Raw genomic sequence first — 144,179 nt, 5'->3', positions numbered from 1 at the left:
CTAGTGTATGTTGACTGGAACTCTTTCTGGTTTAAGATTATCTTAAAATTCCAAATGTAAGGTTAATGGGGTATTTTCTGTGTAATATCAGAGAAAGAGAGAGAGGAAAACTCAGCAAGATGACTTCAGAAGAGAATCGTTGTAACTCAGCATAGCTTCCAGTATATTCCCACTCATGCTAGGATTGTTGCTGGAGCTAATGAGGCTTGAGAACAGTTAGCACTGTCAAATCACAATGGAGTTCAGAAAAGCTTTTCTCTAACAAAGCTGTGAAAGCTGAAGACTTGATATGCTGAGAGAAACAATGATTCACATTGCAGACCGCACAATGTAATGCTGAATATTCATTCAGAATTAAGACCATCTACTTAATATTGTAGAATGAATTGGAATATTTTGAACGTTGCTCAGAAAGACAGAAATATCATAGAATCATAGAATCATAGAATCAGTTTGTGTTGGAAGGGACCTTTAAAGGTCATCTAGTCCAACTCCACTGCAGTGAGCAGAGACATCTTCAACTAGATCAGGTTGCTCAGAGCCCCGTCCAGCCTGACCTTGAGTATCTTTTAGTACTCATAGAAAAAGATAATACCTATAGAATAAGCTGTCTCCTATGACAAGTCGATGGGAAACAGAACTGTCAATTCATTGTGTGCTTCCTCCAAGAAATGCTACAGTGATAACCAGAGGATATTTCAGTAAAATAGCTGAATTATGCGCCCCCCTTTTTCAGTGGAGTAAAGACTAGCATTTAAGGCATGTTAGTCAGCATGCTACTGTATTGACTCTACTGAGTAAAGATTCTGTTCGGACACATACCATGAGATTTCTGCAGCAATGAGAGAAGATTTACTGGTAGACGATTTTCTCAGAATCAAGGTGATGATTTAAAAAAAGCTTGATGATGTTGAATTCCATCTAGTTCTAGTTTGGCTTTTAGTTCAGATGGAGTCAGTGAGGGAGTTAGCTGTGGAACTGGGAAAGCTTAACATGACGAACCGATGTTTGTGGAGACACACAAGTGAGTAATTTTTTTGTCTTTTTAGTGCGGTCTTTGTACTTGAAAGTTACATATAGCTCAGTAAGAAATTTGGGTGCAGGCAGCTACCAGGATCAAACTCACCGCTATATGATAGCTGTTTAAAACATGTGGTATGATTCAGTACGGAATCTTTAAACAAAACAGTTCTAGCTTGCGGCTGTTGCTACACAGACTGTATGCAGATAAGTCACAAATAGCTGAGCATATGTGCAGTGCAAGGTTAAAACAATAACAAGCAGGTCGAATCATTCAAACACTGGAAATCACTTTGACTCCAGGCCAAAAGCTTAGCTTGAGATGATATCAGTATGGGATAAAAAGAGGATAAACTAACAGGCTTAGCAGCCAGCTTGTTCGAGTCAGCATATAGTATCTATACTTCCAGCAGGAGAGCAGATGGTCATATATTTAAGGAAGCACCAGACAGGGAGTCAGGAGATCTGAGTTCTATTCCTGGCTCTGCAGTAGTGTTCCTATGTCACCTTGAGGAGTCGCTTTTTTCCCCTTTTCTCTTAATCTTTTAAGTAGAGGAAATAATATTTGCTTGTCTCACAGGGCAGTTGAGAGGCTAAACTGATGCTGAAAAAACGCTCTGAAGCTCTAAGAAGGATATATGGAAGAACTGCAAAGTAAACTTATTTGGAAGGAAGGACACTGCATGGTTTTGTATGGCATGTTTGTGCCATATGTTTACGACCTTTCCTCTCCCCAGAATGTCCCATGCCTTTTTGCACACAGTTTTCAAGGAGGGAATAAATGGATTAAGCTGCCTTCCCCATTTGCTAGAAAGATAAGCAGCTGCCAGTAAGAACCTGACCAAAGTACAGACTTTATTACTGAGAGAGCCATTATTTATGCCCAAGAGGGCAATAGGCTTGTTGAAGCTCTGTTAGTCCCAAGATATTTTTGCACTGGTGGCAGAATAATGTCTCTAATGGCTTTTATTCTGAATTCAGCAGTGCAGCTTGCAAGCTGAACGTTAAGTACATACTTAAGTATTGTCTTTTACGAACAAATCTTCTGCTGAAGCCCCCAAACAAGTCAATTTTCTAAATCAGTGAGAAACGTCCATGATTATTTGCACAGGACTTTAATCTAAAGCCCATTAAAATCAACTAGACTTCAAAGGAATTTGAATCAAAGACCTAGCAAGCAACTGTAATTTCTTCTGAATCGTACGCCCATTAAGCAAAATGACCTTATCTATCTTCATAACTATTTGGCATCATAGGAGTAATGTTTTCATCACAGAATAAATAGTTTCTGCTTTCAGCATGGAGGTGTAAGCTTTGGGCTGGAGTTGAACTTTAGCGCCTATCATGATTTGCTCCATTTGTGCATATCTTTTTTGTAAGAGGAAAAAAAAAGAAAGGGATGAAGCCTTTTGGTCTTTTCCTCTACGCCTCCATTTTTCTTGTTTCTAGATTCCGAGTCTCTGTCAAGGGATCAAACCCCAGTTCAAAGCCAGCTCTGGTAAATGCACAGACAACACTGCAGAAGACTTTCAAAACATTAGTCCATCTCACAGCAGTGGTGGAGACAAAGGGAGCAAAAGCAAAGGTTATCTGAGCAGATGTCCTCCAACTTGTTTTTCTGATTCCTCACAAATGGAGCTACCTCTAATCCTGTAAACTGCCTTCCTTCAGCTCTTCTGGAAGTCACTGTGTGTTGAAAATCTACATGGAGGGAAATGTTCGTTGTTCTCAGGTTCAGGCTGTTGAGCAGATTATAATGTGTGGCAATAAAATGGGAAGAATCTGGTGTGATTGATGAAGATGAAGATACTCTTCTCTTACATGCAGCCTGGTTTTGTAAGAACACACTTCTGAGCTAAGCTGTTCCTCTTTTATGCTGGGACAGTTCTGCTGCCTGTTTCCTTGATGACAGCCTTGATAGTCATGTAAGAGAACTTCATACTTTGCTAAGAAAGATTTACAAATATATTGTAATTACTGTTAATGTCTATTGCATTTGTACACAAACAAACTGACTTAATGGACTCTCTTCACCCAAAATCCATGCAGTTTTCTGCATTAAATCAGTATGGTACAGCTTTAATCCAAGAGAGAAACTGAGTGAAACAATTTATTTCTGAAGAACTGTACTATATGTCTAACTGTAGTCTATTAAGGAAGGAATCCAACTGTTTACTCTTGATATATGTATTGACCTGGTCCAACTCAAAGCAGTTTAGATGATGCTCTGATGTCCCTGTCTTTCCATTTTACAGGAATGTTAGCTGTTTCTTTCATGTCCTCTTTTTGGCTTGGAAAGTGACAGAATTGCCATTAAGAGGCCAAAGAAGTGCTCCACAAAGACACAAACACAGGAAGGAAGAGAGCAAGGTCGGAGCTTGTTTTAACAGTGTTCTCTTGTTCTTCCCATCTCTATCATTTTTATAAACTAATCTTCACCAGTTGCCATGGACCTTGCAGGTAACACATTCTCCAATGAATATCAACTTTGTTACAAAAAGTTTTCAAATATTTGAAGGTGTCATATAGAAAAATCTTCTTACTTCTAAGAAGTGCTCCAATAAGAATGTTGCTATTATATGAGTTTGTGGTTTAGGGTGTGCAACAAAAAGCTTGGAGAATTAAGAAAAAGTACAACTATTTAAAAGTGAAGTTAATGATTCAAAAAGGGCAGGTTCCCTTCCGGGATCAGTCTGGTTATATATTATAATTGTACAAATAAAGTGTTCAGTCGAGATCTAACCTCCCCCTCTTGCATTGTCGGGCTGGGTTCCTTGCACAAAGATGTGGCTTTTTCTTGGGATCATCTTTTCTCTGGGGTTGCTAATTCCTGGAAAACTCAGCTTGAAATTGCAATATGACGGGTGAGTGTGAACGGGGTTATCATGAAGAATTGTGCATGCAGTGAAATTCCCAGGAACTGTGTAGGAATAATAATAACAACAATTATGAACTGAAAACCTGGAGAAAGGGTTACTAAGCTGTAAGCTTTGTAAGATTTGGAAAGAAATCATAAAGACGGGAAATGAAGAAAGAGTGAACAAAATCCAAGCCAACAAAGACATGGCTGCAGCCGTAGGAGACACAGAATGCCTCTCAAATGGACCTCAGGATGCTCTGCTTCCATTAGCTGAAATTCATTTGGCTTAGTCTCTTTCATAATGAACTTTGAAATCAGATGCTGTAGGAATAAAATGCCTTTTCTGAGTATATGGTGGGAGGAATGACTAAGCAAAATTATATCCATTAATAAAAGATGGCTGAGGTTATGTGAAAAAGATGGTGTCTCAAAAGCAGTTCAGTATCTGAACCCCTGTTGGAAACCTGTAACAATAACAACAACAACAACAAAGCTAATGGAGTTGGTCCAGACACTTCAAGGTGTTCAAAGAATGAGATGATCACATTTTTTATTACTGATTAATGTTTTTGAAAAGTATGAAATGTCTAGTTTTGCTGTATTCTCCATTCTCAGTTCTGCTTCGTAAGAAAATGAGTGATGTAAAATTGTGCTGTTTCCCTATCTAAACTATGTTGTTTAATTCACCCTCAATTTTACAAGGAAGGATAGGTCACTCTGCCTTTACAGCAGCTGGGATTTGCAGGAGGGAAACAAATATAGTGTGGAGGCCAAGTTATCCACATATAACTTCATGCATGGGATTTTCTAAAGTAAATAGAGGAAGTAGCCCAGTGCTGAACGCCTCTAGACTAATTATATCCCCTGAATATAGTTTTAAAAAGGAGACAAAACCAAGCAATATCTACTGCAAGTAAGTTCCAAGTAATATACTTGTTCAAACTCCTGGCAAAGCTCCTGGCAGAGCATACAGAGTCACTGCTTTTCTCTTTAAAATGTGTTATTTAGCTTGGACAATATTTAATCTTTAGAGCTGTATCAGGGATACAGTCAGAGCCTGTCCATTTCACTGGATAGAATTCAAGAGGCTCTTGGTAATGTAGTGTTCATTTTTGTTTCTAATTGCTGTCCAGGACTGAACCTGTCAAGCATGTGCATGGGATTTAACAACACACTTAGTAGAATGGTCAGTGTGACTTTGGGTGCGCAGCAAAGGCGAAATGACTAGTAAAGCCCATTTTCATTGTCATTTGCTCTGTTCAACAACTTAAATGAAATATCCAATCTATGAGCATGCAAGGAAATGCAGCTTGTGCTGAGAAAAGTCCTTTGAATTGGTAAGAAAGCTTAACTGTAGTATTAAAAAAACTGTTGTTCTCACATGGTCACATGGGCTGACTTCGCACTTCTCCACTGAGAATCCTAGTCAGTAATCATAAATGAGTGTGTGCTTTCTAATCTTAGTTTACTATTAAAAATGATTTGTCTCCACACTGGCTATTGTAAAAGGTTTATCAGTAAATAAGAGCTGGCCATCTGGCAGCAATCTGACTGTCTGGCATTTCTTTCATTTGGTGTAATTAAGACATAATGTCAATGAGGATAGAAAGATATTACAGGATATTGTTTCCCTTCCTGATAGACAAAGAGCAAAGCAAGCCCAGGCATTTAGAGAGAATAAACTCTGAACTGCAGCTGAGATGTTTATTCTCCTAGCAAAGATGTTTATCCTATGTACAAGGTTCTATTACAAAGATATCATGGCTGTTGTACCAAATTGTTAGCAATGCAAATGTAATCATTTTGCCCCATAGATAAGGGTGCTATATGCTAACAGCATCTCCTGAACCAGTAGTAAACAGCCCATTTTAACTATCGAGTTCTACGTTTCCCTGTCATCAAAGGCGATATTTTCAAGAGAGATGTAAAAAACCCCAAATTCCCCTATTTTTCAGTGGATAATGTGAATGAATAGTGAATTCTATTTGCGTGTATTTTAAGCTAATAATTGTTCATTTGTATATGGAAGCACAAATGATGACAGTTGCGGTTCAGATGATGAGAGCATATCGTATTGACGACCATGATTCACCATGCCAGGCTTTTGCAACAAGAATTTCTGTTACAAAAGCTTTAAAATGTAAAGTGGTCTTTTTTGTACTTGTCCTTTAAAGGCTTCAAGGCCCATTGAAGTCACTGAAGGAGACTGGGAAGCAGTGGTTATTGGTTACTAACAAATACGAATAACTCTTGGGTTCCCCATTCTATCACATCAGTAGTGGATAACTGCTATCTCACCTTCCAGTAATGTGATGTAGTCATCGAGATCCACTGTTCATTACAAAACTGTTTCATTAGAGATGTCACACTTGCTATCAGTCATGGAAAGTTGATCTGAATGAACACTGAAAAATAATTAGAAAAGTAATTACAAAGGGTTTTTTTAACAGAACATACAAATTCACTTTTTCTGCATTTCCAACAATTTTAATTTGTTCTTTGTAAACTTTCAATATTTTTTTCAGATTAAGTTTGAAGTAGATGAGAGTTTCATGAGGCCTCATGAAAATATATACTCCGACACTGGACCTCTGTGTCTTTTCTAGAAACATAAAATGATAGATCTTGTACTAGAAATTTTTGTTTCCCGTGAGTTAAGAATATGCAATTCTGGACACCACACTATTCACTATTTGTGGAATAAATTAGCTGTTCTCACGGCAACCAAGTTATTTTGTGAACATCTAAAGCTCTTAGCAATGTTCATTTATCCTGGCTATCTAATGTTTTTGCATGCTGAGGTAGATCAGCAAAGCACCAAGTCTATCTGGAATAACTGAATAATTGTCAAACAGGAGGAAAAAAAAGTGACAGCAAATAAACAGTGTATTATACATTACCAATGATCTTGTTTTGGCCCCAGCCCTGCAAAGGCAGAAACACGCACCAGGGCTCATGTGAGTAGTTGGCTTCAGTGAAGCTAGTATGCTGAATAAAGAATTGCCACTGGCAAGGCAGCAGAGTTAACCTAATGCTCTAGCAACAGAAAACCCACATCACTCAGTTCTATTTGTAGCTAAAACATTCCAGAAACTCATCACTCATATGCTTTTGTTGGAACAGCACTCAGCTACATGCTCTGTTTTCCTTCTACATAAAATATATCCTTTTCACATATGAAATCATGGATACTTCAACAGACATTAAAACTAATCTTGTTTCTCTGCTGAATTTCCAGGGATCAGGTTTTGCATATTGTGCCAGAAACATTTCAGCAAGTCCAGCATCTTCAGCATCTTTGCAGCACTTCACTGGTGAGTAAGAATAACCACGTGTGCCCAAAGAGCAAAGCAAGGTCTTGGGCTGTAAAACAGATTTGCATGTAACTTTGGACAGGAACGAAGGTTAAAGTAAACTTGAAAATGCTTTAACTGTTTTTTTCTTAGTGCAGGGTGGAATTGCCCTTCCACTATCTGAAGAAATTTATGGGAAAAAGTTAGTTTCCTTGCACGGTTCTGTGAAAGTGCTGCTCCTTATCAGCGGTGCCCGAGTCAATGGAAACACTAAGCCTGTGTTGCATGCTCTATGAACAGATGGCTGGAGAATAGTTAAGGGGAGAACTGGAAGGGAAACTTCTTCCATGTATTGATATGCAGCTACTCTATCTTAATTATATTTTCTTTTTCTGAAAACAAAGCTTGAGTTTTGCATTTCTTTCTTCTCCTCTGCACAGCTGGATTTGTGGAAGCCCCAGCTGCCTGAAGACATCTCGGCTGGAGAAGACCTGCACATAAGGGTCCCAGCCCCTCTGGTGCAGGAGGTGAAAGACAGCTTAGATCAGCATATGATCTCTTACAAGTACGACCTCTAATTTCCTGATGGGAAAGACTGGCTCTAACAATCTTCCTTGCTGTCACAAAAGGACCTAGCCCTTTCCAATGAACAGTCAGCAAGTACTGATAATAGGACCCAATAGGTTCCAAGTGCCTCCAACTTACCTTGACCTGGCCAATGCACAGATGCTACATATACCTTTGAGTTTTAAAAGCACATTCCCCTATGCCCTGTTTATTCATCTTCCAACTAGCCTGGACTGTGACTTTGGAGCTGAGATGTGAAACAGTCCAATCATCTGGCTTGTTTCCTGCTGTTGCCTTCTCAGTGGCAGAGGCTGGCACTCGATATATGACTCAGTTTTTTAGTGTAAAGTCAGGAAGCCAAGCTTGGTACAACCACCACTTATAGGAACATGCTTTGCTCTTAGAAATTAGGGATACTTGAACACAGGGTCCTCTCTTTTTTGGAAAGCCCAAAGGTTTAATCAGTGTCACCGCAGAGAAGCAGTCTCTGTACCTCTCCTTTCCCCGTTCCCGTCTTTTGTTGCTCCTCTGGTTTGGAGGAAGAGCCCTTTCAAATCAAATATTCAGCTGGTTTCTTCAAAGCTGCAGTTTCCTATCCCTATCCCCTCCCTGTCAGGCTAGTAAGAATTTCCTAGTGTCATCCAGTCAAACAGAGACGTCTCAGCCTGGGACAAAGGTCCTGGTGGCAGGTCACTGTACACACTATTAGGAGCCACAAGCTGCAGATGGCACATGATGCTTTATCACACCTACCCAGCCACACATCTTCACTAGCTGCCATGCTTCTACTTCCAACCAGAAGATCTAATCCCGATACAAAGAGTGTTTATAAAGACAAATGGGATTAAATAAAACCTATTACTCACACAGTCTCATTCCCATTTGGCACTGACTTTTCCAGGTAAACAGCAGCTAGCTATATTTCATATAAACAATCCTGTAGTCATTCAGGGCTGCTGACAAACGGCCTATGGACATACACTGACAGTTACCAATCAAAGATAAGTCAAAGGAGGATTGGTGCCACTTCAAAGCTGGTTAGAGTTAAAGCTGATCTTGACATCCTGCATCTTACCTGACAAATTCTTTTTAGTAAGTATGATGGCCTGACAACAAGAGATGGAAAGAGATGAGGTAGGAGCTGGTACGAATGATCTAGCATCAAGTTGAGGTATTCACATTCCAGAAGATATTTAACCTCTTATTTATATCAAGGCTCTTCATTTTCTAACGGTTTCACCTGATTGCAGCAGAAATTTAAATACTAAACTGAAGCTAGCAGCTTAATCTTTTTTTTTTTTTCTCCCTTGGACTGGGGCCAGAACAGTATTCACCTGTGTAGGGTCCTGAAGAAAGAGGTGGGTAACTCAGTAGTCAAGCTGAAATTTTGGCTTTGTATTTCAAAGGGGTTGAGATGAGTACAGCAATGTTAGAGTTAAATTTCCTATAACAGATTCAAAGCAGGAACCACCTTTTAGAAGGCAGTTGACATGCAAGGAAGGTAACATGACAGTTAGGTGTATATAATGATAGAGACATAAATGACAAATTATAATCAGGACATCAATATTCTGACTGTGTCAGACTCTGAGATTTCAATTCTCCAGAGCTCTGATAAGGCATTTTGCGTGTGTGGTTTCAGTTCATGGGAATTTGCACTGCCTAAATTTTAGTTTGAAGTTCAGATGTGAATAAACATCAAAGCTCAGAGTGAAAGTCAGCTGTAGCTACTTTTAAAAGTTTCTTATGTGCAATTCCCAGAAATGCCATCTGTGCTACTGTCAGCAGAATAGCCCATTGGCACTGACAGTGGCTGAAACCAACGATGTTTAAGCTACCTTTGCAGTTGTCTAATTGCAAACATTTACAATGCTCGCAGCTTTGTAACAGTGTTACAAGGGGCTGATGCAGAGAGAAAGCACAGTGTGTGATTCAAAGTCCTCTGAAGCCAAGGAAAAGGTTTTATTGACTCCCTTGATCATGGAATCACGCCTGTGCTATACTCATTTCTGAACTGATTTGTAGCTAAAAAGCAAGAAGAGCTTGTTGAAGGAAAGGGGGGTTTTGTTTTGATTTTTGCACATTGCAATGAATACTTCTGTGAAGTCTTTGCAGAATGAAAACGTCTCCATAAAATACAATGAAACACTAATCTGAAATTTTTCATTTTTCCCTCCTTTTCTCAAAAGATGGTATTTTAGAGTTTTGCCCAGAAGTAGAAGTGGTGAAGAAAAGAAAGATATTGAACATTTTTTTTTGAGAAAATTGTCAAACTTTAAAAAAAAGTTAGTAAAATTATTACTTTGTTGTTAAAACCCAGTGAAAATCTCAGTACTTTGAACCTTCTCTTACATGAAAGCAACCATTATGCTGATGGTGATGAATGTGCCAGGCAGTCCCCCACAGAAGGGGCTAAATCCTTTCATTTATTGATGTAAGCAATGTACCCACCATGATAGATTTGCAGTAATTCTTGAGGATTATTTTCTTGTCTATCTCCCTCTTTCCCCTCCCTTCAGAGTCCTAATACCTGACATGCAGGAACTTGTGGACATGAGCATGCCGAGGGAGAGAAGCAGCCAGAGACAGGTCTCAGAGGGTTATGACTACACACAGTATCATTCAATGGAAGAGGTAAAGAGGAACCCAAGTCTGCTTGCTTTCTTTGTTGCTGTTATCTCATTAAAAAATTTTTAAAAAGCAACTTCGTGCTTGCAGAAAGCTCTCAGCTGAAGTTAGTACAGCTCTTTCTGGCTTTTTTCTTTGCAGAATCAGTCCTTACACTTTGACTAGACTCTCTGCCTGGTTGAATTAAACATGAATTTGCCATTGATTTTGATTAAATCCTCAACTCCTCCCCGACCAAAAGCTAAATGCTGTGTGTGAAGCAGCCATATTGTTTTGCAAATAATATTCTGGGGTTCAGTTGATTGGTTTGCTACCTTTCTACCCCGTTATGATTTATCATTATCTCTAGTATTTATTCATTTAAGCCCCAGTATGTTTGATGTTAAGCCAAATGTGAAGTGCAATGATTAGTGCAGTCTCTGGAACCTCAGTGAGGAAGAAGAGGTGAACAGTGGGAGACCTGTAGGAAGAAGTAATTTAAGGACAGGTTTTTGACACTTCGGGAAAGAATAATGTCATGAGGACGGGTAGTGTAGGCTTCTTGGTGCTATATTTCACAGATCAATGGGTAAGCCTGGACAAAGGCAGAGCACAGTGATATTCTTCCTCCTGGTCACATAGTAAGAGTGAGAGAGCAGAGTCAATCCTCATGTACACGTTATCTGAACTACCCATTGGGCATCACTGCCGCTGAACTCAGCTGTGGAAAATCGGCACTGATAGGGAAGAGACTATAATACTGTTCTGAAGATTTGATGGTGTGGCTCCACGTCTAATGAAGTCCACAGAAAGATGCTCAAAAGGATGGGCATGTTGAGTAAGATCCAGACTGGAGTATCAGTGTTGTATTGCAGTGATATTATCTTTCAATACCCAGTGAGATATGACCATGCCTTCGCTCAGAGGTGAGTGAAAGGCCTTCCATGAGTGTTAAGTGATATCCCAGACTGAAATAAACTCTGAGGAAAATGTTGCTTGTCTAAGCAAGACAAAATCCTTTAATCTGGAAATGGAGGTGGGAAAGAGAAGGAAACTCCCACTTTGGACCAAGAATTCTCTGTGACTATTTCAGATTTATCAATGGATGACTCAGATCCAGGAGAACAACAGTGAGCTGGTGACTCAGCACTATCTGGGGAAAACAGTTGAGAATCAAAAAATGTATTATCTGCAGGTAAGGGAGGAACTTGCTTAAAAATGATAAAAGGTATCTTCACAAAAAGAACACCAGAGAAGACAGGGTTCAGATCTTCCGTAAGGGAGTGCTCATTTTCTGTGACAATCCCAATTCACTGAAATAACACGAGATGGTTTTACTCCTCTATAGTACAGTAAGATTTGCCAGCTTTCATATACACTATCACCATAACCTTGCTATTGCTATTACGCAGTGAAAACAACAAATTTAACTGAAGTCTTGTTTAGAAATACAAATCAAGCTGAAACTAGCTTGGCAACAGCTGTATGTGAGGATAAAGAGTTTTGCTTTGTTGTTTTTATTACTTCTTACAGCATAGAACCTTTCTGCCAGGAGTATACCATGGCACTTTTTATTGGACACTCTAGTAATAATCATAGTCTTAGTAACTGGGTTAGTTGTTGTCTAATCTATTCCTGAGTAAAAAGTAAAATTAGATTCCCTGCCTTTTTGTGCTTCCTCTTCTAAAAAAAAAAAAAAAAAGAATTTCAAAGAACAATCAGTCCTGTAAGTGACTAGTATAAATGAAAAAGAAACTGTTTTATTGACATTCCTCCTCAACAGACACTTTAAGACTCTTGCCCTGAGATACTACAGAGACGGGGTTATTAGGAAAGAGAGCTTGTCATAGTGATGTCTGTAATAATAATCTCAGATAGCTCAACGGCATATCAAAGCACATCCTTTTCTTTCTGTATTACACTAGGCTGTTTTATTGTAATGTAACAGTTTTCCAAATGATCATTTTTACACTCTCTCAGATCAGCCAACCATCAGATAAAACCAAAAAGATCATTTGGATGGACTGTGGGATTCATGCCAGAGAATGGATTTCTCCAGCCTTCTGTCAGTGGTTTGTGAAAGAAGTGAGTCCTCACTTTTCCGCGTTGATAATTAAAAAAAACCCATATCACTTTGGATACTTCAGTTCTCTATCATGCTGCCAAACATTATGCTCTTTCTGTTAAAATATGATTTTCAAAATTAGTACATAGTACAGATATCTGTGGAGACTGAAGTCCAAATCACAGTTTGAGATGAGATATGGGACAATATTTGTTAGCATATTGTTTCCTCCACCTGGACTGATTCCAAAGCCACTGAACTCGATAGCAATCTCTCCATTTCCCACAGTGGCTTTTGGATCAAGCCTCTCTGCTTCACAAAGCCACAGTCGTTCTGGAATACGCAACCCTAAGATATGATACAGCAATGTTACATGTATACTGAAAGTACCTGGCCCACAGGTACACCATCATGCAGTTTTCACACGTCTGAGACTTTATTCATATGAAATACACCGTAACTGGACACACTGACACTTTGTTAATGGCAAAAGATAGAGACCTCCACATATCTGAGGATCAAGCAGATCTTAAATACCACAGTGATATCCAGGAGTGAGTAATTGCCCACTAGATTCTCTGCTCAGTCCTCTATTTTTTCTTTTCAGATTCTTCAAAATTACAAATCTGACCCAAACATAAGCAGATTTCTGCAGAATTTGGACCTCTATGTTTTGCCAGTCCTCAATATTGATGGTTACATCTATTCCTGGGAAAACGTAAGTAGTGAAAATCCAGGAAATGGATTGAAAGTTGGATGCCCACAGCATATTTTGTTAATTTTAGATACAATCATAGCAATTAAACAGAGAACAGTGACAGAATCATTACTCACACAAATCTTCTCATAACAGAGAGGGTTTTTTTCTTCTGTTAAATCAGCAGTCACTTGAGATTACAGAGCTAAAAATTCGTAGCAAATATCATGAGCCTTGGGAAGAGAGAAGGACAAAACCACACCATCAATTTTTTTGGTGTTTCTGGGGATGGACTTTCTTCCTTGCTCACAGCTCAAGGCTTGGTTGATGGAATTAAGCGTGTCTGAGGATTCGGTCATTCTTTGCAAGAGATCTCAACTAGCAGATGGGTCTAAGCACCTTTCCTGCATGAGGCAGGAGGAGAATTGGTCAAATATTGGACTATTTGGTTTTGAAATCGATGTGCCCTCCCAAATAATCTTTCTTTTCTGACACGGAGGATAATGCAAAATGTTGGTCTTCAGCAACTCTCATCATGCTTCCAGGCTCCTGAGCCCAGTAGAAACACCTTTTAATGCCGGACCTCAGCATGGCCCAACAGGCTCAGCCTACCGCCATGTGCATCCTCCTGCCTCCCAGCTTGGTCACCAGCAGGTTTGGGGCATATTACACATTGCACTTGGATGTACAGGTAATTCAGCTGGGAAGCTCATACAGACAGTGCAGTGAGGTCTCCTGAGAACCAAGTATAGCAGTGAGTATAGCACGGAACCAAAGAGCAGCAGCAAGATTAGCTGACAAAAAAGCATTCATCTTCTTCAATCTGAAATAAACATAAGTTGAGCTATCATCTCTTGGTCACAGAGATACCCCTGACAAAGCCAAGCCTTTCTTAGGAGTGCAACACTATGTGGAAGAAGTTGAGTACTACATAAACAGCATATTTTTTTTTTATAAAGCTCAGGAGGTTCATTTCAAGGTGCACATAGGCTTGTGGAAGATGACAGCCTGGCTGTAGCAGATAAAATGTTCTATCACTAAGCTTTATCACCCTTGCACACAGAGTTGCACCCTAACAATGCAAGAGTTACTCAGAACGCAGAGGTCCAAACTAAAGGAATCTTTCACCATATTATCACTAGGGCTTATGGATCATTGACTTGTTATTATGTAACTGAAGTTACTTTTGTTTAGGATCGTTTGTGGAGGAAAAACCGTTCTCCATATATGAATGGCACCTGCTACGGGACAGATCTGAACCGAAACTTTAACTCCTCCTGGGGCAGTAAGTTCCAAGCATTTCAGATCAGCAACGCAAATGTAAAGCAAGAGTAATAACTAGTCTCTGAAATAAGATGAAGTCCTATAAGAAACAGATACTCACCTTGTTGTCATCAAGACATTTGTAAAAATAAAAGCCTGGTTTGTAAAAATATTAAGTCATTGACTTGCAACTGGCATTTATTTTTGTGAGCAGAAAACTGCTGCTTATATAACTATACCTCTAATTCACCGCAGGAGGAAGCATCAGCTCTAAGCAGCAATGTTAGGAGTCAGTCACTTAACAGCCAGCAGTTGTGTTTCCCATTAATTTCAGGGAGCCTCCATAGCTTCCCTGGCAGGTGGTACACTGTGGTGGTGTCAGAGTGTTTTTGTTGCAGCCAGCCTGTAAATGTGCATTAAATATTTCAGTCTTGTAGCAAATTTTAGTTACTACCAACAGAGTTAAATGTTAAAGTCCCACTGGGCTGTCTAGTCTCCCTGCCCACATAAACCTATGCCTTAACGCTCCAAGGTAAATTTCCCTATTTCCTCTGAACTGGCATTCATATGCCTCTCCTTTGATTCACTTTTTGTATTCCTCTCCAGGTATTGGTGTTTCTTATAACTGCAGCAGTGAAATCTTCTGTGGATCTGGGCCAGAATCAGAGCCTGAGACAAGAGCTGTGGCTCAGTTTATCGAAAGGAAGAAGAGTGACATTTTGTGCTATTTAACAATTCACTCCTATGGACAGTACATCCTCACTCCATACGGTTCCACAACTGAACCTCCAAGTAACAATGAAGAACTGGTAGGGCAAAACATTCATCTTCTACACTTGTAGAGAACAAGCACAGGCAGAAACATGCGGCTCAACTCTATTTGCCCTTCTGCCTTTCTTTCAGAGCAGCTGGGCTTATTTAGGGGCCTGGCTCCTAGAGTTACTGCTGCTCCTCACATTGCCCACATAGAAAGGACAGGTTATGGGCTGACATTGGCTCCCCTTTCCTGCTCAGCCATGAAAACAGGAACCATCCTGCGCAGAGTTTAATATCTGCATTAGCTCTGTGTATTTAAATTATCTTCTCTGGGCTTACAACTCCTCTCATGTCTACGTAATAATATATCGGAGCTCTTAGATTCTATTTAACACTGCTTTCCTGTCCTCTAAAACAGAACCTCTTGTGACAATGATTTAGCGTTTCTATGGAGGGAAGGTGAAGTAACAAAGGAAAGAAGTAGCAACTTTTCTTTAAAGAAAGCTTCCTTTGAGGCAGGTCTCCAGGGCTTTAGAACCATAGAATCCTAGAATCATAGAATGGTTAGGGTTGGAAGGGACCTCAAAGATCATCTAGTTCCAACCCCCCTGACATGGGCAGGGAAACCCTCCACTACACCAGGTTGCCCAAAGCCTCATCCAACCTGGCCTTGAACACTTCCAGGGAAGTGTTAGCTGCTCATTTTCCTAATGTAGGCCTGTGGTCTCTTCATCTGCCTTGGTTGCCTGTTGTATGTGCAGTATCAGCAAGGCTTGTTTGCCTGAGAATTAATCCTAATCCTTCATCTTAAATGAGGAAAACTGAATTATTACAGATAAATATTACAGGGTTACTGCAATGCAAGGTAAGTGGAGAAGAGCACCGAGTTCTTGCTGCCTACAAGAATTTAGGATGCCAGCACATTATACACACATGGTTCTCACAATTGTGTCCAGAAAGGGTATTCCAAATGTGTTCACTAGGAGAATGGGAGTAAAGTAGGCACCTACTTCTTGGTTACTTCTCCCCAAATTTCTGAGTGTTCGAATTTCAGTTCATTAACATGTATATTTATGAACATTCCAGTAGTTGGAGCATGTCAAGAGCATGAGGGACTTGGGTTCAGACTTCATATGAGTCATTGGAGAAGTAATTTAGTCTGTCTATGGCTCAGTTTCCGAAGATGGTGAGATACCGAGTCTATGGCAATAGAACAAGTGAAAGAGATCAGTCACCACTGTGGTGAGCAGCAGTATGCTATACAGCATAGGCTCTAATCTTCCAAATACAGCCCTCTAGCTTTACAACAAAGCAGATACCTTCTCTACCTAACAGCAGAGCCATTTTGAAAATTTCAACATAATTTACATTAAAATATCAAGAACAATTTGCCCAAATGTTTGTAATGGGTTTCTCCAAAGTCCTGAACTAATAATATTAAAGCTGATCATATGTAAATGTAAAGCTGAAAGAGACAAAAATTTTGGTCCACTCCAAATAATTGCCAAATGTACTGGTACTGACGACAGATGCTGTTCCTATTTTGAACTTACAGATGTATGTTGCAGAGAAAGCAGCTGCTGCGCTGATGGGAAAGTATGGGACCAGTTATGAAGTAGGATCAACCTCTTCAATTTTATGTAAGTTTCTTTATGTTTCCCTTTGATTGCTCTGTTTTTCAAAGAAGAGTGTCATTCTTGTGTCACAGGCATCAGTAAGGACTGTTTTGCTGAGTTTCCTCTTCGAGTAATATTTAATGAGTTGGTTCAATGCAACATCTAAGCAGCAGTCATTTGAATACAAGGTAACACTGTACGTTATAAAGCTGACTGCAGGAAGGAAGGAAGCATTGATCAGAAGCTAGTTCCTACATGAATTCCTCACAGATACATCACAGGGGACAGAGGAGATGGGTGATAGATCATCCTGATGCTGCTGAAGTCAGCAGCAAAACTCCTATTTGTCTTCACTGGAGTCAAGAAAAAATTAAAATCCCAATCAAGTCTATCGTTACTCCATCAGATGTTATCACATGGCAGCTGTTTGCAGTTCTGTGTGAAATATGTTGGTTTCAGCAGCATTCCTAATAGACCGGATAGCTACATCACGAACACACCATCACGGCTGATATTAGATGACAGCCCTTACATAGAGGACCAGAGAACTCTAGAGACTGCCTGGTAAACCCAATCTTATCCCAATAAGCAATAAGTCATGCTACTCACTCAGAACAGTAAGCAGTTGGCTCCAGTACCCATGTAGTTTTGCATATTCACAGTGTCTGTATGTGCCAGTCTCCGAGTCACACCAGTCACCTACTGCACGAGCAATGCAGTGTAAGTCTAAGGTAAATTGTCCATGCCTAGGACTGCATTTTGCCAGGATTTGTACCTATACTGAATAGGTAAGAAAAAAGATCCACGAGGCAGATGAACAGCGATACAGGTAGTAGGCGGGAATTTTTGAGTCTTGATCAAACTTATGCTTAAAAACCAACACACAAAGGAATTTTAGGCAGTGTCAATGTGGGAAATGAAGTATCAGAACAGGCAAACGGTCAACCCATCTTGTACCCCACATTAGTCACAGTAAAATGCTAAAAACACAGAATCGCTGGAACTCACCTCTTGTTACTGTACAATACCATCTTATGAAGAATTGTTTCACTTACAAAACTCCATGGAAGACTTTTAGTATAATTAAGAATCACAGCACCTAGAAACTCTGCTCTCCATGTGACAGTGATATACAGCTACTGCTTAGTTCAGGGATTCTGGTATAGTCTTGCATTAACTATAGCAAAAAGATTTTTCAAAGAACCATGCTTAATACATATCTCTCTCCTCTATTTTCAAATTCACAGACAGTAACTCAGGCTCCTCACGGGACTGGGCTCACATGATTGGCATTCCTTTCTCCTACACATTTGAACTGCGAGACAAGGGTACTTACGGATTTGTTCTACCCTCTGAACAGATCCAACCCACGTGTGAGGAGACTATGTTGGCTGTGACAACTATCATAGACTATGTTGATGAGAAGTACTTCCCAAGTGGGGCTGTGAGGCTGACCACCACCAGCCTGGGCCTGAGCTTTTGCATGAGTGTTGTATTTACATGGACTGTTTCTTAAAAAACGCTTAGAGAACCCAGCAAGACTCCTGTGCAAAGTATAATGCCCTTTTGAAAAGACAAAATTACATGAGCAGAGGAACTAAATGTCAAGTATTTCAATAAAGGCTCAACCCACAAAATACAAGCATACACTTGTGGTTTTGATAGCTGTGTTTCAGGTAAGGAGGAAAGGATGGAGAGCTGTGGTAATTTCCCAAGCTTCACTTGCTTGCTCTGCAAGAAGCCAGCTTGAGTACACACGGGGACAGAGCTCCATTACTCCCTGATTCTTGGGCATGTTTTCAGGGGCTCATCTGGGCCCATGCAGCCTTTCTGTCAGCCACAGTCCTGCTCCATCACAATTCTCCCCACCACCTGACCCTGCTGACTCCTGGGTCTTGCTGGCACTAGCAGGACATCTGTGAAAATTAAATGTCCCCAATTCCTGCTACAGAAAATTAAGACAGCTTCTTTGACAACCACCTTCCTTCCTTAAACTGGCACATTGGGATTTACCAGAAAATACAGAACCTCAAAAGCTGGTGAACGGTCATAATGAGGCGACCATCAGCAGCAGTCTGAAACAAGCTGACAAGCTGAGCAAGTGCAAGTGTGTAGGGACAGATAAGAGGGGTGGCCTTGTCACCGAGATGTAGTCATATTAGTGAAGATGGAAACTGCCTAAATGCTTTAAAAATATGACAAGGAAGGGGAAAGGAAGATGGAGGATGGGGTTCTATTCCTACAGAGCAGACCAAAGAGTGATTTCTTTGTGTCCTCAGCTTCCAGAACTGTGTGGTGGCTACAAATACTCCCCTAAAGTCAGATTCCTAAGGGATTTAATTACATGTAGTGGGAAAAGAAAGCCTGTTCACAGAGAAGTGCCTTTCTAACAAACCACGTTAATCCTGTTGGGTGGCTCTCCATCCCTTGGGAGAGCCTGCAGCCTGCAGGAATCTGCCTGGGATCCTCGTGCAAAGCCGGAAGGTCAGTGGAGTGCCAGAGGAAACAAAACGTTTCAGCCCATTGAGCAAGGACCCTCTGCCTGAGCCGCTAGAAAAGAAACGCCAAAGAAAGAGCTCCCGTGTTGTTACAGCCAACACCAGAGGGTGCAGGACATTCACTGAAATAGAGAGAACCTGTTTTAACCTGTACTCTGCTTTTGAATCTAGGAGTCCCGCATCTCAGAAATATGTCCACCAGGCTTGACTATTTCAGATAATAGGAGAGATTAATTTTTTTTTTTTCCTGATAGAAAATGAAGAGTTTGAGGGGAAAAGGTTTTGTATGAAATGTCTGATTTTCTTAGCAAATTTCAAGATTCTGCTTGAAAATTGGAAGTGTTCTAACCAGAGATTTTCTACAAAATACTTCCAACTTTGGGGAAGAGAATGCTTTTTTTGCCCCCCAACTGCATGAAGGCTAGTGATGGCAAATACATATAGAGAGCTTCTGCCAGAAAACTCACAGATACAGGACATTGAGAGGACTGTCCTCAAGTTATAAAGTACAGCGAGACTCAGTGACTTGATTAAGATCTCATAGAGGGTCTGTGGCAGAACTTAGAAAATCCTTTTGTTCAATTCTCTTCCAATGCTGCCAAGGACGCATATCACTTAACAATGGTACTGTTAGAAAAAAAAAAAAAAAAAAAAAGACAAAACCTTGCAGTCATTTTTCCAAAGCATATCTTACTGTCATTTTGTCTGTACTGTCAGTTGACAAATCTTAGCTCTTGTATTCATTGTCCAAAGATTATTACCAATTGGTGTAGCTAAATCCGTCTAACTCCTGCAGGTTCCCCAGAGCATAGTCCTTCCAGACCAACCACTCATTTACAGTAAGACCCGTCTGTTGCTGGGCTCTGTAGCAGAAGGTGTCACTAATTAGCACTTCTCCCCACAGGAGCATCACTCCCCAAACTTATGCTTAGTTCAGGATGTGACCTGTAAGTCTCTGTATTCGTATATTGTGTCTTTGGAACTGTAAGAAACAAGACAAGTCCATCTGGCCCATGACTGTGAGCTGTCTTTAAGCAAGTTGGGTTTGACCATGAGTGTTTCATAGCCATTTGCTGGCAAATGGCAGTGAATCTCCCTGGTGCCACCAGCAGCAGATGGCAGTGCTCTCTGGGGACCATGTCCACACACTCACCTTGCCAAAGCCAACCCAAGCTTGAGCTGCCACCAAGCACTTTCCAAAACTAACCCATGACTGCACTGGTACAAAAATGCTGCTGGCCAGGGCTTCTTTACTGGATTCAGAGCCATTGCACAGCCTGGACAACTAAAGCCAGAGAAGAAGGGAGCTGTTTTTGCTGATCTTGGGTATTTTTTGATAAAATTGTTTACCACTACAAGATACAACCAGGTGTGTCCCAAAGTTAATTAGCAGGTTTCTGTGGACTGGCTCAGTCTCTCATTAGCTCCTCTTGTAATAACCGCCATCAGGCAGGAGAAAATGCTCCTGTACCTGCACCTAAAGGGGGGATGAGGGGAGATTTTTACCTCCAGCATTCCCAGCATTCGTGAATCACAGAAGCAGAGAGGAAGACTTCGCCAGAAAAAAAATTAGGTATTTGGCAATAATCATTATCTAGAAGAACGTCTGCTACTATCCGCACACTGATCACGCCTGGACTTACAGCTCCTTGGATGTGTCAGCAATGACTCACCCACTTTGCATAATGAAACCACAATGAAGGTTGTGTGGAAGCGGCACCTTGCCCCCATATTGCCGTTGCGGAACAGATGTCCTGCAATGAGTGCTTACAGCCCCTTTTAGGAACGATCATCGCACAAGCAAGCCACAACCACTAAAAGGCCCAGGCTGCAGTGAATCGATCTTTACTAACACTACCCGGTCTATATTTCACACATCCTCCCAGTTTCCTGAATTCTCTGTGTACCTTTTGTGATTGTAGAAGAGTGGTATGTATGGCTGACAAAAATCACTGCGGAGAGGGTGTATTTTATCAACCATGTTATGCAAAGGAAAATTTTAAAGAAAAACACAGTATGGATGTCTCTGTTGAAACTCCTGCATTCCTTTGTTGCTTCCTCTGACCCTTGCCAGGTTTTGCTTTATGATAAAGTGTGCAAAAAGCCACATTCTGATTTCTTGTGTGTTAGCAGAAGCACAGCATTATCCTACTGAGACAACAGTGTGACTTTAGATTTACTTATGTGTAAACATACGGAAAGCTAAAAGTTATCATGCAAAACTATAAGATTATTTTATTCATTGTTGTTCCTCCTCAATAATTTTACCAAGATCCATGCCCTTTCCCTTTCTTTCTCACAGTTAAACACTCAAATCATGTTTGCTTTATTATGTAATTAGTATTGTGAGGGATTAATTACTTTTGGTCATTCAGGTTATTGAATAAAAACAAGGGCATTCCAGTTCTGAGTAGCAGCCTTCTATATTATCCTTGTTAACTTTTTGTCTGTAATACAAAAATAAAGATTGAAGAAAGGGCCATCAGTAATCTCATTCCATTTCATGCAAGGAGCTCCTCTCTCTGTTAATTTCTCCTCCATGCTACGTTAATTTGATACAGTCCTCAGGCTCCTGACAAGTTAGCAACACTGTCCTCATTAAGGAAAGTGAAGATATCACAAGGGAACTTTAATATTAAATGAACGTGTGTAGCCTCATTTTTTAGAGCATCACATGATGGAAGAGCAAAAATCTACAGTTTTGAGGAGAGTGTGGGAAACACCTCTGTCAAATGACCTTTCTAGGGAAGCACTTGCAATGCAAGTTGTTACTTCCTGATAAACTTATGCTCCAGAAATCCACTCAAAAATTATTCTTAGATTGTGTATGAAAACCGGAAACAGTCTTAGCTGGAACAAATCTGCCCAGAAACACAGAAAAATGTTTTCAGTGTGTTCCAGACATTGTTGTAGATGGAAATGTATTGATTTATGACAGCTGAAAACCTAGCCATTTGTGTCCCAAATCTCTATAGCCAAAATTCCCCTTTTTTCAAGGTAGCCTGGGACCTACTTCAGATAGAAAGGCCAGGCTATGAATGGAAATCAAAGTATCCTGAGCGGGTCTTGGGTTCCCTCAGCCTACAACCCGAAGGTATTCATTGTCCTGGTAAGCTCTGTCTCACTCTCTGTGTCTTCTTTTCGCTTCATTTAGAGCTGGGTTTTCTTGACTGGATGGGATGTCCAGTTATACCATACGCAAAAAAACACAGCAGAGCCCATTGCTTTGATGAGACACGCTGTGCTCACAATTTCCTTCCACATATATGGCTGGCCAAGGCTGCTTTGTTTTCATTACTGCCAAGCTGAGAAGGGACCAGTAATAAGAAAAAATAAACAGAGGTTATGACTGGGCATTAGAATTAGCAAACTTGAGTACTCTTAATGAAAATCTTGTCTAAAATGCATTTTGTATTTCCTGCATCCTCCTTTCAATGGATCTGAATGATCCTTGTTGGTATAAAATATAAAGGAATAATTTGATGACAACCTGTCATCACTTGCTCCTGTCTGCCAAATCTCACTGTGTCTGTTTATGTGCATGGTAGGCATTCATAAAACCAGCTTATTTTCTACAAGTTGGCAAACAATATGAGTGTGCTATTCACAAGGCAGCCAGTGGCAAGCAGAAAGAGCAAATGCAGTGTCATGCTCACGCTTTTTAATTCACCTTGGTATATTGACCCAAGGTACATCCCATCACAGCTGTGCTCTGCTGTGTGGGAATGCCTCAAACGAAAGCAATGTAATTCAGCAAGAGGTGGTCAGGACAGCATAGTACCAACTGCAAAGGAAAATCCGCAGAGGAGGGAGAGCGTTTGCAAAAATGTTGAAAATTTATTGTGCTGACAAAGATCCAAATAATACTGGCATTAGTGGTGGAAAACAGGAAATGAGTAGGTCACAGACAGACTAATAATGCCATTTTTCCTAGCTTTAGCTTCTTCTGTATAAGTGTCTAAATGAGACAACCCTTGTTTGAAAATACAAACTCTTTCTATTCTCAAACACCCATACAGCTTTACCTGGGAGAGGGCTACAGAGGGAAAGGATTACTGACAAATGTTACTTAGCTCTGATTAGTGAGGCACAGGGCAGAAGAAGGACTAAAACTAATGAGAGAGATACTGAATACAAGCATAACTGTTCAGCCTAGAGAAGAGAAGGCTCCAGGGTGATCTTATCGCAGCCTTCCAGTACTTAAAGGGGGCCTACAGGAAAGCTGAAAAGGGACTTTTTACAAGGGCATGTAGTGATAGGATGAGGGGCAATGGCTTTAAACTGAAAGAGGGGAGATTTAGATTGGATATAAGGAAGAAATTTTTCACTCTGAGGGTGGTGAGGCACTGGAACAGGTTGCCCAGAGAAGTGGTAGATGTCCCATTCCTGGATGTCTTCAAGACTAGGTTGGATGAGGCTTTGGGCAACCTGGTGTAGTGGAGGGTTTCCCTGCCCATGGCAGGGGGGTTGGAATTAGATGATCTTTGAGGTCCCTTCCAACCCAAACCATTCTATGATTCTATGATTCTCTAACCAGGCAGCAAGGAACATACAAGTAGGCAGCACGCTCTGTGATAATTAGGTGTAAAATTCTATTTGCCAGAGTCACATAACAGAAGTTGCCGTCCTGAGACTGCAGTACAGGCTTTTATGTCATTTACTGCTAGTGCCAGGGCAGGTCAATCAACTGATTGTAACAACGATCTCCTATCCAGTATCATCATCCAACACACGAAAAGTAAGTCTGTATTTAGTGTCTATGTTCCCAGTTTCTAAACACAAAACAGAAACACATCAATCTATGAGAAAGGCCACTTTACTTCAGATTCTCTCTTCTCACTTCAGTCATTGTTTCTGCATGTTCTTTAGATTTGCATGTTAAGACTCTTTTTCCCCAAGCTACCTAATTAGAAACAAATGAAAAGGTTTTTTTCTTTTGTTTTGAGGGGCTTATGCTTTAGCATCTACTTGAAAAATGAATCTTCCTTGGGACAAGCAATGTCCCCTGTGGCAGAACACTTGTGATATTGGAACTGTCTCTGAATTCGCTGTTGTTTGCTTCACCAGTTACCTGTCACATTGACCTGAACCAATTATGGTGTGATTTTGAAAACACTTAAAAGGATCATTACCTAGAGGCAGAAAACTGGGAAAGCCAGCTCTGTGTCAAACAGTTGACTAGGAAATACTATAAAAGGGTGACAAACCATCCCCCACTATTCTATCAAGAAAATGATTGCACAAGAGTTTCACAGTCAAAATGCATTACTTGGCATTGCTCCCATCTCAGAGGCGGGTATCAAGCTACTTGTGCATGGAGAAATCTATCCCACTGTCTTTTGTCTGCTACCTACAGAATCACATTAATTTCATAAACTTGTTAGCGCCTTAAATCCCCAAAACGTCATCCAAGGATATTCTTAGCATCCCAGCAACCAGGAATCAACAACAGTCTTGGGAAGGGGCAAGAAGGCAAATAGCGGTTAATAGCAATTATTCATGGAAAGCAATCTAAACAATTTGGAGTGCCAAATTTAAAGGATTCTTGAATGCTAAGGCCATTTTCACCATGCTGATCCTGTGTCTTACAGAGTGGGACCAGAGTATTAGTCATTAGTCATTTTTTGTGACCCTGAGTTATCAAGGACATGCTGGGCAAACAGCCAAGGTAATGCAAGCTCAATAATAATAATCTATACTTAAAGTTAACATGATGGTTATTACATGACAGCTGTGTCGACTGGAGGAAGGTTAGCTCTTCCAGCTCTGGGAACTGCTTGACTTAGCACTTTTTTTAGTGCACAAGAAACGTTGTTAAAAAAAAGCATATATCTTACAAGTGGGAGAAGAGACATGCAGTGTAAGCACCAAAGAAATGGGAAGAGGTAGTAGAATGATAGGGGTGGAGAAGTAGTGGATCCAAAAGCAGTTTGGACATGTTTTTTTAGGAAAAAAAAAGGCAGTAAAACTCCCCTAGCTCCATCTGCACATTGTGTGTGCCAGAACAGATCAAGAGATTGATAGAAGTCCTGTCCTATTTAAAGGACATGGAAATGGACGGAATCAGAGAAGCTAGAAATGACAAAAAAGGCCAAAGAAAGACTATCTATCTCCTAGGATTGCTCTCTGGGGTACGTTTCTGGGAGTGGCTGTCTAGTCGAGTCATTAAAATCTCAAGCTCTCCTCTTCCATGTCCCACTTCAAACTGTGGAGTTGTACTTTTACCTTTATTTTTCAACCTTTTCCAACATGTATGACTCTATTCAGCACAGGAAATATATATTCCAAATATATATGCATTTTATATAGATAGATAGATATAAGGAAGAAATTTTTCACTCAGAGGGTGGTGAGGCACTGGAACAGGTTGCCCAGAGAAGTTGTAGATGCTCCATCCCTGGAAGTGTTCAAGGCCAGGTTGGATGAGGCTTTGGGCAACCTGGTGTAGTGGAGGGTTTCCCTGCCCATGGCAGGGGGGTTGGAACTAGATGATCTTTGAGGTCCCTTCCAACCCTAACCATTCTATGATTCTAGGATTCTATGATATATATATATTTGTTTTGTTTAGCAGGTCTTGTTGTGGTGGGTTAGGCCCCAGCTAAAACCAGGACACTTGTCCTTGTTACTTCTGTTGAAAGTCTATGGGATCTAAGATCCAGAGACAGCCAATGGCTTCACCCATTAATTATCTATCTTGTGACCCAGTGTCCCACGGACTGAAAAAGAGCAAGTTCCAGAAATTGTCACTTCATTTAGACTGCATGGATAAGATGGTTGTGAAGCTTTTTTTCAGCTGTAACATGTGGGTTTTGTTCAGGTTACCAGGAATCTGATGTTGTATCTATTGTATGCTTTCTTTATAATCTCAGCAGAAGATTGAGCTCTTTGACTATCTTCCAAGGAAAATCAGGAACTCCAGCTAAGTTGTCTACCCTAAGATAGCTGTTGAGACAAAGCTTGTTCTAACCCTCCATCTACTCCATGCTCAGGATCACTCAAATTAAGCAGGCTGGTCAGTCCCACTGATCTAGTTATGTTATTCTTCAGTCCTTTGCCAGCTGAAAGTCCTGTCAGAGTGGCTATGTTGATGCAAAAGTGGCTAGGAAAGAATAAGCTATTTGTTTTCTGAATAGGCTAAAATGGCACTTTCCCACACTGTAGACTTTCAGGGATAGACACTAGTTATTTCACCTCTTTGTACAATCATATGCAATGACACCAACTGCAGAACTATTTTGGAGTTCTACGTTTCTTAATAGCAAAAATATTACCTTTTATGTGACTATAGTACCTCCTGTGAGGCCAACACAGTGAGGCCCACATGGCTAGTGAAAGTTTTACTCTTAGTAGCAAGAGAAACTACTCAACAAAGCATATTTGAACTGAGGGGAAAGAAAACCAGCTTGTATAAGACTACCTAGCAAGATGGACTGCAGGACACAGAATGGGGCTGGATCTTAGAGTAGTCTTCCAGTACCTAAAGGGGCCTATAGGAAAGCTGGGGAGGGGCTTTTTACAAGGGCATGTAGCAATAGAACAAGGGGCAATGGCTTTAAACTGAAAGAGGGGAGATTTAGATTGCACATAAGGAAGAAATTTTTTACAATGAGGATGGTGAAACACTAGAACAGGTTGCCCAGAGGAGTTGTGGATGCCCCATTCCTAGAGGTATAAAAGGCCAGGTTGGATGAGGCTTTGAGCAACCTGATCTAGGGGAAGATATCCCTGCCCATGGCAGGGGGATTGGAACTAGATGATTTTTAAGGTCTCTTCCAACCCAAACCGTTCTATGATTCTATGATCTTTGGAGTTTCAGTCGGTGACCAACTCATCAACCGGTAGCATTCAAAGTGAGCCACAGAGCTTTAAAATGAAAAATGGCTTAAAATGTAAAGAATTTGTTTCTAAGCACAGATCTACTTTAAAAACACAAAGCATCCTAGAGCTAATCAATATTTTTTGCCTATCACATTTCTCTTACATAGAATCATAGAATCATAGAATCGTTAGGGCTGGAAGGGACCTTCAAAGGTCATCTAGTCCAACCCCCCTGCAAGGAACAGGGATATAAAAACATGGTGTTTTTAGCAATGTAGTGCAAATTTCTCATTTTGCTTTTCTACACAAAAAGCGTGAAAAGCATTTGATAGACTGTTTAACAGGTATTCTAGTGAAATACACCCTGTTTAAAGGTCACTTTTTTGAGAGAGAGACCTTAAATTTCTATATGAAGTGCAGCACGTTTTACTTAGAGGACTAAAACCAAATGTTGACATGGTGCTATAGTATTCTGTGAAATTACTGACTCCACCTTCTCCTCAGCTTCAAAACACACAGACACTTTAGAGAAAACCATGAGGAACATTAATACGATGATGTGTCAGGAGCAGACTGCAGCGAGCGCGTGAGGAGTTCTGACCTCACAGAAAGCCCAAGTCTCAGAGGGCTCTTCACTAAAGAACAGCAGTGTTTTCCAAACACGAGAGTGGAAACAGAAGCTGCTTAAAGGGAAATCATCCTCTTTGTTGAGCAGTCATTTTTTTTAGATGAAAAGGAAGAGAATTTGCGAAACCACAATGTACCGCCAAGATATAAACATATATATTATTTAATACATTTTAGGAGAAAAAATAGTTGACTATAATTTAAATGGCAATGTTAAACTTGCTGTATAGACTATTCAAAATTTAAGCTTGAAATGAGTCCAGCACACCAGCAACGTCTCAGAAATTTCTAAGGTTTCTGTCACCATGGTAGCTAAGTGGCAATGGGCTTAATCCTGCACTCACTGAGCCCACAGTCAAACTTCTGGCCTTAGCAATGCTGGATCTGACTCTGTAAATCCTAACGTGCTTGAGACCAGAGCTTGATTTCTAAAACCTTTTCACCCAGTTTCCCACAGCAACTTGGGCTGGGAATTCTCTGGAGACCATTCACTTGAAAGGTGTCTGGGAGACATTTCTTTCATGCAGCAACAAATCCCTGACTAATTTAAAGAACCATGTTGCCAGCCTGACAGGAAGCCATGCCATCCACTCCTTGGGCAGCAGGCACTTTCGGCAACATGTGCCAATTTAGAAGACAGGGAACAGTAAGGAAGAGGAATCAGGAGTCAAACAAGGTCCCTGGAAACTTCCAAGCTGTTTAAAAAAGAAGGGAATTGTCGCCTTGGTTAAATGCAGTTCCCAGTCTCTCACAGCCAACTAGACAAATTAACCATTATACTAAAACATTACTATTGTCCTCAGTGGATGATGGTAAAATGTAATGATTAGATAATATGCAGGAGTATATACAATAATTCCTCAAAAAAATCATCAGCTCTGTGGGATAAAGACGCCGTTAAAAACCCAGGTCCATAGCCATAAAGACTTGGGCTCTGATCACCTTGTGGTTTTATCCTCTTTTCCTGAAGAAATAAGACCTGAGAGATCATAATGTGTATCTCAGCCTCTCCTTAATAACTTGTGAACCAGCTGGCTGCCTTCGGCCCAACTGGCAATGAGAAAGAGGTCACAAAAGTAAGAAACTCCTACAAGCTCTGTAAAAAAAGGTGGCTGCATGAAGTACAGACTCCATGTTAGTGCCTTTAAGAGGGAAAGGGGCGTGCGATGAGGTCAAGTAATTAGGTCTTGTTCGAAAAGAGCAGGGGGGGGCCTCTCCAAGAGGAGAGCGGAGGAAATGGAGGGTGTTTTTTGGCACACTTATGATGGAAATTGAGGAGAAGTGGGTTACAGACTGTGTGTGGGCGGGGACACAATTTCAGAGGAAACTAGACTTAGTTAAATCTGCTGCTTGGTTGTATTATTGTTTTCTGTGAAAATGATGAGGATTATTAGACATAGCTGACTCAATTGCATTACCGACACGAAAAGGCCTGAACCAAACCACAAGAGGATGATGGGAAAAGAAGCTCAAATGCTGAGAAGCTGTGTAATACATAGTCATACACAGTAAGAGCCAATATCAACATATAACTGACGCTGCATGTTAATTAAAGTAACGTATGTGCTGAAAGTCCTCGAAAATAGTAAAGAACTTGCATGGCATTTATAGCAAGGGTGGCACCTACATAAATTGGTGTGTATTTTTGGACATACCTGAGCTCAGCCAAAGGTTGTTCTGAAAGTTCTTTGATCCTTTGGGAAGTCGGACAAACCAAAACACTTTATTATTGCACTGCAGCTTCCTGTGAAAGTGTTAACTCATTGCACTCTCTAGAAACACACTTGAACAACTTTCTGTTTTGTAGGAATATGCTTAGAGCATCAGCATAAATGCTTAGAGATAAAGCAAGTGCCAGCCCTAAAAATCCACATCCTTCAGACAGAAAAGACCTCAGATGAGGCCTGTGTAGAAAAATGAGGAAGCTATAAGCTATGCAGGAGGTGTCTTCCTGGAAACAACTAAAGAGTTTGATTCTGCTCACATTCGTGGCTTGAAAAGCAAGAACAAGCCTGTAGAAATGCCAGGCTTTTTTCCCATTTAAAGCCAATCTGCAGAGAAAATCTGGTTTCTTTGTCAATTTAGCTCCTCATGAAAAGAGGACTGTCTCACTCTTCAATTGTTAAAACACTGCTTTATTAAAAGCACGCAGAAGGCTAGGAGGTACTATTAGGAAGATCTGTTGAGCACGTACCCCACATCTTCATCAGGTGACAGGATGATAATCTTGAACAACTTTTTCTGTTGAATAAGTGTCACAAGGCTCAAGGGGACTGCTAATTCCCTTTCCTACAATGACTCAGGCTGGGATTTCCCGTAGTTTTGTTATTAGCCTAGTTGCTATTTTCCCTCCTACCTATTTTGTTGCTTAGGAGACTGCTAGTCATAGAAAAAAAACAAAACAAAAAACAAAAACCAAACACAAACAAAACAAAATAAAAAAAAAACAAGGCCCAGTCCTGCCACTGTGATCCCAAGTTAGGAAATGCTGAATGCTCTCCCCTCATGGGATCTGCCTCCACAGAAGGAACACGCTTCGTTAGTATAAGGAGTTGCCAGGGAAGTAATTTCAGGCACAGATGCTGTTTGCTCTCCAAAAGCCAGGTAGTTTAGATTTATTTTTCATGTTTTCGAGGCAGTAACAGAAGCTTCTCTAGCAGAACAACGTAACTGGGCAATGATTTATGTGGCAGAGGGTTGGTTGTATGACAGAGTTATAGAACAGAGCAGCAATTTCTCTTGTCATTTACATCATGACTGTGCAGTCCTATAATAATTATACTTACATCTCTGTGTAATACAGGAACAAATTCAGGGACTCCTCTTCCTGGGGAGATTCTGCCAAGCCTATTTGCATGCATTCTAGTCCAGGATGAATAAGGCGCCCCATAATAACTGCTGGCTCTTCTGCCCTGTTTTCATCAGGAAATCTTAATCTGCTTCATAAATCTGGTCACCTTACTTTCCTCTTTTCCCCTTACGTTTTTATCCTCCCTCTCCACTTTTCATTTGATGGAAAGTGAAATTGCAGCCAAGAGAACAACAGGTCAACAATTAAGAGGTGCTGAAAATTCCTGGATCCTGGTCTGGTCCTCTAATGGACGGATATCACTGTAAAGCGAAACTAATGTAAAATGCTGTAAAACACTTCAAGCAGGCTAGAAAATGAGTCCTGCATTACAAGCCTGGCTTGTATTGTTATTTTCTGGCTTTTCAAGAGGACTAAATACATAATTTCTTAATGTGGAGTTGAAGCTCTTTAATCTTCATTCTTCTTGAAAATTCTGGTGCTTAATTTTAGGATCTCAGCCACAAGTTTAAGAACTTAATGTCAAGCTCCTGTGCTTGACATGCTGAATGTGTGGGTTTCTGGCACATGTTTTTAAAAAGAAATGTGTTATAAATTGGCTTCCTAGGGCCTGAGGACTTTGGGAAAAGACTTATTAAAAGATATGCAGCATTAGAAAGCAGAACACCTTCAAAAACTGCTGCTGTACAAGATGACTCATCAGGTGATACCACTAATTTTGCTAGTAACACCACAGGAAAATTATGTCTTAGATCAAAAACACTCAGATGTTGCAGACTTGTTCCTGGGGAAGACATATGACATGTTTTACCAGGCTTGTTTCCTCAGCTGAATGAAGTGACTAAGTACATAATACCAGCATATTCAATGCAAGTGGAGGCAATGAGGGGATAAATTCTCATGTCTTGATCTTGCTCTTATTTGTAGACACTGACACATCTCCCTTGGACTTCAGGAAAGTAGGACTGACATCAATACAGCTGTTCTTAATTTCCTGCTGTCTTCTCCAATATGTTGTTCCTATCTCTTGCTCCCTATGACTGGTCCTTTTAGATTCCCTCTCCAGAAAGCTTGTTCATGTCTTCTTATCTGTTTGCCTAAGCCAGCAGAGCAGTCTATGTAGCTCTTCACCTTTACATAACGTTTGCTTACTACTCAATGGTATCTTTAGAAGAGCTTGCACATTCATTGATCTATCTGAAGCATGTACGAAATGATAGACTGTTAATACCCTTTCAAAATTACTGCCCTCCCACTGACAGAGGCGAGGACATAAGATGAGTTGTATGTGAACAAAAATATATGATCAAGAAAGAAAAAAAGAGACAGAAGCACTTTCCCACAAGGAGAAAGCTGGTGAGGTTACATTCAAAAGATGGTAACATGTGCTCCATCATGGAGTGACAACCTAAGGTTGAAGATGCCTAGGGAGGGTGGGAATATGCATCATAGGGTCATGACCAGCCTACCCTTCCTTTATTGTTAAGGTGAGAGGATTTATGTATTAATTTCTATTTCTGTAGCTCTTAAGACCACTACCAAGAGGTCAGGGCCAAGCTGGACAAGGTTTGACAGCGACATTTAAAACAAAGACAGCGCCTCTTCCACAGTGCACATACCTTGCTATCTAGACAGTACGCAGCACAAGGAGAGAGCGACACGTACAGGGAGACAAATGGGGGACATGGCAAGAGCCAAGATAGGGGCAACAGAGCAGGTTTGCTGCTCAGTCACAGGCAGAAGCAAACATCCTGATTGATGTCTGCTGCAAGCTAACTGGGTCACGTCAGCTGAGAGTGTGAAGAGGATCTCATTTTCACTGTCATCCTGCTTCTGCTGGACAGCAGTAATAGCACAATTCAGCCTATGCGAGTTGAGGAGCCCACAGGTAACTGCCTGGAGCACCCAGTACCTTGATGGTGCATCCATGAAGTATGGGCACTCTAATCCCCCTTTATTTCAACACGAGCGAGAACAGCTGAGATTTCAAAGTCAGGTCTTCTGGCTCAGGCTACTGGACATTGAGCTCTCTTCTGTCACCTCCCTCAGCTGGGAACACTTCACATTCATTTTCTCCACTGATTTCCTTTGTAAACCTGTTGTGCCTCATCTCTTTAGACAATAAGCTCTTCAGTATCCTCATTATAGTCTGTACATACAGTGCAAAGCATGACATGGCACCAGATCCCTGCTTGGAGTGTCCATACTTTAATAAAATCTAAGCAGAGCCACAGGAAGGGCAGAACAAAAAGAAACAACTTTCTCACAGAGAGCATAAAAAGGGTCAAATTTACCAGTGTCCTATTAGCTTCTGCCATGAGGAAAGGGGCAACAGCATCTGTGGCAGCACCTACCAGGAATGTCCCCAGTAAGAGACAGGAGCTGGTAATTGTGGTTGGTGGTAAACTACAGAGACCAGTATATCTCACAACAACATTCCTTTTCTATTCGCTTTAGCTTCTCTTTTGACAGCTTCTAGCTTTTTTTATTTTAATCAAATAGAAGCAGTTGGAACTTGGGCCTCTTCTGAGTGCCCAAAGCTTTGTATTCGAAAACTACGGAAACACAGTGTCACCTCCATCTTGTCTGAAAGGGATGAAAGACATCACACACCTTACCCAGTCTCCTGCATCTTTGTGGATTGTTATTGCAGGTTTAAGCCCTGTATTTTAAAAATGGAGGAAAACTGGTATTGAAAGTGCCTGGGGGCTTTTGGACTGGTTTATAAAAATAGCTGCCTGAAGAAGAAAAAGAAGAGAAAAAGAAATCTGAAAAACAAATTCAACACCAAATAGTTTCTAGTGTGTTCATCTATTTCAACTAGTGTGATATTAATAGAACACACAACAGCAGGGAGCGGGAAAATAAACGTATTTTCACTCACATAAAGGGACTGCCTAAATGACTCACAAATGCAAAAATAAATAAATGGCTCCCCATGATAATCTGAAACTATATTATATCCAGTGAAACAACTCAGCTTTTTAACTGTAACCTAACGTGTTAAATTCACTCAGTTTTATTTGAGGCCATGAACAGATTGAGTGATCAATCTCTATTACCCTGAGCTTTTTTTTTATCCCATCCTTACAGTGCCATTTTTCTTCTCACTAGACATTTCAGTTCATTTCCCTGAGCCTTTTTCAGCTTAATAGCTGAATTTCAGACTTACAGAAAAAAAAAATCGTTCTCAAACTTCCAGAGGAAAGCGAGCAAGTAAGTGCATGTTGTGCATGGGAGGGGGAGATATAGCAAAAAATACGAAAAAAAGAAAGGGCAATCGTTAGCATTGCACATGCAGCACTTAGTGCATAAAAGTTATGTATTCTAGTTTCATAATGGAGATGTTCAGGGTCAAACAGGTGCTGGCTTCAGATGCTGTAAAATAATGAGGCAGTGGGGGTTTTTGTCTTGTAGAATTGGCAAACAGGTATCCCCCCTAGAGAAATGGAATGAGGACATAGCAATTAACTCTCCCGTTCCTGCAACCCAAGTGCTAATCACATCCTTAGCAACCGCATGGTCACTATGGTACCGATTCCATCTTTTGCTCAAATCCTTTCTTACTCATTCTCCTGGTAACTTTGGTGATGGTCCGAACAGAGGTTAGGTGCACTTGCTGACACTGCGCTCAACGGTTCCATCAATCTCAATTCTGCAATATTGGACTCTGTTGCAAATGAAAATCAGCTGAGAGGCTAGAAAGGAAGCCAGTAACTGTCCCAACAATCTATGCTGTTTGCTTTTCAGAAACAGCGCAAATGACAAACACAATGCTTCACTACAGCCTCTCTGCTCTAATAGTCTTAAATGTGAGGCTAATGAACTTTAGCTTTCAACTCCATTGAACATCATTATACTGTAAATACCCTTTGTGTAGCATCATCTTGTGACTCAGCTGCCAAAACCAATAATGAACATACCAGAAAAGAAGAAAAAGAAAAAGCTACCGTCTCAAAAACCAAACCAATCAGATTCATCTTTCCACAGCAAATATTTGTCCTGGGAGAAGCAGTGACAAATTACAGAGACTGTAAGGGAAAAATGCTAGATGTTGAGACATTTGTGAATGCTAACAGAATCAGAAAACAGGGGAAACAGACTAATGATCTGTCCCTGATGGAGTCGCTTAGTGTGGTCATTGAATCTCTCCTGTGAGAAGTTCTGTCCCATGCATTGCAGACACAAACAACTGGAACCAGCTTTCACCCACTGAATGTTTAGGGTTGAGTCACTAACCTCCTCTAACTGCTCCAAGTGCACCAGTGACACAGAAGACCTGGCGCTCCAGTCCTCACTATGTGAAGAGGTACTGCTGACTTCCTGGCCTCTCTGGTGGTAGAGTGGTGAAGAACTTACTCAAGACAACAGCCCTTTATTTTCAAATCTTAATATTTTGGTACACAGGAAGGCTAACCTTAGCATCAGTCAAGCAGAGAGAAAGAACCAAGTGTTTGAAGTCTATGTCAGGGCACCATGTAGTTAAAAGGAAAAGGAGGAAACATTCCCTGGGGGCATATTTTCAGTATCTCTTCAGCTGCAGGATTACATCCTCTGATAAAGCTGGTACTGATCATTTCTGGAGGCAAAACAGGTGGATGCAGTATGGATCTAGGGTGACAAACATCTATTTTCACATGTGGGAGATAACGTTAAAGGTACGGATACTGGGAGGTGATCAACTGGAGCTGGAGTTTCCAAGCGGTACTGAGAAGCAGATAAACGCATAGCTTCAGAAAGATTCGCATAGTGGATATTTTCAATAGTGTCAGCATTTATTATATACTTCTAATTGGAGGACCTCAGTTCTCCATTTTGCTAATTGATTCCTGTAACAAAGACACCCTGAGTGCTGTATACTACTCACTGATTGCTGGGCAAACATTACTGGAGTGTCAATATTTGCTTTTCCTAGAGCTATCATTGCTTGAGAGGGTATAAGTCATTCAGGATAATGTTCTACTAGTGCTGTATTAAACACACATGAAAAGCATCTGGTGTGCTCACTCCGTGTTGTTTTCACTTTTTGTTTTACTTTGCAGTGAAAACAACTGCTAGTCAGTTGATAAAGCCAGAAGACAAGGTATGTCAAAGGAACACGATTTTACCTATCCTATCGGAATCCCATTACTGAGCCCTTAGGTTCAGAAAGGGTGAGAATTCAAAATCTCTACCCATTTTACATTCTCAAAGCCGGTCTCTATAACCATGTGTTCCCCTAACTCCTCATCTCCTTCTACCCTGGGTGCTGATACTTCGCCTTAAACTAGAAGTCAAAATCTTTATCACAGATATTTTCCTTTAGAAGTTTGTGCAGCACCTAGCGTAATGGGCACCCTGCCCCTAATTAGTTCTTCTTGGTGCTACCATGACACAAACTTATGTTTTCATGTTAAAGTGAAGGTTCTATTTCTTGAATTAGTAAAATAAAGCCTGACTCTGTATTTGGACAGAATGAGGAGAAAAGTAGATGGTGGTTTCTTGTTAAACAAGAAGAAGGAATTATCTTCTGCTCTAGCCAATATTTAATGAGGCCTTCCAGTTCTTCCAGGGGTTCATCTTTTCAAATACCACATAGATTTTCTCCATAGCCCAAGAACTTGAGCAATAATCAGTGTAGTGGAGCTGGAGATAACCCTATAATTGCAAGTTTGGCCAGCTTACCCAAAACCTTCACCACAAAATGTATGAAAAATACTGCTCACTATTTACATGAAAGTTGGAGTACACAGAGTATCGTTCTTTTGACAGGGTGACTGAGCTGCATAGCTGTGGAGTAATATTTCAGATGATCCTATTGGTCCTTCAATATATAAGTAACTGCATTTCATATAACACTGTCCCAAGGAAGACAGAAGATCACTATGATTTCTGGTAATGAAATGCCTGGGGAGTCTCCTGATGCACTTGGAAAGAAGACAGAAGAAAAGTGGATTGCAAAACCCAAATGTTATGGTCTTGGCTCCCTCACATGGGTCAAGAGGAGGTTGGCTGGAGGTTGACTGCATATTTCAGATCTAGAAATCCACACCACAGGACCAGAAGTTTTGAAAGGACAGCTTTGTTACCCGTGGTTGTTTTGCCAACTTCCATGTTTTTTCCTTCATCCTGCTCTATAATCAGGACAGAATTTGACCTTGCATATAAAAATATGTGCCTACCAGTGCGTGTTTAAATTAGGTGATTATTCTTGTGCAAGTCAATTGTGAAGGTGTCTAAATGCACTACACATATCTTTTTATGTGTGCAGGAATTTGATTTCATGAATAGGAACTCCAAGCATCTGGAGTAGATAAAAATCTGCAGTAAGGATCTAAGAAGAACCTTTTGCCTGTTCTGCACTAGAACTTACATTTATATGAAACATTAACAAGATCCTGCTGAATAGGAATGGCTTATCATTAAACTGACTGTTTGGTAACTGCTGGTCAGTGTAAGTCATGTTTCTACTTTCTGCATGGTCTGAAGTGAGGAAGAGCCTCTCACAGCTTCACTTACAGAGGATAAGTTCAAATATAAAAGCTCATGTTTCCAGCTCTCTGTACATTCTTGGGACATTCCCCAATGGATCAGCTATTTCAATGGCCATCACAACGACACAAAGCTCCTTGCTTCCTCTTTTTTCACTTCTGATGAAACTTCCTCTATCACAGAGCAAGCTAATGGTCCAGATTTAATCAACAAAAGCATTTACATTTCAAAATAATGAGACCCACTCAGCTGGTAACTTGTTAATTAGTTCTCAAGCATTCTTCCTTTATCCTCTTGTGCTGCAGCTCCTAATAGGCTGCAGCCGACAATCCTTCCAATAATAAGGAAGGTAACTCGAGCAAATCTTATCTTGGAGTCTTATCTTGCTCCAGGCTGAATTTACACCAATCTGTTGATGTCAGGACACTACTCCTGATTTACCTTGGGGTAAATGTCTTAATGGGTCACACTGTCTTACTTTTCCTAACAAGTTTTTGCCTTTTATTTTTGCATGATGAATGTCTGCAAAGCAATTATATGGCTGAACTTAAGCCTCTCTGCCCCTTTATTTTTTAACAATGCTATATTTTTCACTCTGGAACTCCTAATACTCAAAGTCAGATTCACATTTACAGAAAAGCTATTTATAATCCAGTGCATTTTTTTTCTTGATTCTAACATGAAAGCCCTTCTACGCAGCTATACAAAGGTACCAGAATATAAATAAGAATCTGTCCATTAATTTGTTTTCTAGCACCAAGATACTTGCAAGTGAGGATGAATGTAAAGAATGAGGATCTATTCCCAGTTTCTCTCCCTGTACTAATAAAATCAGAAATACATATGCTGGGTTTCACAGTCTTCCCCAGCAGATTCCTTGACAACTGGAGAACTCCATCAATTAGTTCGCAGTGCAGAATATGCTTCAGCTGCCCTGCTGGCAATCAGTTGCTCCAGAGCCTAGATCGATTTTGTCCTGTGAATATCAATTCTCCAGTCAGACAGAACAGATAAGATCTTAAAGACAAGAAGACATTTCAGGAAATAAAAGCAGGATGTTCTACTCAGCACACAATTTCCTCCTATATTCCAATTTTGCAAGGCACGTAAGTGTGTGCTTAACTTCAACCACATAATTAATCACCTCTTTGGGAACAGGAAGTCTTTCCTGAACTGGAGGCTACTATGTCTTCTCTTCTGCAGCTCTATAGATGGATTCCTTCTTTTTCTTTTTTTTTTTTTTACTTTTCCCCTTTTCTTTTTTTCCCCGATCATATATAATGCATCTGTGCAAAGTTCTTCTCTTTCCTAAATATGGTGGGTGGGTGAGGGATTGTAGGAGGTAATTCTTTAAATAGTAAGGTGGGCAAAGAAGCTTATAAAAATAGCAGCACATCCCCAATTTTTTAACATGAATTTGTGCTTCTGAATAATTTCAAGTTCTCGGGAAGCCTGAGGACTAAATATGCATAACACTGAACCTGGCTTTTTTATTGATGTTTGCCTTCTATAAACGAACTACTGAACTACATTTTTGAAAACCATAAATTAGCACCAAGGAGCCTTGCAAACAGCAAGTAAAACACAACAGAGCAAAAGAGGAAGAAATAAAACTGCCATGCAAAACTTTATCCTTCCTAAGTCTCTAGGACATATTTTGAATACCCATATCATTTTATGTGTTTGTGACCATGGCAAAAAATGTTCCCACCTGTTGCAAATGTGGAAAAATGTTGTAAATACTTTTAAAATATTTTCATAAAGAGGTCTCATGTTTTAATAGATATTTAGAGCCTGCATATGTTGCCTTTAAAGCCAATGTAATGATTGTGATTTTCACAGAAATGTGATCCAGCCCTAGGGCTGGCAGAAGTTGTGGGTTTTGATCTGAGCTCCAGGGAACAAAATTCTAGAAGTGTGATTCATGAATTGGAGGATCTCTGATTTGGTGTATTTCATTTGAAATACTTAAAAGGAGTATCACTTCCTTAAAGATAATCTCATGTGTTTATAAGAGTTACTCATGAAGGTTCATTCTATCGCAAGGTTTCTAGCTTGATAATCCATGAGAGGCATAAATCCTGAAGAGTATCACCTGACAGCCAAACTTGTGACAGGTAGTGTACTGACTGCCCGTATCTGCAAAAACTGCTCATCTGATTAAAACTCCCTGATTAAACAGGTGATTCCCTAGAACAAAGAAAAGAAGTAAGAACTGGGGAAGGGGGGGGTTAATTACATATTTTTTGATGCTGCTACCATTTCTTTTCTTCCTGACTCCTTTTTCCATACTTTTAAAAAATATTTATCCTCTTAGAATCAATAGCACAAGCACATACAACAGATTAGCCCGAGGGGACTCTGATCCACTTTACCTGTGAAGACGAAACCATTGATACCAATGAGTTTGACCCTGGAATATGCATTTGTAATTGACTTGTCAGAGCTCAGCTTTGCTGCCCACTTGGCGTGATGCACACCATGCACCTATTTACTTAGGACCCAGAATGAGAAGTGAGAGTTACAGAAAATCTGTTATGAACTATTTTAGTTTAATTTGGATATTTGTGGGATTCAGTAGAAAGCCAGCAAGACTAATCTAGTTATGAAATAAGAGTATTAGCCATTGCAAGTCAGGCTCTGGCCAGATTATTTTTCAAATACAAACAATTTCTGTTGTAACTATGAATAAACGTGGTTTTTTTCACTTTTGGAGGCTCTGTCCCTACAAAGACTTGTGCATAAGTCTGAACTAAACCTCTGTGGAGTAGTATCCCCCCTGCCCAGCCCGAACTTTGATTAGCTTCCTGATTTCAGCATGGGCAACGTGTAAGGTTAAGCAGCTTAAGGATGCTTTGAGGCATTCTGGTCTATCATCTGTACAATGGTGTAGGAGTCTTCTGCATATAACCATAGCAGCAAAAAAACAGCTGGGCTATTACTGTAACAGTTTTGTGGGAGGGAGACATGAAGGGGAATCACAGAAGAAAGAATATCTGGGAAAATTTTCTGTATATGTTCTGGTGTGAAGTGGGAAGGTAGAGAAGCAGGCATTAGATAATCCAGTCTTTAAATATGTGGTTTGTGATCACTGAGCTACTCAGAAAAAAAAACTCCTTCCTCAGCCGAAAGCTCTGAACATCCTTACTCACAGTTCTATGGCTTGTTCACTAGCTTCTCAGTTTGATTTTGTATTTTTTATAAGAAAATTCCCCCTTTCCAGATTTTAATCCTGGAAAGCTACTTTTTGTTATGCTTCTTACTCAGAGGAGGTTGCTCACAGTTATGTGGTCCCTTTTATTTACTCCTAATATATACTTGCTTCTCGTCAACCATTAATAGATAAATATTTTACTATCTGGTTTTCTTCACCTACTAAAATCTTAACTATATAGATCCAACGCTGTCTTGCAGCTGCAGAGCCTCCTTCCTCCCCCTTGCTCTACGACCTAACCTGTCCTTGCTCTAAAGATGATAGTGAGTATTACAATATCCCATTGATTTTGGACACTCCCTCATTCTTCAGAAATACCCATTACGTCAAGTTCTCCTTCCACTGTCATACACTCTGCTCTCGCTTGTTATTATTTTTAAGCTTGTGGTATGAAGACATTGATAGCATTTATTTTTGGCTATCTACCTATTTTTAAACAACTCATCTGCCTAGCTCCCTACTTCAGAATATACCACTGTGATTTCAGGTTAGTTATCCTCAAGGTCATCCATCATCCCTGTTCCTATCTTTTAGAACTAGATACAGAGCCAACGTGCTGTTGGGGGGGGGAAATAAGGTATGTGGAAATGCAGGCACTTTTTTTACCCAAAGACCTGACTATCGGCATCCTACCCAGTGCAGACAATGCACTGTCGGATCCTGCATGGTGCAATGAGGTCAGAGCCATGTGGCTGCAAACCCCTTTCCATAATTAGATCAGGGCTGCATTTTCCCTTGGAAATGCTTCCTCTTTATCATCAAGGCATTTCACTTCTATTTTTTTCTTTTCTCTTCTTTTTTTTTTTTTTTCTAAACCAGTGGGACTGTTGATTTTTCCTAACGTTTTTTTCCCTGTCATGAAAATGATAATGAAAAACAATTTCTACTTGGAATTTTTTTCAGCTATTCCATTACTGATCTTTCCATTGGCTCATTGGAAACTGCGAGAAAGGGTTTGATTCTTTTCTGTGGAAAGAACATGGGAAAACCTTGTTAGGCTTTTTGTAGAAAAATAATGATTTTCCTTTTATCCGGCATTTTGCTTGCGATTTTGTATAACATTTCTTTGAAAATACATGTCCCAGTTTCCTTTTAAATTTCTTTATTCTGTTCTGCTACTGAAAAGGCTGCAGATGGAAGGGGGGAACTAGGAACTCCCGGTGTCAATCAGCTCTATTCATTCAATGGCTGTATTTATTAGTTTCATTAAAAACATATTGAGCAGCCCCACTTCCTCATTTCTGCACGCCTACACAATCCCGACTGCCTTGCCATCCCCCTGTCAGTTGGTGCTCTATCCTGAGGCCTCTCTCAGCTTGAGATTTCACATGAAACATGAATCCAAAAGGATATAACATGTTTTTAGGTCTTGCTGGAAAGATTTCACACAGCTTGATGGGTGGGGAGGGGGCAGGGGGTGGTTAGATGAGAAAAGAGAAGTGCTCGAGGTGGACTGGTAATTAACTTTTTTTTAAAAAAAAAAAAGAGAAATGGGAAGAAAAAGTCTGTGTAAAGCCTGGAAAATATCTCCATTATTACTGCCATTTGGTAATCTGTGACATGAATGTACATGTAACATCTGACCAGCGTATTAGTCATAAACTATCGTTTTGTAGGAAATATGGCACACTGGGCTGTCATCATACAAAGGAGCAGTTTGTAGAGAAGACTGTTAATTTGCTACATTATTAACGCTGAGGTATGGACTAGATCCCTGCAGAAAATGTTATGCTCTCTATATGCCTCCTCCTGTTCTTATTAAAATCAAGACTATGTGTAAGAGCAGAACCATGGCAGGAGTCTGCTTCTTTTGGGGCCAAAGGAACGGTTGCTGACAGAAATCTTATCATTAGATCGGCTGTCTTTTAGCACTTTTGTTGTTTTTTTTTTTAAATCTATTTTATCGTATGACAAAATAAAAAAAGTTCGGCATGAATCAAAAAATCTCCATACGCAGGACTGATAATTAAGGTTGCAGTCTAAACGCTATTTAAATTGAAAACCTGCCTAGTAGCTTTAATGGTCTTTAGACAGACATCAGGCTACAGTTAACTTTTTCAGAAAACAGAATTTTTTTTTCTGTATTCAGCCCTGAAGACTGATCCATTAAAATCTATCTCCTCAGACACATTGGAACTTAACATCTTCCTCTTTGGAGATGATCTCTCTTTCCAAAAATATCATATTGAGTAACTGCTACCTAAATACCCTAATTTCCTTTTTCCTCCCCTGTATATCTATGGACAATGATCTTTAACATCTGCACCCTACAATGCTCCAAGAAAGGAAGAGATTGGAGTATGCACTAACGCTCTCAAGCCTTCGAAGTATATAGAGCATACAATCTTTTCCCTTATCTTCTTTCTTTTTCCTAAGTGAGTCACAACATACTAGCACTGGTCTCAAGAGTTTCTTAACAGAACCATGGTACGTTTTTGTCTCTTATAGCAATACAGATTCAGGGATACAGAAAAAAAAAATTTGCTTACTACCAAACAAATAATATTCTTGGCAGTTACTTCCCCCACTCAAAACATTTGATCCTCACAGTCACCCTTGACAAGGAATTCTTAGTATTGCTTCCATTTTCCAGATGAGAGAGTAAAGGTGCACTGGCATCACAAAACACGCACCAGCATCATCACATCAGTATGGCCACAGCCAAGGCTCAAATACATACGCTCCCTTGAATTTACACGTCTTTGTGCAAAAAGAAATAAGTCCTACCAACACGGAGGACTCATCCAGTTCACAAGCACATGCTTGGGCCTTCCCAGAATACACACAGCCACTGTCTGATGCATCACACAAACCCAGTAAAGAATACAACAGAGAACAAAAGGCAGAGAAAGAGGAGAACCATGGTCACATGGGACTTTCACCTACTGTATTTGAATATGATGATGTTGCTACTGAAGCTATCACTTCATGATTTGGCAGTGAACTAAGGAGAAGCTGATGTTTAACAAGCTGTAACTTGATTGCAGGTGATATTAACCAGGAATGACATGGTGTTATAAACAGATTAGCAGACAGGTGAGACCAGGGAAGTCAGTCTGGGGCCTCCGTCTCTTTGGAATCTGATAATCTCGTTAATGCAAGTACCCCTATCTGGTAGAGGAATGTTATCGTTCCTGGCCAAAGCCTCCCAATAACAGTAAAGATATTTAGGCATTGAATTCCACCTGTGAATTTGGACCAAAGTGACAGGTTTATAGTGTCACAGGAGTATCTGGTTTGGCAGACAAGGCCTCTTAATACCATACTTAAGTACAGGGGTGAGGGCAGGAGAATGTTCTTAAAGATTGTGTTATAGTACAACCAGGAAGGTCAGGAGGGAACTTAAGAACTTGAATATCCCTAATAGATGTGTGTATAAACACATATAAATACATATGCCTGTGGGGGGGACAACACATAAAGCAGTAATCATGCTGATGGTGATCACCTGTTCACTCTGACAGCTGCCTGCACACAAAATAGATGTTAGTCTGGTTCTTAATAGATGTGTATCCACCTCCACAGCTGGTGATACTCGTCACAGCTAAAGGCAGTTAGAATCAGTAAGCCTTCAATTTAAGTGGTGCAGAGACTGTTCCAGTCCTCTATTTCAAATAGTTTTTCTGGGTCAAGTGTGAGGCATATGAAGGAAGAATCATAAACACTCCTTGATTTATCTAGTATTTTCACCAGCCATAATTTTTCCCCAAACAAAGCAAAACCAAAAACATCACGAGTAGAAAGTGATTTTGGCATCAGATTCTTCTTGTTTTCAGTTCCATCACACTGTAAGATAATTGGCTCTGTAATCAGACGAATGAAAACTATGGAGCTGTCTGAGGGTTGTACCCTTCTCTTGGAATCATAGATTTTTCTGAAACTATTTACAAATTATTTTCAGAAAAATTAACATACAGAGTAATGAAGTCACTTCGTGTCTTAGAGAAGACTGGTTGCTATACTTATAACAAAGGGTACTGTAACCAACAGCTACAGTTACATGGATTTGGTTTTGGTCAAGGAGAGATGCACTTCCCAACCTGGTGTCAAAATCAACTTCAGTCCTCTGCAGACTAGGCTGTAAATTCCTAGAATCTGGATTTAGCACAGAATTCAGTAATAACAAATGATAGTTCAAATGGTCCTGCTTGGGCTTGGCTATTGTCAGTAAAAGCCCTCTCATCTCCCCACTGCTTATTGCTAATGTTTGAACTTCTATTAAGTGGACCATCTCTACTCTCCTCATGGTAAGAGGAAACCAGCATTAGCCTTTCACAGCAGAATCACCAAGTAAAATGTCTTATGCAGATATTAACGCATTGTTCCGTGTCTGCTAGAGCCACGGAGCAAGCGAATTCCATGGGCATACTATACTTGTGCTGCACAGGAGTATACAGAGGAAAAACGAGTGCACATCACTGAAACTGAGCCAATATAAGATGATGATATTTAGTTAAATATACCTAAAATATCTGCGGTGGTATAGGTACAACCTGGTACTTCCAAATCCTGGTTCAGTTCCTCACCATACAGCTCCACTAATATCTTGTTCTATTTAAACCCGAACTTGAGTCGAGGTCTTCTTTGCATACTTTGTCTTCAGTGTCCTCTTCATCCTTTTCTCTTCTGTAAAATAAATAAATCAAGAAGGCATTTAAATCTGAGTGTATATTTCTCTATTAAATTGACACAAACATACAGGCAATTTTCTCAGAGTTGTTGACTATTTTTCATCCGTTCAAGCCATTTCCAAGCAAGTCCTTCCCTGTGTGGAAATGGGGCCCTTCTGAAGAGTGAGGGACAAGCAGCCAAAACCCTTTTGACACAGTGACTCACTGCCAATGATTTCTGATTAATTAGGGGTGTATTCCCCTTGGTATGCGTACAACGTAATTCCCACTAACATCAAAGGGAAAGCTGCCCTCCTCAAGTTTGTCGGGCAGCAACTACCCTGAGGCTGGTCTTCTGCTCAAGGGCTGAACAAAACTGCTCAGCCTGTGGATGTTTTTTTCACCTGCTCACTGTGGTGGGCCAGCTTCTTTCCGGAGCGTGCCCTTACCTCCTGCTGCCCAGTATCATCAAGCACATGCAGTGGTAGGGGAAGGAGGAGGCCTGCCCGGCCTGGTGGCCATCTTGGCTACCGCTAGAGCAGCCACCATCTTGAAGCTTCTGTGCTGTGGCAGACACCTGGGGCACCAAGCTGAAGCGGCTTGGCTGCCAGGGATTATGTAAAGAGCACAGCTACCTTCTCACCCCACAGATGAATTAATTTTGGGCAACACCTGATCACAGTGACGCAGCTCCCAGGAGTCCATTGCGCTCTCCTCACAGACAGCTGTAGTCAGTGGAAGAGCCCAATAGCAGCTGCTGGAGGGAATGGTGCTGTGAAGAAATGCTGATGGCATTCATATGGACAAGTAAACATATCTGGAGCCTTCTATGGCCCTGAGGCTGACTGGTTCACCATGGCTTATGTCTCACACCACCAAAATCTCTTACCTTTCCCCACAAGGTCTCCCAAAACAGTGCTTATGTCTGAGCTGCCTTTAGGCACCTGCTAGCCCTGAGCCACAGCCAAGTAGTGTTGCGGAGGGTGCCTGATGGGGCCATACCAGCAATTTAACAGTATGGACAACTGGGCTACAGTCCTGTCGAGTTCACTAACGAAAACGCGAGCCATGGGTGCCTAGGTGACTGGTTTTAACCTGCACCATGGCTCAGGAGGGCTGGCACCCATCATCAGACATGCTGAGAGAAAAGCAGATGGGGCATTACTAGCAAACCCCACCACGAATTACATGGCGGCATTTTACAGTTGTTTGGTTACCAGCTCTGTGAAAAGAAAGTCCTCATGGCTCGGCAGAAAGCCCGGCCAGCGTTGCAAGAGGGACCGCGAAACAGTGAAGTATGGGAGGGAGAGAGAAGTGTGACAGGATCACTGTACGGGAAGAGGATGGCATGGCTTCCACACGCCAGGAAAGGACCCACCTGATGAGAGAACACTTCCTCCCACGCTTGCCTTCAGCCTTAAAGCTCCTGCTGTCGCTGCCGCCATTTCCAGTTGCTCAGGGACATGCCTCCTCCTCCATGGCTGGACAGGGTGCAGTGAGCAGAGCTGGCACTTGCAGTCGATGCCGAAGGGTGCCCGAGGGAACAGGCTGGCTGCTGCCGGGACGCCTGAGGGGAGAGAGGAGCCGCTCGGAAGGGCCCGGCGCTCCTCAGGGCCCCAGCAGTGGCCGCGCCTCAGCCGCTGCCCCTGCGAAGGGCGGGACTGCCCTCCGGGCTGCGCTGTGCTGGCGCCCGGGCGCAGCGCCTGGCTTTTCAGGAATGGGGTCTCTGGGAAAGGGGGGGGACTCTGCTTGACAAGTACGTCCGTTCCCGGGGTGCCTGACCATCAGCTCGCCGTTTTGTAGCTGTGTTCTCTGAGGCGCACGGTGACCCAGCCACAACTTTATTTCTGGGGTCTCTGAACAGTGACCACTTTAGCTCCTTGTAACTCGTCCTTTACAATTAAGACAATGTAATTTATCACTTAATAATAATTTAGTTATTAAATATCAGTGAACCAGTTAAACGTAAAGAAGTCATGATGGTCTTGGGCTAAGAAGGGAAACTGTCATCCAGCAGCTAAAAAACCTGAAAAAGGAGAGAAATGAGGAGGTTCACAGTGGGCTGAGAGGATTAAGGGGAATGTTTGCAAGATAAGCTTCAGCAAAGAAAAGCAGAAGAGGAAGAGTTAAGGTTTATTAATAACAGTTACTTGGGATTTCATGGTGTTTGTGGCGATGCCTTGGAGCTACTCACGTGATTTCACATGGAGATAAAGAACTGTAGCTGAGACCTTCCATTCTGTGCCACGGCTCATGAGCTGCGTGGAGGTTATACTCTGGCAGCTTTTGCCGCTTCCCAGAGCATTAGGCGTTGTTCCGATTATGAGGGCTGTGCCCTCCTCCTTCTTCCAAATTACCTTCCTTGTAGCAGCTCTTTCTGCACCATCACCTAGCTACAGTATTTCAGGGTCATAGGAAAGAGGTGGAAAGAAACATGGATTTTAGGGACCAAAATATTCACCTCAGAAGGACAAGGTTCTCATCATTGAATTTTAGGAACTTATGTTTATTTTGCAGCTTTCTGTCAAAAGGGTAAGAGGCTTTTGTTGAAGGCCAGGAAAGTTCCTATTTCTCAAAGATCCTTCCTGAATATCCTAAAATACTTCTAAAATGCTGTCACTCGACCACACTTCTCTTTACTTATGGGATTAGTACTGGTCCTAGGTTTACTAATACCAACTAGACTGGATCTTGAGGGGAAAAGTGCCTTCTCATTACCTTAGTAAATTAGAAATATTAGATAGGTGCTGCAGACCAGAAGGCGTTTGCCTGGATTGGGACTCTGGTTTCTAGTCCACACTCCATATAATTTGAGGAACTCAAGTTGAATTATCCTGTTCCACCTGTTTGAGATGCTTTTCTTAATTTTGCACCCCAAAAACTCCAGGGGAAATCCAGCAGATAGAGGTAAATTTGACTGAGTTTGGAAAAGCCTCCAAAGCCCTGAATAATTTTAAACTCAAGACCAAGTAGGTACAGCACAGCTTCACCTTCCTCAGTTTTACTGTCTCTCCATCATTGAACATTAACCAGCCAGAACATAAGAAGACGGTGGATGTGAAATCATGCACAGGGGCACATGAGGAAGGGTTTCTGAAAAGAGGATGTGTCCCTTACAGTTTCAGACAAAAGATCTCCAGGAAACTGAAGTCAATGGACAAGCCATGGACACAGAAGGCCCCTAGAAACAATAGTTCCAATAATCTTTGTCAGCTCACAGCACCACAGAGCTACACAAAGAGGCACACAAGCTCTCAGTCAGCAGACATGGCTTGCAACGCCCTCTGGAAAGACTTCCAGCCAGGCAGTCAGAAACTGTTTATTTCATATCAAAACTGACTAACGTCTTTGAAAAATAATTAAACCCAGAATATTACAAATATTTGTAAAAAAAGCACTAAAATTGCATCATTCTGGTGGCAAACCTTGGCTTTCATTCACTTTTAATTCTGCTCTCATTATTTACTCTCACCAGGAAAAGGTGAGATAAAGCAAAAAATCAATTAAAAAAAGAGAAAAGTCTACATTTGTATGTTCCCTAGGAAGCATTTATTTTATTTTTTTTAGCTCAATGAACTCGGAAAAGAAGATACTTGAGGAAACTAATGCATTTGGCAACTTCCTCTGTTAAAGTAAGCTGCTCATCACGTAGACAGACACACATTGCAGAGTCATGCCTAGACAGTGCTGAGCTCGCTCAGCCTCCTTCAGTCTGAGAAAGGAGTAAGGACTCTTCAGCTCCTCTCTGCTTCAGCTGAGATGCATTTGAAGGAGAGGAACGATGTTGGAAAAGTCATGCAAAGTTTGCACATGCCGAGTTTGCATTAGATGAGCTCAACAGGATGTTCATTTTGCAGTCTAATCCTAGAAGTGAAGAAATTATTTTCTTTCCTTAGACAATTCCGCACCCCAACAGTGGGAGCTGCCCAAGCTGCGTGACTGTGCCATCTGAACAATTTCAGAGGGAAAGGGTTAATTCACAGTATGTCCTTTCCCTGGCCTCCAGCCCAGAGAAGCATCTGCGCACTAAAAACCTACCTGCTTCTAAGAGGAAGTGTATGATAGTGAAGCACTGGATTTTCCGAAAGTTCCTGGAAAACAAACTAGTTGTATCTTTACCTGTAATCAATAATCCTCCCTCCAACTCAGGCCAGTTAAACACAGGCCAAAGAACCATCCACGCTGCCCCAGTTTCCTTCAAAATGGTTGTTTCAGAGCTCTCTGAAGTCCCTCTCCTAGGTGGAGAGCAGAAGACTAATTTACACTAGAAGTATCTTTGTCTAGACATACAGATATAGAAATGTCAGAACGCTCAAGGCAGGTGAGATGCTAAAAGCTTCCAGAGGTTTTCAAGGAAGAGAGAAAGTGCAGGAACCTGGACCTTGACTTTACAAGAAAAAAAGTTATAGTGTCAAAATTCTATTTGCAGAAAGAATTCGGTATTGTACATAACTCAGCTCTGTTCATACCTACATCATGCAAATACCTCAATCTACAACAAAGAGACCATTTTTTTCAGCCTTATAATTTCATGGCAGGATGCCAAAAACTCTATGACAACTGACTGCCTCACTCACTCATGCTCTGTGACACCAAGATATCACTGCCACGCTGAAGCAGCCAGAGCACTGTGCAGTTTTGACCATTTGGAACACAAGCCCAAAATTCTGACCTGTGCTGAGCCCTTTTCCAGTGCTCAAGAGCTGTTCATGAACATACACCCAAACACTACAAATCACGTCCATCATCAAACATCTGGTATAACCTGAACGCCCAGAGCAGCTGTGGGCATCACTGGACCTTTTGTCTTCCAACTTACCATGTGGCTTTCCAGAAAAGCTTGACATCACCTCATCTCCTTTTGCATTCAACTCATCCCCTGGAGTGAGTCACCTCTGGATATGCCTCTCTTCATTAGCTACAGAGGGAGTATAAATGAGTACGTTAGAATGGTCACCTGGCTTCTAGATGCAGATGTCTGGAGGGGAATCCTACTCTCTGTCTGTCTGACATAAGCAGTCCTAGCAGGTTTCCCAACAGGGCAGGTGAGGTGTGTTGTCCCAGAAATAAAAGCTAGCCAGTTTGCACGAGATGAGGCCTGCAGGATGTTCATATGCAGTGCCCATTGAGGTTGCTGCAGCGTGGTCAGCACAAGACAGCAAAAACCTAAAGGGATACCAGCCTGACTTGAAAAAGTAATTTCATTTTATGCCATGACACTGCAAAGCAATTGTGCTCAGAATGACTGTTTTTACTGCCTAAATACATTTTTAGTACTTGAGCACCCACGTGGATTCAATTGTGCTTGCAATTTTGCAGACATTAAAAAGGGAGATGAAATGACTGAGGCGGGGGAAAGAGAACAACGCCGCACTCCTGCGAGACAGCCTGATGCACAGACCAGAGCACAGCACTGGTGCTTAGGAGCCTCGAAGTCTAGTCCTGTTTTGACCACTGACTGACAAACGTTTTAAAGCTAGGCATGGAAAACGCGGTGCAAGTATTCTCTGGGTCTTTTACAGAAATAATACTGGCTGAAATCTTCACCAGTGTAAACTGTCAAATAACAGAAGTCACTGACTCCAGCAGAAGCAGTATTACAAGCCAGACGGAAACCTGGTCAGCTTTCAAGAATAAGAACTTCCTTCTTGAGCATCTTTTCCAAAAGCAACATGTGATATGGCATGAATATAAGCAACACTTAAGCTGTTATAAAATACATTTTAAAAAAAAGAAATCTTTTAATCCAAAAATGTGATTCTGGTAAGCCAAAGCATACCGAGAAGTTACCCATTTTATGTCAATAACTGTTTACAGAATCATAGCCTCAACTGATACTCAAAAGGCATTTCACTGCTCACAGAATTTTTCGAAAAGAAATAATATACAAGGCACACTAAACACTGTCAGGCGAAACACATTCTACTGTTTATTACACATATTACATTCTTAAATAAAAATGCGTCACATAACATTTTTGCATAGATATCTTACAATATACCAATTTAAAAAAGAATTATGAAACAGACCAGTAACAAAAATAAATTTTTTCTTCATTAATAATTTTGTAACATTAACATACCACCATCATATAATACAAATAATATTTTTAAATCTTAAGACTTTTTGTACAGCAAAAAAACTGACAAAGTAATATATTTATATATATATATATATAAAAAGCTTAAAAAAATAAAATGTCAAAAAAAGGCAGAACTGAGGGCTACAAGATTGGGTACTTCTGTGATATATTAGAAATACCAGAGTAGGCCTGAGAGAACGTGACCGAGGGCATCTCCAAAATGCACTTGTCAGACACATCTGGTAAAGAAAAATTATAGTGCAAAATGAAAGTCCTTCAAGCAATGTTGTTTGTTGTTTTTTTGTGTGTTTTTTTTTTTTTTAAATAGGGAGCATTCATACTTTTTGTTGTTGTCGTTAAAAAAAAATCACCCCAAACAAAATTCTAATGTGTAGTAGAGAGCAAGAAAGGTTTCAAAGGACAAGAAAGAAAACAGGCCACTTTGCAAAGCAAGAAAAAAAATCTCAGCCTGCATTATTATTATTTTTTCAACTAGATGAGTAGACATGCTAAACTAAGGCCTTGTTTCTAAGAGAAAAGCTGTCATGGTTTATATGCAGTGGTTTCAAAACCAGGTACTTAAATCGGTGCAAGAACCTTCCTGTAGAGGTATCTTCATTGGCTGAAGCATTTCTTACACTTGAGCTTAACTGCATAGGATGCCAACGCAAACTCAAGCCAGGCAATCGAGAAATAGGTGCAGCTAAAAAGTGATTTTAAGTAGCCTGGCATTTTAAGGTAGGGCAACTTCCCTGGTAGAGACATGGCCTTGGTGACAAAGTAGTGTTTAAACCAGTGTTTTGGTCTACTTCCAGAATCTGACAGGCCTGGAGTTTAAAACACAGAGCAACAAGTAAAATGCGTGTTACAAAATATAAGGTAAAGATCAGCCCTTCAGCCATCAGGCCTTCCAGGGACTGCGTGTTAGCATTTCACTTCCCCAAGAACCCAACAATAAAGGCTAAAATCGTCACCTTTCTGTCCACTCTAGTTCACTTTTAGTGTGTACATGCTAAGCCCTCGCCCCCCTCCCTTCCCACCTCCCCTCCCCATCACGAAATTTGCAGCCTACTCATTCACAGTACACAGCAACATGTATTTCCCAGCATTGTTGAAAACTTTCCTACAGAAGCTGACATGATTCCTAAAATGCAGTGGCAACAGCAAGTGCCCTCCCTAAATCAAAGCAATAGGCACGGTTGGCTACTACAAACTGTAAGTCAGTAGCTCAGTTTCCTCTTCTGTGTAGGTACATACGGTAAACTGTTGTACATCCACACCCACACAGAGACAGGGTAGAGAACCTGTTTTCTGGCAGTATATAGAAGTTCAGACCAAAGCACTTAAAAAAAATCATCGAAGCTTTCATTCTGAAAATCGGTAAGAGTTCCAACTTTAATTATTACACCAAAAATGCCATTAACAAGCATTAAGGAAAACTATAAAACCCTGTTTGAAAAATGACACCTGCATTTGAAAGTTTTCAGGTAGGGAAACCCATTCTTGAGGTGATAAAGGCAGCCTACCCCCCCCCCCCCATCTCCACATTTTAATGTATATAATTTATATATACAACTATATCATTATATATATAACTTATATAGTACAAGTATGTCTTGGACTTCTTCCTCTAAGGAAGGAGGAAAGTCTCAGCTTTACAAGACAGATCTTAGTACCTGGTAAGGCCAGATCCTACAGTTCTTACAAGGCTAAATCTTGCCACTGAAGCCAGTGTAGAGCTGTGGAGGAGAAAGACTGCAGTAGCCATCCCTAAACGATCAATAAAAGAGACACAAAAGTGACTAATGGAAGAATATCCAAGCTTGATCTGGAAATGATCGTTCAAGAAGGAGTAGATTTAATGCTAATGAAAGACAGGCAGGGCTTGTCAATGAGTAGCTGTAATATCTGGGGAGGAAGTAATTTTCATTTTTCAAGATGGAGTTATTGTCAGGCATTGTTTTTGTTGTTGGTATATGGCCATCTTTGCAACTGCAATTCTATCTGAAATCAGCAAAAGGTACTTTAAAAGGTACTTTAAAAGGTACTTTACTACTAAAAAAGGTACTTTAGAGGATATGAAAGTTTAAAAACAGTTTTACTGGAAGGAATGACAGGATGTGCCAAGTCCTGAATGAAATCAAGAACAAAAGCCCTTGATTTACTGGGTGCTGGCCTAGTAACATTAAATTATTTACAAAATTTTCCTCTTTTTTATTTTTTAAATTTTAAGATTTTGACACACATTAAGGGAACAGACAAAGAAAAGGAAACACTTAAGCAAGTTGGATTTTCATCAGTTTTGTCAAAAGCACCAATTATGACCTCTTTTGTACATAGATAAATAAACTACTTTAACTAGGAGGAGCAACCTTTGTGTTACAGGCAGCTAAAAAGCCCAAATTGTCTAAGACCAGGTAAAAATGAGGGAGAAAGCCTGATTCTGTAGATATCAGAAAGGTCACAGATAAGATACACTCAGTCACTGAAACTGTCACATTGATCAACTCTGCTTTAGCCATACACCCTAGCGATTAGTCATCTTTTTACTCTTTAAGTTAAAACAGTTCCAAAAGCAAGGACCTAGGGACTCCTCTTCCATTCTGGTTCTTCTTCCCCATCTGTGTTTGGTCAGTGCTTTCCACGTATTAAGTGAAAATGTGCTAGCCTAAAACACCAATAAACCCAATTCCAAAAAGTCTGAGGAAAATAAGAACGAATAATAAATAAATAAATGTAATGTTCACCTTTGCGAACATCATTAAGAAATATATGTTGGCTTAGATTGCAGGTCCTGGAAACCATTTTTGAGACATCACATGGGTCTTCCAGGCTTGCAAATTTGTTTCCATGGTATCTGGTTGGACCCTACAGCTGTGACACATCTCATGATGTAAAATTGCTTCTAACTGGTTTGCTAAGGGGTTTTTTTTGGTTGTTTTTTTTTTTTTTTTCAGATTTCTTCATCTCTAAGTCTCTCTTTTATGAAGAAGCCTTATAAAGTTTAAAAGAGATGAAACTATCAGAGCTTGAGAGATACCCCACAGACCTGTCCTACCGTCTGTTCTGCCAGCACAAGAACTGGGAAGAGTTAGAAGCAGTACACATTTAATCGGTGAGAGCTCTGAAATGTGTCGCAGAAACAGAAAAAATAATGCTGGAAGGTAGCTCTGGAGGTCACCTAATTCAACCCTCTGTTTAAAAAACAGTGCAGTTAGACCAGACTGCTCAGGGCCTTGTCTGAGACATTGAAAGAATCTAGGATTTCAATCCTTTCTTTTCTTCATTTGCCAATTCAGCCAGGTAGCATCATTTTCTAGATTGAGTACTGGCTATTGAAAGAGAACAACTCTGGAATAAAGAACAATACTCTGGACACTGGAATCCCCTTTTCTGTTAGACCGATCTGTATAAAATGTATCTGATATTTTAGGTTGCTCTTTATCTCTTAAGGGGAAAAACAAACAGAACGAAGATGCACTGAAGTGTTGTTTTGGTCTAAAAAGTGACTAAAATACAGTTTCATGTTTCTTCATATTTGATATAGTATAAGTGAAACAATATATTTTTTTAGTTTAAGGTAAAACAGCAATGACTATGTTGGAAAAAGAGAATTTGGCTTGCCAGGCCTCAAGCTGGCAGTATAGAAAGCATATTTCTGTAAGCATATTTTTATACATAGATTCAGCAAATCTGTTTAGAAAAATCTTTATACTGGTGCTTCCTAAATGATTTTTTAAAGTCAGTTTTCAAAATAGAGTCTCATCATAGACTATATCTTGTCTTAATGAGATAATGGAAAAATCCAGAATAAATAAATTACATCAAGACTATATGAAGTATGTCTTGATCTGGAATATTCTGTCTGGTTTTGGTCTCCCCATTACGAGAAAATTACTGACATATTGGAGGAAGTCTAGCAGAGAGCCACCATGGGTGGATCAGGTTCTGGAACACATGAGGGTTGAAGAGAGGCTGAGAGACATGGTTCAATCTTAGGAAGTGAAGGGTAGGGGTAAATCTTATTGCTGTATACAAATACCTAACAGAGGATGTAGAAAAGAAGCCAGACTCTTCTTGAGGTGCACAGTGGAAGAGGCAATGAAAACAAGTTGGAACATGGAAAATTCACACTTGACACGTGGATGTTTCTCATTTTTTTTACCATAAAGGTGGTCAAATATTGGACCAGCTTGCACAGAGAGGTTGTAGAATTTCCATCCTTGGGGATATTTAAAACACAGCTGCATATGGCCCTGAGCAACCAGCTCTAGTTGGAGTTTGGCCAAAACAGCCTCTGGAGGCCCCTTCCCACCTGCATGATTCTATGATTGACTGCTCTGCTGCAAAATATTGTTTAGCTATTCACAAAAACTCATATTTGTTTTAATTGCTTCCTCTGTGTACACTATTTTGTAATACTTTAGTCTCAGTTTGTTGTCATCCTAAAGTTCCATGGCCTTGGAAACCAATCTGACTTTCTTAGAATGGGTCTTTTGGAAATAGGCATAAATCTAGCTTGAAGGAAGCAAGTTTAAGCTTCTCCTTTCTACAGCTGGATAACTCGGTCCTCAACTGTTACCAAATCATCTGAGTTTGCTTCCAAGAAGCCTTACAGAGAGGATTAGCCTTTCTTCATTAGCCTGTTTCTAGTCACAGTTTACAAATAGAGGACAACTGTACAACTTTAGCAAGGAGACACAGGCCTAAAAAGGATCTGTCTATAACAGATTACACAAGTTTGAAGTGCACAGCTTAAAATATCTGCGAAGAAACAAGACGTGTAATTGTAAAAAATGAATCCCGGAATGTGTCACTAATTACGTCTTTCCAAAATGGAGACTCCTTCTACAAAATACCAGCTATGGTTCAAAATTTTAGTAATGACTAAGACACTTGCATATGAGCACCCAAAAGGTGAAGTCCAGAGATTGACTGAGTACACCATACATACAGGTGAAAAATACCTCCCTTTACAAACAGAAGAGATGGTCCCAAAGCCCAAAATTTGGCTTCAGAGTTCAAGACCTGCTACAGAGAGCACCTGAGAAATCTGAAATCTGGTTAAGTCTCTTATCCCCCTTTTCTCTCTGTTTTCAGGCTATTTGGATCATGTAGGCTACCTCTAGAACAAAATAATCTGACGTTTCAGCATGTTTTTTTTTCCATGGGTCCCTTGTTCTGCCGTATTTAGAGTCTGGTGCATAAACTGTCACTGGATAATTAAGGTTCATAGGCTACTGATAGCATGTCTAAAGGCAGGTGTGTTCAGAGGTCAAAGGAGGATATTTATGCAGGTTCACAGCCAATGAATATCATGGTGGTGGGTTTGAGAGCACACACTTTAGGATACTACAGTAATGAAATTCTAGGATTCTCTTATCCTTTTTTGAATCTAATGCACTGACTGGATGCTCTACAGTGTCACACAGCTGAGGTTTCAGTTCCCATTAGACATCTGGCAGGATGCTCTATATATTCCAACACAAATTGGATTCTAGGGCCCTCAGTCCCAGTGGAACAGCTGGGTGGAAGGACCATAAAAAGTATGCAAATACAGAAGTAGAGAAATACGAGATTGTCAGCAAGCAGTGCTCCGCAATTTTTAAATGTATACATATATATAAAAGCATATATATATACACATATAGAGTACGGTTAGTTTTAAATCTTTGGAATAAACTCAATTTCCGTTCTTTCTCTCTCTCTCTGTCTTTCTTTTCTTTCTTTCACTCTCTCTCTTGCTCTCTCATGCTCTTACAACGAATGTTACATTATTGTCCCTAAAAGATGGTTAGATTTTGGTCCATATTTCATGCCATATGGACCAGACATCGTATTTCCCCCCTGTCCCTAAAGTGTTCAGTTGACAGTCACAGTGTTTTGTGAAAACTGTGAGGAAAACAGCATCTTTCAATTAAATTCAATCTCTCACTGGAACCAAAGGTTGCAAAATGCTGAGAATTCAAGTGCCAAGGATCCCGGTGACGGCTCTTAAACATCTATTGAGTTTCTTGTTTGTTCTTTTTTTTCCCCTAAGAGTACAGTTTTACCTCCCAAAACATAAATTAAGGGAAATATTTAACAGTCAATGAGTCAAAACAGTCAAAGAAGGGCAGTTGGCTAATACAGTATAAAAGAGCAGCAACCGTTTGTGGACCACGCGCCATTTTGTTTCATTTCTAGACACATCTTACAGGGATGGTCCCAGAATATACAAAATATACAACCTAATGACCACCTGCCTGCTTGCACAGGCCATTTCTATGGTCCTAAATGCAGTCTTTGGAGTAAGGGCCAGTGCCAAATAGTTACAAATGCAAGTTATGGTAAGATACATTTTTTTTTTGTTTTTCTTCCATAATGAAGACTTTAATCCACTTTGAGCCAACAAAATCAAATTATCAATAGGACTGAAGGGTGAGCATGAGACCTCGACTTGTCCTTGATGGTTCACACAGTAGGCCAAAATGGACCTCTAGGCTATAATAGTTTAAACCATTCATTTGGAAAAACCTCACTGCTGCATGTAAAATCCAGCCCTTCCTTCACCATTCACACTGTTACGTTTTTTCATATGGGAGTGGGCTACAGCATCAACTTGATGAAAGGAGGACTTTGATAATTTCTTTAAAAGGCTAATGCTGAACGAAGCCATTGTACTTGGAAGAGGTTCTTGATTTCCTACTCAGAGACTGGAGTAGGATTTTTGGCCTTTTTTTTTTGTTGTGTAAGCCGCTCAACAAACATTAGCTTTAAATTAAAACGTCTGCAGGTGCTCTTTACACAAACAAAAGTCTAACGTTTAAATTGGTTAGTAGAAGAACAGCAAGAAAAAGCAACATAATTCATCACTAAGTCGCTGTGGGTTGTGGCTAACATGCTCACATGATGTGGAAGGAATCCCGTAGTCATGCCTTTGTGGCCAGTCCCAGACCGATATCCAGGTGAAGACAAGGAGTTCTGAAGATCACTTGTTCGTGGAGAAAAGAGAAAAAAATGTTTAAGCTTCCAAATAAGCTTTTAAAGTTTTTTGTTCAACAAATAAACAAGAAGTCCTAGCTATGGCAATAAGGTGAGGCCTACAGAGAGATATTAGGTGCTGTTTCTCAAAGGTTTATCCCTTGGCCACTTAGCCATCATGGCAGCAGCTTCCAGAGTCCCTAGTGCATATGTTGTGCAACAGCCAAAACAAAAATTAAAATAAAAACAACCAACAAAAATATAGTCCTCCGTGAAATCTACATAAACTCAGGTCAAAAAGAGGATATTTGTGTCACAAGTGTTACTCCACAGTCTACTGCCATTAAGGCCACTGGTATTGACTTAAAAGGATCTCAATAGCTCAGTGTTAGGAAGAGGAACCAAAATCAAGACAGGTCAAAGTGTCTGTGAGAAGTCTGATGCACTGAACGTTAGGAATTCTCAGACAAAGAACAAATGAACCAAGAGGTTAATTTTGGCTACCAAACTGGGATTTGGTTTTCTAGGTCATTGTTTTCCCCCCATCTATTTAAAAAGAAAGTTAGTGCTACAAATATGCAACTTCAAGACGACAATATTCTCCTACTGAGTTGCACTGAGAAGCGAGTTAAATGAGCCCCTCCTACTGCCGTCCACCTGCAGGGAAGCCTCCTCTGTTTTCTTTGATTTCCACTGGCAAAAACAGGAAACAAATCCAAGAGGGATGAAGTGCTGTAAGCAATTGTTCTTTCTCATTGACTTCACCTCCATACCATTTCCTCGCCTGCATCTTCTCCCATCCAGCTGGGGCAAGGCATAAAGAACTGATGTACGTATTGAAGTATAATTGGGTGCATGACAGTGTGAGCGTGTGGTCTCTGTACAGAGGGTTACACGTGATCAAGTTCTCTTCTCCTGCACGGCAGCGCACTGTAACTTGAGTTCCACTTTCATTTCACAGCACTTAGCTCAGATGACATCCATGCCAAGCTGACTGATATTTAGATATGTCTCTTCATGTGCAGGGCGAGGTGATCAGACCTGGAAAAACACCTGCAAAATAAAGCAAGTGGGAAATGAAATAAATACAGGATTTGGGAAAATGAGGGTCCTGCTCCTTGCTCCTTATGTACAGGAAGAGATATATGTCCAGGTTTAGAGACATTACTTAGATTATTCATAGATCGCCACCAAACCCCATGTGATTGACCTCCCTGACCACAGATGGCCAACTATCCTGGCTCTTCAGCAGCTAAACAGACTGCTCTTCTCCTTTCTCTATTCCGCTCCCTCCCCTTTCTTTCACCAAGTCAGACATCAGGGAAGAGTGCTCATCTATGCACCTGTAGTATAAAATCAAATGTTTAGTATAAGAGTGTGTGTGCATATAAAAAAATGAAATAAAACAAGTCAGTTTTGCTCAAGAACTCAGCAACATCAGTTCAAAAAACCATCAGCTTTCTCAAGTGCCCAGTACCTGCAACAAGCACTGAAGTACCATGCCAGTGTTGAAAGCTGAATTCTCATTTCTAACTTCAACATGGAAGGCAAGCTGGTTCAGAGTTTAGAGGCTGACAATCCGTCAGGCTACATAACTCTCCCTTTCTCTCTGCTGGGAATCTGGCTGGTAATATGTGGATGTTGATGAACACTATCTCCCTGAAGGATGTTGAGAGAAGATAAGGTATTATTCCTATTTAGTAAGAGTGAAAATTGAGAGATACAGAAGGCAAGGAAATTGTAAAACACACGAGAAGTGTGGTAAAAGCAGAGAAAAAATGCCAGGACTTCAGCTTTCAACTTCTGTTATTTATCCACAAAGCCATTTTTGTCTGTCTCTTAAGAAAACGTAACATTTTAACATTCTGAACATGTAGATGGATGCTGATGAGATGGACTTAGAGTAGCATCCCTAGAGAACTAGTTGAGTTTTAGGGCTGGTCTAAACACGCAGTTAATTGAGAATAAGGTAGGGCATGAATTTGAAATGAAGCATCTATTCTTCATTAACTCCCTCTCTAAAGGCTTATGACTGCCTTCTCCTGAAATGACTTAATCCACTTGAGAAGTGGGTTAAGATAGAATAAAATACACTCACTCCAGCAGAACAGCAACCCCACAAAGAGTTAATCAGGAATTACTATTCTAGAACTGCTGCCTCGTAGTAGACATGCTGCAGGGCACTCACAGCAGCCCAAATTCAGGCACTTCACACTACCAAGATACTGTCACATGATCAGGGGAATGAGTTCCCAGGAGGACAAGTGCTTTTCTTCCCTGTCATTCAATATATACCTCATTTTATCAAGACTGCCAGTAAACAAGATTTTTTTTTTTACTTCATACCCATTAGAACTGGGATCGAAAGCACCAACTCATTTCACACCCACCATCACAGTGTCATTAAAGATACGTATGGCACCAGAGAGCAAACCACAGGACAAGTGGGCAGTGGTTCAGGCTGCCTACCCCAATGCCCTAAAATGGAGTCTGATTGTCAGAGCGGCAGGACTCAGATGCTCTCAGAAATTAACCTTCTACTAGATACTTCAAGTTAAGCACTAAAACCAGAGAGGTTTCCAAGTTCCCTGCAAATCTTGGCTTGCCTTCTTTCCACCCTAAGCCATAAGACACTGGCCTATTTATTTTTACTAATAGCAAAAAACAACTATTATAAATATCACACAAAAGCCCATATATCTGTGGGTTTTGAGTAAACTGTTTTTGTAGGCTTTGAGGACAACATAAAAAGCTATTCCAGAAGTCACTTGTCTGGAATGTCTTTTCACTGCCCTACAGATTTAAAGTATAAAAGACCCACCACTACCAGTCTGAAGAATATCCAAATGGCTTATTGTGAGAATCTGGATAGCTCATACATGGGCACTGAATGTATTTCCAAAGAGCAGTAGTTGAGTATTTCGTATTTTTCAGAAAGAAGGTAAAAGAACAAATTGAACTACTAAGTAAAAAAAAGCCAAAAACCAAAGATAAAGAAACCCCCACTCAATCTAAAGGCAAACACCTAGAGTATAAACACCCTAAGCAGAGAAAGGCTGTGAAAGAGAAGAACTACAAAAACGAAGAGATTTTAAATAGTTAGGGGATTTTTTCTGTCTCACTGGCAGTATTCCCCTGCAGAAGCAAACTATCTACATCTACATGCAGATATGAGTGATTGAGAGGTGCATTTTTAAGACAAAGAAACTTCATTAGAAGGCGACTTTTGCAGGAAAAGATAGATACTCATCTTCATTGGATGAGCATAGCTCTGCTGAAGTCAGCTGTTCTCTATGGATTTGTAGCAGCTTACAAGGGGGTTAATACCTTCAGAGTGGCAAAAATTAAAAAGAAAGACTTCAAAATAGGATGGAGGCTGCATTCCTCCAAGCTCCTACATGAAGCACAGCGAGACAGATGCAAATCTGACAATGGACACTTGGCCCTCAACATAGCAGGCTCAGCACAGCTAGAATTTTCTAGCTCTGGGGTGCCAAAATACACCCTTGGGCCAACATCTCTCTCGTCAGTCTAAACTGAGAAAGCAGCACGCTCTGGCTACAAGGGCTGCCAAAACAAAACAACAGCTTGAGTGGCTGCCAAAAAGACATGCACCAGCTGGCACTTCAGTTTAGGACTAGTCGTAAGACCACCACCCAAGCACGGCTTTTCTTCTCCGATTGCCTCTACTATAGATGCGACCCAGGAAAAAGTATGCTGAGTCACAGCCCAGCAAGACCTGATAAAATTATGGATTCAATACACTACTTCACATCAATAACCACAGTATTAGCATCTAGTATATTTTTCAGCCCTAGAGTATTTTTATAGCTAATAAAATGGTACCATATTTGCTAATTTATAGCTAATAAAATGGTACAACACTAATTCTTCCCATTCTCCTGCTGACTAATTTGGTTAGTTCTATCTCTTGGTAAGGCTGGTAGACATTGACTTTCTACATTAAAACAGTCCCTAAAATTTTTGCAGCTAAATCACACTGTCAAAAAAGCTATTGATCAGTGGACACATTTTTTTTTCCTTCTGGATCTAGAGGCAGCAGTGGAAGTGGTTCCACAGGATAAGCTGTCAAGAGAACCTCCTTCTTCACAAATTAAGAAACAGTAGTTTTCTGGTCTCTAGTCCTCCCCTGTGAGGCAAGACCTTGCTCCACACCTCTGGCTCTACACCTCTTCCAGTTCCAGACCAGCTCTGCACATTGTGTGTGGGCCCATCACAGTCTTCCCCATCATCCCTGTCCTAGTCCAGCTCTTCCGAGAAAGGACAGCTTATGCTAAAGTGAGATACCCTAATTCTGAAAATCATGCAGTGATGTGTGATGCATAAATTCCCTGCTCCCAAACATGATTCTTTCCTTTCTCTTTTTGCTCTATCTCCTTAGCAACACAATACTGCTCGGCTCTGAAGCCTCTGCAGGAGAAAGAGGGAAGGTAACTACGATGAGAAAAGAATATATTGCTCAGCCATCTTTCTTACCAGCTGTGGATTCTCTACTGTGGGACATGTTCATTCCAGCTAAGCGTGCTCTTAGCTTGCTGTGAAAAGGAAACCATGTGTGCACGCGCATACACACAGATGAATATATACCACAATAGTTTGGCACTAAGTTGCTATCTCCTAAACACCTATTTATGCAGAACAAGCAAGTGCCCCTACCCTGTCATCCTCTTCCCCTTGGAGCGTGGAGGGCTTACACCATGTGAGGAACATAACCCTAGCCTGTATTTCTGAAAAGTGTAATTCCTGGGAATGAGAATAACCAGCATATCCCTGGTGTATGGAAGGCACTGCTTTCCACACCGCTTTAGCTGATTCTCCTTTCTCCCTTGCTGCCACCAAACCACACACCATTTGCAGTACATATGGTGTTACTCAAACCAGTGGTAGTTTGCCAGCTATAACTAACAATGTGATCTGCGGGCTGCATGGTGTTAGAGTAGGGCTGGGACAGCAGGAGAAGAGAATCACATCTTCTTTTTTGTTTTAAAATTTATCTGTACACAGAGGACATTAATACCCCTTTGATGTCGGAGACACAAACACATCTGAAAACAGCCTGGGAAGGGAATTGCAGCCAGATTGTGTGTGCAACATTCCCCTTCTTTGCTATTTGAATCACCACTTTGATGCTGTGATTGCCAAGGTACAGCCTTCACCTCTGAACAACAACTGGCATATGCTTAGTGCTACAGCAGTGTTGTTAAAAGTAGCTCCAAAAGGCTCCTTATAGTTTAGCAAGCTGGGATGTCTAAGGGAGTGACCACAACTCCTGTCAATAATGGTGGGTGCACTAAAAGGTAGCAGTTCAAATACAGAGAAACTCTTCTCCAGCTGGGAACCTGGGCTCAGGAAAGAGCGTCTTTAACATTAAAAGTCTGTCTAAATAACTATGGACAGATTTAGGCACATGTTTCAGTGCTTGCTTGAGGTGACGTCTGCAATAGGTGGTAGTAGGGAGATCTGTCAATGAGAAAAGAAGGAAAAATAGTGGTAGGCCAAAAGAAGAACAGGCGCCCTCACTCTACGAGCTTTCAACAACTGACTGGGAGAGTAAAGACAAATCTGTCTCCTGCCACCACACACAGATGGTATGTGCATCGATTTTAACAGTGCACAATCCTCAGCACTCTTAACTTATTAATAAATATTTTTCCTTTATCTACAGATTCAGCTGAAGAGCAGAAAATGCATTAGATGATTGCAGGAATATCTCTCTTGACTGCAGTGACTGAGTTGGCTGCCAAAGAAAAAACCTAGGTAGGAAGGGATATGAATACTTAACAAAGGGCTGAAAGAGACTGAGGAGTTGAAAATACTGATTGTACTTCTTTAGATCTCTGCTAAAATATTGCTTGTCCTGACACAGAAACCCTGGGGCTTTGTGTGTATGTGTGTGTGAGTGTATTTGTGAGGCCAGGATGGTTAGATTGCTCTTCAGAGGAAAGAAAAGAGAAAGGCGATGGCTTACATTTAAAACAGAGAACGTAACTGTTCTCCTTCACAGAGGTGCTTATAAAAAGCAGAACTCCAGAGGTCCCTACTTGGCTTATCCTGCCCCTCATTCTAAGCAAATCAAAAAATAATCCAGGGATCAAACAAAAAACAATCCAAGAGGAAGCTCTCCATGGGGGAAGGGGGACGGGAAGAGAGACAAGAGGCGAAGAGTACTTAAGGAGATGAAGCTCTTGGAAAGGCAGGATGTGAAAATGATCAAATTTCCTTCCCATAAAAGGATGGGGTCCCTTGTTTATGTCCCACACATCCTCCCTCCACGCATGTTCTCTGCTGGTCTGGTGTACCCAGAGGCTTCCTAGAGCCTTTATTGTATTACAAAATGTTTCCTTATCAGAGCACAGAACCTTAGTGCTGCATTAAAAAGATGGGTAATTTTCTTAGGCCTTTTTAAAAAATATATATAAATAGGATTAGCTGGATAACACGTTCAGATGCAAGCACATTATTTGATTACTCAATAGTGGATCCAGGTTTCACCCAGGGCACTGCCAGTCTCCAGCTGGGGGCTGCGAGGGGGAGAAGTGCTCATTGTTCGATCCTGTCAGTGCTGTCAAGAGTCATTACAGGGGTAATTGCTCTGCTCCACCCTAATTTCTTATCAGTTGGGACTGGGGATGGGGAGGAACGTTTTCTTTTGGTTTTGTTTCTAAATTCAAAGAACACAGCTTTCAAAAACGTTCAGCACCAAGCAAGGATGACCAGATTTTTCAGATGAGCTCATCATTCATTCAAGTAGCTAAAGCGGTGAGGACAGCAAAAGGAATTGGCAGCGAGCGGCAGCAGCCATGGCTCTTGCTGGGGGCTGCGGGGTGCTCAGCTCACCAGGAAAAACTGGCTCCTCATTTCTGAGTGCCCAGAGGAGGACTGTCGCATGACAGGCTCTTCAGGAACCCTGGCTCTGGGCACCTGTCAGGCTTTTAGATCTGGGCCTACACAGAATGAAGGTGCAGAGTATTTCCCACACCAAATACATGTCAAGGGTGACAACTGTAGGGAAAGATTCACTAATTAGCAGGAATGTGCAGAGATCACTGATCCAACACAAAACAATCCCATGAACTTGAATTGTAAGATGTGCCTAAATCACTCTTGTGCTTTTAAAAACAATGCCCTTTGCTGTCCTTTATTGACTCTCCCCTGTTACATCTGGGGAAGCATGGAGCCCCAGACTCAGCCGTAAGAGAAAACAGTGATCATACAGAGATTAAGTGCTTTTTTCCTACAGGTTTCCTATAGATGGAGGGCATTTGTGGCACAACAGCCAATTACGCTCCACATCCTCCCTGTCATACACCCATGTATTTGTGAGGCACATCAGTTTTGTGAGGCAGTGGTGCTTGGGGTAGTCCTTGAAGCTGAGCAAATAGAGGGAACTCTGCCTTTGTGAGAGCACCAGGCTCACAGGACCAGGAGACGGAAAGTGGTGGATATGCTTTGTCTAGAGGCCCATCACTGAAGAGGTCTAGGGCCCTCTGGATGTCTTCTCCTTTTTAAGGGTATTAACAAGAGCTGCCCTATAGACTGAATCCTGTGCCCACAACAGACACTGGCAGGTTTCAGTCAGACCTACACCTGTTCCCACATCTCTTTGTTCTGCAGGATGGGAACAGCTTAGGCTGCTTAGAAGTATTCCCCCTCTGCCAGCCCACCTGGCCACTGTGGCAGAGAGGACAAGGGCAGAGCGGAGGGTTCCTCCTTGGCCCGGCATCGAGGCAGTGGGACAGGAGGCCAGAAGGGGCCCGTGTGCTGGGAGCCAGGTCTCTTGCCCCGGGGAGCTGGTGGCTCCATGCCACTCACAAAGTCCACATGACACTCAAAAACCACACTAGGAGGCTGCATTACCTGTCACAATGGTTGCATTTAAAGGGCTTTGCACCCGTGTGCTTTCTGTAATGCCTCGTGAGCTCGTCACTCCGTGCAAAACGCCACTCGCACCCTTCCCACGAGCACTTGTAAGGCTTCTCACCTGCAGAGGGGAGGAGAGAACAGTCAGCGTGGCAGCAGGATTACTGAGCACTCAACTTGCAAACCCCGTGTCCTCCCACCTCGCCTCTGTCCCACTCGGGCATCTTAGGCTGTCACACAATTCATAGCCAAGTGTGGGATGGAAACAACTTGGGGCTTATGATGCATTGTACTGAGGATGGATCCAGCCCAAATTTTTACCGCTGCTAGAATTCTTGCATACTGTTATTTCCCATTTCTGACAAAACCAGCCAATTACTCTTCAAAGAAGCCCTCAGAATGTCTCCAAATGCCTGTCCTGCTGTGTGGCTTACACCTGATTTTCAGTCAGCTTTTCAGCTCACTCTGCCCTTGCCAGATTAATTATGGTGGTACCTGTGAGTGGCTGTATTAACACCTGAACACACTGCAGGTGTGCACCACTCCAGAGTGACCACCACCACTGCATTGCATGCTTTACCCCAGCTGCCATTTACCCCTCGCATGACCAGACTCACATCTGTTGCCCTCAAGCTTTCGTGCCCGCTGTCCCCTAGGACTGCACCTTCTATATTTGCTTCTGACAACAGAAACTGTTCCTTGGTAAAAGAAATTATGCATCAGGACAGTGAGTGTGAGAGGAGAAATGTTTTCTTCTTTAAATCAGCTGGTCCTTCAGGCTTTCTGCACTACACCTTGATCAGCTGTTATTCTGCTCCAAAATATTAACCATGCCACTGAAGGCAGTGAAATGGTGCAGTGATAAGGCAGGAGAGATTTCTGGTCTGCTATCTTCACGTTTATCTATCTTACAATGCAAACTAGTCTCTGTGGATCAAAGTCTGCCATGGTGTAACATCCATGGAGTCATTAACACCTTCTGATGAAGAATTTCAAGGTCTCACACCTCCACTTTTCTTATTCAGTGCATATGTATTCATGTGCATGGAAATTTATCCTCTCTCCCCAGAACAAATGCTCCAGTGCACCTCTTCCTATATAAACTCCATATTACTATTCCCCACGCAGTCAGCACCGTATGGATGCATTAGAAGGAGAGGGAGTTGAGATAAAATACACACAAGAAATCATTTTCACTACCATGCTTCTAAGACGGGAATTATTACCATAAAAGGGATTATTACCTATTTATTTGTTCTTAAAATTGCTGAGACGGTGATCTTAAAAAACCCGGCACTGACCAAACTGAAGTTGCAGTCTATGGCCTCTCTACGCCAGTCACGTGAAACAATCACTTGGCCACAGTAGACAAATTTCTTGGTGCAGAGATGCAGATTTCTATATTTAGCATGTCTATTGAGCAAGTGAAGGAGGGACGTCTGGTTACGGGAGACCTATGTATTTCAAGGTGACAAACTGGAGAGGCCAAAAGAGCAAGAAAAGTGAAGAGGGCAAGAGAATGACATCAAAATACACGGGGGAAAAGCTGTTCTCTGGTGAGTGAGTTTCTGTGGACTTCTTATTGCACAGGCAGCTTTGTTGCAGAGTGGTCATCCACCCCAGCGAGAACAGCAGAGTGGGCTGAGACGTTAACTGGAGTTGAGCCATTTTACTGGCCTCTGAGAAGTTTCTTTGGCTCAATAGTCAATTAAAGGATTCATCGGGGTGAAGCAATGAAGAGGGGGAAGGAGCTGGCAAGACTTTGCCAAAATATCCATTTGTCCTTTAGTCCCTGAATGCAGAAAGGCCAGCCTGGATGTCTCTGTTGTGTGCCGCAGTCCACCATGGGAAAATGCCCAACAGGACAATGGGCTGAGCCAACAATAACACCACCCCACTCAGATTGTGCCTGCCTGGTCGTCTCTGCAGACTTGCCTTTTGTTCTTTTTTTCTTTTAACAGGATTTCTTCAGGGAAAAAAAAAAAAAGGCAAGAAACTTCTTGTTAGTGAGCCAAGTGCTGGTGTCTTGTTTTTGGGCTGGTTACCCAATGTAATTCAAACACTGTCACCAGTGCTGGCCCCAGACACTAGAGCTGCAGTTGCAGTGCCCTCCCCTTTCCAGCCCTTGACATCCTACCTGGCATACTGCCTCTGCTCTCCCACTCCCAAAGAAGCCCTGGTCATGTCTATGACGGCACACCAGTTTTCTCTGAACAGTTCACGCATTATTGTTAAAAGCTGTCAGTAAACAAGCCTCGACGATAATTCAGCTTCCTCGGTTCTCTGACGCTCTCTAGTGCCTACCTTAGAGCAGAGACAGCAAGGCAGATCAACTGTTTGCTACACACGCCACAAAGCAAACGCAGGAGACGACTGCTCAGCCAAATCTGGCAGGTACAGCCAGTCTGACAGATACAGTCGCCTACAGAGCAGAAGGGTGAAGGAAAAACATCCTGGGCTTTCTGTGAAACAAGGGCTATTAGGACTGAAGCCGAGTTTGGCTTGTTAACATTTGTCAAAAGCTTTGAAAAGGTACAGTGCTATACATAGGTTACGAGAGACAGAAATGCCAAGCATGATTATTGGTAAAACCATGGGATGCCACGTATCTCTCTTACTTGCTGCAGGGGCTCCTCTCTCAAGTGTTCCTGGTCTGGCCTTGCACAGCCGTGAGCTGAGTTTTGTTTTCAGATGTTTTTCCTCTGTAACCCAAGCCCCGCTCCACAAAATGTCAGACAGTACCTCTTTGTGCTCCAGACAGCACGCTGGCATACAGTGCTCCGCGTGGCACAAGATAAATGCAAAGGAGCATGGTGACCTTTAAAGCCATGTCAGATGGCTCCTTGACCCAGAGACCTCAAAGAGGTTGGATTTCCTGCCCTCCTGCAGCTACTCAAAACCATGAGAGGGCAGGAGGCGAGAGATCTCCGAACCTCTGCATGTGAAGACTAAGAACAAACTGCTTCTTTAATGGCTGCTGTCACCTTACCCGAAGATGAAACGAAAGCACATCTTGCCAAGGTGCACATATGCAGAAAGCATGGGAATGGAGAAGGGGGGGGAGGGTCCTCCTACCTCACTACTGGCAATGGCAGGGAGAAGAAATGGGAAAGATCCTTTCCACGTGTCAGACTGCTCTTCTGTTGTTGCAGAGGATTAGCGAGAATAAAAAGATAGATGGTGAAATCTTCCTCTGCTGAAAGCAATGGCAAAACTCCCATTCACTTCTACAGGGCCAGGATCTCCCCCCTTTTAACAAATTAATTACGAGCTTCAAAATCCAATTAAAAATAGGAACATCACAGACTGAGTCACACTGACTTTTTTCAGGCTCTAATTCCTCAAAATTAATAACTGCACTCAAAACTCGTGCCTGCGAGCCACTCCCAGAAAGGAGGCTTTACTCCTTAACTCACCTTTACCCAACACAAGGATCTGTGCAGCGCTTAAACAAATCCGTAAATCCACATTTATACAAATGCACCCAACGGAGGAGCCAATGCACATCCGAAAAGAAGCCGATACCCTGATATGCAGCTGTTAAGTACTCAGCTGGCCAGTTCAGCTTTCACGTGTCCACGAACGCACCTGGGAAGGGCAGGCAGCCAGCAATGCAGACACACTTTCAGGCAGTGAATTCTGCAATTTTCTGAGAAAAGCACTAGTGTTAAAGCAATGTACCATATGCTTATGAAAAATCTCCTAGAACTGACCCAGAAGAGTGGCTTTCAGCTTTTTCTTCTTTTTGACCTGGGAGATGGAGACTGCTACCTAGTGATTTCGAGCTTACTGACCACACTCCAGGTTCCTTGGGCAGTATGTGCATCAGAGAGAAGTGCAGCGCAGCAAAGGCCTGTTGAATGAAACAGTGGGTATGCAGGAATGCAGGACCCAGCATCCACACCACCTGCATTTGAAGGATGTTATTCCTGGCTAGTCACAGCCTGGTCCTGTGGCCTGAACCCATCTGTAGGTGAAGCGTGCCAGCTGTGCACTTGCAGAGCACCTCCCAGACAGGCCATCCAAAATCACGTGTGCGCTCCGGCCAGAAGCAAAGCACAGTGAATGTGGGCAACCAGAAGACTCACTTCAAAACGGGACTCTTGATCACCAGAAAACACCCACATAGACACATCCTTAGCTGCCTGCTGAGGATCCCCAAGGAGCAGCCTGTGCATGCCTGCAAGTGCACAGAGTGCTGTGCTGAAAGCTACTGATCTAGAAGGACCTTATCATCACAAAACCTAGTGGTACAGAAATGCTATTAGCATTTCAGATACTCTTTTTAGGGTTTCAGTCCATTGTGACTCCATACTTCTGTGAAGCAGCCTCTCTTCACTGTAGCTCTGTCCTGCGGAAGAGGACAGAATATTTTCATCTTCCTGGAGCATATTATCATACTCTGAGACTGGGATACTTGGGGAATAGGATCTCTGTTCCCCTCCTGTCTATGGCACCTCACACAACCTAGTTGTTCTTCTAAAGGTACCTCCAAAGCACACCAGTAGAGTCTGGTCCTCCATCCTCTTTATTTCATTCAGCCTGGTCTAATCTGGACCTCCGGTAAACAGAGGACAAAGACCTTTGTGAATTTATGGGAAACACGCAGTAGTCAAGCTAGAATTTATGAGTCATAACAAAAATCCATCAGACTTTGGCAGCGCTGAAATTGGGTCACTATTCCTTTCCTGACGAAGACAAATGCAAGACTCTAAATATTAGGCATCTAGTTACAAAAATAAACAAATGATTGGTATAGCTTTCTCATGAAAGCCAAAATTCATCATTTGAAAATATGAAAGAGCCAAGCACACAATCTCAGCAACACTACCATCGTAAAGACACACCAGGTTCCCAGCAAAACATGATTGATATAGCTGGACTGGGTCTATGATGGAGACACCACACTGGTCTTTGGGACTTCCCTCTCCATTTTCTAGCCTCAGGCAGTCTTGGCAAGTTTCATCTCATGCGACTTTACATACTGAAAGCCATCATCTGAAATAGCCACCTATGGATCTTTTTCAAGTTAATGGAGAGGCAAAGGCATGTGCGGAGTGTGACGCATCAGACTTCATTCAGACTGGAACTGGAGGTGAATTTCTCTCCTTTGATGGTATAGGGGCCCTAGCTCAACTGCAGGCTGTGTATTTGAGAGCTGTGTATTTGCTCTCCAGGCACAAAACAGAGAACATTGGGTTTTCTCTCCAACGCATACTTAGATCTTAAACCCTCTACAAGCCTTCATAGTAAATATTCCTCATAAAAAACAGCGGTGGGGATGTTGCCTCTTCTCAAAATCCAAAGACCCCCTTGCCATCCACATCCCACAGGCACTCTCTAGGTCCCAGGGATATCTATTTTGTACGAGGAGTGGCTGTGGCTGTTCCAACAGAGCGTGATCACTAGAAACATTAGGTTATGGGATGCAGAGGTACAAAACCGAGATCAGCTGAGGACGCTGTCATGACCACAAAACTACAGCACACAATGGACGCTGAGCATATTCTATTTTAAGATGTATAATCTTAACATATATTTGCAGTACTTATTGCCAACCCCAAGGGTTAAATGTCATGAGCCCAGTCTCCCATAGAAATAATGAGATTTTAAAGAAGAAAACAGTAATATTTAGAGATCATTTGCCTTCTGCTTTGCAGATAACCTAGGGCCATGATTTTAAACTTCTCTTTGCAGCCCAGCAGTCTAGAAACCTTATTTTGAAATATAGAGAAAGGGGTTTGCTCTCTGTTCCCTGGATTTCAAGAGCGGGGACTTTAAGAAGAAACCTTCCAGATTTCGGGATGTGCACGATAAGGTCACATGAGCTGGCAATGCTGCGGGCTGAAATCCTGGCTCCATCAAAGTAATTGGAAAAATGCCCATTAAGGCTTCAGTTTCACTCTGTATCTTCACAAAATTAAAAGTAAACAAAGATATTATGATTACCCATCCATATCTATTTCCTTATCCCTCCCCCATCCCCCACCTTAAACACCACAGCACAAACATATGTTGATTACAGTGCACTTATAAAACAATCAAGTAGTTTAAGCCCCCCCTACCCCCCCAATCCCCGGCAATGAACTTCAGTAAGACAGACCAACCCTAGGAAGTACAGTGGAGAATCACAGTTAAAATCCTTGCTGGTATCTCTCAGTGCTAAAGTGTGGTACAGTAACAGGACTCCTTTTGTCAGTATGACTGATTTAGCCAAAAATGCTTAAAGAAACTGAGGGAAAAAACTCAAATCCTGTCTGTATGCACATTTTGAAGGCTATTCAAATAAGACATTTGTTGTACTATGTTTCAAGAGCTCCTTAATATCATGTTACGCAACTACACAGAACTAGCATGCAAAAGTGTCCTTAAGAAGAAAACAGAAACACCCTCTGAAAAACCGCCATGTGTTCTAATCAATCGTGAATTATTTACATACAGTTTCAGGGTCAAAAAAAAAGTTTTATGAAAGAAACACAAAACATTTCCTTCCCTTTTAAAATCTGTGATTTAAAAACTCTTCAAAATGAAACTAGTTCTAAAAGCCCCAATGTCTAAAAATGTGTATTGAAAGACAGATTTAGCTACACTTGCTCTAAGACTGGTGCTCCTGGAGAACCAGATGAACTGCAATTACAACTGAAAAAGGAACTAAATCCAAGATTTCTCGCCTGGATTTCTCCCATAAAGAAGCTCTGGGGGTCTGAGCTGTGCAAAGAAATGTGTGAATAATCAAATAGTCCCACTGGCTTTTTAAAGAGTGGTTTAATAACTTTCCTCGCCACCCCTTCTCAAAAATCCTTTTGGATCTGCTGTTCCCAGGCTGCTGACTGGGACCGTGCCGTTGCAGCGAGCAGCCGTGTCACTTTGAGACGACCCAAGGCATCATTCAGAGGCTGGTGCCCACAGGGATATCGTCAGTGCAGACACAAGTTGCTCAGAAATGCCAGATGCCAGTGGGGTTTTCAGTGAGAGGCAGCCCCCCAGATCGCCTTGCAGAGAAACGCCAGGCAGGCATTTGTATTTGCTTTGCATTTTATTACGGAAGCCTGCCACAGCACAATGGGATGCCTAATGTGGAACATCACATTAACAATATTTTATATTTATGTAGCACTCTTCATCTCCAAGGGTCCCTGAGAGCTTTACAAGCTACATACATGGCATACCAATGAAGCCAAGCCATAATTCTTCTAATTAGCTGAACATCAGCATGCAGCACATGGCACAACAGAAAATGTTACTGGTCACTCCTCCTATGGCAAGAGCTACGTGATATTTACTAGAAGGATGTTGCAGGAAGGACATTCAATTTTAAGGACTCGTGAAAGAATGCAATCTCCTAACCAGGCAAGTCTCCTTAACACCAGTGCTTGTCCTTCCTCATTACATACGTGCACTTTGTCAAATATGAGACACAGAAGAGGAGCAGCCCAAGACCTGCTGCTTGTTAAATATCCTCACTTTCACACTAGATTCAGCAAGTTACCATCACATAGCTCAGGCAGCTGCTCTGCTGGTGAGGTTACAGAAAAGCCAGTGAGCAGCTGCAGTTCAGTGCACAACATCATCACCCTCTTTTTAAGATTAATAAGTTTATTTCTTTAGCAAAAAGGAAAGAGCAGGCAATTTAGTACACACATCCTCTGGAGATCAATGCTAACATCTAAGCGTATGTGCGTGCAACCATCAACCAGTAAAACTAATTACGAAAATCAATTTCAGATACTTTTCTGAGCCTTTCATTTCTCAATATACTCCTAATTGATTTTTGTTGGAGAATAGAAAGCCTAATTATTATTTTTATTATTACAAAGGAATGCGGGGGTGGGGGGGGGGGGGCAGTGGTCAGTGCTTAAGTGGCTCACCAATGCTTTCTACCCAAAAAAAGAGAAAAAGGGAAAAAAAAGGCATTTTATTCACAGTTTTGCCACCTGCTGGAAAGATGGAAAAGCCTTTGAAAGGGTGACAAAGCACAAGAGAAAAGCTGGCAGGAGACAGCACAGGGCAGAAGAGGAATGTGACAGGATTGTGAAATACACAATGTGAGAAGGTTGTACCTATTTTAGATGGGCAGGGATGATCAAGTGTAAAAGCAGTACATTTCCATGAACGATATACAGCTCCTTTCACCCAAAAAGGTCAGCAGTGCCCTCATAGAGAGATGGCTTGATCATGTCTACATTAGAGACGGGGGAAAAGAGGTTAAGAACAGACCCAATGTCCTAATCGGTCTTTCTGCAAACTTCAAAGCTCCAGATAGTCCCTACGGGCCTTGCCAAAGCTTGTCTACCGAGCCAGCAGCAGTCTTCAGCACGTAGCCATTCAGGACGCGAAAAGAAATGAATTTTTTCAGCATTAGGTCTTACACACACACAAGCACCTACCACACATCCACAAAGCCCGCTTGCCTAGCTGAAAAGCAGAGAAAGCAGAGCGTGTAGTAATGTTCAAAGAAATGGAAATTTTCCATTTTCTACTCTACTTCAGAGGACGCGTTTCATGAATGCCTGTTGCCATACACACTGAGCACAAGAAGGCGGGGAGGAACGCCGCGCTTTCCTGGGTCTACGCAAGACTCCCATGGAGAGCGATTAAAGCCTTCAAACACCGCTCCCCTTTCAGACCCCTTCTCTGCAGCTCCCCTCCGAAGGAAGCTCCCGGCTGGCGGTGAGCAGGGCTGGGGGACGGGTGTCGGCACAGCCCGGGCACACAACCCGAGCTTCTGCCCCATTAATTGCTGGCACATCCTCCCGCAGCCCGGGCCCTGGGGACAGCAGCAGAGCAGCAGGCCCGGGCGGGCACCCGGCAGCAACACCAGCAGCAAAACTACCCAATTAAGCCTCCAGAATAAGTGAGTGGGGGGGGAGGAAAATTTAAAAAAAAAAAAAAGAAAAGAAAAAACTAAGGATGGAGTTGCTTGGCAACGGGAGGGCAGAAGCAGCTGTGCAGCAGGTCGGGCTGGTACCCAGGCGGCGGGCTGGCCCATTAGCACCCTCATCTGCACGCATTTCATGCCGGGGTCTCCTAGTAACAGCCTGTGCACGCCGGGCTGTTGCACGCTTCCCTCCTCTCCTCCTGTTTCTCCCCATCATGCAAGGCATCGCTGTTTGCCCTAATTACAATTCTCCGCTGCTTCAAGCTGACATTACTTTGGTCCGAGAAGTGGCAAGACTTTAAAAAAAATCTCCTCTAATAAAGGCCTTTTAGTTCAGATTCAGTGGAGCTCTGTGAGCTCAAAGATGCAAGGCCAAGGTGTAGCAGCGGCAGAAGGAACAGAGAAAAAGGAGAAAAATTCAGCGGTTCACTAGGTCAGATTTTTCCAGGACCCTGAAATGTATTTTTTCCCTAGTTTTTTTGTAGTTATCCTGGACAGTGAACAATGAAGACAGCCTTTATGAGACAGGTGCATATTTACATAATCCGGAGCAGCGGTATCAAAGAAGTGCTCTTTGGACATCTGCATTTTAGCCAAGAGTTTCTGAGAAATCTAGGCAAATTGAGAAACATCTATCAAGGACTAGAACTGATGAGAAAAACCTAAGAGGAATAGGACAGCCCCTTTTCCAAGTGCTAACGTTTCAATGGTTTTGCTCCATATTTTTGATAATTGAATGTGGTTTTTGCTTATTACAGTGCTTTTTACTATACAGTGCTGATATTTTCACCATTACATGTCACCTCAGTTTCTCCCTTTTGCCGCTGAAAAATCAAAGAAAGATGACGAAAAAGATGCATACTGGCCAGAGACAGCACAGGAATAAAACACAAGGGGAAAATAAAAACAACATTCTTTTCTGTGTCTCAGTTTTATAACAACAGAAAGAAACACGGAAGAAGATTCAGGGCGCTTTATTCATTCAGATACTGGCTTTAATTTGGGAGTGGAGGTGGAAGGGAAGCTCTGTGCTCGGGCTTAAAAAATACACAGGCAAGTTCTCCCCAGTGCAGGCTGCCCTGGTGTCAGGGCAGGGCACCTACATGGTGGCAGGAGCGTGACGTTTCTGAGGGAGATCCCGTCCGCCCTGGTGCTTTCTCCCTCTCTCGGGGCTGGAGGTGTGCAGGCTGTGCCCGGAGGTGCGGGAGCTCAGCACTGCTTCACACTGAGCGGGGCTTGGTAGAAAGGTCTTGGGACCACTGCTGGGCAAACCCTGGAGAACCAAGCAGCCTGGTCTCAAGAGCACAACGCAGTGAGTAAGATAATTAATTATACTGTCTAAGAAGTCTCCTCATCTGGATTTTGGAAGAGGCACAGATGATCACTGTCCTTAGCTCTAAGGGAGGTACAAGCACCCAGCTGGAAACCACCCAGGTCGTTCATGCTGCCAGAGAGTGTAACTAAAGGAGGACACAAATGTACTACGAAATTACATTGCTAGGTGACGCTGCATCTTCAGGGGAAAAAAAATTTAAAAAGTAAAGAGGTTTTCTGTATGAAACACATTTCCTAACGTTCAAAGCCAAACAAAGCCCAGGAAAGAATCACCTTCGAGATTCTTGGTTTTGCAAAGAAGTAGTGATAAAATTGTATCACACGTACCACACTCATATTAAAGTCAGTTTACAACAGATCATAGCTTAGTCCAGTCAAGTTAATTTCTACCAGATGTTCACAGACAAAAGTCTTCTACTCAAAGACTATTTCCATGATATAAGCCAAGTTTTCAGCTACACTTGTTACACTGAGGACAGCTCGTTTTCTCCTGCTCCTCCCAACACACTCTTTTTCTCCTAAAAAACAAGTATTTTTCCTCCAACTTCTAAAATAACAAACAGTAACCACACTGGAGAAAGATCGAATGTGGAAAATTTCACTCGGAAGAAGGAAAAGCTTTGCAACGCTACAGGTGACCAACACAAAAACGTCCAAATGGAAGTTTATGCACAATTAACCATAATACAGTTCTATTGCAGTTGCATATTGAACAAAAGTACATGCAGATATGCATGCCTGTATTTTTATAACATTCATTTCCAAGAACTAATACAAGCTTCCAGTGCACTAATGATCACTTATGGTCATCATAAAAGCTAGAATGACATTGCAAAATTGTCCAACTAATCTATTAAGTTCTCTCTGATGGTGGTAAGAGTCCAGACGTATAGGAGGAAGGAATAAATCCCTGCTAAGCTTCTGAATGTGCACCGCCCATACAGTGAGGACGCTTTTCTTTCAGAACTCAGCTGGGGATCCGCTTTTATCTTGGAACACATGCTTGTCATCGTTGGCTTAGCTAGCACGCCTGCAAGTGTTTTTTCAGCATTCAGTTTTTGCAGCCCCAGCTCTCAGTCCCAGGCTTTGAAGGCAGACACCTTCAGGAGCAAATCTGCCCAACGCAACGTGTGGGTGCCTATCTACAAATGGGACTGCTGGATTGTGAACTGGCCCACACATCTTTTCAAGCTTTTAATTCTTAGCAAGCCTTCTTATTACGTATGAAGCTGACCTATGGACAAGATTTTGGTTCTGCAGTGACACAAAGGTTTTGGACACTCTCAGAGAACTGTGAATAAAGCACGTCCCACGCAGTACTTTGCTCTCCCTTTTCCAAAATGACTGCACTAGTCTTTAAACTGCCCTCACTTGATGTCCTTGTCTCTCATTCATTTCACTCTACTGCCGCACGTTACCTTTCCCTGCTTGACATGTGGTAACCAACTGGCTTTTGAGAGTGGTGTAGACAGCTGTTTTCTGAAGACACAAATAAATGTTCTCCTAAAGTCCAGCAAAACAGAAAGAGGCAATTTTATTCATGAAATCCACCCTGCATTCTCTGCATCATAAGCTTGCCCTTCAACTAACTTTAAGTACATTTCTTCAGCCATTATTCCGTGGGCTATGCAGGCCTGGCTGGTCTCCCTACCCAGTTGGTCTGTGCCGTATGGTGGGGACCCACCTATGCCATGGTGCTGTGGTTTTATTTGGCACTCCATCACTTCAGGCCTTCTCAGCCAGCAAACCCGCCTTAGCCTAACACAGCATCTCTGAGCACATATCTCTGATTCAGGCCTGGTGTGACCTCAAATACTTCCGAAGTGCCAGTGCTTTGGACAACATGAACAAGAAAATCATAGAATCATAGAATGGTTTGGGTTGGAAGGGACCTCAAGATCATCTAATTCCAACCCCCATGGCTTCTCATTGTTAACCTCTCATTTGCATCCACTGTGGGACAGCAGCAACACAAAGGGAAATCGGCAGAAGACAAGTTGACAGTTTTTCCTTCGAGTCATTCTCTGTAATTCCTATCATTTGTCCCCCTTGCTGGATGCCTCACAGGGGCTCAGAGGTGGGACCGGTTGTAAAGAAAACTCTAGATGACAAACTAGAGATGGCTCCTCTGTGCCTTACCAAGGCAGCTCTGCCGTAACACTTGGAGGTGCCTGCACTGTGCCTCCTGCAGCTGCTGAACAGACAGCAAACGTCACGTCACTTTCTAGGTCTCTCTGTGCCAAAAATCATCTCACATGGCAAACACAACTATCATGGTTTGAAGTGGGGGGGAGGTCCAGGTGGCAGAAGCTGCCCATTCAGACTGGACTCCCATCCCCCCTCGGGGCCTGAGCCAATCGGTGCCTCTGCGAATTGCCCTATTTACGTCGGGACAAAGGAACTGGAAAGGTGTGTGCCTTTGCCCAGGAGCAAGGAGAAGGGAGGGGGGCACGGCCCCTGTTCCCCGGTGCCCGGCCGGGCCGGTGGCCGGGGCCAGGCCAGCGCCCGCCCCATCGAGGATGGCCCCGACGGAGCCACTTGGGGAACTCGGGGAGAGCCCCGCTGCCGGGTTGCCACCGGGCCGCGTTCACCCAGCAAGACTGAGATCTGAGAAACGGTCACCCAGAGGACAGGTCAGTGAAGATGGAATGGGACACGGTGTGCCACAGCTGAGTCCCCTTGCAAGCGGCCCCTTTGCAACCAGTCCTCAGTGGAGCAAGCAGAGACCCACTCGCAGCCCGTGGAGGACCCACATGAGAAGAGATTGCCAGAGCCTGAGCCGGTACGCATCTAGAGTCCGTGGGATGACCCCCGCTGAGGGGAGGTGTTTTGTTAAAGGAGATGCCTGAGCCTGAGACTATTGTGAATCATGGGCACAGGTCGAGGCGACTTTACGCATCTAAGTCTGTACGGAGGCCATTTAAGGTCGATATGACAACCCACGCCAGAGCGCATTTAAAGTCTGTTATGATGACCCACGCCAGAGCGCGTGGCTACAACTCCTTGCACGTCCAGGACTGGTATAAGCCCACACTTGGGCAATATCTGATGGAGTAAGGATTGCCTCCCAGCTGGTAGAACTCACGCTTTCCATGAGTAGGGGATCCACTGGAGAAGGGACAATGGGTAAGGACTCCTTCTCCCTTTAAGAGAAGCAGCAGTAACAACAGGAATAAACTGACCTGCACTCCCCCCTTCCCTGCCCCCTGCACGTGGGGGGAGGAGGTAGAGCTGGGAAGAAAAGCAAAGGGGGGGAATTGGTGTGGTTTTAAGTTCTGGCCTTGTTTTCTTGTTATCCCTCAAGTAATCGTTTTTGTTTGCTTTTCTCTTTGTAGGTAGCTGTTAATAAACTGTTTTGCTTTAAGAAAACAGCCTCTTTTGCCCGGGACCGTGGTTGGTGGGTGCTCCTCTGTTCCTGTCTCGACCCTCAGCTCTTTTATTATATTTTTCTCCTATCCATTTTACTGGAGTGGGAGAGCTGCATGGGGTTTAGTTGCCTGATCGGCCTAACCCACGACACAAACAAACAAACAAACACCTATTTACATTTTCAAACCCAAACAGTAAGACTGTCCTGTGCTATTGATTTGGCAAATGATGGAGCAGAAACACGGGACTGGGAATTCAGGTATTGGCAACTAAGCAATGAATGAACATCGCCGGTGTTTTAAATGGCAAGGGCTGCTTTTGGCAGGGCTCATCCTCCTGCTGCCTGGGAGGTTCACAAAGCTCGTTTCCTCAGCCTGAGCTCTCACCGTAATAATGAACTGAGGCTCTGGCCCTCCACAGTGAAATCACAACACTCCCCTCCAAACTTGCCAAATGGCTAAAAGGCTTCAAAACCAGAAAGTTTTTAAGAGCTCATGATCAGGTTGGGCTTATTTTAATCAACTTTGGTAAACTCTTGTTCCGTTTTTAGCCAAAAGACGTCAAACCAACCCAACCCGACAACAAAAAACATCTTTCCAATTTGGCAATGCAACTGTACCCCAAAACAAATCCAGCCCTGAATGAAGGTCTTCCCACACACTCCTCCTCCCTCAATTCCCTTGCTCTCTTTTCCAGTGGCAAATTCACCTGTTGTTTCAGCTACTGCCACTGGAGCTTCAGCATGTCCCCTTGCCAGGCTGCAGCCCTGCACACAGAGCTGGGGACTCTCTATGAATCATAGAATCATAGAATGGTTAGGGCTGGAAGGGACCTTCAAAGGTCATCTAGTCCAACCCCCCTGCAAGGAACAGGGATATCTCCAACTAGATCAGGTTGCTCAGGGCCTCGTCCAACCTGGCCTTGAACGTCTCCAGGGATGGAGCATCCACCACCTCTCTGGGCAACCTGTTCCAGTAAGGAAGCTGCGGAACTCTGTACAACAAAAAATCTTGGGCTTTGGCTTTCATTTCTCCTATGCTACTTACACTGTTCTCCTAAATGCTTTTCCCTAAGTCATTATTCCAAATCTTGCATCCTGCAGAATTGGTGCTGTGCTTGGCTATTTGCTTTTTCTTTCTCTTCATTGGCTTTCTGCTCATGGGTGCTGCCACACTAACAAAATATGGCAATGCAGCTTCCCATTCATGTGGTATCACGGATACAGATAGTCTTATTTTCTCTATTATCCCTTTACTTTGTATTAATTTTCTTTATGTATCATCCAGCTTACCCTCCTCAATTTTGTATTTTCTGATCATTTCCAAATTCTGGACGTTTCCTCTTCTATCTCCAACCCTTTGGGAAAGCTCTTGTTCTCTGCTGTTTTAAATCCCATCTCAAACCTTCCTGTTCATTAATGCTCCTTCTAATACCCTTGTGTCTTTCGTCTTTTTCTTGCAAACGTAGTAATCTGTTTTCCTGCAGGGTGGATTTGTTTGTTTTAGTTACTCTCACCCAGCACTTTAGGTCAAATAACTATATAATTTAAAATAAGATGTCCTGACAATGTGAAACAAACTCCACTCGAATAAGTGTTATCTTAAGATCGCATGTAGCCTTGTAACATCTATTTACATGGGTATTTCCCACTTGTTTTAGGCTTTAGAAACCTAATTATAGATGTAAGGTGCCCAACTGCTGTTTCTCAGACTTGAGCTTAACTTGTATCAGATCCTGGTTTTAGATGCATAAAGGGAAAACCCCGAAACCTTCTGAAACTCATAAAACACAAACCCCAGCAGAAACTCCCCAGGGGTCATTTTTTATCACTATCCTAATCTTAAGGATTTCCTGGCCAGTTTATATATCTCTGGCCAGAATGCGCCCACGCCATCTCATACCTTCCCCTATACATTATGGCACAGAAGGCTGAGATGAATGGTTTTGTCAGGAGATAGAAATCTCCTCCAGGGGTGTTTGATCCGGGAGACACAGCAACATCCCATGACTAATCTTTCCATAGGTCACAGGCCCACTCACCCTTAGACTTCTTCACATCCAGACACTCACCAGCAATATCCTGTTTTCTAATTTAGGAAGTACTGATGACTATACATGGTTTTTGGCTCATTCTAATTCCTTCCCTCACCACTCTCCATTACATTGGCAATTCATCTCCATGCATGTGTGAAGCCTGGATGAAAATTTCTGTCTCTCAAAAGGGACAAATGTCACCGTTTGCACTGACGTTTGCTCCATGAATAAGTGAGAGAGAATGTGCGAGGGGTGGATTACTGTGCCAGTCCTGGTGGTTCCTTTAGATGCTTTTATCTCATCCTCACATTGGCAGCATGGTCTTTCCAAACCTACAGCTCATCTTTTCCTCCTCTTTATAGGCCCAGCCACTATTTCTCCCGAGTGGCTTCTTTGCTGCCCTCTGACCGTCACTCCACCACTGCTTTTAGCTCCTTCACACACCCTTTGCTTTAGATGCCCCAGCTTACTTTGAATTCAGCTAAATATTTTCATTTCCCTTCCATCCGGATAATGTTTTTTCCTTTCCCTTCCAGATTAAATTCTCTCCCACACAGATGATTGTTTTTCCCTCTTCAAAGGTCATCCAGAAGGTGGTTTCCTAACCAGTTCAACCATGGATGGGCCTTACAGCGCTGTCCTGATTCTCTTATGGATGAGATGCGGGAGAGTAACAAGACAAGCTTGTACAGCATCAGTGCAACGTAGGTCTGATTCTTTCTGGGCTCCCTGGCAAAGTAAAGCCCTAAGAGAAGATTGGCTCCAATCTAGCAAGCTGCTATCAGTCTGTGTTGCCTCCAGCCAGCCTGCCTCATCAGGCAGCAGCAAGGAACACCAGCCAGTGTCTGTTTGGTCAGTCTTACATACGAATGAAAGGAATGCAACCTCCTCCCGCCGCCTTCCACCCCCTGGCTCCCCAGCCCAGGGTTTTCTTGTTTTCAGGCACTGCAGTAACTCCCTTTGATCCAGCAAGTGGACTTTGCACGTGCAAGTTGGGTGACCAGCCCACATCTGCCTCCCTGCCTGTGAACCCCCACACTGAGAGCTCTTTGTCTGCCAGGGCACTCACACCCCTTTACGCAGAGCCCACACTGGCAGACTGTTCCTGCATGACATACTAACAAGCCACCAGCCAAAGGAAAATATCTTGCAATCATTTCAGACCCTCTGGCTCAGCCACTGACTGCGCCAAGTGGCTACTAGCCATTGGCACTGCTGGGTGCATTCGCAACCCACAGCACACTCAGTTCACAGTGTGAAAAAAACAAAGCACTGATGGAGAAAAGGGCTCCTTGTCCTTAGCCCTGAAGGCGTCCATGGGAAAGGAGGTAGCCCTGCCATTTATAATTCAGTCCCAAATTTCCATAGCTATTCCTCTCTGTCCCTCTCCTTTACTGGAGGCAGGAGCTCCCTGCGGGGAAACTCCACTGCAGAGGTCAGCATGAACAGATTTAATGTCTCGATTGTACCAGCTCTGATTTAAGGCATCCAACAATCAGTGATATTTAAGGGAACAGAGCACTTAAGCAGAATGAAGGGGTGTGAATGACTTTGTGCTTTGGACTCGAAAAAGCTAGTTAGATAAGCCTCCCCTTGGTTCACTCAGGTTGCTCCCAAGATTTAAATGTTCAAAGGCGTTTTAGACAATCTGCTTTCCATGGAGAAAAATGGGAGCCAGGTGCCTAGCTGCTCCCAGGTTCTGCATCAAAGACGTATTTTAACAACAAGGGTGCCTCCAGTCCTCATCGCAAAATGAAACCATGTTTTCTACACAGCCATGCACAGCTAGGACGTGGTTGGGTGCAGGTGGTTATACAGCTGCAAAGACAGGAGAGCTCCTCATCCAGGTTTGTATTCTTCTTGTCTTTTGCCTTTCTGCTTTCCTAACAACCTATGGTATCTGCTTAGGACTTGGTGGATGGAAACAGGAACGCTCCCATAAACTAGTAAATGGTTTAGGGGTTGGTTAAACCACTGACAGCTTAACTGGCAAGAGCAGAGGGATAGCTGAACCCATGAGGTGAGGTGCTCGGAATGGGAGGTGTGGGGCACTTCACTCGGGCAGCTGCAGTCTCATCATCTGATACAGGTCTTCCCCCATCTCTCAGCTAAGGTGGACTTACCTTTCTTACCATGTGAGCACTGCTGTGGATGGGCAGACACGTGCACATCAATAGCACTAGGAACAGTCTAGGGCTATTCAACAGGAGTACCACAGGGCCAGTGAGAAATGCTTCTCGACACGGATTAATTGTAAAACGTAAGATTTTCACACACTGATGCTACTGAGGGAAAGGTTTTGACCTCAGATACAAAATTCAACCAGACCTAAGGCTGGGTTCAAAAGCATGAAAAATCTGTCAAGATTTTGACTCCGAAGGGTGAAGGTGTTGAAAGAGTGAAAGTGGTTTTTGCAAATGCTCTTTTAGGACTTCTTGTCCACATCCCCATCTACTGGGCAACAAAACAAGAAAAATTCCACAAGTTGACCCTTTCTAGGCGATTGTGTCATATTCCTGGCTAACTTCAGGAAGAGCCATGCAAGATCCACCACTTCCAGCTCGAGAAGGAACGCAGGGGTCACATCAGAACAGACAAGACCACTGTGTAAACGGCTCTCAGGCTCTGCATTTGTGCCTTCACAGAAGTCCTGCTGCCCACTGGAAGGCCTTGGCTGGGATGTCCCCCTGGACAGCCCCCGTGGGGACCAACCTCAGAGCGGCACTGGTGCTACAAGAAGCCTCCTGACCACGTTGCTGGAGATTTTAAAATGACCTGCACTACTTTCACTGGCTTTCAAAGCACTGGATCACAAGTGAGGTCACTCCTGGCACAGTGGCTATCCCCAGTAAAGCTCCAGAAAACCCATATAAAAAGATCAAAACCAATGCCTTTTATGTCTTAATATGATTTATACTTCAGACCATGTAACTTTTACGGGGCTGCCTAGTATTTGATGGATGCAGCTCTCTTAACAACTCACACATTTGTTTGATTTACTGCACTGGTCCAACATGTTATTTTCTACCTTGCAAGAACCAACCTTGCTTCTAGGAATCTGCCTGCATGATAAGATCGTGAATTAAATGTGCAGTTATCGTAAGAGACCACCATTTTACAGTAAAATTGAGAAAACTGATTACAAGCAATCCCTCTGGAAACAAGAATAATCACATGATAAGACAGTGCTAATGGGAATTTATCATCTCTCATCACATGTGAAGCTTAGAACAAAGCAGCAACGCGAGCGAACTGCACAGCTATTATGCCAATGAATACCAGCCGAAAAGCTACTGGGGACTATGAACAAATGACAGGAGAGTGGGGATTCTGAACAGCCAACCTAAGCCAATTTGGTATGCTTCAAGAAGCTTACACAGTGGAGCTTATATGCAACATTAGTAAATACTACCCAAAATAACAGCCTGATATCTTTCCATACATCCGATTCCCTTTCTACCTACGCTACTCCATTCAAACTCCATGTCATTCCTTCATTTGTTCTCACTGTATTTTATCACCAGAGAAGTCCAAGATTGTATCTGAAGGGTACATGCATCTGTGTACCTACATGTCTGCATCTACACACATGCTCTCTCACGCACGCATTACTCCTAAACTGCGTATCTCAGATCTGAAATACATTTTTCTCTTTCCCCCATACAAAAGGCAACAAAAACCTACCCACACTATTTTCTATTTGAAGCAATTAACACTTAACTGAAATTAAAGTTGTCTTGGGGAACTGAGTGTCGAAACCCAAACTGGCATGCCCACAGCTTTAACATGAATGATACATGTACATTCCGTCGGTATCCTAAAATTACTCTGCATCAAGCCCCACAAAACATATGAACCCCCAACAGAGATGGTGAACTCCTCCATTCTATGAATAATGGGTATATTTGCTGGCCTACCATATGTTTCCACTGCCCTGTTTCATAGATAGAAGCTTGGACTTTCAGAAGATATTTGTTCTATTTTCTAAACGAGAATAAAAGGAGATCGTTATGGTTAGGTGGCGGGAGGACAAGATGAGAGAAGCATCCTACACAAGTACCTGTATGAGTCCTCTGGTGAGCCTTTAAGTGGGAGCTCTTTGTATAAACCTTCCGGCACCCATTAAATTGACAGCGATGAACCCTCTTCTTGTTTTCCGGGGATGCTTCTGCCCCTGTACCTCCTTGTTCACTGTCACTTTGCCCACTTTTTATCGTCCCTGTGGTCGCTGTTGCTACACCCACTTTCACAGAGCTGAGTGAAGTTTTCTTGGCCACCAATTTCAACGTCACCGTGCCATCCACTGCTGAGAGAGTCTGTGAGGTTTTTACGAGGTGGCGGCTGAGCTCTGGAGGAAGGGGGCGTTAATGAGGTTACTGCATTGAGTTGCGCCTGGTTGACGGCTGTGTAGCCTTCTGTGGAAGAGCTGGTGGACTGCAAGCTGAGGCATGTCTCAGACAGCAGCTTGTCCCGTGAGAGGATAATGTCCATGTTGGCGCTTTTGTCACAGGTACTCGTCTCCACAGGTAAAAGGATGGGGTCCAGCCGTCGGATATTGTCCTCTGCATCTGAGGATGAGGAGGCATGAAGGAAGCAGTCCAAATCCTCACCAAAGGTCTCAGAGATCTTCCGCGGCTCAGTCTGAAGGTATCGCTCCAACTCCAGGCATGTCTGCAGGAAGGGAAGGGAGAGAAACCGCTGTTAGAGAGAAATTACAGTCTAGCTCCCACCTAGGGCAGGAGAACAACATGGTCCGGTGCCGTTCAGAGATAGCATTCATGTACACCAGCACCTTCTCACAAGACAGTCACATTTTGGGGACATGAGGATTTGGCACTTGTTTGATGCTGCTCTGAGACAGAGTGTGGGAGTATCCACATAGGGTAGTGGATATTATGGTAGAAGTGAAGATATGACAACCAGAAAGCATCTGCTACGTTTTCATGAAAGTCTGTACATTGTCCCATGGATACCAGGCCCTTCTCAATTTTAAGTGTAATCTGGCCAACAGTCACCTCCATATGAAACTATCCTAATGGCCTCATCACCTAGTCACGTACAAACAAAAAGTCACCTCTCCAAAGAACTGCTTCCTTTTCCTTCACAAACATTAACTTTCACTCCAAATTTAACTCAGCAGAGTTGGCTGGGACACAATCCATTCCTAAAGCAGCACAATTCTGAAGCGTAGCGTTTTAAGACAGGAGACAAGGAAAAACTTCCAGTGACATCGCAGCTTGTTTAAAGGACCTGAGAGAAGGAAAGATGTGAAAAAAAGGGACCAACTGTCAGTTTTAGAGGAGTTTGAGCACATCAGGTTAAATGGGGCTTCCTGTGTACAGGACACCAGACTTGCATAAACATGCACATGCACCTTATTAAAAAGTAGATGAAGATGCAGTCAAAGAGGCTGCCACATAAAAACGCGTTACTGCGTCTCCACAGCAGTGATATCAGCACGAGGACAGGGTGAGTCTCCAACTTGAATGCCCCTTATGTGAGGTGCCCTGAAGTAGCACAAATAAAGCTTCCAGGCACTGTCCTGCTGCCCAGTGTTCTCCATAACCAACATTATAAACTTTTATTGTTTATAGAAAACCATTTGCTGTAGTTTCAGGAGCTTTTAATGGAGTTTATTAGTGCCATTTTTCATTTCTCACTGCCTGAAAGGCTAGCTGGTTTAATACCACCGACACAATTTTGCAGGACTTGGAGGAACAGACATTCTAACTAACACTTTTTAGAAACCTCTAAAAAACTCTTCAGAGAAGAATTCTAGAGATATCAAGGAAGGTATTTTAGGCAAAAATTTTCAGCCTATGGGAGCTGGCAACCCAACTACATCTCAATTTGGAGAGTCCAGTGATCAAGAGACAAAAGATTCACATGACCAGAGAAGAGGCTGAGCCTCCTGCCTTCTGGGTACAAAGGTCCCATCAACAAGAGTGTAAAGAGGCCCCGCTCACAGCACTCTACGAGCTATCAGGTAACTCAAGATTACTACCTTCAATGTACCCAGGAAGCAGCGCTGCTGGTTGCAGATACAATTTGCTGGGATGACTTTCAGAGTTCAGAACTGAATTTGTCAGACAGTTATCTGTTGTTTCTTTTTAAAATAATAGCTGATTCCAGACCTGAGCTGTAGAGATGGACTTGGACAAAAAAAAAAATGGCAACAGACACATGCAGTACTTAAGGGTGTAGGTTATTTGCAGAGGCATGACACTGTATATACCATGTGTCTGCACACAGGCCTGGAGGTGGGACACTTACCAGTTAGGACTCGTGCCTTAAGCAACCCTTCTGTTTTCTTTTTAAAATGAATTTCTGGGACCATGGCGAATGGCTTTAGCTGGGGATCTAGTCTCTCCCCAGATGAATCCTAACAGGTTTTGGGGGCTGCTTTCCAAATTTGCTCCACAGTCTTTCAGAAATAACCTCCCTCACCAAAAGAGGCGATGCTTTGAATTCCTCACATCATGTAATTTGGGCTTTCTGGCCCACTTAGCCTTCACCAAGTGGGGCAGAAACATGTTTACGGGCCGAATAAGTAAGAGGTTTCCAAGAGAAAGAGCAAAAGTAATCACAAATTAGGGAAGCGGGGGGGGGGGGGGGGGGGGGGGGGGGGAAGGAGACAGGGACTCAAGGCCATTAAATTTGATGACAGTGACATGAAATTTCAATTGCTGGGATCAGAAAGCCGCACGCAGCTCCAGGCTGCCCATGGAGGGGAGGCAAGCGGGAGGTGCTGCTCCTTTAAGGCATCACTACCCCATGACAACAATAGTGGGCTTGACAGTTTTTTCCAGCTTCACCATTAATTTTCCATAAAGAGCAGTTTCTCGATGAGCCCTTTTCAGGCAAAGCCTGATGCTTCAGAAACCTGTAATTATGCCCGGCTCCCCCCTCCCGCAGCCATTGCACCTGTGCCATTTCAAGACACCAGCTGGTCATGTCTTGCCTTCTGCCTCTGAAATCCAAAACCAGTGGATCAAGCCCATCTCCCCATAGAGGGGAAAAAAAAAGAACTCAAAGAAACAATATAATGCAGTCCCTCCCTCCCACCCCCTCAGCCTCTCCACCAAGTCAATAGGGGGGAAAAGCCTAGCAACGCTGAGCCAGAAAAGCCCTCCACCTAATCTGCATGGCAGACAAAGCCTGGCGAGGGGCTGTGGCCACAGCTCTTCCTTTACGCCCCCACCAAGGCCCTACTACCTGCTGCTGCATTTGCCAGGGCAGGCAATTGCCGGCAGAAACAAAGCGTCTTTCCCCATATGCACTTCCCAGCTTCTGCCAAGTACCTTATGCGACCTCCTCTCCTCCTGGCCCTGATCACCCAGGGAGGGGTGAGGTAGGGGTTTGAAACCAGCCTGTTTTTCTCACTCCTGCCCTGGCAAGAGTTTTCATTTTTAGGCCAGCTAAGCCCACCCCCTCGTCTTGAGCTCTGACCTGGAGAAACCAGTCAGGCTGACTCCACCAGAGTCCCCACTCCAGCCCAGTGGACCTTTAGGAGGGGCAGAAGAGTTCTTTGGTCTCCATTCCCACAAAGTCATTTGCCAGCGAGTGCACCAAAAACTACCAGTTTTTGTGGAAGCAGCAGGATGTAGATGATGAGGATGATCTAAAAGGTCTTTTCCAACCTAAAGGATTCTATGATTCTATGATATTGACCACTATCCACAGAGATATGAACTTAAACTGCTGGATTCAGATGCTGATGAATCCCTGTAGATCTCCTACTTCCACTATCAACCTGATAGGAAAATGGTCCAAGGGTACCTAAGACAGGAGCGAGCTGCTTTTGTCATGCTCTTGTCATAGTTCTGTTGGATGTCTAGCATCTCCTTAACCTCTCATGCAAGAGAGGGGGAGCTTTGTGTAATGGATGTAATATATGTCACAAGCAACATTAAGTCTGATTATCCTTTGGTTGCTATGTTGCAGGTAACCTGGTGGCTACTAAACTTTCTTAGCCAGTGCTTGTAGGATGGACAGCAATAAAGACTTCAAAAATTGCAACGTGAAGAAGAAGACGGCGCCCTCCAGGAACACAAGAAGATCCACAAGATTGCTGATTGCTGTCAAGCCATTTTCACAGGCAAGGGATCAAAAGTGACCCACTACTTCAACTCATCTGCCCTGATTAACAAGGGCCATTCTCCTTGCACCTTGCTCCTTGATCTTGATAGGATGTGACTTTGCAAGACCCCACGTGCTTGCAGAAAGCCAGCTAGCAAAGGATGGCAGTCTGGCACACGGACATTCCCAACAAGGCCTCAGTCTTGATTTTTCAGTTTTGGATACAACTGCAAAAATGCTCACTTTCCCAGCAGACTCACATTTCCATCACCTACAAGAAATGCTGCGTGTTTCCTGCCTGCACACCAGTAACTCATAACCTCTCTCCGCTCTCCACGTTATACTATCATCTCAGTCCTCTGAGGCATGCGTATCAGCAGAACACACGTAAACTGCACACCATGACATTTCCACATGCAGCACCAGAACCTTCAGACAGTACAAGACAGCCACTGTAGTGCTGTCCTATGCCTGGCAAGGACCTGCTTCTTGTCAATCCTTTCAGAGTTTGCAGTACCACTGATCCGGGGAAATGCAGTGTTCAGTATGTCTTTCAATTCGGAAAGGTATGACCTCTAATCTACCTACATCCTTACCTCTGGAGCTCATCTAAAGCTCATCTACTGAAAATAAAGATAATTTACCAAACACATTGAGTATGCACACCACTATGAAATACAATGCAAGAGAAAGCCAGCGTGTGCCTCTGATAGTAGAGATGTGATACACGTGTACCATTTTCAGCAGAGCTTAGCACTCACGTAATTCTGTAGCCAGCAGAAATTAAGACAGTTTTGCTACTTACTGCAACAAGACAAAGCCCAGTCTTTCCAATCCCTCCCAGACTTGCAGATACTTGGTTTGGGTCAGATAGCCTAAGTTTTAGGGTGCTTGTCAGCTGTCCAGGTTAAAGTGCAACCCAGAACATTCAAAATCAAGATATGAAGGAGCTGGAGTCACTATTCATGATGCTGATGTTTGACCTTGTCACTCTCCCTCAGAGAGCAACCAGCAGGAAGGCTTTAGCTGGGACCACCACTGTCATCAATGTGCCAAGCCTCAATGCAGTGTAGGTACCTGATGTCTCTGTCTCCCCTTTAGAGAATGATCAGGGAAAGACGTGCCTGTAGGCCAGGGGCCTCTGCAGGGACACAAGTTTGGCATCCAGGCTCAGGTCCAGACAGCTCTGGAAAACCGAAGTCCAACTGACGACCGAAACTGAACTCTCAGTTCCCTGGGTATAAACTGCTCCAATGAATTGCAAAGAACTAGTCTCAACAGGCAACCACGTTGTGTATCACAATTTGACCCATACACACAGGCTCTTGAAAAATAACAGGTCACTTCAGAAGCACCTGCCTATTCTGTGAAGTCTTTACAGCACTCAAACTCCTGGGCATTTTGCACAGCTAAAGACAGGACAATGTGGCAACAGTGAAGTTCTACCAAGGGTAAAACAAAGCCCAAACACTCATAATGATTTGAGGGACTGAAAGTCAGGGAAGACGCCTTGTAAACATGTTCACTGGGTTCCTCTGTTTTATTGATGCTGAAGTATTTTATAACATCTTGATTTTGAATTTTTTCTAGCAGATCATGGGAAGTTCTTATCTGGAAGTGCTAGTTACTTCTAAGTGCCATTTTACTGCAGATATAATTGGACATCAAGCACCGATCTTGGAAGTTATCCAAAACCTAATTAAGAAGTTGGATACATAGATCAGGCTGTGACAGAGAATGAAAATGTCGAATGTGGTTGACAAGCAGGTCTGATCTACCAGCTCTGTTTACAATACTCGAAGGATTCTCTTTGCAGCATAATTTATACAAGCAAAGCAGAATTATACTGCAATAGTGAAGGTCAAATTCCACCCTCTATCATGACCCCATTGCTTTCCACTGGCACGTAAAAAAGGAGCCTCAGCTTCTAACTTCACACAATTGTGAAAGTCGCGAGACTGAAAAGGAGGAGAAAGCATCCTCAACCTGAAGGCAACTCAAAACAATAATTCTAAGGTCAGTGCCATCACAGTTCACTCAAGCTCAGGGCAAACAGTGGCACCAGGTCCAGTGCCTGTGCCAATATTTCATTCTTCAGTAGAACGGCAAAGCTTTGAGCTATGGTGGCACCTGCATTGCTGATGCCAGAGGCAGATATTGAACTGGATACTGCGGGGGAACCCTTGACGTTAAGAGGAGTAAGAGATTCAAACTCTCCTGCCTTCCCTGAAATGCCATGCTTTTTTTGTCCTTAACCCTAAAACAAGGTTTGAAAGATGCATCTTCTTCCCACTGCCAAAAGCCTTCATTACTTCCTGAATAACAAACAAAACCCAACGCTCTTGCCCATCTATTCCAAGATTGTCATCTGTTCCCACCCAGCTGCCAAAACTCCAGCTTTTTCTCTTGGCAATCTCTACTGGGCAGTTGCTAGTTGTCAAAAAGCTGCAGCACATCAGAAGCTTAACATTTGGGACAGCATAAATAAACAGAATTTTAGTATTAAAATAAGTAGTTTTGCAAAATACACTTGGTAAATGGGAAAACCGCATTCTGCAATGAATGAATAGTAAGGACAAGTTTCAGGCGATAGCAAATAATTTCTGTTGCAAAGGACTGAAGACAAACTCCTAGTCATGTGCCAGCAGTCTCACCTCCGTGTTATATAGTTCATTGAAAGAAAAGACAGCTGAAACCACACTGCAGGTAAAACAGTAAGACACTTAATGACAGATAACTTGTGCTAAATATCTGTGTGCATGCTCTTAATCCTTTGTATATACAAAGCAAATCAAGTTAACTGTACGCTCAACAAACACGCTTTTGCCAAGAGCAAAAGGTAGGTGCACACACAGTCAGCAAAGATCATTTGATACACAAAGACTTGCTGTCCCGTGGTAACTTCACATATGCTTGAGCTGTCAGGTTAGTCCTCTCTAACACCAGCGGAACGGTCTCACCAGTCACACCGAGTCTGCAATGGACAAGTCTACTAACTCTTGACTACGCTACAGAGGACTCAAGCCTCTGTTTGCAAATTTCTTCAATAGAATAATGGCCTGTGCCCCATTTTTCCCCCTTGGTCTCAGCCTAAGAATGAACCTCTAAGGAAATGTATGTAGCCAAACCAGCCCATTCAGTGTTACTCATGAACAACAGCACTCTCAGCGAACACTCTCCCACCACCACCCAGACAGCTTTCTCCCTGGATGTTCTCCACAGTATTTTTCTTCAGAGCATAAAAGATGCTGAAATCAGGAGCCTCAACCACATTCAGTGAAGATACATTTTAATGCAAAAAGTTCTGTGGAATCTACTCAAAGGCCAGAATCGCTACCTTCATATAAACCCAAGGCATTTTTCTGTTTCTCTGGGGCATGATGTAACCAGGGTTATCAAAGACTGATCAGTCTCTAAAGCTCAAAGGATCAAAACCATTTTTGCTATAAATTAGCAATTTTCACCAGCAGAAATGGGTGGTAAAACAAATGTCTCAGGAAAAAGTCTGAACCTATAACTCTAACCAAGGAGTCTAAATAAAGATTTGTTCCCAAATTTAGTGGTAATGAAATGTACCTTATCTAACAAATAGTCTTTTAAATGGACAAGCCAGATTTGCTCACTAGAATTCTATGGTGTTTGGGCTCTAAGCACAGAGAATTTCAGTGCACTGGTTGTGAGATACTGAACAAAGGACTGCAGCTAAGCGTGGCTGAATTTGATAGGCATCTAGATTAAAAAAAAAAAAAGATGAAAGAAATCTGCAAACACTGAACCAGGGCTTTGGAGGGCTTTTGTTGTTTTTTGACTGTTTAATAAAGATAGAAAAAAATCTCTGCAACCAGTCACAACCAAAAACTAGCATCAATGTCAGCAAAGGATTAAGGATAGCCCAATCAAGAATTCAAAAGTGCAGGCAGCCCACTGTGCTAGTATCAAAATATGATAAAACCTATGTGTGCCTGTGCATTAGCACAAGCACTGCATGCAGCCATGCTATCCAGAAAGCAAGTAGCCATACAAGGACCATTTGAGAAATTATATATATGTAACATCAGTGTGTTTCAAAATCTTTCTGAAGAGATGATTTATTTATATAATAACCTTGGATGGCTTTGAGTGAGCTGGCTAGTGGCCCTCACTGCAAACTCTTCCCCAAACCTCTCCAAGTGTCCATTTAACCTGTTGCCATCCAGTTTGGAATCAGCTTTAACTTAGCATTATAAATAGCAAAAAGGCACAATTAGCTCCTTGAATTGCCAGTCCTAGCTCCCACTGAAATCAAAGGATCAGGTTCAAAGCATGCCCCAGAGTGTGGTAAACTTCTCACAGGAAATGGATATGCAAGAGCAAATGCTGACTGCTAAGGAACATACAAAGCAGAGCAATTTTAGGTCTCGATCCTCAATTAAGACTCATCCTTACAAAGTATTGCAGTGGGGTTACACAGCAGAATTGGATTCCTTGTAATTACTCTAGATAGGATCATGAATGAAAAAAACGTATTCGTTAGAGATGTTTCATTAACATCCAGAGATAGCTTAACACTTCCTCCTCAGCAGCTGACACAAATGTATACACTGGTTGTGTTCTCACGCTCTCAGGCAACAGCATATTTGTATGCACAATTCTTCACAATTAGCTTGTTAAATCAAACCTGGAGAAGAGATGTGATCAATGCACTCAATATGTGCTACATTTCATAAGTGTCCTGGGTTGCGAGTCATCTGTTCTGCTCTGACCTAAAAACATAATAAACAACAGGATGCCTAACACTGAATTCCTAACCCAAATCATGCAATTCCTCATCTAGACTTTGCATGTTCAACATTTTTGCGCTGAGACTACTGATTCTGCCCTGTACATGATGCCCATTCATTATCACATCTCATGGCTCAAAAAACCTTGTGTATGTTCCCTTTTGTATTATTTTGGCTGTGGGGAGGAAGAGGTGGGGACCTGTCTGGGAAACAGGAAGCAGGAGGAAGGAGGGGAATGTGTTGTAGAATAAGGTCAGAACAAAAAAGAATAAAAGAGCATTTATACCATTTCTAAACGATAATAAACATATAGGACCAAAGCCTGCCTCCAGCCACGCAGGGAGCAGTGGGCTGTTTGAATGAAGTTTAAACTTTAACATGAGCACAGCAACTGTCCAAGCACATTTACAAAAAGCTGTTTGCTGCCTTTATTTTTTTTTTTTTTAAATCATTTGGGCAATGTTAGCTTACAAGAGCAAGAAGATGCACGTGCTACCGTGATAAATATGCCAGTCCGGGCAAGGAAAAGAGAAGACAACAGACCTGAGTTTCACTGTTGCACCGAGAAAAAGAACCCAGACTAGAAACAAAGCGATGGGAAGCGCAACTGGAGTCTCAGCTGGGGTAAATCAGCACGGAGCAGCCCTGATTTCATGGTTCCTGTTTACATCAGCTGAGGACCTTGCCAATACTCAAACTCCATGAAATTCTGCTCTTGATTAGCACCATTTAACTCCGTGGCTTACGTGAAGCAGAATTTGACGTGTTCTTTGACGGCTGGAGATGGTTATTTTATATTACAAATCTTGTCTACATTATTAGGAACGATGTGACCCAAATGGAAAAAAGGGAAGAATTTAAAAACAACACCAACTTCAGACATTCTGATACTTGGATGTGTTTCTTTTTTATCTTTTTTTTTTTTTTTTTAAATTTGGGCAGTCTATATGAAGGTATTCACAAACCGGTTTCTGCCACTTCTAGGCCAGAGTTTTCACCATCTGTGCACAGAAAAACAGCCTTTGTGCTTGAACGTCCCACTGCAAGTAAACCTGCCTCCCACACAAAAGCCAGGTGCCCTCCAAAGGAAGCTCCCGAACAGACAAAGGCGTTTTTTCCATTGCTTTTCTTTTCTACACTGCTCTGCCAAGGCATTTGTTCCATAACTCTAGCCACCAGGATTTTGATCAGCCTCAAATCTCACAGGCAGCGTACGTGGGCTGCTACGCACCCTGATAAAAGCTGCGTGGTCTTCTTTAAAAGCAATTTGCTATAGAGCGCGTTGGTAAGTGCCTGCCAGTATTGGCCCAATCACTCTGCAGCAACCCAGGCAGCTGCCCACAGGCATCTGAGGAGACCTGTATCCCCCAGATGCATCAGAACAAACAAAAATGAGATCTGGCAGGGCCTTTTGTGGATATCATTAGCAACTCGAGGTGCGCGGTCAGAACTGGATGAGGCACTGCTCACTCCTCATGAAAGGATCACGAGATCAGTCTCATGTCAGCGTGGTTTCCAGCAGGCTGTACGGCTACCGGCTGCAGCACGGCATGGGAAGCCAAGAGATCCCATTAAGAGCCCTGCCATTTATTGACTTGAGGAGGCTCGGCAGGTCAGACCACCAGCTGCTCGGAGTCAGCACACCTCTGTGAGCCAATTTACACAACCACGGCTCTCGCGCTGGCTCACTTTCTTCGGTCTGGTGACTGTGGACACCCACCCAGTTGTTATGGATTTTAATACGCGGCAATATGAAAGTGCTATTCAGGACAAAGTTATTAATAGCAAACCAGCCAGAAAATAGCCTAGAAGAATGCAATGTCTTGGTATCCTGGAAGATACGACGACTTCCCAGCATCGAAGCAGCCACCATGGTTAATTCAAGATGTTTCTGTGCACAAGACTGTCTTTTGTTAGAGGAGCTAACTATATGATAAGCCACTGTGACACACCATCACAGAAATGCCCTGCATGGGTACCTGCAGACTCCCAGGTTTGCCGAGACTACAATGCAGAGAGGCCCAAAGGGTGGCATTTTGTCACTCTAAGCAGGCTGGTGAAAAGCAGAGGCTGGGTGCTGTGTTGAAGCATTAGCAGAAACAGAGGCCAGGAGAAGCTCTACTGTTCCTGAAGGTGGAGGATGAAATGGGACCTGTTTGAGCTCTGCGCAGAAACCTGTCTGACTCCAGGACCTCAGAGAGGCTCTTCTTTTCAGCCTCTCTTCCCCTACGAGCACTCTCTCCTTCCCTTGTTCCTTCACACTGCATCTCCTCGGCAACACTTTTTACTTAGACAGCAGCCTCGCAGTCAAGGTAATCACTGTCCCTCTTCATGCTCCCTCTTAAACCTTCTGTTCTCCTGGCAAAACACCCCTGGAAACGTATTGGAGAATACTGTGCAAAACCACCAGACCCCACCTCAAGTTTATGGTTGGCACCTTTCTCCCTAAATTAATTGGGAAGGTTCCCCAAAGTAATTCCAGATACATCACCAAACACAATGCTCAGCACCACCTTCCGGACATGACACCAGACGAGGCATCTCCCTGCTGGCAAGGCTTTTAGCATCCCGTCTGCCTGCACCCACATTGCCAAGAGGCTCTCCGCGAGGTCTTTCCGCTTTCCGGCCCCATCTCTAAGTATCCTCTTTGAGTGAACCAAATGAAACTCAACACTGCATCTCCCTGAGATGAAAAGACCCAATGATGATGCTGGGAACTGGAAGATGTCACATTCACAGCACTGCAGCGTTACCCATTAAACTGCCATAGGCAGCTGCAGTAGCCTACGGAACGTGCACTGCAGGAACTGCGGTCCCTCACCACTCTCCAGAAAGGAAACAAACAAAACCCACTTACCAACAAGGAAAAGAGGAAACACATTGTAGTCATTATAATCCCAACAGTGGACATCTTATCTGGCGTATTTCCAACTCAGATGTTTAAAAAATGTAGTTAGTTTACCTAAGTGTCCCATTTTTCCCCCAATTTTCCCTTTTCCACATCTATTTAAGCCTATATAGCATCTCCAGAGATAAGCCTGCCTTTGTGGGTTGGCTGTATACCACTCCTTCCCTCTATTGTCTTTTCTGAGATAGGATGGAAGTCTCCAATGTCACAGCTTAGAAGACTGCAGGCAGGCTCTCTTGGCTCAGTTGTGGGAAGGAAAGAGCAGGAACTGAGGAAGGACCGTCTCTCCCACTGCAGGAGTGGGGTCCTCTTCCTCACGGTACAACCAATCCTCCCTGGCATTTTGTTTATCATCAGTACTGCTTAACTAAAGCTGGTTTTAGTAGCCCCCAAAGGCAGTGTCTGTTGCCAGCTATCGTCATCCCAAACACTCCCAGACCTCTGTCACCGTGCTTTGGTACAATCCCTGCAATAGCTAAACAAAAACATTATGCTCCTCCAAGTACAAATTACAGCTTTCAGGAGCTGCAATTTTATTTTGGTTATAAACATACAAAGGTAACCTTTATGCTGGGAGAGGAGGAGCCATGTGAGAGACCACAGGCTGAGCCTCTGCTTTGCAGGGAACATTCCTGGGAGCACTTTGGTGCTTCGCCTCCAGCCGGCTCTGCTTCCCAAGCAGTTTGCATGATATTAGAGCTGAAGGGAGAGCCAAAATGCCTTGTGGTGGCCAGGGCTGCTGGAGGGATCTGCTTCAGTCCCAGCAGTCCAGAACTGGGACTCAGAAAGGGAGAGAAATGCACTCAAACCATGCTGCTTTAGCAATAGCTGGCATTATTTTGGCAGCCTACCCATTCAGGACACAATTTTCCAGGCATGACTCGTGACTTGGTTGCCACCCGAGCCCTTCCAGAAGACAAGGCAGCACTTCCGAACACGAGCTCCATTCAGGGCAGTCCAGAGGTGCTCCCACCATCAGAAGAGCAAGGTTCAGCAGTTTTCCTCCATTTCAAATGTCTCCAACCCTTCCCCGCGCTGCAGATGGCCCATCACTAACCAGCACTGAGATCGCGACACCTGCCAAAGAAGCATGATGCCAAATTGCCCCTGCAAGCCCCTGAATGCCCCTAGGCATTTCAGCCCTCCTGTCAGGCCTGCTAATGTGCCCCTTCCCCACCACGAGTAATGTGCATTCCTGGAAGCAAAAACTGCATTAATGCAAAGTTTTCTTTACATGTGAGCTAAGAGCTTTCTTTGCCTCACACCATTTTACTCATAAATATAGTATCAAGGTGATCATGTTCTTCTTAGACTGCTCAGACTGTTCTGTAAGTAAAACCTGCAATTGGCAATTTATCAGATGGAAAAATAAAAGCCACATTCGGTTTCTCTCTATACTTAAAAATGACCACGTGCAGTCTCTGAAGCAGACCAATCTTTTTAACAAGGTCATGAATATCAGCCAGGAGGAGGAACAAAACCACCCCCGCACATGTTTTTCCTTCTACACTGCTTTCTTACCGATGTTTTGCTCACTTTCTAAGCAAAGAGGAAGCCTCTCCTGTTCCCGTCACCCTGTGTTTATCCACATTCCAGTGGCTGCTCCTCCAGGCGCTCTCCAAGGACAAACAACTGAATCTCGCCACAACGCATTTTTGAAATTGAGACCATCCAGCTCCGAGTGGGAGTGAGGTGGGAGCCCTGAGAGCAGAAATGATAGAGGCAGTGGATGGCGGGACACTATGTAACCTTTGAAAACGTCACTCCTGCAGGCTAAGACAAAAGGCACAACAACCCCTTCGCCTAGTGAAAGAACTAGAAAAAGCACTTATAGGAGGCACAGCCTTAGGAGTCAGAATAAATCCTTCCAGATGCCCCTGGTGACAAAGCAGACAAATTTGATCAATACAGCAGCATTATTAACACTGCGCTACCTTACATGAAGATAGTCATATGTTCTTGCCTCCGCTGAGCGTGGGGGAAGGGTGCAAACTCCTACAGCAATTCACAGGGGAAATGTCTCTCTCAAAATCATTAAGATTGCACAAAGAATCTCTTACCCATTTCCACGCAAGCTGCTTTTTTGGGAGAGCTCTGCTTCATTAGTATTGATCGAGCTCAGGTGGAATCCCAGAAATAGTGTTTGCTTTATCGTTTTCTCAAAATGAAATTTTGGTTTTAACGACTTTAGGATCCCTACCTTCACGCTTTTTTCTGCAGCCATAACGACTCTTCCTTTTTGGGGCTGGGTTCAGACACATAAATGTAGGTGGTTAACAACAGAAGGCAGGACTTTATGATAAGCAAATTTTGTAAATGATTATGAGGATTAAGGGTTGAGTTAAGTGCATTTGGATTCAAGTAGAAGTAATGGTAGTAAAAGGGTATATATCGCTGCCACTCCTGAGCTCCAGCTAGAGCCATTCCTGTGTTTTCACCTTTCTGTGTTTGGCTCTGACAAATACAGTCACAGTCAACTCTGGTGAGTAACTAGGGAACTGCAAGAGAATGGAAGGGGAAGAAAAACAGCCCTAGCTAATCACCTGCTCAACCATAGCCAGCAAATCTGAGGATTTTCTAAAAACTAGGTCCTGTGTGTACCTTGTGATGAGTCTGAAGCAGGCTAGAGAGGTACCACCCCTATCCCAGGTGACTCAGTGTGAAAGAAAACATAGCACAGAAGCTCAAGGCTGAGTAGTAAATACAGACAGCATGGGAGGAAGGACTGACTGTAATAATAAACACAAGACCAGCAAATGCCCTTTAAAAGTAGGAGAAAGACCTTCTAACCCACAAAGAGAGGTGTGTCGTCCATTGCTGGAAATAAAAACTACCACAGAAACACTGCATCGGCACCAGCCATCTTTCTCCAGCACTCAGCTGGTACAACACATCACAAAAACGAGAAAAAACAACAGACTCGCTCCCTCTTCACAGGGAAGAAATCCTGCCGTGAATCCCCTCTGCCACCTCTCCGCCAAAACCACCGAGACTATCAAAGCCAAACCCTGCACCAGGGAGGTGAAATGCTGAGTTTGAGCACGCCAAGCCACCTCCACACTGTGTCTGCTAAGCACTTCTCACCAGAGAAGTGTGGTGCTGCTCCAGGCCTGCTGGCACAAAGTCCTCCCAGAAAGGGGTGCTGCAAAAGCGTCTAGACAGACTAAAATAAAAAAGAACAAATTATATGACATTGCCCACTCACTGTCTGCAACCAGGGCCAGATTCTCAGAGGAAGGAGTAAATCACTAGCACCGCAATCGTAGCCCGTGGAGCCATCTTAATTTACACTAAGCAAGGATCTGGCCCAGAAGAATATTCCTGCTAAGTTTGCAGCCAAAAATTCCTCCACTAGACCACATTCCACCAGTTAAACTGCCAGGGAAGACAATTGCGGAAAGAATTTAATTAAAATGGAGATCAGGGAGCTGCTATTCTTTTCAAGCTCTGCTCTCGACTTCCTCTCTCCAACAGCTGAGGACTTGGGTTGTCCCAATTCCCAACCTGTAAAATGGGCACACTACAGCTTCCCTGCTCTCTAAGGGCAATGGCTGTGAAGCATCTTACCTGTTCAAAGCCCAACTATCAAATGAAACAGGCATCTGAATGCTCCAAACCTCTGGGTCTTGGATAAAAGGTTATGTCTTTTTCTCCTGCTGAAACAACTTTATCATTGCTCTTGGAAAATTTGAGACTCAAAAAGGCAACTTGCAAATTTTGCTTCCAAGAATCTAGGTCTCAGGTCCTCTGACTTATCGGGCTACTGCTGAGGATTTTTGCTGCTCCAGACTGCACGAATTTGCCAGCACAGTCCCTGGTAGTCAAATAGAGGTAAGCACAGAGAGTACTGCTTTCCCACAATGTTCTCATTCATATTTTGTTTTTGAACTTCGACTTTTGTACTGATTAACATCTGGATGGACAGTGGATATTCTGCAAACCCCTCTGTTTTCAACTCTTCCAGGAAGCTATTAGATGGAAGAATACAGCCAGGATGTAGATCAGTGCAATCACATCATCGAGTCCTAGGGATGGTGTCACGTGGTGCCTCATTGTAGCAGGTCCTTTCTTTGTTTTTACTCCTTAAGTTCTATTAAATCATTTGGCTTTTTACATGCTGGTCTGCAGGATCATGCAACAGCACATGGTTTAGGACCTGCTTCTTTACAGTCCTTGCGTTCCACACAAATATCCTTCATGGATACCCACAGTTTAAGAGCTTGCTGAATAACGGGGAGAAAGATGACAGCTCCTGTGAGAAGTTTTCACAGAGGCAGAACCAAGCAAAAACCAGCAGAGCCCCACTGCCTGCAGCTGGCTGTGCACCTCCGCTACTTGGCAAGGCCTCACTGTTTGTTATAACCCCAGCAGACCCTGTACGGGACGAGCAGCTTTCCTCCTGCGCAGGAAGGAAATGGAATCACCCGTCTTCTGAAACACCTAGAAAATACTTTGCCCTGCGAGCAGCCCAAGCTGACTCAAAGGAGCAGAGATGGTGAAAAGCAGCACACTGGACAAACACAGCAGGAAGGTCCAGAGGCCAGGGTGACCCGCCAAGTGAACCAAAGAGCACCTTGCATCGGTGGGTGGCAGCAGCGGGGGACTCTCCAGAGGGACAGCGATGGGACCCTGCCACTGACCCCGCAGGTTTTGGGCAGGCCTGCTCCCTGCCCACGTTGGAGCAGCTCCCTTTGCTGAAGAGAAGGGCAGAGGTGTGCTGAGTGGGCACTGAAATTCAAGGGGCCTTTACCTTTAACCATGATCCAGGCTAAACACCCCACCTCACACCCACCAGCGACAAAACCAGTGGTCTTTAACTAACTAACCAACTAGCAAATAGATACTGTTTCCTGAACAAAGGGCAGCACTCACAGTCACCCTGCTCTTCCCCATACCAATACCACCACACGATTTTCAACCCCACAGTTGTATTTGTGTTTTTAGGCTCTTCAAAATGCCGAGATCTTCCACAACTCGCTGTCAATAGCCAGCATTCAGAAGCAGCTACTACCAAGTCAGTCATCAGCACCAATTTGACTCCATCCCGCTTAAAGTCCAATCTGTTTCGCTAAACAAACAAAAATTTGGCATCGATTTTTTTGTTTCCATTTACTTTGACAGATCGCAGCCCTCACTATAAAAACACACTTAATAAAAACAAATCGGAAAACTAAGGAAACTGATAAAAAGCATTCATTGTGAAGAAAAGCAGGGAAAAGGGCTTAAGGAGGAAATGCTAAGGTTTTTTGTGATGCCAGCAGAGAGAGGCAGTATATAAAGAAACCCACACAGGGGCAAGAAATAAATCCTTGAGATTGAATTTGGAAAAAGACGAATTAATGCACTTATGGAAGAAACAGCAACACAACATGCACGCTCGATACAAAGCAGAAATCCAGCAATGCTGAAAGAGACCTAGGGTAGATAAGACACAGAGAAGACCAACATAGCTTCGAGGACACATTCTTAGCATCTGATACACAGGCATATTGGAAGGAACACAGATAGAAAGTATGACAAAATCAAAAGGGACATTCCCATTTATTACTATTTATCACGTCTGTTCCACAGTCAGTGTTATAATCTCCAGTCAATGAGCAGGGATCTCATTTCACATTAGATAAAAATCCTCAGAAGAGTTAATGTAGATAAAGATGGGAAAAAGCGTCACAGACTGTGCAGTTATGAACTGGGTGAACTCAAACAAAGCAATGGACTTGCTCATGGAGAAGGGAGAGAATATGGGAGGGGGAGGAATTACACTCAGGTAGGAGACAGAACAGCCTGTTAGATATTCCTCCCCTAAATTAGGTTTTAGCGCACACTTCCAAGGAAAGCACGGCCTCGCACTAGGTGGATTTCAAATGAAACTGGCAAGCACCACTGAGGCATACAGTAAGAAACGGTACCTGGGCAGAAGAATTTTATGATCTAACAGTGCTAATTTCTGAGCTTATTGTTTCTGGACCAGATGTGCTTATATGCACAGTTTATTGTTGCTGGATGTAGACAGTGACTGAAAATGCCTTTCATCATGTGCACCCTGCTCTTGAACCTCACTTGCCTTCAAAATCAGACAGTAAGACCTCCTTGCTGAACACAAGGTCTTCTCTGATCATTCTCTAACCTTAGAGGCCAAACTGCAGTCAGAATGTGGCCCCCACCCTCTCTGTGACGTGACATAACACGACATGACATGGACTCACTTTTGATTCAGTGCAAGAGGAAGCCTCATCTCCACAAACTTGGTTTCTCCTCTGAGACACATTTCCAACCTGACACACAGTATGCATGGGATGGATTCTCAAAATGAAACACGTCTGGCTGCCTGTATGTGCACGTGCAGAGACCCCTCATGACTCACATTTACACTACAGCTTTTTGAAATCATTAAAACAGAGTAAAACGTCTTGAAGAGGATTTACTTACAGAAGTGGATTTTAAGGTCAAAAAGGTTCATTCTGATAATTTAGTCTGACTCCTTGATGACACGGCCCACTGAATTACACAAAGGGCTCCTTCAGACACTCATTTACACCCACTTTCAGGTTGTTTCCACTGCTGGATATAAGAGCCCAAGGGTAAATCAGAATGGGATCCTTCCTTCTTCCCATGCACAGAGGCTGTCCAGAAACCCTTCTCACCTGTCTTCATTTCACAGATGGGTGTTACTGTCCTGGGGGAAGCAATGCTCACACCAGACACCATCCTACCTTGCCAGTGCTGGGGAGAGCACATTTAGAGCTTGGAAACATCTTCTCTTTCCCTCCTGACCCCATATTTTCTTCACTTGAAAACCAAAGAAAACAAATCATGCTACATCCTTTGTTTTATAGAGGGCAGCTCAAGACCTCTCATTCTTTCATGGAAAGAAAATTTCTTTCTGGTACAGTTTCCATTATTTATTAGCTGAAGGTGGGGGGGAGAAATGGTATTTATAGCATGCCTAAGGCCATGCTCACTATAAAACAGAAATAAGGCAATATCGCTAGAGCACAACTTAGTGGCCTATTGTGCAACATTTTAAAAATGCACTTTCTCATTAGGGCACTTGAGAATATCTCCTCCCCCTGACACCAGTAGAAATACATTTATGAGAGCCATAGAGCGGCAATATTGTTTTAATCAAATCATTAAGATGGGTGTGCTGTTTTCTGCCACATCCTGATATTTATTTCACATCCTGACAAGACCTGAGATTCGTACAAACCATTCTCCTGCAAGGTGTCAAGTGACTTCGTGGACACCAGGCCAGTGTAAATCGTGTATCGCCACTGTGACTTTGGCAGATCTGATCTGCATCAGTTTGCATCAGCCCAGGATCTGACTCACTGACTGATATGAAATCCCTAACGTGATGTGGGTACTATTCTTCTCATTTACAAAGAGAAAAAGCATTCAGAACTGAATGTCAAAGGTTTCCTTGACCTTTTCCACTTAAAAATAAAGAAATGGAAAGGAGACAGAAATTCCTATGCTATACTACAGTGCAACAACATCTGACCAGAGATGCAGCTTGCTCAAACAAAACACTGACTGAATTACAAGGCCCTGCAGCTGGCACAGTTCTCACTGCATGAAGATAATCCATGTGAGACAGTCCCAGTGAGGAAGAGTCTTCAACCTAGAGCATCCACTCAGTGTCCAACTCGACAGGCATTCAAGACTTGGAAGATGAGTATTCAGCATTTTCTAAAAGTCACATGAGCTGTGGTATTTGGGAATAAGAAACACCCACGCCTTGCTTCCCTTGCTCTCCCTCAAATGTGTTCTTCAAAGAAATGTAACATGAATTCCTCACGTCAGAAAAAGAAATCCCAATGCAGCCTTTATGGAGCTCTGTGCACCTACTGGTATTCTTCTCAGCACTGAGAAACTATGCTGAGAAGTCACCCATTTACCAAGTCCTTCACACTAGAAAGTAACTGCACTGGCATTCTTCTGTTCTGCCTCAAACAACTGAGGCTTATTCGTGTTTCAAACAAATCACCAAAGCTCAGAAAGCCCAAGACGAGCTAGGCACACTCAGTAAAGAGTATTTAAACTCGGTACCCTGAAACTCATTTGCCAGCATCCAAGAAATATTAATGAAGGAGTCACTGTGGGAAGACAAAACTGTCTTGAGTGAGCAGAAAATCAGGGCTGCCTGAAGAGAGAGCATGAGCTTTGCAGCCAACTCAGAAGTATAGCATGGTGCCATGGAACCAGGCTGTCCTGGAGGCATTCAAACCAAGTAGAGCAAGGCCTTCGAATTACCTTCTTTAACCCCCAAATCACCTCAGCTCCTGAAGCACTGATTCAAGCAAACATCTTCATCCAGGCAAGCACTGGAGACAAGAGATTTCAGCCTGCATCTGGAAGGTTTCATCCAAGCTCCTCCTGACCTTAACTGTAGCATCAAACATCAAAAGACTCACTCCCTCTAGAAAAAAAAACAGATTAAACCAGGCTCTTCCGCTCTCAAACGTTGTATACAACAATCTTTCTTTTCACTTTAAAAACACAGGAGAGCTAAGAGATGTGCCAATTAAGAGAAGTCTACACTGTTTTCCTGCGGTAGACAGCAGGAAACTACTCCTGGTGACATCCACTTACCCTGGAAGTCTCAAACCTGCAAGAGAAGCACCTTAGAAGCTCTTTCACTGAGTCACATCAGCACTTACAGCAGCCTGCCTCTTCTTCCAAGATACTGGAGACCACTGAAACTTTAAGTGCTTCCTTCCTCTGGTTGATCAGACAGAAACACCCCTTACTCTCGCTATTTGACTGCAACCCTCACATGTTTCTAAAAGCCCCAATTCTCAGAGGCTTCTGGTTGCACCAGAACTACCTTTCTCAGCACCAAAACCCAGCTCCTGGTTTCCTCAATTGTGCAGGAAAGCCTACAAAAATGACATTACACTATCCAGAAAGATCAGAAACAAAAAACAGACAGAAGGAATACACACCTTGCTAAGAATCTGATGTACAGGAACCTTCAGATGTCAGAACCACTCTGAGGTGATGGCACAGCTTATGAACAACTAGGGGAGGGCTGTGACACCACCAAAGTGAACTGGGACAACAGCATCAGATGGAGACAGAAAAGATCTATTTTGCCTGAACTGGCTGTATTCTCAAATCAATTCAGTCCAGTGCCCTTTGCTTCTCCCTTATTATTTTAAAATGCAGATACATTTAAAAACAAAGCAAGAGACACCGAAGTCCCTCCCTATCTGCCCTAGTCACTAATGACGGAGGTTTTCTTTTCACTGGCACAGATTTTCCACTGAGCAGCAAATGCAACCTCTCCACTGTCCACGTGTTGGAAACAAAGCCACTTCTGGGCTGATGCTTTCCATATGAAACACCCGCTCTCATCTTTCTTCTCCCTTTTCCCTTCCTCCTTTCCATACTTCATTACTCATACGGCAGCTGTAGTAGCTTGCAGATGAGTGGAATGTTTTCTTCAGAGCAGCATAAATTTTCTAGGCTGACAGGGGAGGCCAAAGAAAGAAAAGTAAAACCCAAACCCCAAACCAGGATTATTTAGTACTTTTCACCAGCTCAAAGCAGGCAGCAAGCTCTGTAGGGCTGGCACCCTTCAAACCACTGTGCAGCACAAAAAAACAACAAGCCCCTGAGCTGCTCGCCTCACCCTGCAGCCTAGGGTGTGGGGCACCTCCAACCCAGCAGTAAGACAGAGGTGCCAAGGGAGGGTGAGTGCACTGATTCCTCCTCAACAAACTGGCACAGCACCTCACCGAGCAGCTGAGCACAGGAGAAAGAAGAGTGACCAGCAGTTGTGAGGAGCCGAGGAAAACATGTGACTGCACCACTCTTGTGCATCAACATGCCTTGCCAGACCCTTGCCCAGAGGGAGGGAGAGCAGGCCCCCAGGTTAGAGACCAGAAGTAAGCAGACAATGCTTATGGCATCACGTAGGGTTGTGGCTGCAGTTCTCAAAAGATGCAAGAGAGTCACAGAATTCGGAGAGTCTGGATCCCTATTGTTAGCCAAATTGCTAATAGCTGGGAAAAATGAATAGAGTTTTGGGGGCGCAAGCCCTGAAAGAGAAGGCTAAAATTGACAACGAAGCTGAAGATGTTAGCCAAACCAGTCTCACACACCGAAAACAGGTCCAGGCCTTCAGGAAAACTTCTAGAAAGCAGATCTGGTTTAAAACATTTCGTACCAAACATTCTCAAAAAAAATTACCTTTTTTGTCCAATCTAAAGTGTTTTATTGGAGTGTATTGGTTTTGGAGCCGCCATGTTATCCACTGAAATTTCACACATCCAAAATGTAATCTGGACGGGTAGACCCAAGTCAAGCAAAGCAGTGACTCAAATCTGGCTCTCTAACATCACACCTAAGTGCTGTGATGTGGCCAATGGCCATTTTGGGTGTAAAAAGCAAGCAGACAGGAGCACCTCTCACCCCTTCTACTCTTCTACCCACTGAACATTTTTCAGCATGGCCTTTGCTTGCTGGAACCTTTGTTTTCCATCCAGCCCTGGTGGAGAATAAGGGCAGGTGATTAAAGGCAGTCAGTCCCCTACCTTACCCCCCACCAGCACAAAGCAATTCAGCACAATGCTGATTTCCCTCCTGGGCCTGCAGTGAAGACCAGTCAGCAGAAATCACAATGTTTCCAAGCCCAAGAACCTTCCTTACGCTTGAAAGTGAACTTTGCGCACTCAGAGTCAGGATTAAAACCAAATGCCTAACAGCATAGTAGCCTAGTTAGCAGTGAAAGCATTTTTTAAATCTAATTTACTTGTCATTGCCGCATTGCATTTTCCTCACCGCACAATCCAAACAAACAGTCATTTCCACTTTGATTTCCAGTCACTTCACTTCATTTGCACGGAAGAATGCTACAGTGCGAGAGCTGCAGAGGCAGCAGTGGGCAAGATGATCCCATCCGAAAAAACACAAACCTGCTTCCAGGGCTTTTTTAATTATATAGACGAGATACTTCCATTGATTGCAGTTTCTGTCAGAATGTGATGGTTTATAAAGGTCCATGACGGTCAAATGTCAACCCTATGCCAGCGTCCCTTTAAAACTGACCTTGGGAGGCTGCAGGTTTAAGGGCGGGATTGTAAATTAGAACACTAATTGGAATGTCTCAGAAGAGCCTCTCACAAGGCAGCGTCCTTCTCTTTCGCATCCTTCCCCATCAATCACGTTGTCTCCCAAGCTCGCCTGTGTCACTGCCTACTTCTCTATCCCTTGCAGAGCAGGAGCTGGTAAACCCCACACGTGTATTTAAACTCCAGCTTTGCGCTCCGGTCCACAATGCCGGGAAATAACCAAGAGGATTAGGACATGTGAGACATCGTTTATAAGCACCATGTTGAAAACCATTATGACACTTAAATTATGCCTGCTGGACCTTCGGCAAGCATTAATACGCAGTCTGTGTGTAAACGACTCAGGCTCTTCAGCGTACATTGTAAAGTATACCACATGCATCTTAATAGCTCTCCAAACAATAACACACGTAATGAATACACAGTTGCACTCAGCGGAAATGGTCTGGATTGGAAAGGATCCTTCACGTGTGAGAAGAGGGAGAGGACGAGTACCTGCTTTAAAAGGATTAAGAGCATCTGAGCAGCTTAATATAACAGAGCTGATACATTAAACCTTTTTAAAACAAAAAAAAATCCATACCTTCCTGCCCCGAGCTTCCTACACCCAACCTCCAACACCTCTTAAAAGCCTAGAGAAGGGGTCAAATCAGTGCTATGCACAGGTTGTCTCAAAGACAACACAGACCTATGGGAAGGGAGACTTAAGCTTACCTTTCGGATCCTTATTTTCATTTTTTCAGAGGCAATGCCACACCCCGCCGAGGGCTCCTGTGCAGGAGCTGTCCTGCGTGTTCAGCACCTGCCACTGCAGCCCCAGCAGGCACGGCAGGATCGGGGCCGCAGCTCCAGGGATGGCTGCCGCCCCCCTCCCCACAGCCTAGCGCAGCCACTCTCTGCCCCAGCCGCTGTGCCCGAGCACCGCACACCCCTCACAAGAATCCTCACGGCAGCCGTATGAGAACAGAAGTGCTGCCAACTCATCCTGTTAACTGAAGAACTGAGAAGAAAAGGTTTGGCATTCTGATGAAATCCAAGATGTCTAACTACCTTTGAGCATAAAGGCTGAAACGGTTTCTTCTGAGGAGGGAAATGAGACATGAACCCTGCTCTCACAGGCAGCCCAACAACCCGAACAGCCAGGTAGCCTTCCTCACCAGCTGCTGCCAGAGCAGGGATGGCAAGTACAGCCTGGTGAACGCAAGTGATACGCAAGCTCTTCCTGACATATACAACCTATCTCTGTACTGCCAGCTCTCAAAATGCCACAATAGTGGCATTTTCTTAATGCTGCTGGAACCAAGTGAGTGTTAGAAATCTCAGGATTTTATTTTTGAGAGTAAAACACAATAAAACAAACCTTCAGTGGCTCAGAAGCAAGGAAAGTAAAAAGAATATCAAAAATAAAAAGTCTGTAGACTTTAAAGACAATCTCAGTGTCTTTGGAACCAGGCAAATGATTTTCAACTCAGAGTGGCAATGCTGGGAAGGAGACACAGGCAAAAAGAGTACCAAACTCAGACACTCAAAAAACACGAAGCACCCTCTCAAGACTGAAGCCAATGGAAGAAAACTGGGACCGTCTCAAGAGCAACAGCATCGAGCTGGGAATTATACCTGTGCAACATCTGCATTCCAAACCTGTCCTCTACCCAGGAAAATTTGGGAGGAGGGAAGGCTCTTTCCCTGGCAGTTGTTTTGTTTGTTTGCTATAGAATCAGCTGAACCCTGCAGTTCAAAGTGAATTCAGATTCATTTGGACCAAGGCAGAACCACTCATAGTACAAAGACAACCTGTGAGAAGAAGAATCCAGCAATTCAGGTGGATGATTCCTGCAGCTTGAGCCTGAAAGACACCACAAAATGGCACTCTCAGCTCCTGAGTGTTGCTGGCAGTTTGGAAGTGGTGAGGGCACTGTAGATGAATACATACGGAAATGGGCAGGAGGCACTTGAGAGTCCAGGAAAACAGAAACAAAAAAGTAAGAGGGACTCAGCACCGTTCTTTCAAAACACCTTTATTAACTCTCCAGAGTTCAGATTTACCATCAAAAGGAAAACCACCACCATTACAGTACCTGGGTATAACTTTTTATGAGGTTTGAGCATGATGATCAAAAGCCTATGATTTTTCTTCCCTCTGCAGAATGTGACAAACTTGACAGGAGATGAGGTATACTATTACCCCATTGCTTAACATACTGAACACCAATGCTGCCCAGTCAGTGAGCAAAATCCCTTTGTTTTGTAAGGACAATTGGAATCAAGGTTGTTCATACGCAGCTACAGAGTCAAACAGAAGCAACTTCCTTCTCACTTCCCTATAACACGTTTCCCACGCAGAATGCAGAAGCAACACCCCAGATGTTTCTCAGTGGAGAGTCATTTGACAAGACCTCAAAAAAATATTACAATATCCAGAAGATATCATTTGCCTCCGCCCTGGAGAGCTTAAGTGTGAAATTACTGCGTGGAACTGAAGATCTTCTGCCATTTCCACATGGAAGTATCACATTGCAGACTAGCTATATATCATTATTTTTATGCAGCTACTCTGATCTCTGCACTGCCTACTCAATAGGACATACAGAAATGTGTGGGCTTGGGGGAGGGGAGGTTAAAGCATCCCAAACAAATAAGAGAAAATATTTTCTAGTTGAGTACCTACATTATGATTGTGCATTGCTTAAAGGTATTTACCCCATTTCAAAATCACTTGACACAAGCCACATACATAATCAGCTATTTAAGACCTGCAACAATGGATTGTGGAGCTGTACACTTTCATAACGCCAAGAAATAATCACTTATAACAAAAGATTCTGTAATTAAGGAATCATGAACCAATACAGACAGCAGTTCAAGTTTGTCTTTTCCTCTCTTTCTCCATCTCTTTCTGTAAGGTGATAGGAGCATGCTTTCAGCACATGGAGCGAGCAGAGAGCCTGCACGTATAAACGATGAGCGTTCAGTCTGAAAATACACTACATTACACATGTGGCTGTTCATGAAGCCAACCACTTCTGCAGGTTATTCTCAAGAGACATGATCTACTCTAAGCACTTAAGAAATACGTTACACTGTGACTGCAAACCAAGATGAAATAGCAATATTAAAAGATGGTTTAGTTTATGTAGTGGCCAACTATGCCATTAAACTACAAAAATGGAGACGATGGGGAGGCAGGAATGTTCTCCAGCGTGATTTATTAATTTCCCAGTAGCAGTGGAAATTTTTCCTATAGACCTGAAAATGACCCTGTCTGCCAAACAGAAGTCAGCATTAAGATGTAAGAGTTCTGCTAGGTGAGTCACCTCGGGATACTCTGCTCTCACACAGCACAGAAATTGCAAAGTCCTTTGCCAGAACGGGTCAAAACTCAGCCTCCCAGCCCCACAAAGATCATGCCTTAGTATTGTTGTTGTTGGTCACTTCAGAAAGGGAGAAACTGAGGCTTGAAGACTTGATTAAAATATGCAAAGAAGGCTCTACAATAGAGCCAAGAGTGAAACAAAGGCTTCCTTGATCCTACATTTCACCAGGAAACGTGCATCTCCTTTGGAAGGATCATTGTTTGCTGCAGCTGAGAGCAACCAGGTCAGCCAAGGCAAGAGGAAATGTTCTCGGGCAATGATTATCAGGCAAACAATATAATGCCATTTCCACTTCTGCCAGACAATGAAACCTGCTCTGCCTGATGACACACATTGGAAAGGCTGGCTCTTTTAGAATAAGCCAGGGTTTGGCACCTAAGCCCTGCTGAATTTATACACCTGCATCGGCTACGCACATGGTGACCCTGTGCATCTACCTGCTCTTTGTGCTCAGATATTATGGGAATTGGCATGCTAGAGGCTGCCCTACGGTCACAACAGAATATAAAGAGCCCCAAAATGTCTCCTGATCAGACCCCTTCTCCACACAAGAATGGTGAGTCCAGAGTCCTCCAAAGGGCCTATGGAGAAAGATAATAGGGATGGTTTGAAATGTCACCCCTAGGAAAAGATGTATCTGACTACAAAAGATGCTTTCGGCACACTGATCTTTTAACGATCCCCAAATGACATTGCAAGGGCCCAGCAGAAAGACCAGACTGAAGCCTCATGTCTAGTGCTTCCCAATTCTCAGCCCCACTCTCCTGCTCCTTACAGCCTGGCACACTGAGAATGGGACCACGTGCAGCCGCACGGGCTACACTCCTCACAGTCACCTCCCTGCAAAAACAGCCTCCTACCCACTTCCTTCCTCTGCAGAGTAACAAGGCATTCTTCAGCCTCATGCTGTCTCTCCCAGCAGTCTGGTTCCAATATCGAGGATGCCACATCAGACAGCTACCTCCATGCAACGGCATATGTGGCCAGACATCCTCCTGCTGTACCGCAGCAGCCACGCAGGTGCTGAAACTCCCCCCCCCCTCCGCCCTGATCCTGAACTGCAGAGTCACTCGTAGGGACAGAGAGCAACTGGACTGTTCAGTCAGAGCTGGGATGAAGCAACCACGCAGAAATATACAGATGCTGAGATACCAGCCAGCTGACCTACAGCGAACGCCTCATTTTCCACCTCTTCCTTTAATCTCTCCCAGAGCCGTGGCGGCTCAACACTGCTGGAAAAGCTAAACAAAGACTAAACAAAGTTCTCTCTCTCTTGATGAAGTTCTGCTATGAATTTCTTATTAGAGCCTGACCTCCCATTCAAAGGAAAATCCCTCCTGACCTCAAACGTGTTTTGCCTGAAGGAGTACACCCAAGGTGACACAGTGAAGTCAAGCTTTTGCTACCTAAAAACCAAGCCCTCCCTTCCCAACATGTGTTTTAAAATAACGTGAAACACATCACGAATTCAGTTCCACTTTCCACTTCAGGTATTTCCACTTTTACAATGCAAACTATGTCCAGAGCGGAGTGAGGGTTTTTTAATTTGTATTTTTTCCTCCTAAAAAAGAAACCTACCCAAGAGATGACAATCTCTTCCTACACAAAATCTGTTTGTTTTGTACGTATTGCTGGGGCTGCTCTCATTCAACTCCAATGCTAGTTGTCAAAAGCACAGATGCCAAACTTCCTCACATTTCTCTTGCAGTGGGAAGGAAAAAAGGGAGAGATCAGCTGACTGCGAGCAAGCAGTTCGCAACCTGCCCGTGCTGTCAGTGCCCTCTGGGAGTGACGGGTGTTTCACAATCGGAAATATGAGCAATTGCCCCAGCTGTGTAATCCTCAGCTAGCAGCTACGAAAGTGCCATCCAGACTCTGAAGAAAAGGAAGACAGGACTGTGTCAACACTTTCAACCCCATGGCGTGCTCTGATTTTCAGTGGGGCAAGCGCATCTTTATGGTATCAGAGCAGACTCCATTTCCAGGAGCAGGAACTGGCACGGACTAACCTCTCCTCCACTTCAAGCACTAGTAGTTGCTAATCACAAAGCAACTGGAGCTCACACGTGATAAGGAAGCCTGCTCTTGACCCACAGAACTACTTCCCCCCTTTTAAGGGACTGAAGTAATCTCCCTGGGTACTGCTTTGCTGCTGGGAGAAGCACTGCTCTGGAAACCTCTGTGGAGCTCAACTATGGCATCAGAGCTCTTCACGGGAATGGAGGCAAGACCTGTTCAAGTGTTTCCACTCAAAATTAAAGCTGCGGCTTTCCAATCCTGATGCTTCCCGCAGGGATCCATCACTGCCCTGTCAGCTCTCTTCCCTGGGGTCTCAACTGCAGCCTGACAATTTTAAGGGATACCTTTAGAAACACACGCACACATATCCTTTGTCCCAAAGTTGCTACAGTTTGCCTAAAATAAATAAATCCCCAAGACCTGGCTACGTTTGCAAGTGATTCAGAAGAATGAAATCGGGGTCTCTGTGTCAGTGGGTCTGCCAAGCGTGCGCGACAGCATGCTCTGCACAGCCAGCTTCAGCTGCTCCCACCACTGATACACCAGCTTTGCTCCCCGTTGTTTGCAAGGATAGTCCAGGCAGCAACAGAGGAATAAAAACAAACTGTAAATACAGGATGTATTATGAAACATCAGGCACTGGTTGGAGGATTTGAGGGGAAATAAGGGAAATGTAATAAATTATTTTCAACTTCTCTTTTCAAACATATGCAGAGAATCAGTGGGTTTAACCGGGAGCGTGTGAGTTTAAATTTCACAATAGTAACAGTGGGCTTGGGTAGGTACATTGTACTGTATAAACAAACTGCTGTTCTTCCATGCATAAAAGAAGGCAGCAGGAGACAGAGTATCACACACAGTACTGCCTAAAGCATGCTGGCTATGTCAACAGATTATCTCGCTTTGGACTGTCTGGGCTGTTACTAATATGCAACTGAATGTGCAACTGATCCAACAACAACGATGCTATGAAATTAATTTTTAAAATGAAATTATATTAACCTCTTCAGTTTAATTAGTATGTTAAAAATATAAAAGGAAAGCAGATGTGACCATCATGGATGTGCGAGCTGAATATTAATAACAAAAAGCATCCCCTCCCCCTCGGAGGATAAAGCAAAGTTGGATCGGTCATTTGCAAATTAAATCTTGAACGTGTTCGTACTGAAGCAGTCAGTAAACCTCTCATGTGTGTGCACACAGGCACACAAAGCTGAAGCCAGAACAATTTTACTAGGGTAAACATTTAAAGATCCAGCCCCAGTCCAGCTGGATGATAATGCTACAGGCCCGAGTGCTCCCCTGAAGCCCTACCGTCCACATTTCTCCCCACACACACTTCTAAGGAAAAATTAAATGAATGTCCCAAACTGTCACTTACTGGAGACCTAACACACACTGCCCTTACACTAGCCAAGACTAAGGTGAATGCTGGCAAGATGAAATCCAGTGGCTCGTTATTCTTATACCGATAGTGCCACGGGTCCATGCGCTGCATCAGCACCACATGTCATCCCAGCCACACTCCACTATTCCTAACCACCGGATTTTTTTTTTCTTTTAAAGAGACACTAGTTTCCAGAATTTCGCCTGGCATATCACCTCTGCCAGAAAACCACATCAAGAAACAGGATCGTCTCACAATGTCCTGCCGTTAACGAGGAATCCTGTCGTTCCTTTTCCCTCCGTATCCCAGCTGATAATTATTTATAGGTCTATGCATTTGGGCTCACAGTTCATTTTATAAAGTCTTTTCTCTATAACCTACTCTTCTCCTTGATCTTATTTATTTATGCCACCAGTCATCATTTTAATGCATTCATAATACTTGATTTCCATCTTTAAAGTACTCTAATTCTGTCTGCATATTAACCCTACAGTGCCTCAAAACACACTGGTTTACTGGAATCAGCCTTAGGCGTCATTGTTTTAAGATCTAGCAAGAAGAGTGTGTTTCTCCCCATCTTCTAAAAAAAGGAAAAAAAAAAAAAGAATGAAAAATAAGTCACCTCTCTAGTTACAGAATTTAACCTAAAAGCTTTTGCTAGTGCTTCCACACACCTGCCCACCCCCCATCTCTGATTTAAGCTATGATTTTTATTGACATATACTAATTACCTGAAAATAAGAATGATCTATTCCGTTTCCACCAGCTGCCAGTTGTCGGCACTGGCTGGAAGTGATCAGCCTTGTTTAAAAGAAAACAAAACCAAAATAAAATCTAAGCTCAAAAATAAAATAAAAATAGTAGTCATCATAAAAACAAAACCCTAAAGAATAACACCGGATCTCAGGTGCTGCCGCTGTGCTCAGAAAGGACTGAAGGCAGACAGATTTGAATGGACTGCTCAGTTTGTCATGGCAAAAAACACAGAGATCTAAAGGTCTACCCACACGGAAAAAAAAATAAAAAAAGAACCACCAAAAAAAAACCCAACCCTGAATTAAAGAACAAAAATAAAATAAAGTCAGAAATGCAGCCCCAATGCATCGACTGTCTGCACTTAAGAGATTTACAGGAGTAATTTAAATGGTTCACCTGCTGCCAGTTTTCCTCCAAGGATGGCAAAGCTGAGAAGTAGCCGTGTCGTGGACAAGCTGGAGTTCCTGGAATATACTATAACTAGCCAAGACATCCATGCTGCTGCTGAGCAAGACCCTTTCTTTCTGCTTTTGTGTGTGTTTGTTTGCTCGGGTTGGGGTTGTTTTGATCATAAAAAAAAAGAAGGAGGAAAATCAACCAATGATAGATCCAGCGTCCCTTTGGCTTTGTTTGTTTCAGTCACACTTTAAAAAGAGAGAGAGAGAGAGAGAGAGAGAGAGAGAATCAGCGCGGAGGGACGGCGACGGCCGGGGGCCGGGCCGAGGAGGACGAGAGGCGCCGGCGCGCACCGAGCACCCCGCGGCCGCCGCACCGGGGCACGTCCCCGCCGCCGCCGCCGCGCACCGCGCAGCCCCGCGCCGCGGCCATGCGCGCTCGTGCCCGCCCTCCCCCCTCTTTATTTTCGGGAGACCACATTCCCCCCTCCCCTCCCCTCCCGTTTTCCTCTCACCCTCCCTCGCCAAACCCGGCCCGGCCCCCCCCGCCGCCGCCGCCGCCGCCTCACGGCCGCCCCGCCCCCTCCCGCGCGCAGCCGCGCGGCCCACTCAGGCAGCGCGTGACCATGTAGGGTAAACGGTGGGGCGGGAGGGGCGGGCCCGCGGCGCGCCCGGAGTCACTGTTCGCCCAATGGAGACGCCGCTCAGGGCGAGGGGGGGCGGCGCAAGGGCCGCCGGCGGCGGCGCCGATTGGCCGGCAGCGCTGCTCCCGCCTCCTCCCCGCGGCCCGCGAGGCGGTGCACTGCGAGCTATTTTTAGGGCGCTATATAAGGGGGCGGTGGGGCACGCGGCAGTGGCAGTGCTCGCCGCGCGGAGGGGCGGTTTGGTGGGGCTCTCCCCCGGCGCGGGGCTCTCCCGCTCCGGCCGCAGTCACCGGTTTCGGCGGAAGAGCGCTGCTTATGAGAGGCTTGGGCGGCGCGGGGTCGCTGAGCGGAGCGGCTGCCCCTCTCCCCGCCGCTGGCTGCGGGGCTGCTCCGCCGATGGATGGGATGAGGAGGGGGCCACGCACTCGGTGCTTACGGAGCAGCCTGCCCTTGCCGCGCTGCTGGTGCTCGATTCCCCGGGGGCTGAGGGTGGCCAGACCGAGCAGCACACTTTTTTCTCAGTCACAGATGGCTAGGAGGGATGCGCAGCTGGTGAGGGTGTTGGAAGGAGATAAGAGTGGGAATATAGCCTGAGCAGGAGCAGCCAGTGTAAGCAGCACGTGCTCGGTGCCTGTGTGTGGAGACCACAGCAACCCAGCTTTGGAGGCACAGGCAGTCCTGAGTGTTGATCCTGCCAGGCTACCTCCAGAAATGCTTGTGTGCTTATTAGGACATCTGTTGTGGCATTTAACCAGGCTTAGCTGCGAGCTGAGCCCTCTCCAAGTGCTAGTTTGGGTTGGCTAATGAGCTGTTTGACCTTAAATGGTTAGTGTGGTGCAGAGCTTCCCCAAAATTGCTCTGGCACTGGGCATGGTTGCATTTCTGCTTTTGGAAGGATTGCAGAACTGAGTGTGCTTGTTTAAAGATGATGGGGGGTGGTCCAGTAATAGAAGAAATATGTTCTCTTTGTTGCTCTCAAATTCGGAGGGTTCTGTAGTCCCATCAGTTGCATTGCCAGGGCTGTATCTAGCCACCAGGCTGCTAGATGAATGTCCCCCCTGGTGCCCTTTTATGGTGCGTTGTCAGCTGTGTGAGTTGGACTGGGTACCAGGGCAAGCAGACGTTGCCAGGGGTTGTTAAACTATCTGGTTTTAGAGCAGTTGCATCATGCTTTTCTTGCCTTAAGAGACTAAGATGTCTCTATTCACTATTGTCTTCCTTCTGCAACTATATGAGAGTGCTTGGGCCAGGCCTCAGCTGGTGTAAATTAGTGCAATGCCACTAGTACACACATGTCTCATCCCAGGTGACCCACTCAGATTGATGTGAAAGTATGAGGCAGCAAAACTCATCAGTGCTAATTAGTTCATGGTATGTTTTCTTTCTTGGTGATGAAGACAAATTGCCTTTTCCAAGACTGGGTCTGTGCTAACAGTTTTGAAAGCCATATTTGAAGAAAGCTCAGAATAAATGTCTGCAGATCCAGATAATGGCTACACCAAACTAAATTCTTGTAGGTGCTGGCAAGCAACACTGCCTTAGCTTCAGAATAAAGCAGAGTAAGCACTGTGCTCTAGTCTGAGTCAAAATCTAGAGAGAAAGGGGGAAATGAAGCTGTTGCTGATGGAACTGCAGTAATCAGGAGAGACTGGACACAAGCAATTTTCTCAAATGAATGGTCTCATCTCTGCAAGAACACTTTCTGTTTGGGTGCTTGCAGTGCAGAAGCAGCAGGACGGCTCGTGGGAGCTGTTGTGAAGACTTTGGCCCTGAGGTTGCAGGTCTGGACGGTCCAGGAGCAGCGCACTTGAAGATGTCTGTCTCCTGTGAGCTGCTTGTGCAAATGATGCCTGTTTCCCAGCTTTCACCTAGGGAGCCATAGGTTGTCTCAAACAGGACTATCTCCGGCACCTTTAGCTTAGCAGAAAAGCTAGGTGTGAGGCTGGATGTGAATAATAAACTGCTCTTTCTCATAAATATACCCATAAATGTGTAAATGTATGTGTTAGTGGGAAGATGAGAGGGAAGGTTAGTGCAGCAAGTACTGCTGGAGAGGTCTTGTAGACCATCGTTACCAATTCCAAGCATGCCTCAGTCTGGCAAAGCGACACCTTTCCTGGGCACCTTGGGAAGGGAAAACTTAAAGACAGGAGAGGAGAGAGCTGGACTAAGGTGGTTGGATCTGGAAAGAAGCAGCACTTGGGTATCATAACACAGCTTATGTACTGAGAGGGTTATGCAAGCAATACCTATTTCAGAAAAAGCTTTTGATAAGCATTTATCTTTAAGAGCTGATCAGAACAAGGCCATGTGCATATGCAGAGGCTTTTTCCGACCTAGGTAAGGAAATAGAGGACAAAAGCAGTGAATGTTTATGGTTACTTAACATACATTTTCCTCTCCACATTCTGAAATTCCTGTGGCTGAAAAACGTTTTGGCGCTATACTTCTGGTGTTTAGCATAGGTACCATTTTAATATGTAGAAAGTTTAGTGCACTGATGTCCAAGCTCCCCTCTAACACTGGCGTGAGAGGAGACCTGGCCTGTGCAAGCCGTTGGTTGCTCACGCTTTGGTTTCTTGCAAATTTCAGTGTTACACAGGCAGCCCAGGAGTCCCCTCTGCAGTGATAGTCACCTCTGCTCACTGCTGAGTAGCTTTCATACGAATCAAAATCTTTCTACTTGTCCGTCTTATCTTGAACTTTCTACTGAACGCATGTGCTGCAGGAACAGCCACTTTTCCACCATCAGGGTGAAGGTTGTTCTCAGTTGTGGAGCTCAGTTGCTTTACATCAGCGAAGACCCCAGCCTGTGCCAGGTTGCACTGTAGCTGATGGGCAGATCTGGTGAGCAGATGCTGGTCTGCTGCTCTGGCTGGCTTCAGGAGGAATTGTGTCTGAGGGCAGGATTTTGGCTGTGAGCCTTGAGGTGAAGAGCTGGGCTACAGATCTGGACGCTTGCCTGGGTGGTTTCCAGGCAGACATTGCAATTTTTATTGTCTTGGATATTCTGCTTTGGAGGTCAGTTGAGAAAGCAGAATGGGATTGTCACTTGGCAGAAGTAGAAAAGTCTAGATAAAAAATGAATGTGGTGATACACTGGGTATAATGCTGTTGGTCCAACACCTGAGGTAGCATCTACCTGTGCTAACCCAGAGGTAATGAAAGGCACTTGCTACCCAGCTCTCTTTTGTTTCCCAGGCTGTACTGACCTTACTCTTGGCAGGTGGCCACTTTCCCTCCTCCAGCCCAAACATGCCACCCATCACAGAGAGCAACGCAATCAGGTGTGGAGGAGGAGCAGTACCTCCCCACCGCTACACAGCTGGGCTCAAGGGCACAGAGGACTACACAAAAATGCAGGCGAAAGGTGCAGGCTGGACCTGCAGGGAATAAGGGCGGGCATTTCAGCCTTAGCACAGACTTGTCCTGTAATGGGTAAAGAGAATAACCTGGATGGGGAGAGGATTTTTTAGGCCAGCCCCAAAACTCATCGTTCCTTTCACTTGCAGAAATGTCAGAAAGATGCAGGGGAGTGGTATGGCAGGTTGTGCAATAGCGCTGATGGGTCCTGGCACCTGGGAAAAGGGAAGGGGATGTATTTTTGGCATCAAGTGGCAATGGGAGTGGTTAGTCCTAGTGAAAGGAAAGCAAACATTTTCTTGTTCCTTCTGCTCTTCTAGAGAAAGAGGAGAGGTGACTTAACTGTTTTCTGGGAAGAGCTTGAATTTGTCATTGCCTGGCCCAGGACCTCTGGCAACAACCTCTTCTACCCCCTCCAAGCTGGGAGCGCAGAATCATCTCCTGCACTTGGTTGGGTTGCTGCCAGCCACTGGTGTGCACAGAATCCTAATTTTGGTCACTCTGGTTGCTTTTGTGATATTTTCAGCCCCTCTGCCCCCAGGAGCAATGGTGAGGGGTGCGTAGTGGGGACCCAACAGGGAAGACTGATTTGCAGGGGACCTCGGGTAGTTGGGTTTGTGTTTCATTGCTCTGGTTTGGGCAGCGACAAGGTGCTGTAAAGCTGTCGGGTAGTATATCAATTTATAGCTTAGTTCTTCTACTGGGTACACTCCCTTTGGTACCAATGAAACAGCTACATTGAGATCCCCTGTACACATCTCATGATGCAGTTTTAAAGCCCATGGTGTTCTCTGTAATCAACGAAAGTGCTAAAACACTTTATCCAGCTGTCTAGGCTGTCTGTTTCTTCTACTCTTACATCTGCATGTTAGGTTGCCGGATGCATCTCTTTTTCCTCATCTCAAATCAAGAGCTAATACAGCTTTCCTGTGCTTAAAACCTGCAACAGGCATGTTCAAAGGTGTTGGTTCTTCAGTCAGTGTCCCTTCTGGAGAGGAAGAGGCTGTGCCTGCAGGTTGTTAGGGTTGAGGTTGCCACTGTTTGTACAGCCTTGCAAAGAGCAGGGGGGAGGAAGAGCACTGAGAAGCCTGCTGGAGTGTGCTTGGATTTGCAGCTGTACTCTCTCCAGGAGTGGATGCAGAAAGCTATTGCTGGGGGACTGAAGGACTCGTGTGGATGGTAGTTTACGGCCAGGTGGCATGGCTGGAAGAGGCTGCCAGATGGGCAGCAGGAGAGCTCAAAAGCCACCCTGCTGTTCAGAGCTGCCACTTCCTGATAGCCGAGTCTGTCTGTGCATCTGCATCTATGTCCATGTCTGATGAGAACCAAAATCCCAGCAAACATGAAGTAGCTGAAAGAGGCAACTTCCTTTCCCAGCATGAAGTGTCTCTCTGCAGGCCCCGGACATGTCCTGTGCCCCCTCCAGTTGGATGCCTCCCACTCTCCCAACTTCTTGCCTCCTCCTCAGACCTCAGTTTCCTGGAGAAAGGATCTCTACTGCTGGCCCCACATCCTTCTGTCCCTGCACACCAGCATTTCAGTGACCTGGAGGATAGTTCAGTATTTCACACATCCTTCTGGCAGGTGCAGCCTAGAAAAAGCATCCCAAGGGCGCTGAGTGCAGAGGTGGTTTCCCTTCCTGTCTCCATCCTGGGGAGCAGCATTGCTGTAGCTCACAACCATCACCTTCACTGGCACTTGGCTCTGCTTGGGTGGGATATGTTGTGAAGCAGGGTGGTGGCATCTCCATGCTGAGCCAGTGTGGGTTGAAGTGTCTCTTGGTCTCCAGTGAGCCACAAACCACTCTCCAGATCTGCAGCAATGGAATGGGTGACCAGAGTGTGGCACGGCAGGTTCCCGTGCCTCTCCTCCTTCCTAAAAACAGGCGCCATTTGGCTCCCCTTCCCGTGCAAATCAGTGCCCTGAGGACAATGCAATAGATTTAATTGCAGGGCAGCTAATGAGTACCCTCCAGGATTAGGGATGAATGGGTTTAACCCATAATCATAGCTTAGGGCATCCAAAAGTCTCAGTGGACTTTGAAGGCTGATCACTAGCCAGATGCGGAAGATGTTTGCTGGAAAAGCAGGATGTGTCATCCCAAAGCAGAAACATTATCCAGCTCAGTCCTCCGGGCTGAGACAAGACAAAAAGCAAATCCTTATGCTTCAAGGGAAGGTTAGAAATCGTAACTGAATGGGCCTGATCCAGATCTGCCCTGGAGGCTTTTGACTCCTTGTCCTGAATAGGCACTGAGCACACAGAGCAGGTAACGTGATTGAGTTTCTACTTTGGGGAAGAAGTCTTCGTCTGCTGTGGTTTGTTCACGTGATCTGGGATTTTCGTATTTCTTGCAATCATTTTACCTTATGGCTGTGGCTGTTTGCATTAGGATTGGTCTCCATTTCCTAGTTTTCAAAGCCAGAATGTAAAGTCGTGCTGTCCAGGAGAGCCCTGCAGTTACACCCAGAGCAGCATGGTGATGGGTCAAAGTGGCAGATCAGTACAACCCCAGTGCTACCGGTGGGAAACGCAATTTCCTTTGGGTCACACTGAGAGCTCCAAACCCATCTGTATCTAACCACTCCCTCTGCTGTCTTCGAGTCCTCCCTTCTGACCAAAGTGTTTTTGAACCTCTTGGCAAGGGCAGTTGTCATTGCTATTCTGTCAGTGTTCAGCATCTGACATAAACAGTCTCTGATCATATTAGAAGGCTCTAAGGTACTTCTACAGTACAAATAATAAATAATAATGAGCTGCAAGGAAGACCACTGAGTCTCGGGCTCAGGCTGGACTCTTGCGGTTTCCACCTGAGATGTCCACTTTGTAGACCCTCCTGGGCTGCTGCTGCTGGCAGTGCAGCAATGCTGCTGGGCATGGGGTCCCAGCAGCCTTGGGAGATGCTGTGTAGCTGCCAGCAGACACAAGAAAGACACATTTCTGCATGGCATCTCTGGGTTGGTGGCCTTTTAATGACTGAGTTGGATCACACTCAGGTAATTTATAGGAAACTTTACAACAGAATAGGAGAATAGTGGCATGGTTCAGCAGATGGCAACTGGGGACTGGCTTGTGTTATTACACACATTACTCTGGGTGAAGTGCTGGTTTATCGTGGCTTTAGCCAGCAAGAACCCTTTTAAGAAGAGCTGGAGTCACAGCAGAGGTAGCACATGCAATGTGGGGGCTTGCTGCGCACGGCTCTTCTGCAGCACTGCAGCGAACACCTGTGGTACTTGGTGCCTGCGGGAAGGAGAAGGCTCTCCAGAGAGCGGGAGTTAGAACTGCGTCGCTGGGTTTTTCTCCCTAGATTTTTTGCAGACGAAGGAAATGCAATGCATTGAAAGCAGAGCCTGTCTGGCTGGAAGCTGCAAGACTCTCTTAGTGTGCTGTTTTCATGTCCTCTTGGGGTTTCTGTCTTAGTCCTGTTCCTTATGAGAAGCTGCTGAAGACATGGCTCTCACAGTTGAGCACAGATATGTGAATTAATAAGGAAATGCTGGAGCACTGAGAAGCAAGCTGAGGCTCCGAGCTCACCTGCTGGAGCGAGTCGTGCTAGGTGCACACGGACATCCGGCTGTGCTGCGTGCCTGCTAGCCAGCTTTTCGCATTTCCCAACAGAGGTGCGTGAAGATTGAAATATCTGACTTGGCACAACACACATTATATCCCACAGCAGTGGCCAGGCTTACTACAAAGAGACGAACTCAACCCTGGGCCATCCCTGCTCTGGTTTATCAGTTGGTCTCTGCTGGTGTGACATGGGCATCACCTGGGTGTTGCAGCATTTTCCCCTCTGAAGAGCATCTCTTTGGGGACTGCTGTTGTATGAAAAAGATGGAAACAGCTTTTTCCCTTGGACTCTCCTTTCCCATCCCAATGCCAGCTGCACTTGCAGGGCTTCTCCTTCTCCCAGCCCTCACCGTGCTTGAAGACAGACGTTTGAACAAGGCCTTGCAGACATAGTCTATAAAAAAAAATTGCTCACAACCATGCTTTCCTGAGGAATCGGCCCCTATCTGCCAGGCAGCTGTGGACTGCTGAAAGGAAAATGGATGTTCAAGAGAGAGTCATTCTTTGGGTCTCTCTCCCACCACAATCTTTGTTCCTTGGCTTTGATTTCCCTTGAGGGTCTACACAGTTCTGTCTATAGAGTGGGCAGCACTGAGCAGAGCATCTTGTACCCATTCAGCCCATGTTTCAGGCTGCATCCATGGGTCAGATCGATGCCTGGCTGTGGGTAGAAAGGCAGTAGCACCAAGAGTGCTCCATTCATCCTGGGATGTTGGTTGCACAACACAAGAGCTCACAGATTGAATGCAAGAGAAACAAAGCTTAGCCCAAAGTCACAAAGCAAGTCAGAAACCAGAATAAACCCCAGATCCTCTCAAATTGCAGATTAATGCTCAGGGACTGGCCTGTAGCTGTCGTACCTACTCCCTCCGTGGCTGGAAAAGGCTCCTGGCTGCCCACCTCCATCTGTGAGTTGAGGGAGCTCTGCTGAGCTGTCCTTTCCTCTGGGGCAGCCGTTTGTCATTCCTGCCCTTTCTACCTGTAGCAACTCCTGCCGCTAGTGAGTAATTGGTTGTTACTATTGCAGCCACAGGGAATGTTGTGAGATTATTTTATAAGGGGCGGGGGAAATAATTTTATAAAGTGGAGGTCACCAATGCAGCCTCCCTCCTCCTCTTTAGTGGGAGTCAAACATCTGCAGAAGGCGAGCTGCGGAAAGAAATTAAGAGGTCATACGGGTGGTAAGTGGTAGCCGAGGAGATCTGAGTCTTGTTCTGCAAACCCCTGCCTCAAGAGCTGTTTTGTGGGTGGCTGAGGGTAGAGATGCTGGGTGTGCTGGGTGATATCATTCATGCCGGAGCTTTGCCAAACAGAAGGCAGGTGCTCGTCATGCCTGGTAGATCCCTGCTGATTTCTGAAACCAGGAGTTGAGAGGCAGAGCCTTGGAGGAGTGAAGGAGGAGGGATGCGCATATCTTTCCAGAAACTCTTGCAGATTCTTGGAAGCAGGAAAGCAGACTCAGCGGCTGCCTCGATCTCTGACATCACTTTTTCTCTGTGGCAACACACAAAGACATCACTGGGTTTTTGTCAGGGGCGTCGAGTCACAAGGGCTTGCATGGCTGGGATGGGTGGTGTGCAGCGCTGCCTTGCCCTTGCTGTCCGCACAGTGCTGCTGGGGAAGGAGCCCTCCCCTCTTGTGGTGAGAAGGAAAAGCCCGGGCTGCCAGCTCCCCACCCTTCGACTCCTCCACCCTGGGTAGAGCCAGGTTCAGCAGCAGCTGCCTGGGGAGAGCGAATGTGCGGGCTGAACCTCTGCCCTCCTGCGTTTTTCAAGTGCGTAGTCGTGCGGCAGAGAGCGCCCTGAGAAATGGTGACTCATCCCTTTCTGGACAGTGCCACTACAGCATGCATATATATTCTTTTACTCATTTTTATGAACCTGCTCACTGAATTCTGCACAAATCTGGGCGCGTTTGCCATGATGCAGGTTAGCAGCGTATTCCTGCAAAAACTTTCACCCAGCACTTGTGGCGTTAAGTGTGACCGTGACTTTATAAGCCGTGGGATTGCTCGTGCAGTGCCAAATTCGGGGATGCACAGTCCTTCTTAAGGAGAGTGACTGCTGCAGGAGCTCGTTCCGAGTCCCTTTGAAGTCAATGGCAAATTTCCCATTGGCTTAAGTAGGAACATGTGTTTCAAGAAATGAATAATATGAAACTTGAAAAGCAAGGAGCAGTATCATCAGGGCATGGCCTGGTTTGACCTGGAGACTTAACTTGTGTTTTACTGCTACGCCTGCCTCCATCTCTCAGCTGTACAGTAAGCAGTACAAGTTTGATTTCTGTTGGAGAAAGCTACATTATTATTATTAGTAACCTATGTTATTAGCATTAATTAGATTAGGACTGATAAACTATGGAGGTTTCTTTGTTTTCTACCGGTAATTTCTGCTTTAAATTGGACTTGGACGGAGCGTGTGTCAGGGCACACAGCCCCAGTATTTGTCATGCGTGTTTTGTTCCTGCTTTGGACAAGCTGGTAGAAAAGTCTAGGAATACAAAATAAAGCGGTCTTTGGAAAGAAAACCATAAATACGGGCTTGTTGAAGCAGCTGGTATTTTCTTATTCAGAGCAGAGTAGACAGCTAATAAAATTACGTTGATGTTATTGCAGTGAGTTGATCCTTATGGCTGACTCGGTACATGTCCCTGGGCAGAGCGTTTGCTGGCAGCAGGAAACTGGGTGAAGATCCCCCGAGCCCCTAAATGAGCAGGCCCCGTGGGAAGGTTTCGATACAACATGCTCTTCAGCTTAGCCCACACAATCACTCTAAGTGTCTGTACAGGACCAACACAAACCTTGGTTGTTGCTGCACCAGGAGGCAGTGCCGGGGTCTCTAGCTCGGTCTAAGTTGTCTGAGCGTTTGTTTTAATAAAAGCCACTGGCCAAAATGTCAGGGATTTATAAAACAGTGTAGAGGCTGCAGCTGTGTGTTTGTGGTGCAGGATGCCAGGTAGCTCAGCAGTGCTTTGCAGAGCATGGTGGAGGCATCTCTATGCAGGACTGCAGAAGCAATGCGCCCATGGCTGCGGCAGGCAGCTACAGCTGCCTGGCCTCTGAAGGGCACTGGCTGCTGCTGGTCCAGCTGCACGGGGCAGCCGGGGCACCGTGGCGAGGCCAGGGGCTCCTCTCCCCTCCAGGACCTGCCAGCCGAGGGCTGCGTCCTCCTCGCCAGACCGGCGGGAGTCTGGAGGGGCATTGCTGTTTGTCTTCCCATTGACTGCAGGACGAATGGTTATTGAAACAATTGCCTCGAATAGCTCGGGAGAGGCTGTTATGGTCTGCCTGGGCAGTGATCTACAGATAATGGCTCCCTCTGAGATTTCCTTACTCTCCTGCGATCCCCACACCGGGTGCATTAAAGCTGACCTGCGAAGAAAAATGGTTTTCTCTCTCTTCCCCCTTCCTTTCCTTTTTTTTTTAAAAAAAAAATGCCTTGTAGAGTTTTATGAAATACCACTGTTATTGAGGCGTTGCTCATCGCTTTTCAGTGGTAGCACCAAAGAGTGAGCCTTGCTTTTTGTGGAGTGGGGAGACAAACTTGCTTATATTTTACCTTAGAAACAGGGCGACTGTTGTGTCCAGCCTCCACGGAGCGGAGGGAGGATGTGGGTCTCAGGCAGCGGGTCCAAATGCCAAGTGTGACAGAGGCACCTGCTCTCCAAAGCCGTTCAGCAGGAGCAGCTGCAAAGGTCTCCAGCAGGAGTAAATTTTCATCTGAAGAACATGGAGCATTTTTTGAAATTGAGGCATTTGATGAGAATGTGCCAATCGGGACATAATTTTCAACAGGAAAGTCAAAGTGAATCATTTGGGCTTTTCTGTTTTGTTTTGATAATGTGAAATGTCTTGTTTTGACAGAGACAGAATTGTCACTTCTATGATGCAAAAATGTTTTACTTCCACCTTCTCATTTTATTACATTTTCTGCTAGCTATAAATACACTGTTCATAAAAGTTATTAATTTATCATTATGTTTTTCTAGATACTATTTAATACCGTATCTAATTTTGCATATATGCTGTTGTGTTTTGACATCTAAGCCAAGAGTATTTTTATTTTAGATAAATGAAACAAAATTAAATAAAGATGCCAAGGCAAAACAATTCACTGTTTATTGAAATTAAATATTTTCTTGGAGGTTTTTGTGTTTTGTTTTGGTTTTTTTTTCCAGTTTTGCACTTCCTGATGGGGAATGCATCTGAGGCTGCGGAAAGCAGCTATTTCCAGTCAGTATGCTCTTGGGCACTCAAGTTAAATCGGTTCTAGCAATTAAAAGCAAGCAAACAGGTTAAAACCATATGGGCAAAAGTGATATCCCTTTTCAATTAATGATGTTTCACATGGAAGGAGAGAGGATGGAAGGCTTTGGTGTGACCTGTTGTGTAGGTCTTACCAGCCGTAGTGCCTAGGAACTGACTGTAGGATGTCCGTGCTCACAGTCCCCATCTCATCACCTCCCAGGCTGGAGTTTATAAAGTTGTACCTAGAAAGAGCAGGGAACTTGGAATGGCTTCCTGAGCTGGAGGGCAACAGCTCTGCCTCGCACAAACATCCACCTTTGGGTGCCAGGATTTCTGTTATCAGTGTTGCTAACTTGTTGTATGATGCTTTCACATTAGGCTGTGATAATGGCACTTATACATCACACTTTGAAGATGCTTTTTATTGACTTAATGTGAATATTATTGCCATCGTTTATTACAGGGAAGTATCTCATAGTAATTGAAATACAATATGGTGCCATTAATCACTCTGAATACAAAATGCTAACTTTAAACTGTTCATAGTATATTAAATGCTCCTCTAACCATAAAACAATTTGACTTGCAGTCAGATAGTTTACAAATCATAGAATCATAGAATACCAGGATGGAAGGGACCTCAAGGATCATATGGTCCAACCTTTCTTGGCAAAGTCATGGTCTAGACAAGAATGTTAAAAGTGGCCAATGTTTAGAATTCACGGTGATTGGCATTTATGTGGCAGTGTTCACGTGCTCGTGTTCCTGAACAATGTATTTTCCTTGGGGTTTCTGTGAAGGTGTTGGGACTTGCAGCTTTCTGGTTCCCTCATACAGAGGTGTAAAGGGATGCAGACCATCCTCTGTTTAACAGCATCTCCACTGCAAACCTGAGATATACGTGAGAGTCTGAAGTGCCCAGAGGGCTGTGCACAGTAAGCTGCCCTCCTAAAACATTGCTGGCCTTCTTTCCTCGAGACGCCTGGTGAAGGAAAGCAGTAAAAAAGAGACAGAAACTCAAATAGCGAGGTTTTAGGCCTGGACTTCTGAAATAAAGCCTGTTTGCTTTCATGGGACGCTTTTCTAAATTCTCTCTCCTGTATTACTTGGAAAGGAAGGGGGTCTCACTTTTAAAAATCATTTTCAATTAAAAATTAATCCACTTACCAAAAAGGAAAAAATAATTTAAACTGATATCATGATAAAACTAGAACAGTGCTGCCTGCAGTGCTTTGATCAGCTGTGATAAATCCTCTCCAGACCTGCCCAGCTTCTGACCTCTCCATACTGCCCGCACCCAGAGAAGTGAGCAAAAGCCTTGCAGGAGCAGTTCCCACCCGGCTCCTGTCTGCCAGGGGTAGCAAAGCCCTCCACGCTCCTTGTCTCTGAATTTCGGCAGGAAGCATCAGGCGTTGGCATCCAGCCGTATCCATCCTACTGCCTGTGGCACAAGCCCCGTGCGTGCCCAGTGCCACTGCAGTGCTTGCAGGGACAGGACAGGGGACCGTGTGCCGTGCAGCGGGGTGCACTCACTGCAGACAGCATGGCATGGCATGGCACTGCATGGCATGGCATCGCCTGGCCAGGAGTGGGGCAGGTTGGACAAAATACAGGTTTTTAGAAAGTTCACCCGTTTGCTGCTGCAGCGGCTGTGAGGAACACCGCTATTGCACCGCTTGCAGGAGCCTCACTTTTTACTGCCTGGTTTTAAAAGTGTGCTTCAATGGCATTCACAGGAGGGGAGAAGATGTGTAAGGTCATTTCACAGGGCACATGTTTAAAGATTTTCCAAGAAGAGCAGAGCGAGGTCTTTCTTCTAGGGAGGGAGGGCCCTTTTTTTTTTTTTTAGCCAGAGCTTTTATTGTCAATATGTATTTTTAATAAAAGGGAAGCAATAGAAGCGGTAGCAGGTGACGGAGCCCGCTGCTGTTCAGCTGCTGACATTTATAAGACAATGCCAACATCTTTTCAAAACAGACCCTTGCTTGCCACTACTGTATCGATGTACACATTTATTTTATAACCTACAGCGAGAGATGAAAATGATAATGCATGAAGAAATCCCAGAGGCACAGCCTGGTGGTTTTTCAATGCAGCCTCTTTGCCTTTGGCATCGTCTGGAGACTAACGGTCCTGGATGAGTCAGTATGAAACAACACGGGCTGCTCTCTCATACGTACTCTGTGCTCACTCCATTTTCCCGTTTCTGGTGACAACAGCTGTGTATATCGTAATCATCTCGGCACGCTTACATTTCTTTCTCAATTACCTACAAACCTGGGCAGTTACATGGCAGGTGATGGCTGGAGAGCACGGGTCAACTGTGAGGCTATGTAACGTGGTGAGCACCGAAGAAGTGAAAAAATAAGTATACTACAGGCTGTAAAAGAGGAGAGGTAACCTTCCAAATAGCATATTGGAGCAGAATGAATTCAGTGCACGGGATCAATACAGACCAGGGGACAGATGAGTGGTCGGTGCTGATCCACAGGCTTCAGCCCCGGTGTCACCAGCTCAGACCAGCTCCGAAGGTCTCCGCTGGGGGAGCACGTAGGTGCTGTGGGACTTGCAGTGAAAGACCGGTGGGTAAGGGCTTCCCTTAGCTGGCACTTAGGTGCCTCCTGGGTTGGGATGGACTGATCACGCTAGGTTAGAGCCCAGCCCTGCAAATCAGCTCTCCATCCAGCATTTTTGGTCATACAAGGATAGTCCCAGTGGCAGCAGGCTGACCTTCACTCCGTGAGGAAAGCTTATTCCTGGGGCATGTCTCATAGGATGCTCCTTACCGCAAGGAAATCAATACAGTGATATTATGATAATGTTATGCACGAGCTTTTATTTCCGGATGAAAAATGAAAATTGAGAATATGCCATATCTATTGGTTCTTTGAATTTACATATTTGGATATATATGTTTGGTGTCTGCCTTCTCTGTGCTGCTGTTTGCCAAACGTGACAGGATTTGTTTTTTAAACCTGGGGGCAAGTTCTGCCCTGTGCATTTAAAATAAGATTTCTCTGAATTATTGAATATGTCAATAAATAAAGCAGAGGAAGCAGGCAGGGAAAAACCCAGAGGTCCTTGGTGAAAGGAAGTTGTAGATGCTGGTAATAGGCTCTTACAGCAGTAAAAAGAGGAAAAAAAGGGCAACTTAAAAAAAATTGAAGGGGCAAAGAGTCGAATTGCGTATGTCTGCTCTGGTTTTCTCTGGGTTTGATGGTAATTACTAGCTTGGCCCTGGACTACATTTCTTGTTTTTCTGTGAATTTAATTCCACCTCATGGTGGAGGGTAAAGGATAAGAGAAACATTTAAATAAATGCCACAGCGAAGGGAGGAGAGACGTCTGAGATGTGTGGGTGTTGTGGATGTCCAAGGGATGGGGGAGACAGGCGCCGGGCGGGGGTAGCACCAGAGGAGCTGCCAGCGCCCAGGCATGAGGAGGGACTGTGCTGGGGAAGCCCAAGGGACCGGTGAGGAGGAGGGGGCACATGTGGGGCTGGTGGGAGGGCTGGGGGCTCCCTGCTAGCGACTCGGCCCCAGCCCCACTGCCCCACTGGCTCTTGGGGGAGCTGATGAATTAAACATCACGTTTTACAGAACATGTGTCATCCCAGCCCCAAATCTATAAAGTCCCCCTCTCAAGAGATCTTGCATGAGCAACTATTTAAATGAGTATTACATTATTTACAAGTTTCACTATTATTAAATTAATGTTACATTCATTGAGGCTTTTGTTTTGTTTTGTTTTCGAGGCAGAGCTGTAATTTGAGCAACATATTCATCAAGTCTGAAATGGTGGCTCCAATTATTTTAACATTCATTTGCCCATTCAGCTTCCTCTGCATCTGCTGGTTTCCTCCCCGCGAAAGCGTGTCGAAGCCGGGGATGCGTTTGTGCTGCTTGGCAGCAAAACCACCACAAGGGAGGCGATGGGAAATTCTGTGATTCCGTGTTGGATCCCGACGCGGCCGAGGCCAGTGGGGCTTTTCTGCAAGGGCAGTGAGATGGCCGTTGCAAAGGCAGCTCGTCCCCGCGTGCGGATTTCCTGTCTCCGCTGGTGAGGATCCCTCCCAGCATCAGAGCACATGAAGACAGGGCTAGCAACTTCTTAAATTCAGGCAGGGTAAAGAAAAAAGACTCCATCGATTTGCTGGCACGGGAGCCTCGGTACAGCAGTCGTGTGTGAGTTGTAGCAGTGCTCATCAAGGTGAGCGTGGGCTAATTGGTTCAAATCTGAAAAGATGCTCTTGAGTGCTGGGTAAGCAACCATAACAAAGCATCAGCCATTCAGCAAGTGCTGAAAATAAGCCAGAATAGCTAAAAAAAAGTTTCATTATTTATTTTAATGCTGGAAGTGTACGCTTTCCTGACATGATCGTAAAATCTTATCATTTATTAATGCTCCTTGCTTTGAGGCTGCATCCCGTACCATCCCCAGCCTTCTGCCGTTCCCGCCGTCTTCAGCCCAGTCCCGCAGCTGTGCCCTGGGAGGTGGCTGCCCGTGCTGCCCATCCCACAGCGGGAGCCAGGACTCCCCTCTGCCCAGCCACAGGCTGTTGTGGTGGAGGAGGGGAGGGAGTGGGCTTTCAAATAAAAAAAATCAATAACCGTGGTCTCTTTATCCTTTGTCTACTTTCTAAGCCTGTGAGATTCACTTGAGCTTTTCCCTGCAACCACAAGAACTAATGACATGCTTTTGGTTTTTTAATTATTTTATTTTATTTTGGGGTTTTATATTTTATTTTATTTTATTTTATTTTATTTTATTTTATTTTATTTTATTTTGTTTTATTTTATTTTTTTATTTTATTTTGTTTTGTTTTGTTTTGTTTTGTTTCCCAGATCAGACAGGAGGATCTCATATGATTTTTTTGCCCGCAGGAGCTAGGGCCTCTGGAATGGGCACAACCCAAACCTTGCGGGGATCCCCATAACACTGTGTGAGGAGATGGCCCTGATGTGCGAGCATCCTTGTAGGACCATGATGACGTCCATGGGATGAGCTCTGAGAGTCACTGGGGACCCTGATTTCATGCCTTCCCTGGTGCACCCCCCAGGGTTTCTCCACTGGTGGGGCAGCACAGGAACCATGGGGCCACATTTCTCAGGAACTGGCTGGAGCATCAGTAGGGTGCGTGGCTGGGGGAGCAGCAGGGGAGGCAGGATGGCAGCGCTCAGATAGATAATGAAATGTGGCCCCAGAAAGACCCTCAGCGACGGCTTCTCGGATGTGCCTGTGCTCTGTTCATTAATCTGTGATAATTAGACTTATTTGCAGAGGTTAACAGCGGTGGCACATGGTAATTAACCACTCGTTCTCTGCCGAACAACTTGTGAAGCTTCTCACACGCCATGGGTCCGTCCGGCTGTGGATGGGTTTGATGCTGGTGGGTCCTGGCACTGGGTGTTCAGGGCCTTTCTCCCAGGGAATGATGTCCCTCCAAAACCACTCATCTGCTCCGGACCTGCTGGGGGGACAGTCTGCAGGAGGGAGCAGGAGGAATACAGATTAGTACCCTCTCTGCCGTTTGCCCCTCTCCCCTCCTGCCCTGCCTCGCTGGCCAGCCAAGAACTGTAGCTTCCCCTGGGCAGGAGCAGTATCACCCCAGCACCTGCAGGGCTGCTGCTGCGGGTGGGTGTTATGGCAGGGCAGGTGGGAAGGGACCACTGTGCCCCCAGATTTGCAGGATGTTGGATATGGCATTAAAGCTGCTGAGCACCAGCCCTGCTGCAGGTGCTGCTGGCCAGCGTCAGCAGAGACGTGCTTAGCTCCGCGAGCCTGGGGTTAGGGAAGATGGAGCAGAAGGGTGGATTTCGGACAAGATCTCCCCCCTCCCCTTTCTTCCTCTCTCCCCCTCTCTACCCCCATCCCCCCCCAGCAAAACCGAGCTAATTAGTCGAATAGATGAGGATAGGCCAGGCGGGGAGAAGCCCCGTTGCGTGTCCTATATTAGTAACTCACGTGGGAGTAGCCAGATTGGAAGGAGATTGAAAGGGAAAATTGTAGGTGTATGTCGGAAGATAAGTGGGCTAAGCCTTTCCCCCGGCCCCGCGCGCCTCGCTCCCGGCACAAGAATGATGTCATCCTTCTCCGTGGCCAGCCGGCCGCCCCGCATCAGCCCCCCGCAGCGTGACGGCCAGCGGGATGCTGCTCAGGGGGTTTCAGCCCTGTGAATAAATGATGAGCCGCTGGTGGGAGGGAGGCAGAGCCGGTGCCTCGGGATGCATTAAAGCAATTAGCCAAGAGCGAGGAGGGAGCAGCACCCGTTTTAGCCCCTGAAAAGTTGCACGGGTGGCTGCGTGGGGGCAGCCGTGTTGGGAGGGCAGCCAGGGACAGGGGTTTCCATAGGCACTGACCGCATCCATGTTTCTCAGGCCGCCTGCCCCAGCTGCTGCAGGGAAGAGGGGCTTTGTCGTGCTGCTGCCCGCCCAGCCCCAGCCACTGCTGCCCCGACCTCACGCAGAAGGGTCCTGTTTGCTAAAACACAGACGCGGCTCCGTGGGTGGAGTTGCTTTGCAGGTCACACAGCCTGAATCTTCCCTTCCTTACGTGGGGTTTATCACAGGTAACTTCTCTTTCCAGAAAGTCGCCATGTGCCATCACCAGCCCTTCTGCCTCAGCGGTTAGAAATCCTCTCTGCTGCCCTGACCCGCAAAGCCTAGTCCCATCCCAGAGCCCAGCGCACCGGGCTCCCCAAATATCCAGAGGACTTTTGGTATGGGCATCACAGAAACACACGTGTGACAGCTCTGCCGCACGTCCATTGGAAAGCGTCTTGAACAAAGGAGCACTCTTCTGCCGCAGGAGGCAGCGGTGTAGCGGGTGGTTTTCCGGCTCACGAACAGAACAAAGTGGAGTATTTGGGGGCCCCACGTGGTGATGTGTGTTTCCCTAGCTGTGACCAGTGGCAGACCCCTCTGGCAAGGAGGAGCGTCCCACCGGCTGGTAGAGTGCTGTCCTGCCGCCCCGGCGGAGGCAGCGAGCATTCACAATTAGTGCCTTCGCCCGGGGCTCAGGGGTTTGCTTCTGTTACCAATGAGGCGAGTGCAGCTCGTGGCTGGGGAACCTGCAAGACTCAAAGCATCCTCGCAGAGATCTTCAGCCTTTGCTGGGGTTGGGTGCAGCAGCGGGGCTGCGTATGACACCGTGGCTTTGAGAGGGCAAGTGCTGCCTCCTCTGCCCAGCGTCCCGGCAGCCGCGTGTCCCGCTCCCTGGCTGATGCTGGCAGTTTTCAGTCAGGCTGATGGCAAGTGAGGTGACAAGTCCAGTCCTTGGCTCTGTCCTGACTTTCCTGACCTACTTCTAATTCACTCGGCAGTGGTGGAGCGATGCCTGGCCTGTGCCCGGTGCTGGTGGCACTGCTGCATACAGGACGGCTCTGCCGCTGCCGACTGAGAGGGCACCTCGACAGTGAAAGCTTCCAGCAAAAACACACATGGGAACGAGAAGAAAGTGGGGAGCAAAGAGCATCTCCCGCTAACACCGTGCAGCCAGCAGCGCCTGTCTCACCCTGTGAGACCCACCGGCCCTGCTCTTAGGGGCAAAGCACAGCTGTGAGCCAAGGTGAAGGGACTGAAGGATGGGAAGCCCAGGAGGGGCTGCCCTGGTTGTCCCCATCGCTGTGTTGGTTGCGGTTGTCTTCACCTTTGGGATAAAAGCTAGGTAAAGATACTGTCATCATTTCCAGGGCTTTTTTCCATCCAGGTCAAAAATCTTGAGCTTCCATGGCTTCATTGAGGTCAGTTGCTCCTCTAATGGCTGCCTCTCCTTGGTGGTGGTGGAGAGCAGAAGAGACAGTGCCTGGCAGGCTCCAGGCCTTGGAAGGAGAAAACACTGTCCAAGGGAACCACCTCTGCTGCCAAGCTGTACCTTTACAAAGAAATGTTTCCTTGCACCTGGGAAAAATCACATGGGGAAAATGTCTGTGCTGACAACTCCAGCGCTGGTTTTGCTGGTGCGTGGCCCCACACCTCTCCCTCTCTTCTCTTTTCCTCAGCCCCTTTTGGCCACTGGCTCGCGTGCTTCCCCACAGCTGTCCCTCGCAGCTTTTCTGTCTGCTTACTCTCCCTGCCCCAGGCCATCCCACGGTCCTAACCCCACGCCTCTGCTGCGTCAGCTCCTGTGGAATCTCTTGAGCAGCATAGAAGATGTACATGCTGTCTTGCGTGTCCACAGTTTGCATATTCTGTTTATTGGTTCAACTCTTTGGGGTATCACATGAGTTCCTCAACTTCTTCCTCCCGAGTGACAGGACACAAGAACTTCCACAGGTCTAACGCACAGCTTTGCTGGTGTACAGGCTTTCCAGGTCACAGGATAGGCTGTTGTATCCAGAAATTAAAAGCAAAAAATCCTTCTGAATTAGACTGAAACTTAAAAACTAGCTAGATTTCTCCTCAACTGGAAGAATGTCACGAGTAAGTCTGGGAGGCTCCTCAAATCCTGGCTCTGGGCAAACCCACCAGGAGCCCAGGCGTGTCCTTGTAGATCTTTTTTTTTTTTGGTTCAGTGACAGTTCATTGAACAGGAGATGAAACATTTCGGGCTGGCATTTGTCAGTGGATTTCTGACTGGCTGCAAAAATGAATGCTCGCGTGTGAAGGAAAAACATAGATAGGCACATCTGTAGTGATGGGAATAAGCATTTGGTTGGGAGGACAGTTTTCTCCTGGCTTGCTGGCAGTGCTTGGGGTTCCTGCTCTCCAGGATCTCCTCTTACCACCTGTCTCGGCAAAAAAGACGATGCAGATCCCAGCACACGCAGCCCAAATGCAAAAGCAAAGTGCCATGCCAGTGCTGGCTCACCGGAACGGGGCACGTGCTGATGCCTTATCTGCATCCCTCCAGCTTGGGGGTCTCCATTCAGACGCTGGCCCACTGTGGCATGGCTCCGTCCGCAGGCTCTCAAGGGCTTTGTTTGGGTACCACAGCTCTGCTCCTGCCGTAAAGCTCTGCCCCTGCATAGCAGCCAGCACTGCTGCATTTTAACAATAATTTGGCTGAGGGCGACTTTGGGTGGGGCTGGCACTATGGAACAACCTGACACCTTACTATAGCAGCAAGGAAGTTTGCAGGAGGACTCTGGAAATTATGCCAAGTGATAAAAATGTAGTTTGAGGGTTGACTGGAGACCTGGCTCTGAGCTGCACTTCACCTGCTTCCTGGAGCCCATCTACACATCCATGCGGGTGTGCTTAGCGCACCCAGAGGGCAATCATGTTTCTGGAAACGCTACTGGTGACCTCAGTTTTCTGAGGTCTGAACACATTACAGAACATTTGCATTTTTTTCTTCCTTCTCTAGCTCCCCCTTTTTTTTCAGAGGTGAAGTGAACCATGAGAGCAATAGTAACTAGACTGGGACAGCAAAGGAAATGTTTAGTAGGACGAGTACTGACAATACAAACCCATCTTCTGAGCCACAGTTCCAAAGAGTGCTTTTCTGTAAAAAGACAGAAATAATGCCAAACAAAACCTGTTCCTTTGTGAGGCCTGCAGAATGAAAACAAGTCCAGTGTTCCAATTTTTATTTCATGAAAACGGTTTCCCCATTTTCCAAGCAGCTATTGCAAAAGGATTTGCCATTAGTAACAGAAGAAGCTTCACATCTGGTCGGGGTTTCACCATCAGACAAAGGGGAGGACGTCAGCGAGGCATTAAATGTAGATAATGTATTATCAACGGGGAGAACAGACCTTCGGGGGGTGGGTGTGGGGAGGGACGAGGGGACGGGGCGTCACGAGGCACAAAGGCGGTGAAGTGAGACATCTGGGAGGGCTGCAAACAGCTCTAGGGGGGATCCTGCTCCCTCCTTGGGCAGCTGTGGCTGATCCCCATGCCTCCCAGACACGGCAGTCAGGGGGGAAATCAAATATTAACTGGTTCCTGCTCCCAATCTGCATGAGGAAGAGGATGAGTAAAGGAGGAGGGAGACCAGTGGATCCAGGAGAGCAGTAGGAAGCCATGCAGAAGTCAAACACTAAATTATTAGTGAGCATGAGTGGCAAAGCTTTCAAAGGCAGCTTTGACAGAGACACCAGCAAAATCCCCAGGGTGAGGAAGCGCCTTTTGTTAAAATTAGTGTAAGACCCAAGAAGCAGCTTTGGTGGATTCAGAGAGCAGCCCTGGGACAGAGGGGTGAGTGGGAAGGAGCCGGGAGACAAAGAAATGCCTGGAAGCAGCGGCAGGGAGACTTAGCAGAGCTGAACAAATCCAGGGAGGAGGAAGATTACCAGTTAATTACACTGCCGTCCTGCCCGGGAACCTCTGGCCGGGAGCAGGACTGTGGGCATGTGGAAGCCCAGAGCCAAAGCCAGCAGCAGCCTGGGCAGCGGGTGCTGAGAAGCCGTGCCCAGACCAGCGCTGCTGCCGGCAAACACCGGTTGATGCAGAGCAGGAGGACCAGAGCATCAGCAAAGGCTCTGCCTGCGCCAGGGCACAGGGAGTGTGCCCGATGCCTGGCTCTGTGCTCCTGTCCTGGTGGGATTCTGACTCTGGATGGGCGTTTCATGCCCCGCTGCCCCCTTCCCCTCCCCTTGTGCCCTCCTTCTCAGGACAGCCAGGGCAGAGGGGCATCTGTGATGCTTGAGGAGATGGGCAGAGGAAGCCCTGTCTTCCCAAGCAACATTTGGTGCCCTCAGGCCAGGGAGTGTGCTGGGTCTGCTGCCCGCACCAGGAGCCCTGGGGTCTCGGGAACAAGGCGGTGGTCAGGGCCAGCCAGCTAAAGTGAGCAGATGTGGTTGAGCTCCATCCCTGGAGAACCTCGCCGGGGCCACTGTGAACCTGCACTGCGCTCTGTCCTCACCACCATCGGCAGAAGCAGCGTGGTTTAAAAGCAGCTTTGGCTTCGCCTTCTCTGAAAGATGGGCCCTGGTCCAAATCCTACTGACGTCAAGAGGAGCCTGGCCCCAGCAGAGCCTGCTCGAGATGGTTTTGGTCTGGTGAGAGCTCATCAGTCACGGCAGAGCTCCAGAAACCCCAAACAAAGCGTGGCTCAGCCCTAAGTGTTTGTATGGCCCTGTTGCCATAGTGTTCAGGAACCTCAGGCTTTACACATAGCCATGGTCACAGCAGCCTGGAGAGGGAGGGCTGCCTGTCTGGGTCTCAGGCAGGGACACAGAGGCACAGAGGCCATAGATGAGTTGTCTGCGGCTGAAGGGAAGGAGACCCCATGGACCATGAGCCTCCTGGGGTGCCGGGCAGGCCAGTTGCTCCCAACCATCGCCTCCACTGTGCTTGCACGTGTCAACATCTGAGTCTCTCCTGTTGCTGAAGGCCACTTTGGTGTCTGTCTGGTCCTTGTGTGGACGTAGCAATGCCCAGGGCTGGGCAGTGCCATGGATGGGGCACACGGGCAGGAGCCATCCCTGAACTTGCTGGAGGACAGGAGCATGGGAGGGGGAACAACAGTCCATAAATAAGCTATGGCAGCAGCTTACCAGGTCTGGAGGCTTTTTTTGGAGAAGGCTCAAGCATATTGCTTTGAATATCGGGCACGCAGCACACACTGAAGGGAGGCTGCCTGACCTGGGCGAGAGGGATGGCTGGAGGACACAGGGAAGGGAGCCACAAGCTCACAGGAGCTACTGCAAGGATCAAGCTGTCTTATTTTGCAGAGATTGGTCTCACGATGCTAATGCTCTTGGTACCTTTCCAGCAGCGTAGGAAACAGGGATTTGCAAGAGCGTCCGGCGGGCGTGACTCAGCAGAGGCAGAGCTGCAGCAGCTTCCCCAGCCCTGCACCGCTGCCCTCCTGCCCGCCAGCACTCGGGCACGCTCTGGCTGGAGGCGGGCACTTACGGGCGGGCAGCATCCTCAGCCCAGCAGCAAGGACTGGAAAAGGTGGGAGAGACTCAAGGAAAAGCTCAATGCCTCAAAGAGCGATGTCAGCCCCACGGGGAATGGATTTCTATTAGTGATTAAATTCCCTGAGTGTTTTACTGTCAACTGTATAGGCACACACCCAGGATCAGAAATTACCCCGGCTCTTAACAGTGGCTCTGGAAATAGGAGAAAAGTGAGAGGAGAGGGTTGGGGGTGTCCGTGCAGGGGTGAGAGGGGTACAGCTCCAGGGACATGCACACAGATTGAGACAAAAGCCTGCACAAAGACATACAGGGTTCAAACCAGTGGCCTCCGATGGGAGGACAGCCATGAATCCTGCCCGAAACAGGGCGCAGGGGGTGGCTATGCTGAGGAAGAGCTGTATTCACTGGAGGACAGCAATTGCCTTTGCCCGTGGCTTGTGGAAAAGCAAAGAGCCCCCTGCAGCCAGGGCAGCTCTGGGGGCACCTCATGACTGGGACTGGGTTTTTCTCATTCAGGCTGCTGTCTCGCAGGTATCTTTTCTGTATGACGAAAGTCCTGGAGGGGAAAAGCTGTTAAAGATTTTTCCTGTGTGCTGTTTTAGCTGATGGAAGTGATAGTCGATATGTTTTGCTGAAGCAGATGCAGGATGAGGCTGTGGAAAGTGTACCAGAGCAACGGGAAGGATGATGAGGCTTTAACAAAGGCTTTTGATCCAAAATGTCAGTTGGTCATTGAAATTAAGTGATGTTAATAACAAAACAAACAGAAACACTGGACAGCAAACAGCCTGCTCTGGTCACCTCTCGGCAGCTCAGCTCACATCGTTATCATTTCTGTAACTGCACTGTATGCAAGTCCTTTTGCTTCCCTAGAGTCCTGAGGTAAAGCAAGGATCCACATTTCTAATGCCAAAAAGTAGCTTTATAAAAATACCTACTTCCAGACCTTTTTATTCAGCACAGGGAAGCGAACACTGGGCATGAGCCCAAATTGTATTTTCCCTTGTGGGTCACCTTTAAGAATTGAACAAATAGAGGATCTCAACATTAAAATAGAATATGACTGGAAACTTCATCAGTGACTGAACTCCCCTTGGCATGCCTCCCACCCTCCCTGCTGCCTCTGCTCCCTGTGACGCAGAAAACCTGGAGCTTCACGAAGCAATATTGTCCGGGAATCTGCACCGGCTGCTGGGAGAGGGGTCCAGACATCCGCTTGTCATGCCGGATGCGCTGCGCTGCTGAGATACGCCCTGACCTTTACAGTGCTGGGCCTTTGGGGGTTAGGAGAATCCTGATCTGGCTGAGGGAAAATCCTTGCGCAGAAATAAGCTTTGAGGCCCCCCTTGCTGTGGGGATGGGGAGAGGTCTCTGGGGAAGGGGTGTGTGGCAAGAGAATATCTGCTGGTGACCTCCGGGGCTGCAGCATACCTGCTGGGCTCCTGCGCTGCCCTCTCTCCTGTAACTGAAAATCTGCTGAAACAGCTCCTTGCTGGTGTCTCTCCATGTGCTGGAAGTTGTGCTCAGGCTGAGCGGCTGCTCAGAGAGGAAGGGAAACCCAAACCACTCCCGTGGTGCAGCTGGGGCCGGAGGAGCTGCTTGGGCATCTTCCGGCTGGTGCCAGCAGATGTGGTGTCTCCCCTCCGGTGCCATGTCTTATGCCCTCATGTCGAGGATGTGGCTTGTCCCCTGCAATATTTCAAGCCGCACCACCACAAACTAGGACAGCAGGGCTGTTGCTTGCAGCAGGAGTTGGGGAGGAGCTTGCCTCCCAGCTGACGGTGGTGGGAAATGGTTCTTGGGCAATAGCCCCTTTGGGCACCTCTGGGACAGGGCTCGGTGGCCTGAGCCCACCTCTCACCTTTTACATCTTGTGCTGCAGCAGCAACCACAGCCCCCAGCTTAAATCCCAGCAGGTAGGATTATGGTGTCCTGCAGGTTGGATGAAGCTGGGCAGTGAGAGGGGAGAGACCTGCCCGGTGCCCCGGCTCACTGGGCATCAGCCCTGCTGCCGCCCCCTACTGCCACGCACCCCCGTATCCCCTTGCAGGCTGTGCAGGAGAGCCTCTCCTTGATTCCCTCGCGGAGTTCTGCCACTACCCCTAACACCAGGCTCCTCTCCTCCTTGACCCTCCCTCCTCTTACCATCCCTTCCGACTCCTGTCCCAGGGCTGGACAAACCGCATGCCTCCTGCCCTCGCTCGCAGCTGCGGCTTCCCCCAGCAACTGCAGCGTGCTTACTTCCAGAGAGCATGTTAAATAAATCCTGGACGTCTCCAAATTTATAACTTAATTGGCTGGTTGTAAAAAGTTATTTCCCTTTTCAGCCCTTGTGCAATAGGCTAGCCCCTCCTCTCCTCGTTTATCGGTTACTATGAATATTTGATGGCTGACTGTAACGAGGAGTTTAAATACCTAAATTTATTCTATGGTGCAGGCACGCTGGCTATGCCCTGCTGATGCCAGGGAGCTGCAGGGTGGCCTGGGGCTCGGGAGGGCTGGAGGGGCTGTGCAGGGCTATGGGGGCCAGGGAGCCCCCATATGCCAGCACGGGCTGTGGGGTGAGACTCTGCAAAGGCGCAGACAGTGGCTGGTCTTCAGAAAGGCTTGGTGTGGACGGGAGGCGGCACTGCTCCCAGGGTCACCCCCGCTGCTGCCCTCGCTCCTTGGTGGCTTGTCTTTTCCTTCCTCCACTCTCCTGTCCCTGCCGTGTGTCCCCATCCCTGCAGGGAGCGTGCTTCTCACCTGTCACCCTGTGTGGGGACAAGGGGCTCACAGCATTGTCACCGTACAGCAGGCCAGCCGGCAGAAGGAAAACACACCCTGACAGTGTTTGTGCGGAGGACATTAGTCTGTAGGAGAAAGGGAAGAGTTGCTTTATTTCTCACTCGGGCTGGCTGCCAACTCTGCAGATAGATGGCCACTGTGGTCAGGGCTATGATCTTGTGTCTGGGCTGGCTGGCTCTGAAACCCAATGTGAGCCATGAGAACGTGTTATGTTGGGATCCCCAACACAAGAAGGACATGGAGCTGCTGGAGCAGGTCCAGAGGAGGGCCACGAAGATGATCAGAGGGCTGGAGCACCTCTCCTATGAAGACAGGCTGAGAGAGTTGGGGCTGTTCAGCCTGGAGAAGAGAAGGCTCCAAGGGGACCGTCTAGCAGCCTTCCAGTACCTGAAGGGGGCCTACAGGAAAGCTGGAGAGGGGCTTTTTACAAGGGCGTGCAGTGATAGGACAAGGGGTAATGGCTTTAAACTGAAAGAGAGTAGGTTTAGACTAGATCTAAGGAAGACATTCTTCACTCTGAGGGTGACAAAGCACTGGAACAGGTTGCCCAGAGAAGCTATGGATGCCCCATCCCTGGAAGTGTCCAAGGCCGGGTTGGATGAGGCTTTGAGCAACCTGATCTAGTGGAAGGTGTCCCTGCCCATGGCAGGGGAGTTGGAACTAGATGATCTTTGAGGTCCCTTCCAACCCAAACCATTCTATGATTCTATGAAAAGACCCACAGTCTCCACTCCTCTCTGGCTTATCAGCTTGAGCACCCAGATTTTAATGGATGTTCTCTCCTGGCAGGTGCAGCCTGCTCAGGCATTGCCTGTGTAACATGCCTCTCAGCAGTGCCACCATGTTTTCTCCCCCTCCCGACCAGGCACACGCTGAGCCCAGACAGCCCCCGCGGAGTGACATGAGCCCAGTCCCAAATTCAGTGCCTCGTGTCACACATGCCACGCATGGAGGCAGGTTTCGCTGAGATCTAAGAGCATCCAGCTGACTCCATCCAGATTCATTATCGGCCCCTAAGAAAGAAATATCACATCGAATTGGTGGGAACTCAGCTTGCATTTTACCTTGTTCCTGGCTCCCTGCCGGGGGAGCAGAGCGAAGCCAGCCTGGCCTGCCCTTGCCCACGCAAACCTGCCCTCGCTCTCCACCAGTCAGTGCAGACTTAGTGGAGGGCATTAGAAGTACAGCAGCACTTTACAACCATCCATCACACCGTTATTGGGAAAACAGAACTCGTAGCCAAAATAACGGGAGGAAAATGCCCTCTGGAGTGGCACATCTTGTGCACCCCGTGTTGCTATAATTTGTCAGGGGACAGAAGGTCCTGCAGGAGCCCAGCCTGTCCCCATGCATGGGGACTTGCAGCTTGCGTCGTTGCCGCCTGCCCCAAGCACGGCGTAGAGGCTTCCAGGACATAAATAATTCAGGAGCCGTGAAGAGGATTTCTCCCCCCCTTCCTCCCTTCTCTGGCTTATAACAAATGTTAATTTAATCAATCGGCAGTAAATCTGGCTGGTTGCTGACTCACGGCAGACGGTGCCCCTGCGGGCTGTAGCAGCAGCTTCCCTCCCTCCTTCGGAGACGAACAATGCGGGATCCTGCTTCCTTGCTTTTCACCTTTTCCCTCTTTTCCTTCAGTTGGTACCGAATGCAGACAACTGCAAAACG

The 144,179-nt window shown here is 44.6% G+C and overlaps 2 protein-coding genes across 2 annotated transcripts; one reads left to right on the top strand and one right to left on the bottom strand.

Annotated features, from left to right (window-relative positions):
• Positions 1-3,804: 3,804 nt before the first annotated feature.
• CPO (carboxypeptidase O) lies at positions 3,805-18,260 on the top strand. The gene is made up of 11 exons (XM_086615820.1): positions 3,805-3,884; positions 7,119-7,194; positions 7,614-7,738; positions 10,260-10,374; positions 11,441-11,542; positions 12,328-12,432; positions 13,020-13,130; positions 14,304-14,394; positions 14,979-15,181; positions 16,684-16,768; positions 17,992-18,260. The coding sequence occupies exons 1-11, from the start codon at positions 3,805-3,807 to the stop codon at positions 18,258-18,260; spliced, it is 1,362 nt and encodes a 453-aa protein (XP_086471946.1).
• A 40,571-nt stretch (positions 18,261-58,831) lies between these two features.
• KLF7 (KLF transcription factor 7) lies at positions 58,832-116,206 on the bottom strand. The gene is given in 6 exon segments (XM_086615873.1): positions 58,832-58,889; positions 65,715-65,838; positions 85,394-85,686; positions 85,688-86,004; positions 116,091-116,137; positions 116,140-116,206. Coding segments are annotated over 6 exon segments (885 nt in total). The 5' UTR covers positions 116,192-116,206; the 3' UTR covers positions 58,832-58,837.
• Between the last annotated feature and the right edge of the window lie 27,973 nt (positions 116,207-144,179).

This window comes from Tauraco erythrolophus, chromosome 8, assembly GCF_009769465.1.
Source record: "Tauraco erythrolophus isolate bTauEry1 chromosome 8, bTauEry1.pri, whole genome shotgun sequence".
NCBI classification, from domain to species: domain Eukaryota; kingdom Metazoa; phylum Chordata; class Aves; order Musophagiformes; family Musophagidae; genus Tauraco; species Tauraco erythrolophus.
The sequence above is the reverse complement of the archived record's forward strand: the minus strand, read 5'-3'. Positions and strand labels throughout refer to the sequence as shown.

Coding starts and splice junctions, on each gene's coding strand:
- CPO (XM_086615820.1), top strand. CDS start 3,805: ATGTGGCTTTTTCTTGGGATCATCTTTTCTCTGGGGTTGCTAATTCCT. Junction 11,543..12,327: donor AAAAAATGTATTATCTGCAG/GTAAGGGAGGAA, acceptor ACACTCTCTCAG/ATCAGCCAACCATCAGATAA. Junction 14,395..14,978: donor CTTTAACTCCTCCTGGGGCA/GTAAGTTCCAAG, acceptor ATTCCTCTCCAG/GTATTGGTGTTTCTTATAAC.